The following is a 144,179-nucleotide window of genomic DNA, read 5'->3' as shown; positions in this document are numbered from 1 at the left end:
AATAGATTTGTTTAAACATTGTTCATTATTGACACAATCCCTTTATATCATATATTAAAATTGGTATACATATTTTAGCATCTTGCCTGTCCTTAGAAGCTAACTTCATTAGTTCACTACAAAAAAAAAAAAAAAAAAAAAAAAAGTCTAACCTCCCCAACTCAATTTTCTAGTGACTTGTCACATCTAAATTTTTCAATTGGCCCAAGTGAAGTTCTGTAAATTATAAAATTAAATTGACAGATTTTCACTTGGACCAATTGAAAAATTTAGATGTGACCAGTCACTAGAAAATTGAGTTGGGGAGGTTAGAAATTTTTTACAGTGTATGAACTAATGTAAAACTGTAAATAGTAACAATTTAACCCTCTGGGGTCGGCAAACACGCCGGCGCGTTTTGCTGGATTTTCTTCACATAGTATCACAATAAACTTAAATTACTCCGTCATTTATGGTCATACAGAAAAAAGAAATATGAAAAAAGAATCTGTGATATTTCTACTTTTGTATGTGTCCACTTACAATCAAATCAAAACATTGTGCTTTTGTAAAATAAAGAAAATAAACAGGGTGTGATTTCTGCCTCTCCGTTGCGGTGAACTTTTTTTTCTTGAACACGTCTATAAACTGAAACAAAACTCAGCGAATACTTGTCACACATTTATGAACCATATACCTTTATAAACATTTAAGTGTGTACTTTTAAATGATCGGATTCAAACTGAAAACAAATATTCTCTGTTTAAGTAATTTGTATAAAACCAGCAAGATGTCCAGTATCTCAAACGCTTGCTCATTATTTTTAATTTGACCACTCCCACGCGCGCAAAAGAGATTCACATGCAAATCTTCACATGGAACGCGAATGCGCTCGTTACCTCAAAAACAAAGCATGAAAAAACTTCACTAGTCTCTGCTTTTCGTCGAGTTTGGAAGACGCACCTGAGCTTACATTGGATTTACCTCAGAAGAAGAAGAACGCGATTTGAAGACAAGAAAGATGTAAGGTAAGAAATTCTTAATTATTAGTTAGTAATTGTTGCATAAACTTCACATTGCAGTTGAACTGTTGCTAGATATATGGTGAATATTATAATATTTAGACCCATGTTTACTGTTACTGTGTTTGTGGATATCTGCTCGAACGTAGATATGTATAATATGGTAACCATAATGTTTCATATTTTGGAGCATGCTGTGCGTTTGAATGTATCATATTTTGGAGCGCGATCGCGTTTGAAAAGCAAAACGCACCAAACATTAGGCTTTATGTTTTTACTATTATCTCATTTCATATCATCATAACGAATGGAAACATTTGAAGTAACATATGATAATCAATATATTTTTCTCTAGCGTAGGTGTTACTGAAATCTTTTGGAAGATTTATAGGCTGCTATAGGTTATTGTTATTATTATTTTATGCAGCACTGCGTATAGCCTATGCCAGTGGTTCCCAAACCTGTCCTGCCGGCACCCCAACACTGCACATTTTCTTTGTCTCCCTAATCAAACACACCTGATCTATGTGATAATGAGCTGATGAGTTGAATCAGGTGTGTTTGATTAGGGAGACAAAGAAAACGTGCAGTGTTGGGGTGCCGGCAGGACAGGTTTGGGAATCACTGGCCTATGCCTACAAGGCACAACAAACCTGGTGTTCATTATATTATATATTGTTGGAAACATTTGTGTGTGTGTGTGTGTATTCTGTGAATTTTAAAAAGCAATTTTAACCAGAAAAATCTCAAATTTATTCCCAAAATCGTGCAGGCCTATAGTTTCTCTTGATATCAGTATGTTCACTCTTTTTTTTTTTTTTTTCAGGGACCAGATGCCACTGAGTCCTGCTGACTTCAACATTCACATGAGTCTCTGTATATGAACATGGTAAAGTGAAAATCAAACACCTTGGAAATGAAAGGTATGTACAATGTTTTTAGGAATGGCACAAAGGTCTCTGTCTTTGGATCATTGTTTTTAATAATGTGTTTTTTTGTCATTTGTTGTGTATCTTTGGATTATGTTGTGTTGTAAATAAATCCAAACAATCAAAAAGCCATTATTTTTTAAATCTCCTCATTCTTTGTGCAAGGTTGCTCAGAATGACAGGGCCTGATAGCTCCTAATAGGGCCATTAGGGAGGGTCTTTGTCTTTCTCAGGTGTGAAAGCCATACATATTAATGATGTGATCACGCCTCCTGGCATAAAGCTTTCTTACACAAAACATGTCTTACAATTTTTAAATCAATATATTGTCTTATCTGAATGAGCAGTCAGGATGATTTTCACATAGTTTTGGAGCAAATATTCTAAGCTACGTGATACAATTTTCAAAAGTCTTGTGAAGAAATAATCAGTATGGGTTTCATGGCCTTATTTCAGTGACAATTTTTTTTTTTTTTTTTTACAAACCACGCATAAATGTCATTATCTCAAAACTACAAACTTTTACATACATGCTGCTGACATATTATTGTAGCAGAGTTTGTGCTGAATACAGTGTAATCAGACTTTAGCCATGAAAATGTCACAAGTAAAAGAAATAAGCACAAATGTCAGAGCATGTCAGAACACCTCCAGGGCCAGAAAACCCCTCAGACCCCAGAGGGTTAATCTAGTTTATTGGGTGAAATATGAGTATTTCCCCAACAAATGAAACTAAGCACTTTTCAACAAACTCAATGTAATATATCTAAATAAATATGTGTATATATACACACTTATATATGTGTATATATACATATACTTTTTATATATATATACTTTTGTTACCTTTATGAAAAATATAAAGGATGCTGAGCGTGCTGATCTGGTGACTCTGTTACAATATCATGTATCAGCTCCTCATTCTGTGCTTCTGTTTAGGCTTAAAATACCTTCTAATATAATTTCTGTACAGGTCAAAGCACGATTAAATTCATTTATTTGTAACATGCTAAATTAGCATTAAATTCACAAAAATCGTGTTAAAACAATTTTCTCTCAGAAATGAGTAAGTTTCACAAAATATTCCAAATAAAAGGCAAGAAATACATTTAAGAAAATATAAACATTTTAATGTTAAAGCAGACCAAAACAAACACATGCAGAATTTGTAAACATTTGCTGCACATTATGGGAAACATGTAGCCCAATATTTATGATTCTGTTGTTCTATCTCAGATGCTCATCAGATGTCCTTAAGTGCTCAAATAGTTGGAACGAGGTTTGATTAAACAGACATAGGATCCTGATCCTTGTATTAATTGTTTAAACAGACAGATGGATTATTGTCCTAACTTTCATTTCGGAGCTGTCGCTCTCACCTCATGCTCAAGGTGTTTCATGCATACTGAAGCATCTGAGAACACTGTTTATTATCAGCTTCTCTCTCTGGAAATACCCGTATTCTTTCCACACACGGAAAGGAATAGTGCACCAAAACATTAATTGTCATTTGCTGTCATGTTGTTCCAAACCCATATCTTAGCTCAACAAATCAGGATCCTAAAGGGCCACACTCTTATTTTTTTGAGTAATTATTGGTAAAACTTTACTTGAAGGTATTCATATTGTACGTTGTAATGCTTTATATTTTTCATAAAGGTAACAAAAGTTAAGTGCATTATAATATTTGCAGATTCCTTGCTACATCTGAAATTGGTTGTTTGATGTGCTTTAAAGCACAAAACATCTTGGGTTACGGCTGTAACCCTTGTTTCCTGAAAAAGGGAATGAGAACTGCGTCGAATGACACTTTGGATTAGTGTAGCGCCTCAGGGGAAGGCGTGGCGAAGGGACGTAGTTCTTGTTCCCTTTCTCAGGGAACAAGGGTTACAGTCGTAATCCGAGACGTTCCCTTTCGAAGGAACTCGAACTGTGTCAAATGACACTTTGGGGCAACGATTACCCTCTATGCCACAACAAGCCCTGCCTGTCCCTGTGTGAAGCTGAGCACAGGCACACTTAGGACGAGAGTGCAAGGGTGCCAGGTGTAGATGGAATGTCCAGGCTATAAAATCTAATGAAAGTGTGAGGGGTGGCCCATCCTGCTGCATCGCAGACTTCCTGGATCGGGGACCCTGAAAGGAGGGCTCTAGAGGACACCATGCCTCTGGTCGAATGAGCCCTCACGGCCAAAGGTGAAGGCAAACTGCACACCTAATAAGCCATCGAGATAGCCTGAACAATCCAGTTGCTAATGGTCTGCTTGGATGCGGGAAGTCCCTTCTTGGGTGACCCGAAACAGACTAGCAACTGGTCTGACTTCCACCCGAGGACCTCTGAATGTATAATTTGAGAGCTCTGACAAGGCAGAGCAGATGAAGTCTCTCCTCATCCGCCGTCACGTGAGGTGGAGGATGAAAAGCCTGCAGAACCGTAGACCGTGCCACATTCGACACCTTAGGCAAATGCCCGGCCTGGGATGTAGAATGGCTTTAATGTCGCCTGGAGCAAACTCCAGGCAGCCATATGATATAGAGAGCACCTGAAGATAAAAAAGCCACCTTTAGGGAAAGGTTCTTGGCCTCAGCTGACTCCAGAGGTTCGAAGGGGGCTTCAACCAACCCTTCGAGAACCACCACCAGGTCCCAAGTGGGAACCCTGGTTTGGGCCACAGGTCTCATCCTCCAAGCCCCATGGAGGAAACGTACGACCAACTGCTGTCTCCCCAGAGGCCCATCACCCAGAGGAGCGTAGAAAGCCGAAATGACAGCCATGTACACCTTGAGTGTGGACGGGGTAAGACCAGCCGAGAAGCGATCTTGGAGGAACTCCAGCATTGAAGCCACTGGACAGTTAACTGGGTCCACCCCACGCTCTCTACACCATACGGTGAAAACATTAAATTTTAGGCCGTACAATTTCCTTGTGGAGGGAGCTCTAGAGCTGAGTATGGTCTCCACTACTCCTGCTGACAGGCCAGTCTCTCGGTACTGTGCCCCCTCAGAGGCCAGACCCACAGTTTCCATAGTTCCGGCCGAGTATGAAATATTGAGCCCTCTGCGTGTGTCAGCAGGTCCCTCCTGATGGGAATCTCCCATGGATGAGACATCGTCTGTCGAGCCGGCTTTCCGGCCAGAAGGCAAAATCAGGGCATCAAGGAGGAAAGCCCTGTCTTTCTTCTTGATGCCTGACAGATTTAACCATACATTTCTCTGCAAGACCACCATCGCCGCCATAGAACGGCCGATAGCACGGGCCTTTTCTTTGGTGACTCGGAGAAGTCTACAGCCTTCCTCAACTCCGCGATATCCTCCGGAGTTGGACCCTCACTCTCATCAATATCCTTAAGAAGGTCGGCCTAGTATGCTTGCAGTACTGCCGTAGTGTGCAGACTAGGGGTGGAACGGTACACAGAAGTCACGGTTTGGTTCGTACCTCGGTTCAAACATCACGGTTCGGTACGAGTTCGGTACGAGTTCAGTACAATGGAGGAAAAAGCAAAACAAAAATGCATTTTTTTGTATTATTGTGCATGTCTCAGGCTGTACCACCAAAGGAAAATAAATGTCTTAAGCCTTGTATTTTTTAAATAGGTTTTATTAATAAAGTAAAGGCATAGAACCAGTTTATTTGTAGTGCATTGACAATTGTTTTATATAATTAGTTTATTCATTAAATTAATAAAAAGACCTTGAGATATGTTTGGTAATTGTACCTGAATGAATTTAAAATTAATTTGCTACATTTCAGATCAATATATTTGTTTTCCTTAATTTTAATTAACACTAACTTTATTCTCATCTTAATTATAAATCATTTATTTCTGTATAAAATAATACTACCATTAAAAACACATTTTCTTTCAATGTAGAATGAGTAACTTAAAAATAAACAGATTTGTGCTCTATTTGAGGACAAGAAATGAAAACCAATGAAATATGATGAATGTCTAAAAGATGGCACCAACAGACTGTTTTTAAATGGGGTTGGATAAATATTTTTTGCTTTTTAACAGTGTGGTGTGTGTGTGTGAGAGAGAGAGATTTTGGTTGGGTGACAGTTGTAGGTTACAGTTTGACAAGAGTTTACAGTTTGACAAAAGCACAATGTTGTTTTATATTGCGAGTGTACACAATTATAAGTAAACACTTTGCAGTTTGAATGACGTCCTGTATGAACAAAATGACGGAGTATGTTTTTATGTTTCCACTGTTCGATCGCGCCCGTGCCTCTCCCTCTCACACACACACACACACACGTTCGATCGTGCCCGCGCCTCTCCCTCTTTCTCTCTCTCTCTCTCTCTCTCACACACACACACACACACACACACACACACACACACACACACACACACACATAACATAATCCAGCACTGCAATCTTGACATCGCAGTCTGTTCATTATAGCCACAGAGCTTCAGAGCTAAGGCGGGGCTACAGCTTAGGCGTCCCTAAAGAACCCGCGTATCTAACAGTAGTTCCGCACTACATTAATTAATTTGCACGCGAGTTTTATTTATTTTTATACCGTGTATTCTCTGTGTAAATTCATGCACCGTATCGTTTCGGTTCAATACGAATACATGTACCGTTCCACCCCTAGTGCAGACTAGCGTCAGCCCGACCCGCAGCCATATATAAGCCCTGCCCACTAAAGAAGATGTGTCCCTGCAGGGTTTAGTGGGCAGCACCGGGGTTTTCACGGATGATGCAGATTCAGGGGAAAAATAGGTGGCAAGCGTCTGTTCTACCCGAGGCATCATCCCATAACCGTTCTCTCGTGCCCTCAAAATATTACTATAATGTAACACAGGGGGGTTGGACACGCAAGAAGAGTGTGGTCTGTTCCACGATTTACACAACTCGTTGTGTAAATCGGGAAAGATCGACAAACCCTGGTGGTGAGGTTGCTCTCTGTGCTGCAGGAAGCGCTCGTCCAACTTGCTCTTAGTGAGCGCTTCCTGCCTCTCATGTGGCCAACTGATGTTTAGACGGGCCACTGCACGAGAAACAACCTCTACCAGCTCCTCATATGTGGGGACATGGGGTGGCGAGTCATCCCCAAAATTCCCGCCTTCGATGCTGAGCACGTCTACTTCCTCGGAAGCAGACAGCTCGAGCATCGGATTCTCCACTCGTGCAGAAGAAGCCGCAGAGCGGGCTTCTGCGCGAGGAGGGAGAACGTCGGAACTGGCAGCGGAATCCCGAGAACGTGCCTCAGCAGTCTCGAGATCCTCTCTCAGATCCATTTTCGAGCCCCATGAAGAGTATTTTCCCGCACCACGGGGCTCCCGAGCCTGGCCATCCTGATTAAAAATAGCCAGGCGGGAGCTCCCAAACAATGCACATTTGGTCCCCACCCGTGATATAACGAGGTCAGGGATGCACACACCTCCTGTAGCTAGCACTCAGCATAGCTTTATATATATATTGCTGGTGTGAAGACAGACAACACCAAATAAGACATACACCACAGAGAGTGCTTAATGAAGAACAGAAAGCTAACTCTATTGTGCGCCGGCATCCTTTTGTAGCTTCCGCTTGTGCCGTCACACTTTACGTCATGACGCAACACCAGTCAAGATTGGCTTACTTTCATTCATGCTTCAGAGGTGCTACGCTGAGGGGCGTTCCCCAAACTGTCATTCGACGCAGTTCGATTTCCCTCGAAAGGGAACTGTCTAAATGTGTAACTGTTAGGATATATACACTGAACAAGGTGGTAAGTAAATCCAAACAAACTTTATTAAAACACACAGCAGATGCAGAGATGGAAAGGTGAGTAGAAATTAAATATTGGTGATAGTGGAATATGATGCAGATATTAACCCTCTGGGGTCTGAGGTGTTTTCTGGGCCCTGGATGTGTTCTGACATGCTCTGACATTTGTGCTTATGTCTGTTACTTGTGACATTTTTATGGCTAAAGTCTGATTACACTGTATTTAGCACAAACTCTGCTACAATTATATGTCAGCAGCATGTATGTAAAGTTTGTAGTTTTGAGATAATGACGTTTATGCATGGTTTGTGAAAAAAAAAAAAAAAAAAAAAAGATTGTCACTGAAATAAGGTCATGAAACCCATACTGATTATTTCTTCACAAAACTTTTGAAAATTGTATCATGTAGCCAAGAATATTTGCTCCAAAACTATGTGAAAATCATCCTGACAACTCAATCAGATAAAACAATATATTGATTTTAAATTTGTAAGACATGTTTTGTGTAAGCAAAGCTTTATGCGAGTAGGCGTGAACACATCATGAATATTGATGGCTTTCACACCTGAGAAAGACAAAGACCCTCCCCTAATGGCCCTATCATGTGCTGTCATGCCCTATCATTATGAGGAACCTTGCACAAAGAATGATTTTTGATTGTTTGGATTCATTTACAACACAACAACATCCAAAGATACACAACAAATGACAAAAAAGCACATTATTTAACACACTGAACTAAAGACAGAGACTTAATAAGTCACACACCTTTGTGCCATCCCTGAAACATAGTACATACCTGTCATTCCAAGGTGGTCATTTGAAGGTGTGGAATAACAAATTTAAGAATCTATTTCAAATATGCTTCCGTACATAACATCATGGTAAAGAATATTGTATTTAGCTTTTAAGGTTAAGATGATGATATCACACGAATGATTCTGCTCAGCAAAGTTTCAATTCCTGTTTTCTCTTTATTGTCTTTAATGGCTCTTGGAGCCAGAGCCACAGCCCCAGACGTGGAATGGTTGGACTGATTGGATTAGCATATATGCGTTTGAATAGTTATGCTGATTGGATTGAGACTGGTAACACACTGGAGTCTAGGGCGGGTTCCTTAACCTGTATACTTCATTTACATGCTTTGTTCAACCTCAATGTAAATCCCTCCCCCTAAATGTATATAAAATTGCAAGGCAACTTTCTTTAGATTAGACTGTTGGAAGAACTGCAGCAACGCAAAGCGAAATTCTCAATAAAGAATAACTTCTGTTTGAACGCGATTCCAACGTCTCCTGGTCTTCGATTCTGAGTTTCCAACAGTTTTGGTGCCCTGTGACCCAGATAGAGTTCCAGCTTCCTCACCTGAATACAGATTGAAAACTTCAAGCTCAAACAAAGATCTGCTTTCCAGACTGCATCTTTTGGAATCCAGATCGAAACTTCCAGCTAAACAAAGATTGCCAGACTGAATCTTTCCAGCTTCCTCACCTGAATCCAGATTGAAAACTTCAAGCTCAAACAAAGATCTGCTTTCCAGACTGCATCTTTTGGAATCCAGAGCGAAACTTCCAGCTGAACAAAGATTTCCAGACTGAATCTTCTGAATCCAGATTGAAACTTAAAGCTCAACAAAGATCTGACTATGTTCCAGACGGAATCTTTCTGTACAAACAAGGGTTGGTGAGTGCTACTCTATTCAAAAGAACCTTTAAAGACCAGTAAAAAATTTGATATCCTCTGCGCAGTCAGAGAAGAGTTAACAGACAGCTGCAGGGTTCTGTTAACTAAGTTATCCTCTAAAGTTTTCTTTTAGAAATTAAATTTATCCTCTGTTTTCAGGCAGGGAAGATTAGCATAAAGTGCTAGTAATTTGTGTTATCCTTTGCTCTGGCAAGGAAGGTTAACAATAGTTGACATGTGTTAACAAGTGTACCCTCTGTTGATCAGATGAGTTTTTAGTGTTTGTTTGTGTGGTAACAAAGAAACTCACAAAATGGTTAAAAGGAATGCTAGGCTGATTCCAACAACTGAGAAAGGTGGACTGGCTACACCTTTATGGACAGACAGTGAATTCAAGTCTTTGTTAGGAGAGCACATGGACTCCATAGTGACTGAGTCAGTCAGATTGGATTTGACAAAGAAATTTGGTGTTCACCCAGAAAAAGTATGGTCTATTGAAGAATGCAAGAAGGTGTTAGGTGCATGTATCAGGAAGAACAATGTGAAAGGCATTATCTGCTGCCACAGAAAATTTGGTTTAGCACTAGCTACACAACAGCGTAACTCAGAGCTAGAGAAACAGAACAAAGAGCTGCGTGCTAAAGTATCCTCTTTGACTAAGAAATTAAACCGCAACAAAGTTGCAGAAAAAAACTGATGTGGAAGAAGTTAGTCAGCCAGATAACACTTATCCTGACTTACAAGCTTTCTTTGAAACAGATGTAGCAATCCAATCACTAACTGATGAGCCTGTAGATTCAGTAAAGGTCTGTGGCGCTAGGAGAAGATCTCAGGGAATTGAGGGAACTGAAAGTGTTCCTCCCAACTCTTCTGTTGTCCAAATACAAACTGTTGCCAAAATGCTAGGACCTAAAGATATAGAGAGACTATCCCAGAGTTTACCCTCAGCACGCACAAATTTTTCTGAATTTAGAAGAGCATTGATCAGCAAAATGCGTCTCTATGACATGTCGTTGGCAGAAGTCACACAGCTGATGTCACAAATTCTAACTGAATCTGAATTCAACAGTTTTGAGTCTGCTGTTACTTCTGAACTACAATATGCCTGTAAAGGCGATTTGAGAGAAGGTGTTTTGAAAGTGTTAAAGAACATTGTTGGACCAAAAGTGGACTGGTCAAAGATCACTAGTTGTGTACAGTAGAAGGGTGAAACTGTGTGTGAGTACACTGAAAGATTTAGTCAGTCTGCAGCAGCATACAGTGGGATTGCTGACACTTCAGAGAAGGTGTTAGATGATAGTGGTCCCTTAGTTCACAAATGGTTTGATGGTTTTTTGTCAGAACATAGAAATGCATTGCCTTTCTTAGACTTAACCCTTTAGGCGCCAGAGGTTTTTTCCTAAAACGTTTGATTTTGACATCTTAATTTCAAAAGGCTATATCTTAAAAGTAATAAAAGATAGAGACTTTCTGTAAATTAGAGAATTATTAAGGATGACCCAAAGTTTATGTAGGGATTAAATTTTCCCTTCTAATTTGCATATTATGACGTCATACGGTGGCGGCCATCTTGGATTATAGAATTTTCATGAAAAGTCACGTTTAACCCTCAGAGGTCGGAGATCACGCCGGCGTGATCTGCTCGCTTTTTTCCTTATGAGTTGAATTGAGACCCCAAATACTCTTTTGACTTTGATTTTATAAAACAAGTTTCATACATCAATCGATTCTGTTAAATGTGTATTATTTTTGTGTATACTCACAATAAAAACAAAATGTTGTGCTTTTTGCCAAATAAAGAAAAATAATCACGAAGCGAGTTCTGCCTTCTCTCTGTCCGTGTAGTCCATTCTGAAACGCGTCCGAAAATGAATCATAACTCAGCGAATACTTCTCACACAGGCACGTGAGATATGTCTTTATGAAGCTTGAAATCTCCTCTTTTAAATGAAGTAATTTATATAAAAAACAAATGTTTTTAACTCATGTAATCCCTTTGAAAGCAAGGAGAGGTACCGTTTTTCCTTCTCCCTTCATTATCTCTAAATGAGCTGCAGCCGCCCCGCCCCCGGCGCGATTCACATGTAAATAGTTTACCTGATCTAGTATGCATCGCATACGCCCCCCGATCAATGCCATAAAAACACAGTTTGTTCATCAGACTTCAGACTGATAGTTCATCGCGTTTTGAGTATGACACGCTTCTCCGGTAATAAAGACTCCCTTCAGATGATTCTGGACAGCGAGGAAGAATGCACCTTTTCCTCAGAGGACGAACGGCAGCATTTTGAAGAGCGAATTCCGCCGAGAACACAATTTCAGAGTAAGTTTTACTTAAAAGTCTTTTGTCTTTTATTTTTCGTGTTCGCATTTATGAGGAAAAAACAATATTACGTGACAGTTCTCCATTATGGACGCGAGCGCTCTAAAAAAAGCACTAAAAGACTTTCAAACTTTCACAGAGACCTCAAAACAGAAAGTACAATTCCTTTCTTTAAAACGAATTTCGTTTTGTATCAATTGTATCTTAATTTTAATAATTTTTTCATTAACAAATTTCCTGGATTTAAAGTAAATATAGGCTAGCAATCACAACATAAGGTGCTTGAACTGGAGATCATCATGAACCAGACCGTAGCCTATACTCGCCTCACATGTCTAAAAAATGTGAAATATATTTACAGAAAGCTGGTTCTAAACAAACCATCCAAAACACTAGCCTACTGCGAAGATCGCGAGTCAATAGCCTATCGTCAACTTCATCTTTGCCAGAAGTTAAATTTAAATCGCGTGTGTGAATGAATGATGATGTTTTAGCAAACTGAATTGCTACTGAGATGAGTAAAAATCGACTGAAATATGAATACATAGATAAAATGTAGGCCTATAATCTTTTTTTTTTTACAAAGAAAGAGTACACTTGAAATATTGTTGAAATTGTAATTATTGTTGTAATTGTAACCTTTTTAATAAAATAGCAAAACATATTTACAAGATAGATGTAAGCAAAATCTTAAATGGTCAATATAAGTCTTCTAAATATATCTGTTGTTCTTGTATTGTGGCTCAGTCAGTTTCACACCTGAGTGAATGGCTCATCATTATGCAAAGTGGGTGGGACACTGTAATCTAAGGTGTAAACTACTCCCCCTCGCATATTGGCTTTCCAAGCAAAACCTGTTTTACATCAATTTAAATCAATGTATGGTTTTATGTGAACGATAAAGCAAGACTATTTTCACATAATTTTGAAGAAAAAACACTAGGCGAGGACATCCATTTGTCAAAAGTCTTATTGACACATATTTACTATGTGTTTTGTGGCCTTATTTCAGAATTTTTATTTTTTATTTTTTTCAATAACCACGCATAAACATTATTCTCTCAAAAATGAAAACATGTACATACACATGGCTCACATATTATGGTAGCCCTGTTTGTGCTTTATAGAGTGAATTTACACCTTTGCCATTAATATGTTTATAAGCAACTGAAAAAAGCACAAATGTCAGGGCATGTCAGAACATCTCAAGGGCCCCAAAAACAGCCCAGACCCCAGAGGGTTAAATGATAAAATGCAGCACTTCTTTCCCCAAAAAATGTTCCTCACCCTCTGTATGCTATATTGCACAATACTGAATGCTCAGGTAAATAGTAAATAGAAAACAAACTGTGTAAATCATTACTAATAATTGGTAGAAACAAACCGAATGCATGTAACGGCTGGCCTTTTGCTGTAGAGATTTTCCATTTACTACATACAGTAGGCACTCTGATTCCATGTATGGGGCACATATATATTATTCATATGACACAAAAACACAAGTAGACAAGACCTGTTTAGTTCAAAAGCTCACTCGCCACGGCAAGGCACAGATCATGAGTGAGATGACGAGACAAGACGAGAGACAGACGAGACAAGACAAGAGACAATGTTAGTATTTTTTTTTCTTTTTGTGGTTTTTATGTTTTTTTGGTTTTTTTTTTTAAGCTGACAAAGACGCACACATCACAAGGACATGAACACAAAAAAAGAACACATATTGTACACTACTAAATGGTCAGGGAAATAGATAGTAAATCAACAGTGTAAAAAAAAAAAAAAAAAAAAAAAATTATGTAGCAGGCCTTTTGCTGTATCCTGTAGATAATGACTCCCTATCCATCCAGGTGACATTTCTTGTAGTGTTTCATGGTGTGGTACCTCTCATTGCAAGGCACAACACAAAGACCCACCCCACACTGCCTGCACATGTATTTTGTTTGACGGCGGCCTTTAGGGCGGGTCCGATCAGAACAAACTACACAATCTGGGTAACCATCAGCCTGGCAGATAAAGTGGCGCTCAGTGAGTCTCTGTGGCAAGTCTCCCAGTGAGGACGACTTTCGGCCTTTGTTGCTCTCTTTCTTGGAGAAGCCTTCCAGTAAAGCAGTGATGACATCCTGCACGAAGACTTTCAGGGGCTTGTGAGGAGCAGCAGTGCAGCGGCAGTAAATGATGTGGGCATTCACCATGCTTACACTGAGAATGGCGTTGAAAATTCTGTTGTACCATTTCCTTGACCTATGGGGAAAGAGGTAGGTCTTCATTCTCTGGTCTGCTGTGTCGACACCCCCCATGAATGAATTGTAGTCATCAACACAAACAGGCCTATTTATCTCCCTATAGCCTCTATCAGTGTGGTTGGTCCTGATGCGCTTTCTGACACATGTGTTGGAATGCAGTGTAGAGAGCATTGTGAGGCGCTTTGTATCATGCCATGCACAAGCTAGCATTTTCCCCTTCCTCATGAAGACTGGGTCATCTCCCTTTCTCAACGGTAACTGTTCACGGGTGAGGCCCTTTGGCATCCCCTTCCTCTTACTGCTGACAGTCCCACACAAACCCGAATCATTGCTTGCCAGCTCATCAGCTATGGCTGGCGAGGTGTAATAGCTGTCCATGTACACCTCATGCCCTTTCCCTGTGTACGGGGCCATCAGCTCACGGACAATAGGGTGTGTAGCACCGAAATCACCTGCATCAGGCCTACTTTGTCCAGTGTACATGGACCACTGTAGCACATAGCCTGACTTGGCTTCACTCAGAACAAATACTTTGTAGCCATATTTGTCTGGTTTGTTTGGGTTGTACATTTTTAGGGTTGATTTCCCTTTGAATGCAATGGTCATTTCATCCAATGACAGCTGCTTAGATGGACCATACACTGCTGAAAACCGGGGGATGACCAAATTGATGATTGGGCGGATTTTGAATAGCCTGTCATACCCTGGCTGACCCCTGTCAACACACTCCTCATTATTGGTGAAGTGAAGGAAAGACAAAATCATCTCAAATCTATTCCTGCACATCACCTTGCCAAATCCAGGTGTTGCTGTTGGCCAATATTCGGCCCAATAATCCTCTAACTCTGACTTCTCTACCAGACCCATACTCAAATGCAGAGAAAAGAAGGCTTTCATTTCACTGAGAGTTACGTCAGACCATTGATGAAATCTGGACTGTGGCTGGAGTTGATGGGAGGCTAAAAATTGATGGGCGTAGCGATTTGTCTCATTTACAAGTAAATTCCAGAAATCATCAGAGAGAAAGAGTGATAGAAAATCTAGGGGCGAATTGGCATTGGAGAGTTCTATTTCCCCCAGATATCCAATGGGCTGATCAAAGGGAGTGATCCAACTTTGGTACTCATCCTCATTGGCAAAGTACTCAAAGCCGGCATTCCCATCAGCTTGCGACAGACTATGCATAATAGCCCCTCTGCCCCGTGTCACACCGCCTCTGCTCCTGTTACGAGCAGCGCGTTCGCGGCCAGATCTGCCTCGCGCGCGCGCCGAGTGTACACAGCTCGGACTACTGTCATTGTCATTTTGACTCCCCACCCTGCCTCCACGTTGCCCCCTAACTGTCCTACGAATACTTTGACCACGTCTAACATAACCAGTGGGATTAGACAAAGTCTGCACCACAATACTGTCGCCGCGATTGCGGAGAGGCACGCGGTCAGCGCGGTAAAAATCTCCCGCCTCGTTCCCCACAATACTAACACGCCTGCTAGCTTCGCGATGAACACTCCGACCCCGGGAAACATTGTTCTCACCACTGACATTGGGCAAAGGATTATCTATATTGGGCAAATGATTCACCGTTTGTGCTTGGTGTACGGCACTTTCACTTTCAGAATCACCGTCATCTTCTGAAGGCAGATATTCCCCTTCAGAATCAGGGTCCGCGAATAGAAGACCCAAAACTTCATTTCGGGTAAGCTTTGATGCCATTAGATAATAATAATAATTATAATATAAATAATAATAATAATAATAATAATAATAATCTAGTACAAATACTCGCTGACGTTGACAATATTGCTCTGATAAAATGGCTCACTCGAACACACTCGCACATGACGTTTTTTTGAGTCGGGGATGAAGTATGACATGTCTGCCAACTAGTGGAGGGGAGGTCGAACGAAATTTGACACCCTATTTGACAAAATCGGCCGTTTTATTCAGTGCCGCATCTTGTCGAGTAAACTCGACTGTGGCGCCTAGAGGGTTAACATGGACCAATAGAACCCTGCAAAACAACTTGGACAGTTTAGCTACTTGGGAAAGAGACTCTGATGTCAAGGCAAGAGTAAAAATTGCAGCAGCATCCTTTAAGGTCAACACAGAGAATCAACAGAAACGCAAATGTCCTAAGAGAGAGTGCATCTGTAATTACTGTGGTAAGCATGGACATTGGAGAATAGAGTGTAGGAAAAACAAAAATAACTTTAGAGAAGTTAACAATGTTACTCGGCTTCTACTCAGTCTGCTTGCTACTCTGAAGCAGCCCCTCCCCTTGTCATTAAACTCGTGGGGCAACTTGATAAGGTGTTAACCATTTAGGCTGTGAGTGCTTAATTTCCCCAGAAACAAAAACAGAGATGAAAGACTTGTTTTTGTTTGATAGAACAAAAGGAAAGTGACTGTCTCAGCCTTCCTTTGGGAAACCCTGGTTAAGTAGACTCACAGCCTTAAATGTTATACTACAGTACAGGCCATTCATCAGTAATGGTGTTAGGTCAGACTGTAAATGTAAAATGTTTATATATGTAAAATAATACTATTTTTGTCAAAAATAAAGTAATAAACTAAGATGTTAGATGTTCCAATGTTGGCTATATTCAAACTAATGAATACATATGATAAAATGTAGGCCTATAATCATTTTCTTTACAAAGAAAGAGTAAAGAGTTTACACTTGAAATATTGTTGAAATTGTAATTATTGTTGTAATTGTAACCTTTTTAATAAAATAGCAAAACATATTTACAAGATAGATGTAAGCAAAATCTTAAATGGTCAATATAAGTCTTCTTCTAAATATATCTTTTGTCCTTGCATTCATTCTTGTGGGGCTCAGTCAGTGTCACACCTGAATGAATGGCTCATTATGCAGAGTCATTATGCATACTGGGTGGGACATTGTATTATCAGGTGTAAACCACTCCTCGTTCACGCCCCCCCTCGCATATTGGCTTTCCAAGCAAAACCTGTCTTATAAAACAGTACATTGATTTAAATTGTGTGTGAACGATTAGGCAGGATGATTTTCACATCACTTTGCCATTAACATGTTTATAAATAACTGAAAAAAGCACAAATGTCAGAGCATGTCAGAACACCTCCAGGGCCCAGAAAACCCCTCAGACCCCAGAGGGTTAATAGCTCTTGGAGCCAGAGCCACAGCCCCAGACGTGGAATGGTTGGGCTGATTGGATTAGCATATATGCGTTTGAATAGTTATGCTGATTGGATTGAGACTGGTAACACGCTGGAGTCTAGGGCGGGTTCCTTAACCTGTATACGTCATTTACATGCTTTGTTCAACCTCAATGTGAACCCCTCCCCCTAAATGTATATAAAATTGCAAGGCAACTTTCTTTAGATTAGATTGTTGGAAGAACTGCAGCACCGCAAAGCGAAGTTCTCAATAAAGAATAACTTATGTTTGAACGCGATCCCAACGTCTCCTGGTCTTCGATTCTGAGTTTCCAGCAAAGGTCACAATCAAGGTTTGATTTTTCACTTTACCATATTCATGCACTCATGTGAATGATGAAGTCAGCAGGACTCATCAGTGGGGCATCTGGTCCCTGTAAAACAAACAAAAAAAAAAAAAAAAAAAAAAAAAAAAAAACGCTGTGAACATACTGATATCAAGAGAAACTATAGGGCTGCACGATTTTGGTAATACATTTTAGATTTTTCTGGTTAAAATTGCTTTTTAAAAATTACAAAATACACACACTCACACACACACATATATACATATATACAGTAGTATATATATATATATATATATATATATATATATATATATATATATATATATATATATATATATATATATATACTCACCTAAAGGATTATTAGGAACACCTGTTCAATTTCTCAATAATGCAATTATCTAATCAACCAATCACATGGCAGTTGCTTCAATGCATTTAGGGGTGTGGTCCTGGTCAAGACAATCTCCTGAACTGCAAACTGAATGTCAGAATGGGAAAGAAAGGTGATTTAAGCAAGTGTGGCATAGTTGTTGGTGCCAGACGGGCCAGTTGATGGATGCTGGCGTATGACATAGGACGTAGCTTAGGAAGCGTCGTACGTCCTACGTCATACGCCAGCATCCATCTCCGTGAACGCACGTCGACCGCTACCGGAAGCCAGTTATTTTCATTTATAAAGTTTTAAATATGTATATTTTTTACGACAAAACCGCACGGATTACCCTCAGAAGGCCTTCGTTTATCCCCCTGGAGCCGGATGGATTACTTTTGTGAAGGATGTATGCACATTTTGGGACTTGAACGAGGTGGACCCCATTGCTTCACATTATAACCACTGAAAAATCTAAGACATTTTCTAAAATAACTGAAAATGTGTTCGTCTGAAAAAAGATTGACATACAGTATACATCTCGAACGGCTTGAGGGTGAGTAAATCATGGGTTAAATGTAATTTTTGGCCGAACTATCCCTTTAAGGCAGTTCTGAAGGCGAAAGGGGGTCAAACACAGTATTAGTATGGTGTTCCTAATAATCCTTTGGGTGAGTGTATATACAGTATATATATATATATATATATATATATATATATATATATATATATATATATATATATATATATATATATATATATATATATAATTAACACCAGGTTTGTTGTGCCTTGTAGGCATATACGTGCAGTGCTGCATAAAATAATAATAACAATAACCTATAGCAGACGGCCTATCAATCGTTAAAAGGGAACACTTCAGTAACACTACACTAGAGAAAAATATATTGATTATCATATGTTAGTTCAAATGTTTACAATCGTTATGACGTTATGAAATGAGATTGGAATAAAAACACAAAGCCTAATGTTTGATGCATTTTGCACGACTGACTGCAGAGTGCAGAGAACATTTACTGAAGCGATCAAGCCGCTCCAAACTATGAAACATTATTGTTACCATATTATACATATCTACGTTTGAGCAGATATCCACAAACACTGTATTTAACAGTAAATCCGGGTCTAAACATTATACTATTCACCATATTAGAGTAAGCACTCACTCTAGCCTACTTTTATATCGTGCTGTGTTTTATCATCGAACATAAAAACATCCTTGTGTCGTACATGAATATAAATTTCACAATGAAAGGTAGCCTGCCTGTCTATAGTTCATATTTCAACATGTTTCTGTCGATTTCATACATTTTAGTCTAGCAACATTTCAACTGCAATGTGAAGTTTATACAACAAAAACACTAACTAATATAATTCAGAATCCATTTCTTACCTTAAATCTTTCTTGTCTTCAAATCGCGTTCTTCTTCCAATGTATGCTCACAGCGTGTCTTCCAAACTCGACTAAAAGCAGAGGACAGATGAAGTTTGGTGTTTTGTTTTTGAGGTAATGAGCGCGTTCCATGTGGACGATTTGCATGTCAATCTCTTTTTTTATTTCAAAAAAGCGTTTGAGAAACTGGACATCTTGTTGGTTTTATACAGATTATTTAAACAGTGAATTTTTGTTTTCATTTTGAATCTGATCATTTAAAACTACACACCTTAATGTTTATAAAGATATATGGCTCATAAATGTGTGACAAGTATTCGCTGAGTTTTGTTTCAGTTTATAGACGTGCTCAAGAAAAAAAAGTTCACCCAGACGGAGAGGCAGAAAGCATACCCTGTTTATTTTCTTTATTTTACAAAAGCACAATGTTTTGTTTTGATTGTAAGTGGACACATAAAAAAGTAGACATCTCACAGATTCTTTTTTCATATTTCTTTTTTCTGTATGACCATAAATGACGGAGTAATTTAAGTTTATTGTGCTACTATGTGAAGAAAATCCAGCAAACCGCGCCGGGAATCTTTTCTTACAGATGAGTATGGACCAGGATGCAGAGCTGGCTGACGGAGCACACACACCTCATTTGAATGATTTTGGAGCGGAGCACAGGTAAGTATCACTTGGAAGCACACTCTAGGAAACACACAAGGAATAACTTGGAAACACGATTGAGAGAAATTACAAGAACCGGTGTTCGAGTGGGGATTGCTTATGGGTCTATGTCCTAGTTCAAGCCTAGACAAAGACTGAACTGAGGTGCTTTTATGTGTTGGCTGATGAGGTGAGTAGATAGAGGGGCTGTTTACACGATACCGTTTTCAACTAAAAATGAAACTTTTTATGCATTTTGGTCGTTCATTGACATGACAACAGCATTTTGGATGGCTGAAAACGCAAACTTTTGAAAACGGTCTCAGTGTAAACAACAAAAACACTAATCTCTGAAGACGATGACGTCATGCACATGCGTATTATGAGTTCAGTCTATAGTGTATATATCTGCTGGCAGCAGAATACAGTGTTTTAAGTCGTTTTCGCAGATCCTTGTGAATGGGATCGTTTTGACAATGGTGTCGTCTGTATGAGGAAAACTCAAAGGAAAAACGTCTCAGTATTAAGAACATCGTTGTCATGTAAACGTACCCTGAATGGTCGTGGTGAGAGAGCCTGGTGAGCCCATGAAAGCAACAATGAATAGATAAGTATTATAATTTGTGCTGATCAACGATTAATTGTGATTAATCACATCCAAAATAAAAGTTTGTGTTTACATAATATGTGTGTGTACTGTGTATAATTATTTTGTATATATAAATACACACATATGCATATTTAAGAAATATTTGAATGTATATGTCATGATTCTGCCTTCATGTCCTAGATCTTTCTTGTTTTGAGGCAGGATCATGACAGACCCATGTTTTGTGTACAAGCACATGGCCATTTGTTTGGGCCATGTGCTTGTGTTGTCTCGTCACATAACCCCGCCCCCTTGTTACCCTTGTTTAGTCATTATTAATCATCTGTTTCACCTGTTGTCATCTTTAGTTTCTCCCTATTTAATCCCCTTGTGTTTGCTGTCCTGTGCCGGTTCATTGCCAATCTTTATGTCGATTCCTTTGTGAGTAACCTGTTGAGAAGTCTTGTGAAGTATTTGATCCTGTCTTAGCTGTTAGTTTATTGTTCTGTTTTCTGTCAGTCTTAGTCTAGTCTAGTTAGTCATTCCTGTCTTGTTTTGCCCCCTCGTGGGTTTTGTTTTCCCTGTTTTGTCTTAATAAATCTGTGTGTATTGCATACCGTCTGCGATTGGGTTCATCTCTCTGCAATCCCATAACAGAATGAACCGGCCATCTTCGAACCCAGCAGACAGAAGGTCCTCGCCCGTCGAGTCTCAGTCGGACCTTCTTAAGGAGTGGTGGCACAGGACCATCGCCGACTCGAAGAGGGGCAAACTCCCGATCCCCTCCCAGGGAGAGCTTTCGATAAGGGAGTATGCCCGGGTCGCGAATGAGAAGCGGCTCTTCCTCCCTGATATCCTTCTCAACCGCTACTTCATAGCGGGTCTCAACGCTCCTCCTCCTCTGGCTGAACGGGAGAGGTTGATAGATCGCCCGTTTTCTGACATGGTGGACGGCCTGTCACGAAGGGACTTGCGGGGCTCTGTCTTCTCTCCATCCGTCTCGCTGCCTGTGATCCCGGAGGGTCGTGTCCTGGCTGTTGTTGCCCAGGGTGTTCAGGCTGGTACTGTTTCGTCTCCCGAGGTTTTACCCACACCTGCTGATCTCCGTGGCAAACGAGGGAGGCGAACTTCATGGGATTCTCCTTCGGAGTCATCTTCTACAGAGTCAGCGTTGCCCGAGAACGCCCTCCCAACTCCAGTTACGATCCCTGCTGAACATCTCCAACTGGTCGCTAGTCCGGCTACGGATTCCGCTTCGCGACCAAGGAGAAAGAAGAGGAGAAAGGGAGCCTCTCGCTCTTCATCTCAGGCTGTCCCGAGCGCTGTTCCAGAGCCCGCTCCTGCAAGCGCCGTTCCAGAGCCCGCTCCTGCAAGCGCCGTTCCAGAGCCCGCTCCTGCAAGCGCCGTTCCAGAGCCCGCTCCTGCAAGCGCCGTTCCAGAGCCCGCTCCTGCAAGCGCCGTTCCAGAGCCCGCTCCTGCAAGCGCTGTTCCAGAGTCTGCAGTCATGAGGGCTGCAGAGCGAGCAGCGGCCGATTCAGCTGCTAAGGCTGTTTTGCGGTCGGTTTCGGCGAGCCACGAGATGCCGATTGTCATCGCTGCAAGAGCCTTGTCCGAGTATCTGTCCAGTCTAGCCAAGATTCTGGAGATGCCTGTCCCAGCTGATGTGTCCAGTCCTGTCCCAGCTATTGTGTCCAGCCCTGTCCCAGCTGATGTGTCCAGCCCTGTCCCAGCTGATGTGTCCAGCCCTGTCCCAGCTGATGTGTCCAGCCTTGTCCCAGCTGATGTGTCCAGCCCTGTCCCAGCTGATGTGTCCAGCCCTGTCCCAGCAGATGTGTCCAGTCCTGTCCCAGCTGACAGGAGGATGTCTGTGTTCAGCCCTGTCCCTAATTTTGTGTCCAGCCCTGTCCCAGCATCACAGTCTACATCTTTCTCCACTCCCTTACCACCTGCCTCACCCATTGTCTTCGCTCCGCTGCCGGCTGTAGCTGTTCCCTCTGTCACCACTTCACCCCGGACTGTTTCCCCCAAGACTGTCCCTCGTGTGTCCCCATCCATGTCTGCCCGGACCCCTCGCCGTCAGCCCTCGTCCTGTCCACCCAAGACCCCTAGTCCACCCATCCACCCTGGACTGCCCCCTAAGGACTTTGTGTTTCCCCCCAGTCCTCCCATCCACCCTGGACATTCCCCTATGAACTCTGTGTTGTCTCCGCCTCCTCTTCCTTGTTTTTTATTTTTATTATGTCACCCCAATCCTGTCATTGTGTATTCATGTCTGCCTTTATTAGTTTTGGTCATGTATTGTTGGTTTGTGTCTATGTCTAAGTCGGTCTTGTCCCGTGTTTCATGTTCCCTCTAGGGAGCGTCTGGAAGCCGCTCCTTGGGGGGAGGGTTCTGTCATGATTCTGCCTTCATGTCCTAGATCTTTCTTGTTTTGAGGCAGGATCATGACAGACCCATGTTTTGTGTACAAGCACATGGCCATTTGTTTGGGCCATGTGCTTGTGTTGTCTCGTCACATAACCCCGCCCCCTTGTTACCCTTGTTTAGTCATTATTAATCATCTGTTTCACCTGTTGTCATCTTTAGTTTCTCCCTATTTAATCCCCTTGTGTTTGCTGTCCTGTGCCGGTTCATTGCCAATCTTTATGTCGATTCCTTTGTGAGTAACCTGTTGAGAAGTCTTGTGAAGTATTTGATCCTGTCTTAGCTGTTAGTTTATTGTTCTGTTTTCTGTCAGTCTTAGTCTAGTCTAGTTAGTCATTCCTGTCTTGTTTTGCCCCCTCGTGGGTTTTGTTTTCCCTGTTTTGTCTTAATAAATCTGTGTGTATTGCATACCGTCTGCGATTGGGTTCATCTCTCTGCAATCCCATGACAGAATGAACCGGCCAAAGAAGAACCCTTCTGTCATGGGATTGCAGAGAGATGAACCCAATCGCAGACGGTATGCAATACACACAGATTTATTAAGACAGAACAGGGAAAACAAAACCCACGAGGGGGCAAAACAAGACAGGAATGACTAACTAGACTAGACTAAGACTGACAGAAAACAGAACAATAAACTAACAGCTAAGACAGGATCAAATACTTCACAAGACTTCTCAACAGGTTACTCACAAAGGAATCGACATAAAGATTGGCAATGAACCGGCACAGGACAGCAAACACAAGGGGATTAAATAGGGAGAAACTAAAGATGACAACAGGTGATACAGATGATTAATAATGACTAAACAAGGGTAACAAGGGGGCGGGGTTATGTGACGAGACAACACAAGCACATGGCCCAAACAAATGGCCATGTGCTTGTACACAAAACATGGGTCTGTCATGATCCTGCCTCAAAACAAGAAAGATCTAGGACATGAAGGCAGAATCATGACAGTATATACTGTATATATATTTATACATCATTTATATTATATATAAATATATATAAATAACACTTTTTTCTTAAATATATACATGCATGTGAGTGTATTTATATATACAAAATAGTTATACACAGTACACAAACATTTATTATGTAAACACAAACTTTTATTCTGGATGTGATTAATCGCAATTAATCCCATCACTAATTATAATGTATAATAACGGTTACAATTATTCATGAAACCATACAATGCATTATAAGAAGCATTATAAGAAGTTATTATATAGTTGTTATTATATGCATTCTATAAAGGCTTTAAGTAAAGTGTTACCTTATTATTTTATATTTCAACCCAAATTTGAGAGAACTGGAACATTTTGTAAAATGCAATAAAATCAAGAATCTGTGATTTGCTAATTCTCTTAAACCTTTATTGAACTATAAAGAAAAGATTTGCAATGTTTGACCATCTTGCATTTGTGTCACATCATCTTTCCTGTTAATTACACTTTTTTAATCATTTGGGAATTGAGGATACTTTCATGATTGGCCTACATTATCAATAAGAGACAGATCTGGACTGCTGGCAGGCCGGTCGAGAACATAGGACATGAAGGAGTAGCATTTAGTAGCATTTGCAGAATGAGGCCTGGCAATATATTGCTTCCTTGGAAAGATGTCATCTTGATGGCAGTAAATGTTTCTGTACAATCCCAATATACATCTCCACGTACCTTCTCACATATGCAAGTCACCCATGCCATTTGCACTGATGCACCCTTTATAACAGTGGTTCCCATCCACATTCCTGTTCACATTCAAGTTGCATTTCTTGATGCAGTGTTAAGTGACAATGAATTTACAAAGTACTCCCGAGCCCATATGGCTATATTTAACACAGTAGCATGATGGTTTTTCATGCAATGCCATCTGAGGTCTTGAAGGTCATACACATTCAACAGAGGTTTCCTGCCTTGCCTGACACGGACTGAGATTTCTCTGGATTCCTTTAATTCTTTACAATATAATGTATGGTAGATGGAGAAAGACCTACATTGTTTGCAATCTTGCATTGAGAAATGTGATTTTTGAATTGTTTGACAATTCTCTCATGGAATTTGGCACAAAGCAGTGAGCCATGACCTGTCTTTGACTGCAAAAATGGAGCCTTTGGTAGATGAGCCTTTTATACCCAATCACGATACTCCCACCTATTACAATTTCACCTACTTATTCTGGACCATTTCTAAATAGCTGCACATGGATATTCTTTAGCCTTTTCACTTTTACTTTTCCTCTGTTCCAACTTTTTTGGAGTGTGTTGCAGCAATCAAAATCACAATTTGTTTATATTTTCAAAATTAATTTGGCCAGTGAAAACATTGGAATTTGTACTGGATTTTTTCTTTGTTCTTTTGTCCATTAAATAAAGAATAAAGAGAATTAATAAATCACAATGTGCTTTGGAACAACATGAGAGTGAGTGACATGATTTTCATTTATGGGTGAACTATTCCTATAACAAATTACTTACTTGATTGTGGGATCATAATCAAAGATAAACAAGTAATAATTCACCTGAATAAGATTGAATTCATCTTAGATATTACACAGTATTGAGGTTAATCACATATGTATGGATACAAAGTGAATCATAATTTGATATCTTAGGGCATTTTTACATGGGTTTAATCCTGTGAGAGATGAAATGAGATGGTCGACTCATTCAGGCAAATGATGAAAGCCTAACGTGGCCTGGTTTCGTATCTGGAGAGAGCAGTCATAAATTTCACATGCAAGAAAAGTGTTATAAACAACTAATTTCCACTGCCAAACACATGCACACAAACACATAATTAGATTGGTGACTCGCTTCTGCTGCCATGCGGAGCAAATAACACATTGATTTGACTTTGGATCGGCCCTCATGCCGAAGGTGTGTTGTAGTCTGTGTGTGTTTAATGAATTCTTGATGATGGTGTTGAGTCTCTGAAGCCAACAGTGTCATTCTGGTTTACTCCATCTCCTCCCTGCAGAGTGATTCTCCTGCTATGTCTCACCTGTCTCTCGGTCTCCGTCAGTAATCTTCCCCCTAATTTCTGTTCTTGTAGGGCAAAACCCATTTCCAGTGTTGATGCTAAAATAGTCTGTTCTCTTACGAGAGTCCTCTCGTACTGCGTTTTGTAAAAACGCTACGGGAAAAGTCTCTTTTCACGAAATACTGAAGCAAAAAATTATCCTTAAAGGTACCGTATGTAGGATTGTGGACAAAACTGGTACTGCAATCACTTTAAAAATACTGTAGAGCCGTGTATCCCCTCCCCCTCCCCCCTGACTCGAGGTTGCCAGATAAGCTGCAGGATGAAACGTAGGCTGCTTCAATGAGCTTCCAATGGCAAGTGATGACGAGACGTACACAGTAAGTTTTTTTTTTCTGTCAATTGTGTTTATGCTTTATGAGAGATATTTTGATGAGTAATTACTTATTTTAAAAAATTACTAATTGTTGAGGTGCTGGGGTCATAATAGCTGAAGAGATAAGCGTTTTTGATTTGATATTTAATTTGATTTGATTTCTTTATTTTGAACATATAAATACAATTACAATTCAAAAAAAATCTGAGAAAAAAAAAAGGATAATAGTAAAAGAAAACAAAAAAACATATAGACTTAAACAACAAAATAATACTTCCTTAATTTTCAATACGAAAAAAAAAACCTTGATTTACAAGTGCTAAAGTTTTTGTCATATTATAGGCTAAAAACAGAATAAACATTTGCCACAGAAATTATAACACGGGACAAATTCAATATCACCAATGGCTATCACAGGGTTGTTTTCAGTCCCATCAGAAAATATTGTTAGAGTAACTAAATTACATTAGCAATGGTCATACAGGTCAACTTGCAGCATGTGTAACTTAGTCCACGATATACATGAAGAACGAATGACGAATATTTTTTTCTGAGGTAAAGTTAGGCTTGTCTCAATTACGTTTCAAATTGCCATAATGGTCGTGCTAATGTTTTCATCAGCGTCTCAGCATAATGACAGAGAAACGGGCTCCTATAATGCATTGCAAATGCATACGTCCATGTGAGCTAACGCTACGTTGCTTGAACACGCATAACTTTGTTCGACTGTCATGAATATATGAAATGTCCATTGACATCCAGTACAAGTTAGCCAAGCATAGATGAATCTTACCTGTCTAGGAGAAAATTAGCAACGTTGGCGTCTGTGTTCAAATTCTTCTCCGTTTTCAGCCGTCTCCATCTTTCAAAAGCATCTCCTATACAAATTCTGGTTTTATTTCGGACTTTGTCACAACGAATTTCTGAATTATAACGAGGTCTTTTTGATTTAGTAACGTTAGACATTTTTATCCGACTAGAGTTAGGGTAGGTTAGGTTAGAGCAAAGCTGGCAACCCGGATCCCGAAACACTACTGGCTTCGTGATTGGTCGATAGGTGGAGGGAGGCGCTCAGGCCAAAACACAAAATGACAACATCAACATCAGTTGAGGGCTGCAAGTCCACTTTTTAAATGACAATATCCTAGCCATACTACTGTTGTCAGTGATATAAGTATTTGAAATGAACATGATTTCTTAATGTCTAGTGACACATCAGGGCAATTTTATGATTAATTGAAATAGATTTCTTACATACAGCTCCTTTAATTTTCATATATGTAAAGCGCGTTGCAGCAGTACACAGCTATGGCGAGACGGCTTGCTCGCTCATTGGCTGCTCTGCGGCAACTGCATAAGCCTATCGAGCGAGGCCTGAAGTGACGTCAGGCCAATGAGGGCGCTTCGCGCCCTCCTAGCCATTTCCCGCCGAGACGGGCGAGGCTAACCTCTATAAAAGGAGCTCGAAAAGGCTGATTCACTTGATTTTAATCTCTTCAGCGAAGCGCACGCATCACTGGATAACGGGAGCAAGCATCGTCCGAAGCAAGCACTTCAGCGGGACCAGCCCGGTTTTGTGTGTGTGTGTGTGTGTGATCCCTGTAACACTCACCCCCTAAAAGAGCTGCGTCTTTTTAAAGATGCCATCCTGCGGCTCGTGCCGAGCCCCACTCACCGAGGGAGACCGTCATGTCATCTGTGTCTCCTGTTTGGGTGAGGACCATGCAGCGCTCGCGCTCGCTGACGGCGACTGCCCTCACTGCGAGCTTTTGCCGATGGTGACTCTGAGGACTCGCCTGGCATCCTTCTCGAAGCCTGCATTCACCGCCGCATGGCCGCGCCGTAAAAAGCGCCGCTTGCAGCGGGTCCCGGAACCCGCTCCAGCCCGACCAAGCTCGCCAGTTCGCCCGCCAGCTTCGCCGGCTTCTCCCGAATCACTTCCTGATGCTCAGCGCCCGCAGTCTGCCGCGGCTTCATCAGAGGAAGTTGTTTCAGAGGTCGCGTCGGGGGATCTCGCGCCTCCTGCCCGCAAGCCCACGACGAGAGCCAACATCGAGACGGAGCTCATGCGAGTACTCGCGCTGGCCGCGGCGAGCCTCGGCCTCGAGTGGTCTGCACCGGATGGTATCTTCCTCCCTGGTGAGCGCACTTCTCCGGAATCAAAGCCCGCTCCTTTTCTTCCTGAGTTACATGAAGAAGTTGCGAAGGCCTGGAACGCTCCCTACTCTGCGCGAACGCGCTCATCTGTGTCGCCTGCATTTTCCTCGCTGGATAATGCCAAAGACCGAGGCTACCTCTCTCTTCCGCCAGTGGAACAGGCGATAGCGACCCACCTTTGCCCGCCCTCTGCTGGACGGCGGACTAAACCGGTGTTGCCTTCAAGAGCCTGCCGCATGACGTCGACGCTGCTCGCGCGAATTTTCTCCGCCGCTGGGCAGGCCGCGTCAGCGCTACACACCATGGCTAAGCTGCAGATTTTCCAGGGTGATCTCCTCCGTAAGTTGGATGAGATGGGACCTGACGCTATCTGCATCGCGGATTTGAGGAGTGCTTCTGACCTCACGCTCCGAGCCACCAAGGCTGCCGCACAAGCCATGGGACGGTGTATGGCTTCCGCCACTGTCGCTGAGAGGCACTTATGGCTGACGCTCACGGAGATGGCCGATTCCGAGCGCACCGCGTTTCTCGATGCCCCGCTGTCCTCCGCTGGCCTTTTTGGTTCTTCTCTCTCCGAGTTCGTGGAGAGATTTACCGAAGCCCAGAAAGCGTCCCAAGCCTTCAAGCACTTCCTACCGAAGCGCTCCGGTTCTGCAGCGGGTCGTGATAAACGGACCCCGCGGAGCTCTCAGCCTCAGCCCCTGCCTTCGGCCGCCTCTTCACAGCAGCCACAACAGCGCAGCTCGAGGCTCCGCTCTCGATCTACCGCCCGGCGCCCCACGAGGATTGTGGTGAAACCGGAAGCCCCGAAGAAGTCCTAGCACGCCTAGGAAAGCGCAGGTGTGTGAGTCCCGTTGCGGCCGGCCTCTCACCCAAGCGCCCCGCTGTTTCAGTCCCAAGATTTGCGGCTGTTACAGCGTTTTCTGCAGAGCGCAAGCCCGCACAGTTGCCCGCTTGCCTGCACACAAAAGCCGTTCTCACGGCTACCCAGATATATCCAGAGAAGAGTGTATTTTCTGGTGTCCCGGCCACGGCCGATGGTGCTATAAATGTAGTGTCGATGCCCACTCCTCAGTGCCCATCCCTACACACAAGCACAGCCCTACACTAAGGGCTCGCGCACATAAAATCGACTCAGGTCGATTGCGCTTCCAACATAGTGAAAGTGCCCACTTCCCAGTGCCCACGAACACTATGTCTAACAGATCACAGGCTCTCTGTAAAAACGAGACCTGTGAGCGCGCGCTCTGCTCAGGCAGGCAGCGCGCCCAAAGCAGTAAATGTGCCCGCTCCCAGCCCACATCTACTCGCACACATGAGTCCCACAAGACTCTCTCAGTCCTCCCTCACTCAGCTAAGCACTGTAGTAAGGTCGAGGACGAGCGTTCCGCCCGCTGTATTAAGCGCGCTCCCCGCCTCAAATGCCACAGGCATAACGCCTATGTTTCTGAACCCCGAAGCGCCTCTGTCGCACGGCGAACAGAGCGCGCTCCGTATCCGGCCCTTAGCCAACCATGCAGAAGCATGGGCAGTGCTTCCAGGGGTTTCGGACTGGGTGCTAGGCATTATAAAAAGAGGCTTCTCGCTACAGTTTTGTCGACGCCCTCCCCGCTTCACAGCGCGCGTCGAAACTACGGTGTCGTTGGAAGTAGCACACCAACTTTGACCTACCTACGCCGAAATATCAAAACTGATAAGCAAAGGGGCGATAGAGCGTGTTCCCCGAGCTCAAAGCGACGGGGGGCTATACAGCAGATACTTTCTAGTCCCCAAAAAGGACGGTGGTATCAGACCCATACTGGATCTAATACGGCTGAACAGAGTATTAGTGAAACGCAGTTTCAAAATGCTCACGACCAGGAAATTCCTCACGCATGTTCGCCGAGAAGACTGGTTCATGTCGATAGATCTGAAGGACGCGTATTTTCAAATACAGATAGCGTCACATCACAGGCGATACTTGAGATTCGCCTTCGAGGGTCAGACATACCAGTATACAGTCCTGCCCTTCGGCTTGTCCCTGGCACCTCGTACATTTACGAAATGCATGGACGCAGCGCTCGCTCCTCTCAGACTCAGAGGCATGTGAGTGCTGAACTATTTGGACGACTGGCTGATCCTAGCTCAATCACGATCACAGCTCGTGGAGCACAGAACCATTTTACTCGATCACCTCGAGAATCTTGGTATCACGGTCAATTGGACAAAGAGTTCACTGAACCCCAGTCAAACGATTTCGTTTCTGGGTACCGTTCTGGACTCACAGTCTATGACAGCGCGGCTGTCACCACAGCACATTCAGCGCGCGGCGAGATCTTTCCGCTGTGGCGCGTCCACCCCGCTCAGGAAGTTTCAAAGGATGCTAGGTCTCATGGCCTCAGCATCACCAGTTCTCCAGCTGGGCTTGCTCCGCATGCGCCCGCTGCAGTTCTGGTTGAAAGCGCGAGTACCGCGCGGAGCGTGGGTGTCCGGTCGGTTACGCCTCAAGGTCAATCAGAACTGTGTGACAGCCCTGATACCTTGGCTGGCGGACGACTGGTACCGATCAGGTGTAAGCCTGGGGACTTCCTCGGGAGTGAGGATGGTGTCGACAGACGCATCCACCTCGGGATGGGGAGCGCTGCTCGAGGGCAGACCGTTCTTCGGCCTGTGGTCGGAACGGGAAAAGCTCCAACACATCAACTGCCTAGAAATGCTGGCAGTGCACAACGCGCTGACGCGTTTTTGTCCCCATATCAAGGACCAACACGTCGTAGTCCGTTCGGACAACATGGCCGTGGTGTCCTACATAAATCGCCAGGGCGGTCTGAAATCCACATCCCTGTACAGGTTGGCGAAACGCCTCCTAATATGGGCTCAGCACAACTTACGCTCGCTGAGAGCAGTGCACGTACCTGGGCTTCAGAATGTGGGCCCAGACAGACTGTCCAGGAACAACATTCCCCCGGGCGAATGGTCTCTACACCCACAAACAGTCCGGCTGTTGTGGGAGAGTTTCGGCAGAGCGGAGGTGGACCTATTCGCGTCCCACGAAAACGCTCATTGCCCCGTGTTCTTTTCCAAGAGCAACAGCGCGCTGTCTCAGAGGTGGCCGCGCTGCCCGCTATACGCTTTTCCCCCGTCTTCCTCCTGCCACAGGTGTTAGAGCGGGTCAGGGAAACAAAATGCCCAGTGCTGCTTGTAGCACCGTTCTGGAAGAACCAAGCATGGTTCCCAGTCCTGATGCAGTTAGCAGACATCGCTCCAAGGCCAGTGCCGTTGAGGAGAGATCTCCTCTCGCAGGCCGGGGGCTCGATTTGGCACCCACACCCGGAGCTGTGGTCCCTTCATGTGTGGGCGCTCAACGGATATCCGTTGGTCTCGCAGAGGGAGTAATGAATACCATCACTCAGGCTAGAGCTCCGTCGACACGGCGGCTTTATGCTTCAAAGTGGTCGGTTTTCTCCGGCTGGTGTGCAGCTCGGAGCCTATCACCCCTCAATTGTGAGGTAACGGAGGTTCTCTCCTTCCTACAGGAGCTGTTGGATAAGGGCAGATCCCCTTCCACGCTCAAAGTGTATGTGGCGGCTATTTCAGCGTTCTCTGGATCAACGCTGGGTCAGTCACTAGGAAGGAACGATTTAGTCATCCGCTTCCTCAGGGGAGCTAGGAGGCTGAATCCACCCAGACCTCCTTCAGTCCCTATGTGGGACCTTTCTACGGTCTTGGCGGCCATGAAAGGTGCTCCTTTCGAGCCTATCCAGTCTATTAGCCTCAAACATTTGTCTTTCAAAACAGTGTTTTTGATGGCTCTCGCTTCAGTGAAGCGCATAGGCGATCTGCACGCGCTCTCCGTGAGCCCAGCATGCTTAGAGTTTGGCCCTAATGACTCTAAAGTCATACTCAAACCTAAGCATGGCTATGTGCCAAAATCCCTCAACACGCCGTTTCGGGCTCAGGTTATTTCCCTGTCTGCCCTACCGGGATCAAGTGAGGAAGGGGACTCGAGTTTTCTTTGCCCTGTTAGGGCTTTAAGAGCTTATATGTCCCGCTCTGCTGTCTTCAGACAGACAGAGCAGCTCTTTGTCTCGTTCAGTGGACGTTCCAAGGGAATGGCTGTTTCGAAACAGAGTCTATCCAGATGGATAGTTGACACCATAGTGCTGGCTTATACTGTCAAGGGCATCCAGTGCCTGTTGGGAGTTAGAGCGCACTCCACGAGAGGCGTTGCCTCCTCGTGGGCTTGGTCTAGCGGGATTTCCCTACAGGATATATGTACGGCGGCAGGCTGGGCCTCATCGTCTACATTTATCAGGTTTTATAACCTAGAGGTTCCCGCCTTACAGGCTAAGCTTTTATCGGTGTAGTCGATTCAGCTGTCTAACTAGATCTCTGAAATCGCAGGCGCAACGCGCTACCGACTGTCTTGGGCAGAACTGTGTAAGACCCACATTTCCCACATTAGTTCAGGCTCCCTACCCTGTCTATGTGATGTCATATTCACGTCTGCGGACATGGCTATATAAGGGCGGAGGGAATCCCCTCTCGTCTCTAGACTCTCTCTGTGAGGTCATATTAAGCCTGCGGACGCTACTGTATAGGGAATTAAGGTTTCCCCTCCCTTATTCCCTGACTCTGTGTGAGTCTATCTGGTGATTATGCACTGTACGCCTGGATTAGCTTCCGGTGATCGGTGTTTTTATCCCAGCACGCACGGCGTTTTACATGGGGTTCCCGTAGCGTTTTTACAAAACGCAGTACGAGAGGACTCTCGTAAGAGAACGTACTCGGTTACTAACGTAACCTCGGTTCTCTCTAGAAGAGGGAACGAGTACTGCGTTCTCTGCCGTGCGTACGGTTCACTCTGGTTCACTTCGGCGATTAAAATCAAGTGAATCAGCATTTTCGAGCTCCTTTTATAGAGGTTAGCCACGCCCGTCTCGGCGGGAAATGGCTCATTGGCCTGACGTCACTTCAGGCCTCGCTCGATAGGCTTATGCAGTTGCCGCAGAGCAGCCAATGAGCGAGCAAGCCGTCTCGCCATAGCTGTGTACTGCTGCAACGCGCTTTACATATATGAAAATTAAGGATAATTTTTTGCTTCAGTATTTTGTGAAAAGAGACTTTTCCCTTAGCGTTTTTACAAAACGCAGTACTCGTTCCCTCTTCTAGAGAGAACCGAGGTTACGTTAGTAACCGAGTACGTTATTTCATCTAACAGATATTTGTTAAAGTATAAGAAACATTTTATTGATTTGCTCTATATGTTAAAATAAACCATGTTAATACTTTTGAATGTACTGACAAGCATTTGTTAAGCTAAAATATAATTTTATGCTATTTCTTTTGAAAATAATATCTATACACACACAAAATTTTTATGATGGGGTATTGGGGGATTTTACTGTATCATCTCCTTCGCATAGAGTTGATCAGGTTGTTGATTGTGGCCTGTGGAATGTTGGTCCACTCCTCTTCAATGGCTGTGCAATGTTGCTGGATATTGGCAGGACCTGGAACACGCTGTTGTATACACCAATCCAGAGCATCCCAAATATGCTCAGCGGGTGACATGTCCAGTGAGTATGCTGGCCATGCAAGAACTGGGATGTTTTCAGCTTCTAGGAATTGTGTACAGATCCTTGCAACATGGGGCCGTGCATTATCATGCTGCAACATGAGGTGATGGTCGTGGATGAATGGCACAACAATGGGTCTCAGGATCTCGTCACGGTATCTCTGTGCATTCAAAATGCCATTAATAAACTGCACCTGTGTTCGTTGTCCATAACATACGCCTGCCCATATCATAACCCCACCACCACCATGGGAAACTCGATCCACAACATTGACATCAGCAAACCGTTCACCCACATGACGCCATACACGCTGTCTGCCATCTGACCTGTACAGTGAAAACCGGGATTCATCCGTGAAGAGAACACCTCTCCAAAGTGCCAGACGCCATCGAATGTGAGCATTTGCCCACTCAAGTCGCTTATGACAACGAACTGCAGTCAGGTTGAGACCCCGATGAGGACGACGAGCATGCAGATGAGCTTCCCTGAGATGGTTTCTGACAGTTTGTGCAGAAATTCTTTGGTTATGCAAACCAATTGTTGCAGCAGCTGTCCGGGTGGCTGGTCTCAGACGATCTTGGAGGTGAATATGCTGGATGAGGAGGTCCTGGGCTGGTGTGGTTACATGTGAGGTCGGTTGGATGTACTGGCAAATTCTCTGAAACACCTTTTGGAGACGGCTTATGGTAGAGAAATGAACATTCATTTCACGGGCAACAGCTCTAGTGGACATTCCTGCAGTCAGCATGCCAATTGCACGCTCCCTCAAAACTTGCGACATCTGTGGCATTGTGCTGTGTGATAAAACTGCACATTTTAGAGTGGCCTTTTATTGTGGCCATATAACAATTATCTTCTGAATACCCCTGATTGGCTGAATCTAGTTTTAGTTGATGGAGTTCTCCATGTGTTTAGTGAACAAACCTGAAAACCTAATTCTTTGACGAAACCTCACTGTTTTCTATGAGAGGCCGTACAAGCCAAAATCCATTCTTCTACTCTCACACACATACATTCTCCTTTCACATACATACATTTCTACTCTCTCACACACATACATTCTCCTTTCACATACATACATTTCTACTCACACACACATACATTCTCCTTTCACATACATACATTTTACTCTTATGCAAATGTATTCAAAGGGTGCATTTATTATAATACATAAATAAATAATAAATGTATGTAAGAAGAAAATGTATGTATGTCTGAAAAAAAAATGTGTGTATGTAAGAGAATAATGTATGTATGTGTGAGAGAAAGTATAGTGGAAACGGAAGGCGTATAGTGGAAACGGAAGGCAGGTCTGGCGAGCCACGGTTTGAAAATACAAGGTCAAGCCAGCCGCCAAAAAATGGACGTGCGCCTATTAAGCCGCCTTTCCACAGCACACGACAAACGATAGGACCGGAAGTCATTCGTTTCCAATGGAGAGTCGTACGGGAGCTGCGTGGAGTTCCGATCATTATGCGAAAGTCTTGTGCAGTGGAAAGGCGGCTTTACTATGATTACGGTAAATTCAGGAACTGCAGCAAGATAACTTTTTTTTCATCCGACTACGTTAGCTACTCAGGCAGATGTCCGCGGCCGCGCTGTCAGATGTCGTGCGGGAGATCGCGACTTGACAATGTTTAAAAGAGATGCATTTTCAGTGCACTCAATGTTTTTGTAAAGAGAGTTTACAGTTATAAAGTTAAATAGCTACGTTAAGTGCTTGTATAGAGTTGGTGTATGTTAATTGGGCCTCCCTGAAATGTTAATGTCAGTATTGTTTTATTTGGTGGAATACATGTTTCATTTTCTGTGACCATACAGTTCAGATAAATGTGTAATGTGAGTTTACTGAAAGAGCGTTTCACTTTTTGACAAGAAGTCACACTACCAGCTTTTTCAATGCTGTGAAACAAAACGAATTTATTGTTGTCTTTGTTGAATTTGCAGATTGTACAGTGTGTGACAGAAATAAAAAGTATATGTGCCACCAGAAAAACAGCCTCTTCTGTGTGTGCAACAGGACATAACTGTTCTTAGACCTGATTCTTTGTCTGGATTCATAAGCAGTCCGCACTACATTTAAACATCCATATAATTACTCCAATGTATACTGCTGCTCTATTTCTTGAATCCTCAACAAATCTTGAGTCTGACAGAAATCCACATAGGGTTTGAATGTGAGCACAGATATCTCAATGCAGCCTATCATGCACAAAATAATCTGTTTCTCTTTGCATTTGGTCTATACATTGGTCAGCACATTATTAAAAAAATGTCTGATTTCATGTTCATTGCTACTTACTCCAAAAAGTAAAAACTGTAACTGAAAAGAAAACAGGATTACTTTGAATAGCATTAGCATCATTGTAAAGTTGTGATGAAGAGCTGAGCAAGTCTTGCAAATGTATTTCTGGGTATGAGAGTGTATATGTATATATGAAAGGAAAATGTATGTGTGTGTGAGCAGAAATGTATGTGTGTGTGAGAGAGTAGAAATGTATGTATGTGAAAGGAGAATGTATGTGTGTGTGTGTGTGCGTATAGAAATGTATGTATGTGAAAGGAGAATGTATGTGTGTGAGAGTAGAAATGTTTGTATGTGAAAGGAGAATGTATGTGTGTGTGTGCGTATAGAAATGTATGTATGTGAAAGGAGAATGTATGTGTGTGCGTATAGAAATTTATGTATGTGAAAGGAGAATGTATGTGTGTGAGAGTAGAAATGTATGTATGTGAAAGGAGAATGTATGTGTGAGAGAGTAGAAATGCATGTATGTGAAAGGAGAATGTTTGTGCGTGTGTGCGTATAGAAATGTATGTATGTGAAAGGAGAATGTATGTGTGTGACAGTAGAAATGTATGTATGTGAAAGGAGAATGTATGTGTGTGAGAGTAGCAATGTATGTATGTGAAAGGAGAATGTATGTGTGTGTGTGTGTGCGTATAGAAATGTATGTATGTGAAAGGAGAATGTATGTGTGTGAGAGTAGAAATGTATGTATTTGAAAGGAGAATGTATGTGCGTGTGTGCGTATAGAAATGTATGTATGTGAAAGGAGAATGTATGTGTGTGACAGTAGAAATGTATGTATGTGAAAGGAGAATGTATGTGTGTGAGAGTAGAAATGTATGTATGTGAAAGAAGAATGTATGTGTGAGAGAGTAGAAATGCATGTATGTGAAAGGAGAATGTATGTGTGTGACAGTAGAAATGTATGTATGTTAAAGGAGAATGTCTGTGTGTGACAGTAGAAATGTATGTATGTGAAAGGAGAATGTATGTGTGTGAGAGTAGAAGAATGGATTTTGGCTTGTACGGCCCCTCATAGTTTTCCCTTAACTCGCATTGACGACTGCGTCAATCATGTGGGCTCTGCCCAACATGTTAGTAAATTTGATCTTCTGAAGGGGTATTGGCAGTTGCCTTTAACTATTCGGGCAAAAGAGTTATCTGCATTTGTTACCCCGATGCCTTCTTACAATATACAGTTATGCCTTTTGGGTTCCCTTAACTCGCATTGACTGCGTCAATCATGTGGGCTCTGCCCAATATGTTAGTAAATTTGATCTTCTGAAGGGGTATTGGCAGGTGCCTTTAACTATTCGGGCGAAAGAGTTATCTGCATTTGTTACCCCTCATGCCTTCTTACAATATACAGTTATGCCTTTTGGGGTTCGTAATGCCCCCGCTACTTTCCAACGTTTGGTAAACCGTAGATTGCATGGAATGTCTGGATGTGAAGCATATCTTGATGACGTCGTCCTCTATAGCTCCTCCTGGTCTAAACATCTTAACCAGATAAAATACTTATTTTCACGCTTAGCTGAGGCTAATTTAACCATCAACCTCGCTAAGTCTGAATTTGAAAAAGCGACTGTCACATACTTAGGGGTAAATTAGTTGGAAATGGCTGTGTAAATCCCATTGTTGCTAAAGTCAAAGCCATATGTAGTTTTCCCACTTCTCTGAATCGACGTGAATTACGTAGATTTATCTGAATGATACACTGTTAGACTTTTCTGTAATTTCTACAGTTATTTACTTTAAATCACCCAGGATTATACTGCTATTTCTCTTTATAGTAAATAACTATAATTCCCATTGCATCATGGGAATTTTCTGTGACGTCAAACACCATATACAGAGACTTACTGTATTTTTTAAATTTGCTGTATACTACTGTATTTGACGTAACGGCCTCTCTGGCACCATTCCACTGTGCTTTGTATTTCCTATTTTTTGCCTTACTACACTGCGCGTCTATAACGCTATAACAGCCAGAGGCTGTCTATATTGGACACATTGAAAATGCAACCTGTTTGTCCCTTGTCAGAAATAGCGCGAGCGCTTGGACTCGGAATACCGTACGTCAGAAATATAACGGGGCATCACTATACACTCTGTGTCTGGGATTTGTCGTGTCGCGCCGGAGCATCCAGTGCAATATGTCTTTTGTTGGATTCTGGGTTCTGACTGTCTTTTGTTGGATCGCGCTGTTCGTGTCTGGCCTGGGGTATAGATGGAATTCACTTCACAGAGAGAGAGAGAGACCAGCCAGCAAGGTGTGTGTTGACAGGTTTGTGCATCCCGGTTTAACCTAGCCAATATGGCGGTAACGAACTTTACCACGGTAAATTGCACTAACGTTTCATTTTACAGACTTTGTTAGATTATTGAATTGTCAAGTTAAAATACGCCAACGAGCAATGCTTAATTTACATTAACATTAAATTAACTAATTGCAGCTAATGTTGGCCTACTGATGAGAAAATAACATTGTATGTTAGCTAATGAGTTTTATGGCTAGCGGCCATAGTTTTATGTTTTTAGTTTTAGCATTAGTTTGCAAACTATAACATATTACAGTTTGTTTAAATGGACTTTAATATTTATTGCAATTTTTGTATGTGTTTAAAGGCAACTGCAACAAAGTGCCAATTCGCGCCAGTGACTTCTAGCAAGATTCCTGAGGTAGGTCTAAGCTGTACTTGAAATCATATTTTTGATATATTTTGACATAAGTCTGCTGAAATGATTAGCATTATGTGATAAGTGCTTTGGAGCCACTGGTGCAGACTAGGTAGCATACAAATCTTGCTATTGATGCTTTTGCTTGCGGTGCAGGCGCTGTTCTCTTGCAGGAAGTGAGTTGAACATCCTGTTAGTTATTTTTCCAAGTTCAATTGTCATCAGCAGGTTTACTCAACCATTGAGAAGGAAGTCCTCGCCCTTGTGTTGTCAGTACAACATTTTTAAGTATATTTAGGATCAATAGCTGCTCCAATCGTGGTTTATCGGATGAGAAATTGAAACCAACGACTTATGCGGTGGAGTCTCATTTTGCAGCCTTTCCATTTGGAAATTAAGCATTTGCGAGGGAAGGATAATAGCTGACGCTCTTTCTAGAATGTAACATCATGATGTATCTGCGTGTTTTTCTCTTCTTCTTTTTGCATTTCTAGGGCCCAGAGGTGCTGAAAAATGAAGTGGAGTATGAGATGTTACATGGATCGACAGACTACTTAATGATTGTTTTGTTCTTTTGGGTTGTTTCTTTTTTTTTTTTTCTTTCTTTGATTCTTAGCAGAATCTTTTCGAGGAGGGAGGTTTTACGACCCTGTCTATACATTCTCTACCTGATGATGCCAGTATAACATCAGATTGTGACGTCACTGTTAATTGGAAAATTTATGGGTGGAGGGTATACATGTTTGGACCGATTTATTCAATGTTACTTCCTCTGGTGGAACATAGTTCTCCATAGAAGTCGTTTGCTCCAATTTGTTTTATTTTAGTTTGTCTATTATTTACCAACATTCATTAACCCATTGAACTTATTTTCTCTTGTTTATTTAAATCCATAGAAACTGTTATATTTCTGTAATAGATCATTTTTGTTCTAAATAAATAAGCAATGCAACCCGTTTGTAAGTGTAATCCTCTTTGCTACGGTCGTGAACAAGCTTATATATATGAAGAGTTCAGATGCAAAAGCCTCTAAGTGCCATCTGAAATTCTTATAGAATGATAATTTTTATCAAGCTTGTATATTTAAGTTTAGTAATTTCACTTAAATGGCAATGACAATTACCTATTAATTGCCATTTATGTCATGACAAATCACTGGAAGCAATAGCAGGTGAACATGTGTTTATTAGGACTCAACACTCAAACATGAATATCACTCAAAGTCAATGAGGAAGTTCCTTCTCTGGCTGCGCTCGCGAAATCGCTTCTCTTTCCACTGTCTCGACGGGTACTCTCAGGGGAAGACGCTCAGGCTCAGTCACACAGGGACTTCGATGGTCTGGTGCTCGGTGCTCGGTGATCGGTGCTCGGGTGCGGTGAAACAACAGGAACATCCACAGAAGACGACGACAACCCGGAAGACGACACGAACACACATGAGGGACTGCAAACAACGGATGGACACTGGAATGGAGAGATGAGTGAGTATATGTAGAGAATGGTAATGGGCAACAGCTGAGGTGGGGAATGAGATGATTGCAGACAGCTGGAGCACTGAACAAACACGTGAGCGGGACAACGCCCACTCACGCAAACTCACAGACATGTAAACAAACAGTGTCACGAGACACAGAGGAAACGATGAATTATCAACCGTGACAGTACCCCCTCTCCTAGGAATGCCTCACGGCATTCCCAGACCTCCTTACCTGTCGATTGAAATCATCGATAAGGGAGTGATCCAGGATGTCACGAGCAGGAACCCAACTCCTCTCCTCCGGACCGTAACCTTCCCAATCCACCAAGTACTGAAATCCGCGTCCCCTCCGCCTAGAATCCAGGATGCGACGGACCGAATAGGATGGTTCCCCGTCTACGAGTCGCGGCGGTGGGGGAACCGGGACTGGCGGATTAATACGTGAAAAAAACACAGGCTTGACTTTAGAAACGTGGAAGACGGGGTGAATTCTCCTGTACGCCGGAGGAAGATTGAGGCGGACTGCCACCGGACTAACAATCTTGGTGACAGAAAACGGGCCAATGAATTTAGGAGCTAGTTTATTCGACACGGAACGGAGAGGAATGTTCTTGGTAGAAAGCCACACTTTGGAACCGACGACGTATACGGGAGGCCTTGACCGGTGGCGATCGGCCTTGGCCTTGGTGCGCTCCCGCACTTGGAGGAGTGTCTCTCGGGCCCTCGTCCAAGTACGGTGACACCTCTGGATGAAGGCGTGGGCGGAGGAGACCGCGACTTCGGATTCAGCACTAGGAAAAACAGGTGGTTGGTACCCTACACTACACTCAAACGGAGATAGGCCCGTGGATGACACTGGCAACGTATTGTGGGCGTACTCCACTGTAGAAAGTTGTTAACTCCAGGAGGAAGGATTCCTGGAGACCAAACATCGTAACGTTCTTTCCAAATCTTGGTTGGCTCTCTCAGTTTGACCATTGCTCTGGGGATGGAACCCAGAGGACAGACTGACCGTCGCCCCCAGCAATCTACAAAACTCTCGCCAAAATCTGGACACAAACTGGGGTCCCCTGTCAGAAACCACGTCTGTCGGGAGGCCATGTAACCGAAAGACGTCGTCAACGACTGCCACCGCTGTCTCCTTGGCTGAAGGTAATTTGGGCAAGGGAATAAAGTGGGCTGCCTTCGAGAATCGGTCCACCACGGTCAAAACTACCGTGTTACCCTGGGAGGGTGGGAGGGCGGTGATAAAATCTAGAGCGATGTGGGACCAAGGTCTCGAAGGCACCGACAGCGGTTGAAGTAACCCATCTGGGGGTCGATTGGACGACTTACCAGTGGCACAACTAGAGCAAGCCAAAACAAAATTGTGAACGTCACGAGCCATAAGAGGCCACCAGAATCGCTGCTTAACTAGAATGGTACGACTCACCCCTGGATGGCAAGCTAGACTGGAACAATGACCCCACTGGATAACGTCTGATCGTAATCCCTCCGGCACAAATAAGCGGTTCGGTGGACACCGGATCGGAGGCGTTACCCCTTCTAAGGCCTTCTTGACCTTCGATTCGACCTCCCAAGTGAGCGAAGAGATAATTAGGGTCTCAGGAAAAATGCGCTCGGGAGTAGATTCGTGTTCGGGACGATCAAAAATACGCGACAAAGAATCGGGTTTGATGTTTTTGGAACCCGGACGATAGGAAAGAGTAAAATCGAAACGGACGAAAAAAAGTGCCCACCGAGCCTGCCTGGAGTTCAATCTTTTGGCGGTTCTAATGTACTCCAAATTCTTGTGGTCAGTCCAGACTATAAAGGGTACCCCTGAACCCTCCAACCAGTGACGCCATTCCTCCAATGCTAGCTTGACTGCCAACAACTCACGGTTACCAATGTCATAATTTGGGACAACGCCCACTCACGCAAACTCACAGACATGTAAACAAACAGTGACACGAGACACAGAGGAAACGATGAATTATCAACCGTGACAATTTAAGTGAAATTACTGGACTTAAATATACGAGCTTGATAAAAATGATCATTCTACAAGAATTTCAGATGGCACTTAGAGGCTTTTGCATCTGAACTCTTCATATATATATATATATAATATGTAGAAACAACATAACATCAGTAGCCTATTTGTTTAATGACATCTTTTTTTTTGAAAGAAGGTCAGTATCACCGATATACTGCTACTGATGGAAACATTTATTAGGCTTTAAAAATATATAACAACTTTTAATTTAAGAGAACTTAAAACAATCTTCACATAAACAGTCAGACCAGTTCAGATTTTTACTTGCCCTGTCAAAATGCACAAAAAGTTATTGATTTCATTGATTTTGACCACTTCTTTATAGCATGACAAATTATTATTAAAAAAATGATTTAAAATTGTCTTAATAGTAACATTTTATTTGATATTTTACAAAGTGCACTTTTAAAAAACTGTTAAGAAACAGTCATGCAAGTGTACTCTCTTCAAAGGTGACCTATTATGCCCATTTTCACATGATGTAATATAAATCTCTGGTGTCCTCAGAATGTGTCATTGAAGTTTCAGCTCAAAATACCTGTCATATTTTTTTTTATTATAGCTTGTCACATTTGCCCCTATTTAAATGAGCTGCTTTTCCCCACCCCCTCTTTCAGAAGAAAGCGGATCCATTACATATGCTTCGGATACTACGTGAACAATATAACAGCCGAATTTCTCTCAGGCAAAATGTCAAAAAGAGCCAGAAAATATATGCTGCATGGAGATATAGCAGGTATCGTTTTGTTTAAATACGGTTATAATATAACGTTGTTGTGCCTATAATAATGCCTATATTTTATTCTACTCTTTATTGTAATAAATAACAATGTTTAAAAATGAGAAACAGTCAGAGACGATGGCAGCTTTAGTCACATTAGCAGTACATCATTCTAGAAATCACTCCGCCCAAGTAGCAGTGCTTCGACTTCTGAGAATATAGTTCCTGGTATGTATACGGTTAGAAGATGGCTGTGTCTCATGTGACCTTGTTATTTGTACATGCTGTGACTATACAAATCACAACATGTAAATAGGAAAATGTTGGCGTTATTTTGTCACTTATTGGGAGCAGTATGCTAGCTGGAGCCCTTTACCTTCAGCTAAGCTAGGCTAGCGGTGGGTAGCAGACATAGTTACGGCACGCACGGAGATGAAAAGGGTATGTATGTAGGTATGTATGGACTAGGGTATGTATGGACTTATCTAACTCTTGGGGATATAAGCTAAAATCCCAAGAAGTCGTTGTGTTCCTTTAATAGATACTAATACTATTTATATAATCAGTATGCAAATGTTGAATATTAATGAGCTAACAACATATCAAAGAGAGATGACACAGGAAATGAACTGAATTGAACAAGGTTGTTTTTATAATAATAGCCTACTTTTTTTAATGGTATTAGAGTAAAAAATATATAATGAATAAGCATTATGTAATATAGTGCATATATACTCTTATTTTGACATGACTCGCATTCTCAGTTTGATTAATAACATATTAGATTATTTTTTTAATTTAATATTTGTATTATTTAATATTAAAGATTCATATTCAGAATTTTTGATTAAGGAATTATGAATGCTCTCCAAAAGTTCCAATCTCTGGGTATTGTGGTTGTTTGGCTGGTGGGTATGAATCCGAACTGTAGTTTGGATTTTATTATTGACAGTTAAGTCTTTATTATAGCCTACTGTACATTCAAAACAATAAATGTCATATTAAACATATCTTTCCTTGCGTTCATGCTAACCAATTAAATAGATAAACCAACAAACTTACGAAAATTCAATCTTCTATAGCCTTAGTTTATGTAATGATCTGTTTGAAAGAAGATATCTCTTAATATTTTCTTAGTTCCTTATATTATGAGGTTGAAGATATCTGCAAATTAATAGATACTAGTAGCTATTCTGTTTTGATATCATCTATTAATTTATGACTAGTAATTGTTCCAATTTTGACTAGTATCTTTTTAAATATTACTTGTAAGTATTCATTAGATACTAGTACTTATTTAATAGATACTAGTAGTTATTCGTTAGGTACTAGTACTTATTTATTAGACACTAGTATCCTTTGTAATTGTTACTAGTAACTATTCTTATTTTACTAGTCACAACTGCTTTTTAACTCGTTTTATGTAGGGTTCAATTAAAATTCTTACTAGTAAAATAAAAAATCTTACTACATTTGGAATAAATACTAGTGTAGCGTTTACGACTCTGGGTAAATTTGAATTAGCTCAAGAACCTAGGGAATTTTGGAAATATTAATAACTATGACTCATGGTCATAATTCATAAGTCGCATGTACATTTATTTTATCAATTATCGAGATTATCTTGTTCTGTGACTGGTCTGACCGACATTTAATTCGTCCAGCGAAATAAATGTAAAATCATTACAGTCAAGAAGAGATATTCACAAACTTCAAGAGTTTCATGTCCTGGCCACGGACATCAACTTCCTGAGTTTATTAATTAAAACTACTCAAGTAGTCTATATTTCGAGCTTGTAGCTTAAGATCTTTTGTTTCATTGACTTTAGAATGGTGGATTTTCAAACACAGAGGCAGTGAAAAGTATCTATGAATTTTAATAAATGCAAAACTATGATTATATGAGCTACAAATAGAAACGTACGTAAACATGCAAACAATGAACAAACAACATATAACCAAACAATAACATAAGTGATCAGAATGAACTGAAAGAAAGAAAAAAGGGGGAAAAGAGAAGAGGAAGAAGGGTAACTTAATTCGCAGACCTAAGAGAGAGAGAGACCAGGAAATCAACTTTTAGGTTGATAGATAGTACTTGCGAGCTGTTGTACTCTTTCAGTGCGATGCTGGAAAAGGGGACGCGCGCGTGCGCGTGTCCGGCTGGTTTGCGTCTGGCTTCGTCTTCTGGGTCGTTTCGCAAGACGATGTAAAGGCTTACTTGAATTTAAGTTACCGAGAAAATTAGATCATTTCCCTTTTTGAGGGGAAAGGCACGGATGAGCTTAGTTGCAAAGGCAAGGCAGCTACTCGAACATGTGTTGGTCCGAGGAGAAGACTAAGGCCTTCTTCAGATGATCCTTGGAGAAGCGCTGCCGGGGAGGAGAGGAGGAGGTCAGCGGGATCGAAGAGAGAAGAGAGAAGAGAGAAGAGTGGGGGTCTCTTCCTTTTAACAGACAATCTGTTTACGCCTTGTTTTGTGACAGAGCGAATCAAACTTCTAATCTGTAGCGGGAAGACGTCTTCTTTGTGTGAAGAAAAACACGCCCCCTCTTACCATATGTCTTATGAGGGAAAGGTTTCATACTTCCTCTTAAGATTGTACATACAGAATAATACGTTTTACTGTAATCTAATACATATATATATTTCCGTGAGATCACTACGATTAGAATGATACCAGACATGGTGTACGGACATGGGAATACAGATATGCATTTCTAATGTAGGATTCTGAGCATTTTAAGAGTCAATGGATTTCTATGATAGAACATAGAAAATCTCAATCTGCCATGGAAATTATACACACATAAAAATACATATGAAAAACATGGTTCTTGGATCGCCTGTGTGAAAGTGTATGGAATGTGGGCTTGCAGGAAAAGGATGAGCTGCAGCTTTGGAACCATAAAGGTTTATGACCAGGTTGAGGTCGTATTACAAGACACTATTGAGTGATTTTCTTTCAATGAACCTTCAGAAGTAAAGATTTTACTCTAGCAAGTCGCACCTCTATTATAAATTTGTAATGAATGGTAAAATGACATTTTACTATGTGGAAGTCCATATATGGAAATGTGCTTCAGTTGCATCTCGTGGTGGGTTTCTGGTTGAAAGTCCACGAGTGTGTGTGTGTGTGTGTGTCTTCTGGAATGTCCTGAGGCTGTAAAATCACAGGAAGTCAATACTGAACTAGGGGGGTTTTACAAAGGGGGTCTTAAAAACAGGGTCCTCTTTATGGCTCAAATGTCCCTCTGGGGAAATTATTAACCAGACGATGTGTTTTGACGTCACATGATTCCTTAATTTGAAAAGCAGATGCCATTGTTGCTACATAATCCCCCCTGTTGTTAGACGAAATCCGGGATGGACTTCGTCGAACAACAAGTAGGCACAATGGATGGCAGGTGGCTCATGACGATCAAATAGCAGGTGGTTGCTAGGCTGATGATTCAGCTCAAGTGAGGTTGAGGTGGTCGATGTCGTGGGACCCCCCCCCTTTCAGGGTTCGTAGGAAACCGCCAGACACGGCTTTGTGAGCTGGGCTGTGGATGCTCACGTCTCGTTGAGTCTGGTGCAGAATGAAAGCCAAGACGAGTGTCGGGGCGTGGTCGGTGACCGTGGAGATGCCCATCACAGTGTTAGACTTCCTGAGTGTGAGTCTTGCCTTGGTGATCAGGAGTCGGGGGTGTTCTCTCTTAATGCGATGCCGGATGCCGGACCTGGTGATGTCCGATTGTGGCTGCTTTCTCGCGGACCACCACAGCATCCTGTTGGAGGAAAAAGAGAGAGAGAGAGAGAGAAAGGGAGGAAAAATTTCAGCGATGGATGTTCTTGGTTGACTAGGGCATCTTGTTGCTTCGCTGAGGTTGGTATGCCACGTGCTTCGATGTGCCATGAGTGGCGTTGGAGCATCATTGTTGGCATAGGAAAGGTCTGTTCATCAGAGGCCCGCATGACCTTCTTTGTACACAGCGGAGGTAGTGTAAGCGGCTCTGAGGCGTGCAGTGTAGTTGGTAAAGTTTGTTTGTGCTGTGTAGTCACTGCAATCGTGATGGTGGTAGGTATGTGGCGCAGACATTGGTCTGGTTGCACAGCTGCAGGTCAGAGATGACCTTGAAGCAGCAGGTGTCAGTGTTCGTTTTCTGTGTCGGTGTCAGACGTGGCTGCACTGTCTTCATCTGTTGTGTAAGAAGACTCGGGCTCATCAGGGTTCTGGAGAGAGTGGCTATAGGTTTGACGGTCAGGGCTTGGAGTTCTGGACGGCGGGTGATGCTGGTTCCAGAATCTTTCTGAGCGCTCGGTCCGACGCTTTGGATGAGCACCGTCACAGTCGTGCTGCCACCTGCTGTCTGGCTCTGAGCAGTGCTCAGAGACGGAGTAAATTGTGTGTGTTTCGACAGTCTTTTCATCCATAGCCCTTTGCTTGGTGTAAGCCTTGTGGGCTAAGTCTCTGAGTTTTCGAGTAGACATGGTTCGTGGGCAGACGAGCACACCGAGATGTTTACTCACGCTGCTATGTAGATTTCGCAGGAATAACGTTCTAAAGTTCACATCTTCTTCCATACCTGGGGTGTCGGTTGCTCCGAAAAACGTTTGTCGGAGTCGGCCATAATAGGAGTTTGGGTGTTCAAGTCGGGCCTGTTTCACGTCGAGGGCCGTGATAAACCCTTGGTCAGATTCTGGGTCAGATAATTCATGGATCAAAGCTTGTCGCAGTTGCTTGTAATCTGCTTTGACAGGGTTTGGTTGGCGATCCAGGAACTTACGCACATCTCTATTTGCAGTTATTCGTAGCAGATACAGTGCGTCCCAAGCGGTCACGTTGGCGACAGTTTGCAAGTGAAAATCAATGTCTTGTAAGTAAGCAAAAGTGTCATGGTTTCCTTCAGGAGCTGGGTTGAACGTAGGAATGTTGCGGGCTAGCTTGTCAAGGTTTTTGGGAGGAGAGCTGTTGCTGGGGGCCCAATCCGTCTGGAGAGGATTCTGACCCTTTACAGCTCCGCCCCCTTCAGCTTTTGGTGTTTGGCTGACCGGGAGAAACTCTGTGATGTGTGTTTCTCCGTTCCAGACCCTCTGCAATCTGTAAGCATGTTTTAGTTCTGCATGAACAGTGTCAAGTTCATCTTGGAGCTCGTGTCTCTGCTGAGTGAGCTGATGGATTTTAGTCTCTGCTCTCTCAAGGAGAGCTTCAGCCCGTTGGAGCCTTTCGTTGAGTTCCTTCCGGGTGAGTTCCTCCGACTGTTCTCTTTGGTCTGTGTGCCGATGAAGATCGTCTAGGGCATGTTGAAGTCTTTCAACTTCCTGTTGTAGCGTTGTGTCCGTCTCGTCCTCTTCCTCGGTCAGGGAGAGGAGCTGGTCTGGACGGCTCTGTGTGTGTGCTCGGTCCTCCAGGGCCTCTGTGGCCTGGAGCTGTAGTGCGGCTGTCTTTTGTTGCAGGTCGGCGTTGCTCCTTTCGCTGTCCCGGGCTCTGGCGACGAGTTTGAGTGCGAGGTTTCCGAAGATTTTGGACTGCTGCTCGTGGCTGTATGTCTGGGCTGGATCATGGGACTCGAACTGGCTCAGGTCTGTGTCCCGTTGCTCTTGGCTCGAGCGATGTGGGTCCTGGGGCAGCACGGTCTTTGTTATGTCCCTCAGCCATGCCTCAAGGTCGTCCCAGCGGACTGCAGGACAGGGTGAGCTCGACATCTCGGCTTACTGTTGGCGAGAGAAGCACAGCACACACAAAAAGAGACAAAATGCAAGTTTGTTTTAGGGTCAAATGAGCTATACTCATACGGCCTAGGCCGTTTATGAGAATTTCGGGCTAACTGATGCCGACAGTTAGCGGAGCCAATTTCGTGGGTATGGCTAAACCCACAATAGAGATTTTGACAGGCGGTAGCCTGGGAGTCGTCTAAAGACGCCCGCTTGGATTGTTTACTCTATTATTCAGCTTTCCTGGGGTCTCTCTTAGGTTCTGTATGTAATGAAATGAGAGAAACAAATCACAACAGAATAGAGAAAGACAAAGTTAGAGGTAGGGAAGAAAAGGGGAAACACAACACAAGGAAGTGAATTGATCTGCAATGAAACGTCACACACACTAACACAGGGAGTGTTATAAAATAAAAATAAAAACAAAATAAAAAGAGGCCTAAGCCTATAAACACTGACTGAGTTCTGCCAATAGATACACAATAAGGGATTAAGATGTTAGACTTAATGTAAATTAAGGCTTTCTGGTGTCATCAAATTGAGTAAATATGTATGCAGGAGTCCGAGGCAAAGGCTTTACTAAAATAGTGATACAACAAAAGGGAAATTATGATAACTGATGGTGATTTATCAGAATAACCTACCCCACCCCCCTTTTGGAGAAAAGAGGGAAGAGAGAAAAAAAAAAAAATTATTAATGAAATAAAATGTGAATAACAACACAGGCTTGAGACGCAGGCAGAGGGATAGGCCCCGGCAGTGGGTTTGTGCCACTAGGGTGAGGGCCGTATGTCTTCTCAGTGGTCTTCCCTGGCTGATTAGACAATTTTGAATTAAAATTCAAACTAGTTTGAATTGAAATTCAACTAAGCATGCAAAGGGAGGTTCAAAATAATAAAAATAAGGAAGGAAAGAAAATTAGAATGATGACAGTGATGTATCAATACTAAAATTAATTAAACTGAAATTCAGGATGACTTCCCATAATCCTTACAATAACACTGAAGTTATTAGTATTGAAAAAAAAAAAAAAATCAAACGAAAAGGGTAGCAATGAGACACTTCAATTGCACACTGGGGGTTAACCAGATATTGATAAGTCGACCCAAGATGGCCACACGGTGGCGTGCTACTTCCTAGGTGGATCTATCAATGAACTGAGTGAATCAAATCTAAGTTTTTAATTTGAAAAGTTTTCTTTTTTTTTTTCTCGAACTTAACTTAAAGTGTGATAGTCAAAAACAGAAAAAGGAATTGTCTAACTCCAAATACTATCAGCATAAGCTAAGCTTTGAATGCAGTTAAGTATTTGAGAGAGAAAATGAATGCAGAGAGGAAAAGAACTTGAAAGCAGGTGTTATCTTAGAACGCCACCAGGGGGCGTAATTGCGCTCGCGCAGGCTGACGTCAGTGGGAGGCGACGCTCACGTAGGATGACGTCGGTGGGGCGCGCGTGATTTGAGCACTGCCGCACCTCTAGAGGCTGCCCTCTAGTGTCGGTGACGTGATTCAGCAATTTAGACAGCAGATTTGTCTGTGGAAGTCACGATTATTTCGCGCTCTGTTGCATGCGGAAAATGCGAGTTTCATCACATGTGACTAATAGGAATTACACATTTATATTACACATTTACATTACACATTGAGACGGTTTTAGCATAAGAACAGGGACTATCATATTTTCTTAATTCATAAAACTGGTCTTCAATTACACATTATCTCTGAAACGGTCTACAATAAAACAGGTATTAAAACTTCTTGTTTTAATCACTAGAAACTTAAGCTGTGAGCACAACAGGCATCAAAACAGCTGTGAGCACATCTGCTCATTTCCCATAAGCATTAAATCAAAATAGCACTTTTATGATTTTTGCGTAGGTTTACGAAATTGGATCGCGAGGCCAATTTCTGACCAGGAGTTTACCGTTAACGTATTATCATAAGGCCTATTACGACTGAAACTGAGGCATTGCCCAGGTCAGATTTACGCCTTCGTCCTAAAGAGATCCTTCGTCTTCATTTAGTCGGTTTAAATCATATTACATGTACTAACTGTAAAGAGTTTTGCTTCGTCTTTACAGAGACACAATGTAATGTCATGAACTGCAGTTTTAGCTCTTAACAGTGATTAAAAATGCTTAGACATTTTTGAAACTGTTAATTTGAAGAGCTGAGCTGGCTTTGTGCCTAACGTCAGCTGAGTGAGTTCGCCTTAGCGACTTACCTCACAATTCAAAACGCGCGTGTAACGTTACAATTATTAATATCAATAATACACATTCACTGAAACTGAATTTGTTCCCACCAAATAAAGTTTGAAACTGCCCGCATTCTCCACCAAAAATGTAGCGTTTACGACTCTGGGTAAATTTGAATTAGCTCAAGAACCTAGGGAATTTTGGAAATATTAATAACTATGACTCATGGTCATAATTCATAAGTCGCATGTACATTTATTTTATCAATTATCGAGATTATCTTGTTCTGTGACTGGTCTGACCGACATTTAATTCGTCCAGCGAAATAAATGTAAAATCATTACAGTCAAGAAGAGATATTCACAAACTTCAAGAGTTTCATGTCCTGGCCACGGACATCAACTTCCTGAGTTTATTAATTAAAACTACTCAAGTAGTCTATATTTCGAGCTTGTAGCTTAAGATCTTTTGTTTCATTGACTTTAGAATGGTGGATTTTCAAACACAGAGGCAGTGAAAAGTATCTATGAATTTTAATAAATGCAAAACTATGATTATATGAGCTACAAATAGAAACGTACGTAAACATGCAAACAATGAACAAACAACATATAACCAAACAATAACATAAGTGATCAGAATGAACTGAAAGAAAGAAAAAAGGGGGAAAAGAGAAGAGGAAGAAGGGTAACTTAATTCGCAGACCTAAGAGAGAGAGAGACCAGGAAATCAACTTTTAGGTTGATAGATAGTACTTGCGAGCTGTTGTACTCTTTCAGTGCGATGCTGGAAAAGGGGACGCGCGCGTGCGCGTGTCCGGCTGGTTTGCGTCTGGCTTCGTCTTCTGGGTCGTTTCGCAAGACGATGTAAAGGCTTACTTGAATTTAAGTTACCGAGAAAATTAGATCATTTCCCTTTTTGAGGGGAAAGGCACGGATGAGCTTAGTTGCAAAGGCAAGGCAGCTACTCGAACATGTGTTGGTCCGAGGAGAAGACTAAGGCCTTCTTCAGATGATCCTTGGAGAAGCGCTGCCGGGGAGGAGAGGAGGAGGTCAGCGGGATCGAAGAGAGAAGAGAGAAGAGAGAAGAGTGGGGGTCTCTTCCTTTTAACAGACAATCTGTTTACGCCTTGTTTTGTGACAGAGCGAATCAAACTTCTAATCTGTAGCGGGAAGACGTCTTCTTTGTGTGAAGAAAAACACGCCCCCTCTTACCATATGTCTTATGAGGGAAAGGTTTCATACTTCCTCTTAAGATTGTACATACAGAATAATACGTTTTACTGTAATCTAATACATATATATATTTCCGTGAGATCACTACGATTAGAATGATACCAGACATGGTGTACGGACATGGGAATACAGATATGCATTTCTAATGTAGGATTCTGAGCATTTTAAGAGTCAATGGATTTCTATGATAGAACATAGAAAATCTCAATCTGCCATGGAAATTATACACACATAAAAATACATATGAAAAACATGGTTCTTGGATCGCCTGTGTGGAAGTGTATGGAATGTGGGCTTGCAGGAAAAGGATGAGCTGCAGCTTTGGAACCATAAAGGTTTATGACCAGGTTGAGGTCGTATTACAAGACACTATTGAGTGATTTTCTTTCAATGAACCTTCAGAAGTAAAGATTTTACTCTAGCAAGTCGCACCTCTATTATAAATTTGTAATGAATGGTAAAATGACATTTTACTATGTGGAAGTCCATATATGGAAATGTGCTTCAGTTGCATCTCGTGGTGGGTTTCTGGTTGAAAGTCCACGAGTGTGTGTGTGTGTGTGTGTGTGTGTGTGTGTCTTCTGGAATGTCCTGAGGCTGTAAAATCACAGGAAGTCAATACTGAACTAGGGGGGTTTTACAAAGGGGGTCTTAAAAACAGGGTCCTCTTTATGGCTCAAATGTCCCTCTGGGGAAATTATTAACCAGACGATGTGTTTTGACGTCACATGATTCCTTAATTTGAAAAGCAGATGCCATTGTTGCTACACTAGTATCTAATAAATAGGTACTAGAAACTATTGAATAAGTACTAGTAGCTAATTAATAAGTAGTGGTATCTAAATAATAGGTACTAGTATCTAATCAATAATAGTATCTATTGAATAAGTACTAGTAACTATTTAATAGGTACTGGTATCTAATGACTTAGTAGTAGTATTTATTGAATAAGTACTAGTATCTAGTAATAGGTACTAGTATCTAAAAAATAAGTACTAGTACCTAATGAATAACTACTAACTAGTATCTAATATATACGTACTAATCAAAATTGGAATACATACTAGTCATAACTGAATAGTTGATATTTGAATGACAGATCCCCATAGAAGTCAATGGCAAAAATGTAAAATGTGTTACTAGAAACAAAAGAATAGTTACTAGTCACTATTGAAATAAGTACTAGTATCTAATGAATAAGTAGTATATTTTTAATAGGTACTAGTATCTGATGAATAAGTACTGGTGTCTATTAAATAGGTACTAGTATCTAATGAATGAGTACCAGTATCTAAAAAAAATTAGAACTAGTATCTAATGAATAACGACTGGTGTCTATTAAAAAGGTACTAGTACCTAAAGAATAGGCTCTAGTATCTAAAAAATAAGTTCTAGTAGCATGAAAATAGATACTAGTTGTAAGTATTAAATGTTAAAACAGCTTGCCATAATGAAGTGCCTTACTTGTTCTCAATATGAAGTTAAAGCACGAAGCTTTTGTATTGACCCATCCTTCAGAAATAACTTTTGCACAAATCCCTCTTTGGTGTTTTGCGTAAAATGATTTGCGCAAATATATAACATTTTACTGACGTTCTTCGGCACATTTCTGTCAACCACAGTGTCCTCAGTGGCTCGGATGTTCATTGGTACATCCAGCAACAGAACATTTATAATGTTTTTAGGTGCAGACATTGTAATCCTATGTGTTCTGAAAGATTGATAATGATATGGGGATTATATAAAAAAAAGTATTGGGTGGATTTTTACCATTATAGGCTGGCTGTTTACACACTGTGGACACATATCTGTGATCAAACATTATAAAAGTGAATTTTGCATAAAAGGTCCCCTTTTGGAATTTTGATGAATTAATTTTATATTATCTGCATGTACATTTAAAAAATATATATTAATATTTGAAGTACACTACAAGTGTCATGGTCATGTTAAGTTTCATTGTCTTGTTTAGTTTGTAGTCATTAGTTAAATTGTCATTGTCTCTGTTTGCCTGTGCTCTAGTTCTTCATAAGTTGTCATGGTTTGACAACACCTGTTCCTTGTCTCATTATTCGTCTAGCCCTGTGTATTTTAGCCTTCCGTTCCTTCTGTTTAGTTCCCTTTCGAAAGGGAACTCTACACTACGTCAGAATGACGCTATGGGGAACGCCACAGGCGTGACAGGTGTCTGAAATCAAATATCATCTCACAGCAATCATGCTGACCGGCGACAGCCCGTGAATCATTAGCGTGAATGATTAACGTGCAACCTGCAAGTATAAAAGGGGCGCTTTGCAAACATGACAACATCTTTTTCGTCTTCAGGGACTGTTTTTGTCTGTAATTAAAAAACGTCTACTCCAGCAAGGAAATGAAACGCACGTCCAAGGCAAGTCCTAAGAAATTTGTCAAATGTGTTGACCCGTGCCCAAGATATTTGTCGCCGGGTGACACTCACGAGATGTGCGTGTACTGTCTGGGTGAAGAGCACGCACGGGATGCTCTCGAGGGAGCATCCTGTGCAAACTGTGAGTGTTTTCCTATGAGAACGCTCCGCTCTCGTCTGGCTCTCTTCTCGAGGGGAGAGAGTTCAGCATCTGGTCCTCGCGGATCGGGTCCCGCTCGTGCCGAGGCAGAGCGGCGACGCGCTTCATGGGGCTCCCAGATGGAGCTCGCTGACAGTCTCGAGAGGGTTGTTCACCTCTCCGACGAGTCATCGGCTGACGAGAGTGAGCTGCAGGTGGATGACGGAGAAGATTCTCCTACTGATACTGCAGCGAGTGCTCCTCAGGCTGGGCAAGAGATGGCTGAGGAGGATGAATCACATCCTCAACCTCGTCAGCCATCCTGCCCCATGTACGCTGAGTTGGTGGAAGTTATGGAGCGCGCCACTGACAAGCTTCAGTTGCCATGGCGGCGCGCTCAGGGAGAGATCGCTCGCGGCCGGTTAGACGATCGATTTCTCCCTGAACATAGACCACCAGCTCAACGGAGCCTCCCATTCCTTCCGGATCTTCATTCTGAGATCGAGAGGGCATGGGAGAAACCATACTCGGCTCGTATTCATCGACATCAGCGGGGTAATTTCGCTGATGTTGAGGGGATCGGGGAGTATGGTTATGTGTCGATGCCGCCCATTGACGAGACGTTTGCGAACTATCTCGTATCTGGGCGGGCGTCGACACTAAAAGCTCCGACTCTGCCATCCAAGCCTCTTAGAGTCACGGCTCGCTTGAATGGTAGAGCGTACATGGCAGCAGGTCAGGCTGGTGCTGCCCTTCACACCATGGCAGTGCTCCAAGCCTACCAAGCTGATCTGCTGCGGGATCTCGACCAGGGGACGGGGCTGTCCCCTGAGGCGGTCGCTGAGTTGCGCCGGACCACAGATTTGTCTCTCCGGGCCACTAAACAGACTGCTGCCGCGATCGGCCGGTCGATGGCGGCGATGGTGGCCACGGAGAGGCATCTGTGGCTCAACTTGGCTGATATCGGGGAGAGGGAAAAGGCCCTTCTCCTTGATTCACCAGTTTCGCCCACTAAACTTTTCGGCACCTCCGTTGAGGCGGTGGTTGGAAAGTTTAGGGAGGCGAAGGCGCGCTCAGCCGCATTTAAAACTTGTATACCGCTGAGATCCGGGCCCCGGCCCAGGCAGGCGGGAGGACCTGGTCCGTCTTGGTCCGAGGACCATAGACAGGGCCAGAGGTCTAGTGTTGCCTCTCGTGCGCCCCCTCCAGGGAGGAGTAGGACGCAGAGAAGGCGAGCCTCCCGCAAGAAGAGGGACTTAAGGGAGGTCATTCAGCGCAAGCGGAGCAGCGCTCAGCGAAAGTAAGGGTATGACCTCCCTGGAGGGCTTTTTCTACCGGCCCTCTCCCTCTTCTTTACTCCCCAGGCGTTTGCGTTACACCAGTCCTGGGGTTGGGCCTATGATGAGAACTATGTTCTGATGGCCCGCCGTAGCAACTGGTTGATGTGAGTGCCTCTTTTAGGCATGTAAATGTGGTGGACCCCAGGTTCGTTGAGACCTTTCTGGTGAAGTCTTCACTCCGCACGCCGCAGGTGAACTTTTTTGGTTTTTGGAGAATTTGTGTGTATAACTAACACTTATTTGTATCTCTCTACAGAAGCCTTGTTCCCTGTATAGACCTAGGGGTCATTCTTAGGAAAAAGGTAAAGTATCGAGACTTCAGGGCCCTGAAGCCTCCCCAGTTGGTGGCTGGAACGATCTAACGAGAAGCTCAAGGAAAATTGGCTTCCGTTTTGAGTATGTGATGGCCTTCCTGTCATAACATTTTTTATGCGTGGTGGGCCACCGCTCATTTCTTTTTAGCTGCAGGGCTGTTAGCCACCCTGGGGTAGAGTAGTTGGTCTTCCTAAAAAAAAAAAAAAAAGAACTTTTTTGCTTTAGGTTTAGACTGACGCTGGCGCTTCAGATAGATCTTATGTCTTACCTATTGGTTTGTGACATTGGTATCCTGAGTACTTCGCTCCCCTGAGCTCTGTAAGGTGTCAGTAGGTGAGTGTTTTACAGCCTCTCAATCAAGTAGGCTGTGGCTCCTCCGAGCTCTCAGGTAGATCTATGCTTGTAGGTCGGCCCTAACCCGGGCCGCCTCTGTAGCTGGCCTAGGCTAGGTTTGGATGTTGGAGGCGTTCTGCTAAGTATAGCTGCCACATTCATTATGTGTAGGCTTCCTCCCCTAGATTTCAGCCTCCTCCCTTAAATGGGAGTTGTTGGCCAAGGCCCGCCCCTTTCACTGCATTCAGGGGTGGTAGAGTAATGCAGGGTGGTAGTTGAGGTATGTTCCTTCAGGCAGGGTTAGGCTGTCTTTCGCTCTGCGATGTGATAGTTTGCCAGACCCTGCCGAACAGAGCTACTTGGATTAGGCCTCTAGAGCTGGCTCCACTCAGCCCGTTGAGCTGAACCACTCGAACGAGGGGTGAAGGTTGGTTGGCTTGCATGCAAGCCCCGCTTCCCCAGGCTGGGCACAGGACAAATCCCTGTTACCCTTTGGAGCCACTTGCAGGCCCGCTCCCTGTCTAACATTTCAGGGGCATATGGTGTTACTCCCCCACTAAACGCGGGGTAGTTTTGAGTAATCCATTCTCAGCTCTGTATTATCTACCTCACACCACGATGGCTCCGGTTGAGCAGGGAGTTCTAACTACATTTCATTCCGGTATTTGAACTCCGCTCCCTTGAAGCCAGGGCATTGCCATGAGCTGACGCCCATGCATTTAGTAGGTAGGCCCTTGAAATGGGGCCTCCACTAGGCAGAGTGGCGTATGTTGTACTCCCTTGCTATGAGGGTTTTGCTTTGTGCTGAGTACACTGCCTTTGGCGATGTAGTTAGGTACCAGGATGCTGTAGTAACAGTTTTTCTGCCTTGAAGGCTGCACAGTTAGGTAGTAGGCCCCAGCAGGCCTCCTTGACCGGGTAGCCCCTAAGATAGGGCTCCTAGGCCAGCTCACCTTCGTTGGTTGGCCCTGGTAGTTCGGGCAGAAGACTCACTACCGAGTAGTAGGTCTTAACAGGCCTCCTCGGAGGTGGGTCACAACATTGTGGAGCATACACTAGGTCAAAACTTTAGGAAAGTTTTTTATTAGTATGGTTCCAGCAGTGTTCATTAAAGTAGCAGAAAGACTCGACCGGGCCTCCCTGTTAGGCGAGTCCCCAGCAGCAGTACACATCCAGCTGATTAGACTGTTTCAGGAAGTAGGCCTCTTCAGGCCTCCCTGAAGATGGGCTCCCACATTTTTTTGTGGGGATCAGGTAGTAGGCTTCACTAGGCCTCCCTGAGGGCTGAATCCCTCATACTGTGGTACTAAGAATGGCCCTGAGGTTGAACTATCAGGTAGTAGGCCTCATAAGGCCTCCCTGAAGGCAAAGCCCCATAGACAGTCAATTGGACTGCCAGTCTGGCCCACTGTCAGCTGTGGTTTTCAGGTAGTAGGCCTCTCCAGGCCTCCCTGAAAGTAAGCTCCTTCATGTCATGGTTCTCTGGTAGTAGGCCTCACCAGGCTTCCCTGGAGTTGAGTTCCATCATACTTTGAGTTTCCACTTAATGTGGTTGTTCTTGAGCTCCCACGTTCTGTGGTTATCAGATAGTAGGCTTCACCAGGCCTCTCTGAAGGAGAGCTCCCACATACTGTGGTTTTCAGGTAGTAGGCCTCTCCAGGCCTCTCTGAAAGTGAGCTTCCACGTTCTGTGGTTATCAGATAGTAGGCTTCATCAGGCCTCTCTGAAGGTGAGCTCCCACATACTGTGGTTGTCAGGTAGTAGGCCTCTCCAGGCCTCTCTGAAAGTGAGCTTCCACGTTCTGTGGTTATCAGATAGTAGGCTTCACCAAGCCTCTCTGAAGGTGAGCTCCCACATACTGTGGTTGTCAGGTAGTAGGCCTCTCCAGGCCTCTCTGTAAGTGAACTCCCATGCACTGTGGTTATCAGGTAGTAGGCCTCACTAGGCCTCCCTTAAGTTGAGCTCCCACGTTTTGTGGTTGTCATGTAGCAGGCCTCTCTAGGCCTCTTTGTAAGTGAACTCCCATGCACTGTGGTTATCAGGTAGTAGGCCTCACTAGGCCTCCCTGAAGTCGAGCTCCCACATACTGTGGTTGTCAGGTAGTAGGCCTTACCAGGCCTCCCTGGAGGGTTAGCTCCCACTTACTGTGCGTTTCCACTTAGCATGGTCTTTAAGGTAGTAGGCCTCTTCAGGCCTCCCTGAAAGTGAGCTCTCACGTTTTGTGGTTATCAGATAGTAGGCTTCACCAGGCCTCTCTGAAGGTGAGCTCCCACATACTGTGGTTGTCAGGTAGTAGGCCTCCCCAGGCCTCTCTGAAAGTGAGCTCCCACGTTCTGTGGCTATCAGATAGTAGGCTTCACCAGGCCTCTCTGAAAGTGAGCTCCCACATACTGTGGTTGTCAGGTAGTAAGGCCTCTCCAGGTCTCCCTGAGAGTAGTTTCACAGTGGTGCTGGGTTTTTGTAAGCTAGTGGCCGCTTACTTTCAGTTTAGCAGACCTTATCAGGCAGCTAGCGGAGGTGAGCTTGCGCCCTGGCTCGACTCAAGTTTTTATTCTCTGCTACGGGTTCCCTCCTGGAACCTCTTTTTCCTGCTACAGCCTGGTTGCTTACCAGGTAGATCTAATGCTCCTCCCCTCACTGAGGGTCAGTATGAGTATGTGGTCTCCTGAGTCTGGTCAGTCGGTCGTAGGCCTCTCTTGAGGCCTCCCAGTTAGATCAGCCCTTAGGCCCTCACAGGCCTCCTCAGTGTTTTGAAACACAAACACTGAGTTGATCCGTGGATTGAGTAGAGAAACTCCCCTCGCTGGCAAGGGTTGTAAAGCACTATGCTGAGTCATACTCTCCAGGATATCCCGTCTCTGAGATCCGGTCCGAGTGGTTCACTGCCTGCTTCACAGTCCCTCGGGTTGGATGCCTTCCTAAAGGCAAGTGTCCAGAGGCTCTGTCTTCGGACAGACAGGAAGTGGCCAGACTGTAGTGTCTTATATAGTGACACCAGGTCAGGCCTGCCTGGTGGCGTTTCAGGTGGCACGTTCCCCTGAATAGTGACTGGCTGGGGTTCCTCAGGTTCCCTAGCCACATTCCCTAGAAGGGACCCCTTCTAAGAAGTTGAAGTTGTGGTCCTTGGCCCTTGAGCAGGCCCAGGTAGACCTTTCACTAAACTATGTTTATGGAGGTTTTCTGTGGTGTCATTTAGCTTGGGCTATGACCGTAGGGAGTGCTGTCACTGACAGCTCAGTGTGACCTGGGGGTGAGTGTTACTAGCGTTCATTTGAATTGCCGGTTCTGACAGTTGTCACTGCTTTTTGGCATGCACTCCCCTTAGCATGGTGGCGTTGGTATATCGTTCCCCATAGCGTCATTCTGACGTAGTGTAGAGTTCCCTTTCGAAAGGGAACGTCTCAGGTTACGACTGTAACCTATGTTTCCTGAGAACAGGGAACGAGACACTACGTCTTCCTGCCATGCCTCGGGGCCTGCCTGCAACAGTCCCTTCAGACGATAGGATGTTGTCATGTTTGCAAAGCGCCCCTTTTATACTTGCAGGTTGCACGTTAATCATTCACGCTAATGATTCACGGGCTGTCGCCGGTCAGCATGATTGCTGTGAGATGATATTTGATTTCAGACACCTGTCACGCCTGAGGCGTTCCCCATAGCGTCATTCTGACGTAGTGTCTCGTTCCCTGTTCTCAGGGAACATAGGTTACAGTCGTAACCTGAGACGTTTTCTGTGTAAACATCAATGTCAAGGAGTTTAGTTTATTTTCTTGAAGTTCTATTAAAAGTGTTGTTCATTCTGCGCCACGCATCACTCTCTTGGATTCATACATCTCCTGAACACAAGTGCACATTCAACACAATTAAGTGCACTTTTTCACTAGGGTATGTCAACTGCTGATGAAAAGGTTAATAAAAGGTTTATAGACTATGCTGGAGACACATTATTATTATTACATTTAACCACATTGAGAAATAAAGGGAAGCTCAGCACAAAAATGAAAAATGTGTGTGCAAAACTGTCTCTGTAATGAATAGTTCTGTTCTTTGCTTTTAATCGGCTTTGTTCTTGCTTGTATAGTTCATAATACACCATTAGGAATAATTACATATTATCACATAACATATGAGTTTAATTTTATGGGTGAAAGGTAATAAATTCCAAATCTAATTATTCAGATTGAAAATTTGTGTATTTGACACACAAGGATGAGACTGTGTATAATTTGTTTTATATGATAAAATATGTCCTCATAAATGAAAAAAATGCCCCTGAAAATCAAGTCCAGGGGGCAACTTGGATGTAACCCTCCAAGAAAGGCAGCTCATAAAGACGAATTTCAAAAATACCATTCAAAATGGTTTACAAAATTCACCCTCGACCTGCAGCCTCTACATTCAAAACATTAAGACATGAATCACTGCACAAATATTTTGCATGTGTGGCTGACTAATAATTTAAATAAAACAAGAGGAAAAAGATTCTGTCATGGCCCTTAATAAGGGCTTGGATCTGGACTGTCAGTAAAAGGACAATTTGCTAAAAAAAAAAAAAAAAAAAAAAAAAAAAAGAAAGAAAAAAAAACCTCTTGTAATATGAGAGTCTTTCTATTTTGTCTTTATTTCTTGCAAAATGCCCATTGTGTTTTTCTTGAGCATGAAGGCATTTGTATTCAGGTGCCACTTCCCCCTTTCCGAATATATTGTGTTATTAAACTTTCATGTAATACTTGAATATAATTGATATCAGTGAGTCAAACACAGAATAACTTTAAAAGGATGAAAACTAATAAAAGCCTGCAGCAGAGACCATTGATTCATGAATATGAGTGAAAATATATGGAAAAGAATTACAAAAATTATCTGTTTAACGTGCAGTGTCAGTCTTTTTAGTTCCTACATTCCATTTAAATTTTAATACACATTGTATGGATACATGAAGTATTACAAAGCAGATGTAAGGCATTATACACTGATGAGCCAAAACATTATGACCACCTGCCTAAACTGCTTTTGATCTTCCACATGCTGACCGCCGAGGCATGGACTCATGAAGGTGTCCTGTGGTTTCTGGCATCAGGACATTAACAGCAGGTCCTTTAAGTAGGTCCTAGTGAACTCTTCATCATGTTCCTCAGCCCATTCCTGAATAATGTGTGCACTGGTGGCCAGTTCCACCAGGGAACACCCTGAAGGAGTGTATCCCCTGTCTGCAACAATGTTTAGGTAGGTTGCACGCGTCAAGAAAGACCCAGGGTTTCCCAGCAAAACATTGCCCAGATCATCACACTCCCTCCACTAGCTTGTCATTGTCTAACATTAGAGTCCCAAAGTGCATCCTGGTACCATCACTTCCCCAGGTAAATTGTGCACACATATACAGCTGTCCACGTGATGTAAAAGAAAATGGGACTCATCGGACCAGGCGACCTTCTTCCACTGCTCCAGGGTCCATTTCTGATACTCACCTGTCTATAGGGGCTTTCAACAATGGATGGAGTCATCATAGGCACTCTGATGCAGCAGAGTGTGATGCATTGTGTTGTGACACATTCCTCCCATAACCTTCATTAAAATGTCTTGTGCCACAGTAGACCTTCTGTTGGCTCAGACCAGATGGGACAGCCTTCGATGAGCCTTGGGCGCCCAACACCCTGACGCCGGTTTGTTTGTCCTTCCTCGGACCACTGTTGGTAAATTCTCACCACTGCTGACCCATCGCCTTGCCATAACAATTTGGCCCTTGTCAGAGTCGCTCAGATATTTATTCTTGCTCATTTCTACAGCATCCAACATGTTAATTACGAGAACTTGTTTTTCTCGTAACCATCTAATCTGCCCAGACCTTTATATGTGGCCTTGTTAGGAGATAATCAATGATATTCGCTTCACCTGTGACTGGTCATAATGTTTTAGGGGCTGTTTACACAACACCTTTTTCAACTAAAAACGTAAATCTTTTTATGCGTTTTGGCCATTCATTTACACGACAACCGTGATTTGGGGGCCTGAAAACGAGACTTTTGAAAACGGGTTTCAAAGTGCACGTTTTTGAAAACGCAAATCTCTGAAGACAATGACGTCATGCAAATGCGTATTACTTGTTCAGTCTATAGTGTTTCATTGCCATCTAATGGCCTGGCAGCAAAATACAGCGTTTTCAGTCATTTTCGAGGATCCGTGTGAATGGGGATCGTTTTGGCAATGACGCCGTCTGTACGCAGAAAACTCAAAGGAAAAACTTCTCAGTTTTAAGCATGTCGTTGTCGTGTAAACGTACCCTTAGCTAATCAGTGTAGCCTATTTATTTAACCATTATATGATTTCATTGACTACTGGTTAATAAGTGCATAAAACATCCATGTTTCTATTTGCACAAAGACACATGTTATAAGGTTTACTCTCCTTGAAGAACGAATATTTAGCTGTGTTATTTTTAATGTGGGTTCTATAATGTGACATTGTCAACATACCTTTGCAGTTGCGTGATGCGGTCGTTTTGACTCTTCCTGCACCCATAATAATGACATGATTCTGTAGACATAGTTTGCATATCTTATGTTAAATTGCAGCAAGTGCAAACAAGGTTTGTAGAGGCCACACTGTGCACATTCAATCCACACATGCACAGCTCAACAGGAAGATTATCCAAAAGACTCCCTGCATCCAGACCAGGCAGAATCGCTGTCAAACGCTGCGTACAAGAACCATCTGCACCATCTCTCTATCGCTCTCTTTTTTTCTCTTAAGCCCAGTGGACTTCATTCACAGCTCGTCCTTTGAGAGTCAAATCAGATAATAGGATCTTTGTATGAGGGTCTGGGGTTAGATAGAGGGGTGCCCTGGACAGTTTACTCTTTAAATGCGAGTTCTCTCTCTCTCTCATATATGTGTGTGTGTGTGTGTGTGTGTGTGTGTGTGTGTGTGTGTGTGTGCGCGTCTTATGGGTCAATATCTAATTAGGGCTTAAGTGCTGAGAGTAATAGATCAGAAACAAACTAATCATAGCTGGGCATCTCTGCATGCCACTAGGTCACAAGGGCGAACACAAATTCATGAATGCCAGTGGCCAATATTATATTCTCAATTAAAGTATAATGCATATAATAATTTGTATAACTCAGTCGAAAACCACAAGTAACAACAATTAGTGAGTTTGTACAACCCATGAAAAGTGTTTGTGTGTTGAATGAATTTAGCTAATTTCAGTTAAAAACCAGTAATATATTGAAATATTATTTCAATTTAAAATAACTGTTTTCTATGTGAATATCATGTTCTCTATCATTACTCTAGTCATCAGTGTCACATGATCTTTCAGAAATCACATGCGGATTTGCTGCTCAAGAAACATTTATTATTATTATCAATGTAAAAAAAATAAAAATTATCTAAAACCTGTACATTTTTGGTGAGCAATAATATACTTTTTAAGATGTGTTAAGATCAAAACTTAACACTTTACAATATGTTTCAATTTCAATGTATTTCAATGCATTAACTATCATAAATAACTTTTTTCGTGATTTATTCATCTAGATAAATGTTCCTTTATATGTATAGGCTATTTTTTCACTGTTAGACTACGTACTTCATGTTAATTTATGGTACCAAGTGCATTAACTAAATGTTAAAGAATTTAACTTTCCTGCAAAGTGCTACTGGAAATGTAAAGTTTGGTCTATTAAAGTGTAAAAAAAAAAAAAAAATGTGTGCACATTATCTTTGCATACATTATATTTTCCTCTACACACATTAAAAATAAAGGTTTCAAAAGATTTTTTTTTTTTTTTTTTTTTTTTTACATTTTAGAAACATTTTAGAACATTTTAATAACCTGAATAACCCTTTTTTTTTCACTGTAAAGAACATTTTGTGTAATGGAAAGTTTCCATGGATGATGAAGGTTCTTTGTGGAACCATCAATGCCAATAAAGAGCCTTTATTTTTAGGAGTATATCAAAACTGCACTCTTACTAGAAAAGGTTCTATATAGCATCATGTATAGAACCTTTTAGGGGCTCCCATCATGAGATCATTTTATGGATTTAGTTTTAATTAATTCATTTTATTTGAATTCATTTTTTAATTAAACAGCTCACATTTTATATCTAGAAAAAAAAAAAAAAAAAGAAGCAACCTGTTAAATTTTAAAGTATTATGCAATCATTTAAGACATTTCTCCTCGTATAGGCTACAGACTTTTTGGCATAAAAGGGTTCTTTCAAATTGAGCCAAGAAACATAGGGTTCTACAGTGTATTGAACCCCATTGAAACTTTTTTTCTAAAAGTGTGATCTTTCTGGATTTGTATCATAGCTCATACATATAGATTATATGTTTCTTCAAGCATCTTAGAGTGAATACAGTAAATGCTGCTCCACACGAACTCAGTCACTGCATGTGCTGTTTGTTTGTGTTTCCAATAACATGCATTTTAACAGTGGTGTTCAATAAAACCAAATGATTACTTGATTTGGATATTTATTTGAACCAATTATTATTGCCTCATTATTATTACATACGCATTTTAAGTCATTTTAAAGGCTAATTGGTCACTTGGTATATATATATATAATCATCAAAATAATCAACTGATTGAAATATCGCCTCGTTCTCATGAGCAAAGTGTATCGTCACACCCCCATTAAACATAATTTCCCAACAACAAAATTGTGGCCAGTGAAAATACTGAGTGGCTAACTAACAAAAAAAAAAAGTTAGTCAAGCTCTGTTTACATCAAAACACAAAAATGAAAATGCTACACCACAAACATAAACTCTTTGAGAAATAAAGGACCAAAACATTTCTGCTGTGCTGTCTGCTTTTAGTATTTTATATTTCACTTGTGTAAAGTGAGTATAGACTCTGTCACACAGCACAACAGCTGTTTCATATTCTAATAAAGCTTTCAACATGAGTTAGTGCTCTAATTTGGTAAGTACACACTCGTAACGCATTTAAAGGCCGTTGCGGCAAGCGTGTGTTAAGTGTGAGATTGTTAACTCCTCTGCTGTTTTTTACTCTCACTTCAGCAAACACACACACACGCACATATTAAAGTCAATTACAATAATTGCTTAATCAATTGTTCAAGGCGGCATGCATGTGTGATGGAAAGGTGAAGGAGAGAGGCAGACGATTGACCCCAGAGCTTATTTGCGGGGATGGAGTTGAAATAATTTGCAACGGTCTCTCCACACTAAGAAAGGAAGAAAAAAAGATGCATGTATTACCAAAATCTGTCAGGCAGGTACACGGCACTGATATCAGCGCCCAGACACCCGCGGGCGGACGTGAGACACAGAGAAAGTGAAGAGAAAATGATGATAAAATGAGAGCGAAATCACAAACTGATTATTCCCGTTAAAGTCACATGAGATGTGATTGGGCCTCAGTTGGCCGCAGGAAACTGCAGACATCCTGCCGCTTTGTCAACTAGTCTGTGATGTAAAGCAGAGAAACAAGAGGAGCGACTGAGACATCAGACAGTTTGTACTTATTAGTTTGACAGTTTAATGACATTAATAAGGCTTCATTTACACCCTCAGTGTTTGGGATTGACACCCATACACTAACAGATGTGACTGTCCAATTGTCCTGTTCGTTTAACAGCTTATAGGAACATGCTGAACATAGTCTGTAAGAATTTTGTATTGTTGCGATAGCCATGAAAATCACGCAACACTACATTTGGATAGGGTAAAAAAAAAAAAAAAAAAAAAAAATTCCAACTGTTTACACACAAAATCTTTTCATGTCACACGATTTTTGAAACCTCTCAGTCAAAGTGCAAAACTACACACCAAATCTCCAAACCCATAAGCTATTTCTCAGCCTTTGATTCAGTTTTCAATTGCAAGAAACACTTTTTTCAAAACACTACACACAATTATCTACCCTAAAACACAAACATCTAACAGGAAGTGACTTGCTTTCCTTTTCCAAACACAACCAATCAAAATGCTACACTTATTCACCAGGTCACGCACACACTCCTCACTTGTGCAAACACTAAGGCTACATTCACACTGCAGGCTGAAACGACCCAATTCCGATTTTTTTTGCCCCTATGCGACCTGTATCTGAGCTTTTCATGACAGTCTGAAAGACACAGATCCGATCTTTTCAAATGCGACCCAGGCCACTTGGGTATGTGGTCCCAAATCCGATACGTATCCAATCTTTTGAAATGCGACTTCAGTCTGAACAGCCAGGTCGCATGTATCCGACCCACACGTCATTGATACGCGACAAACGTCATAATTCTGCTTTGAAGTAGTCGTCGGTTTGAAAACGGACTGCATATTCGTCGAACTGAGGTAAATCTGCCGAACGGGTCGACCTTGACGAGCCCGTTAATAAAAAATTTTTTAAAAAAAGCCCACGGCCACCATCATTATATATCCAATGACTAACGTTATGTTAACTTGTTTGTGCTGATATTAGATAGGTCAGCGGCTGCTGTCTGGCTCTTGTGTAACGGTCGCTGCGCGCGCTCATGTGTTTTGTGTGTGTGTGTGTGTGTGAGTGAGTGAATCACAGCTAGTTCCGCAAACAACAAGTGACTTCGTTGACCGTTGAGTACTCTTCTGCGCATGCGGGTCACTTCTGGGTCATTTCACGTTCACACAGGAGATCACAAAAGGTCGCATTTACAGTTTTTCTCAATTGTTTACACACAAATACTGGTACTTGAGACACAATGACCACAACATGTAACTCATTCACCAACCGCCTGAACCAATTCTGCTAAACTACAAGCACAATTCCTGCTTTACACTCAAATTGCATATCTAAAACACACTTTTTTCAAAACACTACACACAATTCTCTGCTTTTGGCACAATTTTCATGCAAAAAATGTCTTGTTTTCACAAGGAACACACTGCCATTCAAATATGCACACTGACTCATCACATGGGCAAACACCCGTCACACAGTTTTACAATTAGCAATCAGAGCTTTAGCATAAAAGGGCAACAGGTGAGCTCTTCAATGGAGCAATGGAGGCCAACATTGGATTTTTTTTTTTTTTTTACTGTATACAGTCAATTCTTCTGTTGTTTTGTATGTAGACCACTGTATGTGCAGTTTGTGTTGGTTGAGGATGTACACTGTGTACATTGTTTTTGTGGAAAAAATAAAATATATTCGTTACCGTGTATTTGTGTGTTCTGAGTATAAAAACCATATTCTCAAATATTTTACAACACACTTATGTATGTACTGTCTGTAGTAAGTGTAACACTGAACCAAAAAAAGGCCTAAGTCATTATGATGAATGGAAAAGAAGTGTTTTGCATTCATCATAGTGTTTTACATTGAGCACATCAGTGTTCAACTGGTTCTTATAAATGTCTATTCATATGATGGTTTGTGTGTGTCATTTGATAACAAAATACCATTTTGAGAAGAAATAACATTGTTTTGAATGTAAAGTTTCATTTTGCAGGAGAATTGAGGGGTTTTGCCCATTGTGTGTGTGTTTTTGGATTTGTGTGTAGAGTTCTGAGAATATGAGGCATGCTTTCAGAAAATGTGTGTAAACAATTGAGAAAAAACTGTAATTGGAAATGTGAACGGCCTTGCAAAAAAATCTAATTTTTTCAAAAAATCGGATTTGAGCATTAAGCCCTGCAGTGTGAACGCAGCCTAATTGCTTAACTAATCCAATCACTAACCAATCACTGCTTTACTGCAGTATAGGCGGATCTTTTGTGACGTCATTGTTTATGTTTGCCGCGTTGCATCACGGGAATCGTGTGGCAGGAAACACCGCTAGATACCTGTAATTTGACTGTTTTGCACGTTTGGAGGAGGATTTAGAGAAGAGGATGGTTCACTCTTGCTGTGTGGTCGATTGTACGGCTCGTTGGGGGCCTGATAAAAAGTTTTTTCGAATTTCCTCCGAAAAGGATTGCGAAAAACGAAAGAAATGGTTGCGTGCAATTAGGCGATTGAACCTGGACGCTCCGAAGCCTGGATTCCTAACGTTACTGATCGAGTTTGTGAGGCTCATTTTGTTCATGGTAGGCCTACGTCTTAGTGATGTATTTATAGAAGATTGAATAAAATAAAAAATAATAAATAAAACTGAGTCAAATCAACCGAGTCATATGTTTTCGCGTTCTGATTCAGGTGTCCCAAACCGCGATCCACAGCACCCAGACTACCGTATTTTCCGCACTATAAGCAGAGGCGCACCTTCAATGAATGGCCTATTTTATAACTGTTTTCATATATAGGGCGCACCGGATTATAAAGCGCATAGAATAGAAGATACTGCAGTCAAATGTTTGACTGGGTTTGCGTTATGCAATGGTCACCAACCTTTTCAAGCTTATAAGATCACATCCAAGTCCAAATGTAAACCAAGATCTTCCACTTGCAAAAAAATATGAAAAAAAACAAGTGGCTGAGCTGTAAAACCTTGTTTATACTCGACGCGTCCGCATGAGCGCGAAGGTAATAAAAAAAACTAATATCCGTCTGCTCGGGCAGATTCGGCTTAACAGCGCGCGCGCCCCCGCAGATGCACGACTTTGAGCCGAATCTGCCCGAGCAGACGGATATTAGTACATCTCATCATCACCCAGTTTGCGCGTCTAAATCAGTTGTATGGTCTGGTGTTCAGTTTAAAACAAAACAGTTGCGTCAAGTATAAATGCCTCGACTGTTTGGGGAGTTGCACGCACAGTCAGCGGAGATCTCATATGGGCTTTGAATAACTTCGATTTTGTCACCAATACAAATTTTGAGCTTCTCTCCAAACCTCCTCCGGTCTTCAGATGTTAAAGTGCTTATATATTGTGGATTTTGCCCGCTAACTCTCTTGAAAGTGCTCGTCGCGTCTTTACAGCCCGCAATACTGTTTGATTTGTTGCCACACAACCACTCGCGCATGCGTACAAAGATGTCAACAAAGATCCTCCTATAGGCCTATAAATAGGTCAAAGGTCAGATTACCTGTTTTGAACAATGGATGCCAACAATGGACAGAGAGCAAGAGGAGTAGGAGGGAGAGTCAGGGGACAACAACAAGGACAAATTCAAAGATGAAGAGTTGGAGGAGGAAGAGGAAGAGGAAGAAGAGGACGAGGGCAAAGAAGAGAAGGAAGGAGTGCCATCTCTTATGAGATTAGGGCAACACTTGTTGATCATGTGATCAACCACGGTTTGACCATGAGAGAGGCTGGACTGAGAGTCCATCCCAACTTGAGTCGATTTACAGTGGCGTCCACAATTCAAACCTTCAGAAATGAGAACAGGTATCCAACTATCTAATGACTATTTTACAGTTTTTCTCGATTGTTTACACACATTTTCTGAAAGCATGCCTCATATTCTCAGAACTCTACACACAAATCAAAAAACACACACACAATGGGCAAAACCCCTCAATTCTCCTGCAAAATGAAACTTTACATTCAAAACAATGTTATTTCTTCTCAAAATGGTATTTTGTTTTCAAATGACACACACAAACCATCATATGAATAGACATTTATAAGAACCAGTGTAAAACACTATGATGAATGGAAAACACTTCTCCATTCATCATAATGACTTAGGCCTTTTTTTTGTTCAGTGTTACACTTACTGCAGACAGTGCATACATAAGTGTGTTGTAAAATATTTGAGAATATTGTTTTTATACTCAGAACACACAAAAACACAGTAACAGATATATTTTATTTTCCCCACAAAAACAAAGTACACAGTGTACATCCCAACCAACACAAAGTTGTACATACAGTGGTCTACATACAAAAGAAGAATTGATTGTATACAGTTACAGAAAAAAAAAAATCCAATGTTGGCATCCATTGCTCCATTGAAGAGCTCACCTGTTGCCCTTTTATGCTAAAGCTCTGATTGCTCATTGTAAAACTGTGTGACGGGTGTTTGCCCATGTGATGAGTCAGTGTGCATATTTAAATGGCAGTGTGTTCCTTGTGAAAACAAGAGATTTTCTGCATGAAAGTTGTGCCATAAGCAGAGAATTGTGTGTAGTGTTTTGAAAAAGGTGTGTTTTAGAACTGCAATTGGAGTGTAAAGCAGAGATTGTGCTTGTAGTTTAGCAGAATTGGTTTAGGGGGTTGGTGAATGAGTTACATGTTGTGGTCATTGTGTCTCAAGTACCAGTATTTGTGTGTAAACAATTGAGAAAAACTGTAACATTACAGTAATGTACTGTAAAATTCGTATGACTGCATAGTATTGCATAAACATTTGTAACTCTAAGCCATCCATTTACTGCACTGCGTTGAATAAGGTTGGTTATCATGGTGTACTACCTTTTTTTGTAAATTGTTTACAGTTCCTATGCTTAACACATACTGTGTTTGAATTGGTGTTTGGTGTTTTAAGCCCCCAACGGCGCCTTCCAGGCAGCAAGGGGATGGGTAGGTTTAAGGTTGAGGGAAGGGTTAGCTGCCTCTAAGGAGCCATTGGGGGCTTAAAACACCATTGAGCGTTTGAATTCTGTTCAGAGTGGAAAGGAAAAGACATCATGGAGGACGAGGACACTTGTTTACAGATCTACAAGAGACTGCAATTATAAATATGGTTTGGCCAACAATGCAATTAGGATAATGACACCATATTTAACCAGTGTTGTATAAAGTACTAGAAAGCAATATTTGAGTAAAAGTACAAGTATTGTACTAGAAAAAGACTTTGGTAGAAGTGAAAGTTACCTTTTAGAATATTACTTAAGTAAAAGTCTTAAAGTATCTGATATATACTGTACTTAAGTATCACAAGTAATTTTCTGATATTTAATGTACTTAAGTAATTGAAGTAAAAGTAAAAGTTTTTTTATTTATTTTTTGTTGTTGAATTCAGCGATCACGGAATCACGAAAAACTGGAGGGACTGTGTAGCCTGTACTGTAGGCTACTTATGTTATCGTTTATCTCCCACTGCATGTACCTTTAGCTGTAAAAAAAAAAAATTGCATCACAATATGTGTATTGTGATTGTCACTAACATTTTTGTAATTAAACTGAATTTTATTAGGTTTAGTGACATGTTAACGCAGATCTTGAGTAGCCTACCTAAATAAAAATGAGTCAATATTAAATCAAATCACAATTGAATTGAATTGAAATAATAAAAAAGCGTAGCTTACCAGAAATTATAAACATATGTTTATAATTTCTGGTAAGCTACGCTTTTTTATTATTTCTTACAATTGAATTGAATTGAAATAATAAAAAAGCGTAGCTTACCAGAAATTATAAACATATGTTTATAATTTCTGGTAAGCTACGCTTTTTTATTATTTCAATTCAATTCAATTGTGATTTGATTTAATATTGACTCATTTGTATAAATATTAGGTAGGCTACTCAAGATCTGCGTTAATTTTTCAAAAAAAAAACAAAAAAAAACAACTCCCCTAATGCTGTAAACATACAGAGAGCCCTAGCTTGTAGTAGGCTATTATTTAAGGTTAAAAATAATTAAATAGAATGCGTTTTTTTTATTATAATAAAAACTTTAATGATATAAGTAAAAATATAATAAATATGTAATATAGAACACATATTTAGCAAAATACTCTCTATAGCTATTTTTTGTCTTGCCAACTGTGCCTATAGCCTATTATTAAATGGCTTTCCTGAGGTAAATGTGACATAATTGTCCTCCAGCTACGTTATTGACCTCTTCACGCTGATGAAAAACACTTATTGATCGATATTATGTATGAGGAACATTTCGGTAAGTTATAGGCCTACTGTATCTTTCAACAGTATTCATGTTTTTTTTACTATTAGCTAGTACAGATGATCGGTTCACTTGAGCTAGGGATCTGTCATCTGTCACGTAACATTTACAAGCGCCAAAACAGTATTTATTTTTTGAATTTCGTAATAAAATTGACATAATCTGAGTTTAAAAAAAAAAAATGTTTTATATCATAATGTAACCTGCTCTGTCTAGTCTGTCGGTCGTCCTCTTTGCTTCGCGATTTTTCTGTGCGTGAGAAAATTGATGTGAGGCGTGAGAGTGTGTGGAAAAAGTCAATTGCGTGTGTCTCACGGTGAATGCGTGAGAGTTGGCAGCTCTGTAAGTTAAACGTGCTCCAGGTCCTCCGGCAGGTTCTCGTGCTTCCATGGCGGTTTCAGTTGTGCTTCCTCCTCCTTTGGCATGGCAACAAACAAGCATTACGCTGAAATAGAGCGCGCGCCGTGCGTACTGCAATCTAGGAGCAGTGATTCGCCAAACCTCCCTTATTGTAGTCGCACACATTTCTTCTGATTTTATTTTGTAGTAACGAGTAACGAAGATGCTTAGTGGAAATATAGCGGAGTAAAAGTATACATTTTATCTAGGAAATGTAGTGGAGTAAAAGTGAAAGTTGGCATAAATTTAAATAACGAAGTAAAGTACAGATACGTGAAATTTCTACTTAAGTACAGTAACGAAGTATTTGTACTCCGTTACATTACAACACTGTATTTAACAACATCAATGCTGTAAGCCTGTTGACCAATGCATCCTCCAACGGCACCAAGTGATGATGAAAAAACTTTACAAGGTGCCATTTGAGAGAAACTCTGACAGAGTCAAGAATCTGCGACATGACTTTGTAGAGGTGTGTATGCAACACTACTTCCAGTACTTACATACCGTATTTACTCATCTGTATATCCTTTTGTCTGTTACAGAGAGTATTGGAGATGGATGCCCATGTAATTCGCCATGAATTTATTTATGTGGATGAGGTTGGCTTCAACCTCACCAAAACCAGGCGCCGTGGAAGAAATGTAATAGGACAGAGGGCAATTACCAATGTCCCTGGACAGCGTGGGGGTAATATAACTTTGTGTGCTGCCATCACTCAAAACGGGGTCCTCCATCACAATGCCACACTGGGTCCGTACAACACCGGCAATATGCTCACTTTTCTGGATGCAATTTACACAATGCTTGCACCTGATCAAGATCAGGAGCCTGCTAGATTTGTGCTTATATGGGACAATGTTAGTTTTCACCAGACTGTTCTGGTCCAAAACTGGTTTTCCACACATCCACAATTTGTAGTTTTGTACCTACCCCCATATTCACCTTTTCTTAATCCCAAAGAAGAATTCTTCTTAGCCTGGCGCTGGAAAGTGTATGATCGCCAACCCTATGCCTGCATGCCGCTTCTCCAGGCAATGGAGGACGCATGTGGGGACATAGTGGTTGCCTCTGTCCAAGGTTGGATACGCCATGTTAGGAGATACTTCCCTTGATGTTTGGCAAGAGAAAACGTATCTTGTGATGTGGACGAAGTATTGTGGCCAGCCCCAGCCCGGAGAAGATATGAAGCATAGCTTAGCACTGGTGATTACGTGCACAAACACAGCCACAGACAATGAATTGTTCGGTTAGCGAAGAAGACCGAATGTATGATGCATATGGCTAATAATCTTTAGATCCCCCCCATGTGACCCATGTAAGCGGTGGAATTCCCTCCCAGTTTAAAAAATGAAATTCAGGCCCTGCATTTATTAAGACAAACCTAGTAAAAACTAATGCAGTCTATTCACTGACTTGGCAGCTCTGTGAAATGTAATACAACAGTGCCACCTACTGTCTAAATGCATTAACATTAAATCTAACTCTTGCATAGACATAGGTAAATGGGTTTGTCTATTAGCCTGAAATAAAAAAAAAATAAAAATAAAAAAAAATCAGATCTTGTGCTTCCTCACATTGGAGTCTCGAGTTAATGTACAAAGTTTGGTTTCGATACGTGACAGCGTTCCTGAAATATGAACTTCCTGTTTTGGCGACTACGCCGCTGATTTCGTCGGGATGTGGGCTATTGTCAGTCAGACCGCCCGCTCCGTCCAAAGTACACCAGAGTTCTGACCGCTACCGTCTTTTGACGCGCGAATGGACACAAAGTGGTCAAGCGTATAACTAGACGCGGCAGGCGCGAATTTGACGCGCTATTCGCGTCCGGTGTGAACGCACAGTTATACTTTAAAATGTAGTCCCGCGCCACACGATTCCCTATGGGCGTTTCACACAGTATGCACGGGGAAATCTCCGCGCAACTATGGCTTTTCTCAAGTAGGAAGAGTTTTGTGCAGCATTTAGGACTTCCAAAATAATCCAGCGGGCCAGAAAATATTGTTGGCGGGCCACTTCTGGCCCGCGGGCCGCCAGTTGTCGTTCTCTGCTCTAAACAATATAATGACATGAAAAAATATTAAACTCAAAAAACTTTTTCTTGGGTCTCTGGATGAGATACAGTAGGGCCCGGAGACGTTACGTCGTGACGACGAATGGGGTTTCACTTAGAAAGCCTCTCACCTAAGAGAATACAAAACGAGCCAATGGCAAGTAAATGCCATGGGTCTGCGGAATTTGCATAGCGTAACTCCGTGCCCACCTCGTGGGTATATAAGGAAGTAGTTAAGTTATGTTTTCTCGCTGAGGAGCCGAGACTGAACTCGGAGGCAGGGAGACGTAACAGAATACCAAAGTACACTGGGTAGCATATCTCAGTGGAAATATGCAACACAATGCCTGCCGGAAAGGAGGACTTACAGAATACACATATGACCTGCGAACGGGCTGCATATGGAAGAACACTGGGGTATCCAGCCCACAGGGTGGAATCTTTCAACCCCAAAAATGCGTTTAGCCATGAGCATCTTGAACAGAAGCCTGTGAAGGGATCGGTTCAAGACGCGCAGGTCCAGGATTGGCCGTAACCCACCAGTTTTCTTGGGTACAATGAAGTAGGAGCTGTAGAAGCCGGACTTCATTTCGGAATGACCGGCCTGGACGTGGGAGGCGTAGCATCCCGGTGTGGGGGCACGGTCATTTGCCGCGTCCTGACAGAGGAGGCCAAGGAAGGACCAGCGTTCCACAGGGGCCTGCTCTGCCAGGGGTCTGGCGACAGAGGGGGACGAAAGTGGCAAGGCTCATGAGCCGGAGGGCAAGCAGCGGGGGGTGGAGAACAAAAGACTCTCCCCCGGCCCTCCACCGGAGGAAGGAGTGGCTCTGCTACCATCTCCTGTGAAGAACTGATCACCATCTTTGAGCAGCCCGTCTCAGGGGCGCCGCATGGCCTGATGTTTAGAGCTGCTGCAGGGGCCGGACAGGAGCCGATGGAGGGTGCCCTCGACGGCGAGCAGGCTGAGGATTCTGGGTGGAGGCAGCAGCAGGCCGTCGGGGCAGAATGTGTTTAATAGCCTCAGTCTGCTTCTGGGCGGTCGAGAACTGTTGGGCGAAGTCCTCGACCGCGCCACCGAAGAGGCCAGCCTGGGATTTACATTTACATTTACATTTATTCATTTAGCAGACGCTTTTATCCAAAGCGACTTACAAATGAGAACAATAGAAGCAGTTAAACTAACAGTAGGACAACAATATGCAAGTGCTATGACCCTTCTCAGTTTAACCCTCTGGGGTCTGGGCTGTTTTTGGGGCCCTTGAGATGTTCTGACATGCCCTGACATTTGTGCTTTTTTCAGTGTCTTATAAACATATTAATGGCAAAGGTGTAAATTCACTCTATAAAGCACAAACAGGGCTACCATAATATGTGAGCCACGTGTATGTACATGTTTTAATTTTTTAGAGAATAATGTTTATGCATGGTTATTGAAAAAAATAAAAAATAAAATTTCTGAAATAAGGCCACAAAACACATAGTAAATATGTGTCAATAAGACTTTTGAATAATGGATGTCCTCGCCTAGTGTTTTTTCTTCAAAATTATGTGAAAATAGTCTTGCTTTATCGTTCACATAAAACAATACATTGATTTAAATTGATGTAAAACAGGTTTTGCTTGGAAAGCCAATATGCGAGGGGGCGTGAACGAGGAGTGGTTTACAACTTAGAACACCCACTCTGCATAATGACTCTGCATAATTAGCCATTCATTCAGGTGTGAAACTGACTGAGCCACAATGCAAGGACAAAGGATATTTAGAAGAAGACTTATATTGACCATTTAAGATTTTGCTTACATCTATCTTGTAAATATGTTTTGCCATTTTATTAAAAAGGTTACAATTACAACAATATTACAATTTCAACAATATTTCAAGTGTACTCTTTCTTTGTAAAAAAAAAAAAGATTATAGGCCTACATTTTATCTATGTATTCATTACTTTCATATTTCGCCTGACTGTAACGTTGTTTTCATGAAATATTAGGGCATATTGTTAATTTGCAGTTTAATACGTTGCTTATACAAATAGCCTACATTTTATTTCAGCATATTTCAGTCGATTTTTACTCATCTCAGTAGCCTATAGCAATACAGTTTGCTGAAACATCATCATTCATTCACACACGCGATTTAAATTTAAACTGTCTTTGCGAGCTGTGGTAAACAGCGCGCATCTCTGCCGTTCATTCATTCATAAACAGAAACCCACGTGAAGAAATTCACGTGAGAAGGAAAAAACTTACTAGTATTCCTCAGCTCGCTCCTCGATATACCCGCACTTCTGGGGGACATTTTCCATTATTATTCCTCACAGCGCTGACGGTGTAAACAAGTAATGATCTGAATAAACTTGTGTTTTTTCTCGAGCTGATATGGGGGCGTTCACAGGATTGCGTGGATTGCCTCAGTCATTTGCGTTTGAATAGCGCACGCTCTCCGTGGGCGGAGTCACATTACATCTGAATCAGATGTAATTAGCTCGACTGGAATCGCTCTCTTTTAATACAGATTTCACAAGATGAGAATATTTGTTTTTTATATAAATTACTTCATTAAAAAGAAGAGAATTCAAGCTTCATGCCTGTGTGACTGTATGCCTGTTTGACTGAGTATTCGCTGAGTTATTGTTCATTTTCGGACGCGTTTCAGAATGGACTACACTGACAGAGAGAAGGCAGAAATCGCCTCGTGTTTATTTCTTTATTTGGCAAAAAGCACAACACTTTGTTTTTATTGTGAGTATACACAAAAATAATACACATTTAACAGAATCGATTGATGTATGAAACTTGTTTTGTAAAATCAAAGTCAAAAGAGTATTTCGGGTCTCAATTCAACTCATAAGGAAAAAAGCGAGCAGATCACGCCGGCGTGATCTCCGACCTCTGAGGGTTAATCTAACGCAGATTTTTTTTTTTTTATAGAACAGAATAGAATAGAGTAGTAGAGAAAGTGTTAGTACTACTGGATCAAGTGCTGTCGAAAAAAGAAGTGTCTTCAGTCGTTTCTTGAAAGTGGCTATGGACTCAGCAGCTCTGGCTGAGTTAGGCAGATCATTCCACCAGCAGGGAACAGTCATGGTAAAGGTCTGAGAAAGAGATTTTGAGCCTCTTTGAGATGGCACCACAAGACGTCGTTCACTTGCAGAGCGCAAGTTCCTGGATGGCACGTAAGTCTGAAGTAAAGAGTTAAAGTAAAAGGGAGCAGAACCAGTGGTTGTTCTGTAGGCAAACGTCAGTGACTTGAATTTGATGCGAGTGGCAACTGGCAACCAGTGCAATTTTGTGAGGAGAGGATTGACGTGTGCCCTTTTCGGCTCGTTAAAGACCACTCTAGCTGCGGCGTTCTGGATCAGTTGCAGAGGTTTGACTGTGCAAGCTGGAAGACCAGCCAGGAGAGCGTTACAATAGTCAAGTCTGGATAAAACAAGTGCTTGGACAAGGAGTTGAGTAGCATGTTCTGATAGGAAGGGCCTGATCCTCCTAATGTTGTACAAGGCAAATCTACATGACCGGGCAGTTATAGCAATGTGGTCTGTGAAGTGCAATTGATCATCAATTTCCACACCAAGGTTTCTGGCTGACCTAGATGGAGTTATGGATGACGAGCCTAGCTGAATGGTGAAGTGGGATATGGGAGTGTTGAGGAAATGAGTTTGCTCGGCATCTTACATATCGGCCAGGTTGAAACAAAGGTGTCTCTCCTGGACCACATTCGTGGACATCACCTGGCTCAGGGAGCGTGCGGTCACCTTCATTGCCCGGAGAGCGAGGTCGGTGGCGGCACGCAGCTTATCAAAGAGCCCTGGGTCAGTCCTGCCCTCTTGCATGTCCCTGAGCATCCGTACCTGATAAACCTGCAGGATGGCCATGGCATGCAAAGAGGTGGCGGCCTGCCCCATAGCTCTATAGGACTTTGCGACGAGAGTCGTCAGAAACTTACAGGCTTTGGAGGGGGCTTTGGGTCACCACGGGAGGAAGCTGACTCATTTAACCCCCTGGGGTCGACAATCGCGCCGGCGCTTTTTTTCTTATCAGTGCAAAAGAGACTCAAAATACTCTGTTGACTTTGATCTTGCATACAAGTTTCATACATCAATCGATCCTGTTAAGTGTGTATTTTTTTGTGTATACTCACAATACAAACAAAGTGATGTGCTTTTTGCCAAATAAAGAAAAATAAACATGATGCGAGTTATGCTTTCTCTCTGTCAGTGAATTCCATTCTGAAATGCGTCCGAAAATGAACTGTAACACAGCGAAAACTCAGTCAATCAGGCATTCAGACACACAGGCATGAAGCTTGAATTCTCTATAAAAACAAATATTCACAGTTTATGTAATCTGTATGAAAAGAGAGAGATGTCAGTCGTTCTCATCTCATCTCATTATGTTTTAATGCATGCGCTATTCAAACGCAAATGATCTGAGGCAATCCATGCAAACCTGTGAAACGCCCACATCAGCTGGATAACACACACCGCAAGTTCACTAATTCAGAGTCAGACTCATGTACTTTACGACGCTGTGAGGAATAATACTATCTTAATAATAATCCTGGAAAATTTCCTCAGAAGTGCTGGAAGTTTCATTTCGAGGAGCAACGGATCCGGCTGAGGAATTGGTCAGTTATATATTTGCTTTGTTCTAATCGCAATAGTGTCTGTACACGCAAAAAGACTGTTTAAATATGAATTGCGTTTCTGTGTGTGAATGAATGAACGCACAGATGCACACAGATGCGCGCTGTTGTGTAGCTACTACAGCTGGCACAAATACTGTTTCAAAATGAATCGCGTTTTTGTGAATGAATGAACAGCTTTTACCAAACTCTATTGCTATACTGAGATGAGTAAAAATCGACTACAAAAATCGGATAGATTATAAAGTTTTTACTGTAAAATACTGCCACATCAAATAAGCTTAAAATGTTGCCAATTTCTGCTCATATGTTAAATATATATATACTATGTTTTGTCAAAAATAAAGTCATCAACGAAGATGTTATTATAGTGTTTGTTCCAATGTAGGCTATATTCAAACTAGTGAATCCTTAACTTTGAAATACGTATGGTAAAATGTATACTTTAGTTTTTACAATGAAAGATTACACTGGAAATATTGTTACAATTTTAATTGTTGTTGTAATTGTATAACCTTTTTAATAAAATAGCACAAAAAAAAAAAAAATATATATATATACAAGGATAGATGTAAACAAAATCTTAAAAGGTCAATATAAGCCTTCTCTTTAAATTATTTTTATTGTGTTTTATTAGTTACACATTTGGGTAGAGAATATATTCCAAATCTGAAAATACAGTATGAGAACAATTAACTGCACAATTACTAGAAATGTTTTTCTTGGATATTATACAATTTGCAAGCACAATTTGTGAAAAAAAAAACAACAACAAAAAAAACAACAACAACAACTGTGTTTTCACCTGTGAACCAATTATATTGTCCTTGCATTCTTTCTTGTGGCTCAGTCACACACCTGAATGAAAGGCTCATTATGTATGCAGCCTCATTATGCGGGTCGTTGTCTTCTCAGGTGTGAATCACGCCCACTCGCATATTGCCTTTCCAAACAAAAAGTATCTTACAAAATTTAAATCAATGTATTGTTTTATGTGAATGATTAGGCAGGGTGATTTTCACTTCATTATGAAGAAAAAACTCTAGGCGACAAAATGCATTATTCAGAAGTCTTGTGGAGATATATTTAGTATGTGTTTTGTGGCCTTATTTCAGAAACTTTCATTTTTATTTTTTTCAATAAACATTATTTTCTCAAAAATACAAACATGTACATACATGTTGCTCACCTATTATGGTAGCCATGTTTGTGCTAAATAGAGTGTAATTATACCTTTGCCATTAATATGTTTATAAGCAACTGAAAAAAGCACAAATGTCAGGGCATGTCAGAACATCTCAAGGACCCCAAAAACACCTTAGACCCCAGAGGGTTAACTTACAATGGAGAAAACAGGAATTGCAACTTTGCTGAGCAGAATCATTCGTGTGATATCATCATCTTAACCTTAAAAGCTAAATACAATATTCTTTACCGTGATGTTATGTACCGAAGCATATTTGAAATAGATTCTTAAATTTGTTATTCCACACTGACTCCAAACTTTTGAACGGTAGTGTACATTTGGATGTTTTCTTTCAATAGTTGAAAGAAGACATGTTATGGAAGCATAATAGCCCAAAATCTCAAAATAAGTGGATGATAAAATAACGGTTTTGCCTATATAGTGTCTTGCCTTAAAAGTTCATCTTTTATTTAGATGGTATAATAACAATGTTCAACAGTGTTCGTACATGCATTACAGGATAATTATTTCATTTTTGTCATTTTTTCATACTTTTGAACATCACTATGCTATTTCCATCTCTCATTATGTCATGTTAAATAGCATTCTGTGGTGCAAATAAAGCAGGAATGTGCAGATTGATCAGCATTTTCAATACTTCTTGTATCAAAAAGATTCACATAAATATTTTTATAATCTATTCTCATAAAGACGAACAATCCACTCATTCTCCCTTCCACTCAGCATCAAAATGCTGAAAAGCACAAGCAGGTACAGAGCATCAGCCGAAGGTATTTCATTTAAAATATCTGCAAAGTTAAATGGAAAGTTCTTCTAATATGTGGCACTGTTATTATACTGTAAATTTAAAGTTCCCTTTCGAAGCAGAACTTCAGCGGCCGACTGATATTTACGCTAAGGAGAACGACATCAGTGTGACGTGTCTGAAGCACGTGTGACAAACACACCAATTTAAGTAAGTAATGAGTAATATTAATTAACTACTGTACATGTATGTACTATAGAGTTATGGTTAGGGTTTGGTTTAGGGTTAGTTATGATTATGCATATTATGCATAATTTAGTGATTACTAGCAGTACATGTAGTTACGTGTGAGTACGTCACCTTAAAATAAAGTGTTACTAGACAATTACTTTGTATATTATTTTTAATATAAGTTTTAATATAGTTAATATAAGTATTTATGTATCATTTCTATTTTTATAATAATAATAATAATAATAATAATATATTAGTTTATTAGGGTGAGTAAATGTAAGTAATGACAGAATCATTATTTTGGGGTAAACTATGACCCTTGACCTGACTTCTTGGGCTGTTTTGAAATTACCGTTGGAAGTCAGAGACACATTTACACAAATGTGCACAAAGAATAATGTGACCTAATCAAATGCAATATTTCTCTCTTTTCCGTGATGTCATGATGAATTTTAGAAAGCCAAGCGTGACTGTAAAGCAGGACCATCAAGCATCGCTGATGTCTCCCAGTGCGCTGATTAAATATTAATGGTGGCACACTCCAAGGAGAATCATTCGCCCATAATTTTTTACTCTAGATTGCATCTTAGCAGGGACACGGTGCTGCCGGAATGCTTATTGTTTCAGCATTGGTAATTTCTAGACTGCTCTCAAAGAAAGGACTGTTAGTCTCTAAATCAGATCAGGAGACACTCGAATTTACCCTTGCATGATATGTTGTTGTTTTTTTCAGTGTGAAAAACTGGCAATTGTTGGTGTGATATCTTTTTTCATTTTATGAAATGTATTGATTTATTGGGCTCATATGCTTGGTTCAGCTGATTTGAAATAGCAGGGGTCACATTTCAGAAGAAACAAGAATTGTACTATGACACACAGCAGAAACTGGAGGGAAATAATGCTGCATATACTGTAAGAAGACCACTATGTATGATAATTCAGTTTACCCCACTGGGAATGACATGCAGAAATGTTGAAAGTATTTTCATTCATTTAATTATTTCATTGGTATGAGAGGATACAAAATAAACAAACACCATCTGTTTTTTTTTGTTGTTTTTTTGTTTTTTGTGTGTGTGTGTGTGTGTGTGTGTGTGTGTGTGTGTGTGTGTGTGTGTGTGTGTGTGTGTGTGTGTGTGTGGAGTTTATAGTCATGGACCGTTTTAAATTTACATTACTGTAGCTGTTGAAAATAATGCAAGCACTAATTGTTGCAGGTCATGAAATGCAGGTCTTTGATTGGTTATTGATGGATTGTGGCAATGATTGTGTTTGGCCAATGGCCAACTGACTGACAGAATGTCTGGCAACTTTCCTTTCTGCTTGACTGACACTATTCTGTAACTTTCCACTTGACAGGTTGCATGTACCAGGATCACATTTGTAATCTTTACAGCAATCTGGCCTTTAGCAGTCCACAACTGAAAGCACACGGTAACAAGTCAATACTGCAGTGCAACAGGAACAGAGTGCAGGCACTGCAGACCTTAGGATTAAATGATACATATAAAGCAGGTCTACTGAATGCTGGAAAAGAGCAATTTTCCCATTCATCTTCTCCATAGGCCAAGAACTGAACCAACCAACTCTAAGATGAATCATTACATTTGAGTTACAAAGCATTTGAGTTGAACCAAACAAAAGGTTATGAATAAGGATATAAATAAGACTATATACTTTCATTAATCTATAAAGGAATGAACTACACATCCCAGGAGTCATAAATCATAAATTATGGTACAGTATTTTTATAAGTATTAAAGTATTTTAACAACATATTAAGAGTATAGTGAGCCTGTTATATTTCGCAAAGCTTTATGGCTTCAGGATTGTGGGTAGTGTAGTTATTCCAGAGGAATTTGGGTTTATTTTCATTACCTAAAACCATACAGAACAACTTTCTTTACTTGAAACAAAATAAATATTAACTGAAATGAAATAATTTAATAAATCAATGAGATGAAAATAACACCGCCGAGAATTCAGCCATTAAAAATTATCTTAAAAAAAAAAAAATACTGAAATCACATTGCCTTCAAAAAAAGAAAAGATATTATATATATATAAGCCAACTTTGTTTTATAACACTTTTACACTGGCTGGGAGAAAATTAAATGAATGAAAAGTAAATAAAGTTAAAGTTCATTGGTGATTTTAAACTACTCAATTTACACTATCATCCCTCAACAATTAGAATATGGCTATTTTTTACAGCAGGGGTGCCCAATCCTGCCGATCGACTGTCCTGCACAGCTCATCTCCAACCCTAATCAAACACACCTGCCTTTAATTTTCAAGTGATCCTGAAGAAGCTAATTGGTTGCTTCAGGTGTGTTTGATTAGGGTTGGAGATGAACTAGTCTGTGCAGGACAGCCGATCGGCACCAGGATTGGGCACCCCTGTTTTACAGTAATGCGTTCTGAGAAAGATACATAGTCTACATGGATGCTTGTACTCACATTGATCATACTAATGTACCATGTTTTGGCCTCAAAGTTATGATGTGAAATGAGATCTGTGAGGGCAGAAAAGTGGGAGGAAATCAAACTCAACTCGAGCAAAAGTACCAAGTGTGAAAGCAGCCTTAATCTTGCAGAGGTGAATGACCCAATCAGATTCTGCAAAACGTCCCTCAAAGACACATTTCTTGATTTAACTGTGCCATGAAAAACTCTTCAGCCAAGGTCACCTCAATCAACATCCTCTTCTAAAGCATTTCTAGCCTGATTTCAGTGCCACACAAGAGAGAAACAAATCAGCTTTAAAACATTTTGAGGTGAGTGACAATCTACAATTACACTGAATGGCTGAGAACAGTTTAATTCTGGTGATCAACACCCACAGAGAGACACTGTCAAATTAATGTGATATTAAAGTCTTGGGGCCCTATCTTGCACCCAGCGCAATTGACTTTGTACACCGACGCATGTATCATTCCTATTTTGCACCCGCGCAAAGCGGACTTTTCCCTCCACAGACACACGTCGGTAAGTTAGGAAATACACTTGCGCTCCCCAGGGCGGTTCAGCGCAAAGAGGAGGCGTGTTCCAGCACAAACGTTCCTTCATGCTATTTTGCATGTTTAGAAAACAATTGCGCCACTAACCAGGAAAAAATAGTTTAAAGTCAGTGGCGCGTTGCGCATGTTATTCATATGCTATTTTAAGGGCGCATGCTTGGCCATAATCAATGTAGCGTGTGCACAACGTGCACTTTGATTTTCTCATCTACACAGAAGCAGCAGTTTTAATTTTTGCAAATCATACATTATTACAATAGATAGATAGATAGATAGATAGATAGATAGATAGATAGATAGATAGACAATTTATTATAAAAGCATACATCTAGCTTACACATTTACCCAAATTATCATACGCCTGTTTAACCGAAGTTAATTTGGGTGGGTTTCTCCATTTAACTTCTCTCTCTTTTACAGCCGTGACGAGAGCATTGCTCTCCTCGGCTGTGAACCGCTCCTGGCGCGCCTGGCAAATCCGCCGTTACAATAGCAATCCGCTATGGAAAAAGCACGTCTGCTCTTAAAGGGAATTTGAGATGACTCTCTGATTGGTTTATTTCACGTTACGCCCAAACCACACCTATGAATAATGAAGCTACTTCAGACCAACCCCTTTTAGATTTGCGCCGGGCGCAAGAGTCATTTATCCCGCCGGGAAAATAGCAACAGCGCCCAAGACCCGCCCACAAAGTTACTTACAAAGTTACTACTTATTCAGATCGTTAAAATAGGGCCCTTGGTGTCACTGCTACAACATCTAAAGCCTGGTTTAGATTATTTGGGTGTCTGAGACACATTTTGTGAATCTTAAAGATTCCTCTGATACTAGGCAAAAATCTGAAGTCTTTGATCGCTAGTTTGACATGTTCGCCGACAGTGGATTAATAACCATTATGATCAAATCTTACCTCAGACGAAATTCTGGCAGTTGAGGTGCAGTCCTGCAGTGTGGCTTCTCTTATGACAACCGTCAAAATAAAAATGGTAAAAATACAATATTTCAGTGAATCAGTCCAAGACACAATCCACTGATTCGAGTAATTTGATGCACTAATAATATAATGCAACAATTTGACAAAAATAATATAATATTCAGTTGCACTATATAGCCACACAATAGCTTAGTTATGTGCTTTTTGGCAGTAGCTTGTATTTTAGCGAACTACTTTTTCAACAGCTTTGCTCTATTTGAACTGCTTACAACTAAAACAAAGCTAACAACGTTCTGTTGCCAAGCTCTCAAAGTTATGAACAAACATTCTTCCAGTAAGGTTAACCGAACTTAAAATCTAGTCTGGTTACTGCTTGTTTCAGAACATTTAGAAAAAAAACACTTAAAAGTGATGTTCCCATAATGTTTGAAAAATTTTAATAAAAAAAATTCAATATTCCCTTAACATCGGCATAATAAGAAAATATTTAAAAAATATATATATATTTAAACATTCAATAGTGTGAACATTTTGAACATTCAGAGAACATTCAGAAATAATGTTCTTATACCTTAATAGGAACATCCTTAAAACATATTTTTGTTAATTTGATATTAACTTGAAAAATGCAACACTGCTTGACATGCAACAGTTTCAAATAGCTTCTCAACATTGCAAGTGTAATATTTACCATGCTAGAAACATTTCTCAATCACTAAAAATCCAATGTTTACCAAAGCATCTATATCTCATACCATGTGCTCCTTGGGGGAGGAAAGGGAAGGGTGATATGACAGTTGTGATGGGATGTTCGCTACTCCTAAATGGACCGCTCATACTGACTACAGAGCGATAGGCCTGACAAAACATTTAGTCCTGCCACTTTACCAAACACAAACACACACACACTCGCTAGTATTGGATCTGTCACCCTCCATTGCTTGGGCGCTGGGCCAATGTCAAACTCATTTTAGCCTCGCTGTTGTTCTTCTGCGGTGTCCTCTTGCACTCAGAGCACATCCCCCCCCCCCACACACACACGACTCAGCTTACAGACGGATTCACATATTTGTGTAACCTCTTTAGAATGAGCATCTATACTCATGCATAAACATGAATAGGATCTCTGTAGCGAAATGAGGTAGCCGCGGTCACAGATAAGAGCGGGATTTTAAGTCTAGGATGTGGACTACACACATGAGATGTTTACATCTCTGAATGCACTTACAAACTATAAATATATGACAAATACATGATAATGCTGTGGTATCTCTACTGGAGCTTATGCCACAATACAAACCGTATTAATGTACCTAAAAATGCTTCTTTATGGAATCTTTTGTATTTCGTATTTTTTGTAACTTATTGAAAAACAAACATAACTATACATACAATTCACTGTAGCTTCCAGCTGAAATGAACACCAGTGACAGTATAACCCCAAAAACAATTATGATTACAGAAGCTGATTATCGATTAACCTCTACTGCACGCATTATTATGCAATCATGGAAAAAAAATGTTACAGTGTTTTTTTATATATAAAATAGACTCAAATTAACATATATATATATATATATATATATATTTTTTCGGGGGGTACTTTTGGGTGCGTTGCCATATGGCAACATTGTGCGACAATGGAACAGCCTGATGTGTTTTCTCCCAAAATGACATGAAATTCATAGATGATTACAGACCTGTCTTTTAGAAATGAAATTGTTTTTATTATTTAAAATGTTTTCAAGAGCTTTGTGTACAAAATATGAAACTAATTTTCAGAGTATTATTTCAACAACATTTACAAAACATCTGACGCAAACTCATAAAAACTGTTCAACAATGTGAAACGATTATTTCAACAACATTTACAAAACATCTGACGCAAACTCATAAGAGCTGTTCAAGTGAAACTACTCAATGTGAAACGCCTTAAAGCAGTTGTTCTCTCCGTTAAGGCAGAGGTGCACCTTGCAATTAGAGCAAACCACTCTGACGATGCCCTTGCAGCCAGGACTCTTGCACCTTCCTTTTGAGTCTACTAGGCCTAATTCTGCCCGCCTCTCATACTCCTCGTCACTGATCCCTAGCTCATCCTCACTTTCATGAGATGGTATTACCACTTGTACCCTGTACATTTCAGCCCTCCTCTCAGCCTTGCCATAGAACACTGACGGCTTCATTTTCTAAACAAAATAAGCGTATATTTTACTTTTATACTTTACTTTTACTTTACTTTATAAATTTATACAAATATATATAAATATATGAGTAGAATACAACCATCCAACTATATCAGTGCATCCATACATTGTCATTCATACAAAGCTACTCTGCATTAGCATGGGCAAAATATTGTTCCATTACCGCACAATGTTGCCATATGGCAACATACCTATTTTATTGAATAAAAAGGTAATAGTAGTATCAAAACAATGTGACAATGATTGAAAAAAGATTAAAACTTATCCCAGATGCATGATGTAATTTTAAATTCTGAAGAAATATGAAAAATTGAGGAAAATCTTCACATATTCACGAGCACTTCTTCAGTAACTGGAGTCATCAAAAGTGTGTGAAAAGAATGACAGTGCAAGGGTGTGTAGTGTCATGTGATGTCATCAAAGCATATCCTTGGTTACCACCAGGTTCTACCATGAATTTAAGACCGATCAGAGCTCATGTTTATTTTCAAATTTCAAGAAATGTCCAAAGAAAGGGTATGTTGCCATATGGCAACACTATGCAGTAGAGGGTTAATAAAGAGCTTATGACCTCAAACACTTTTATCAAAGAACAGGATTTGTAAACTAATTGATTTTGACTTTTTGAGAATATAATCCAAGGCACTTCTTCCAGTCCAAAAAAAGTTTAAAAGCCTGTATTTACACCATGGCTTAAGGCCCGTTCACACCAAGGACGATAACTATAAAGATAACGATAAAGATAACTATATATGCGTCCACACCAGCGACCGATAACGGTCTTTTTATTCTAAGCACGCGCGCACCCGGATGATCCAGATCCATTTTAAATGCGCGAGACCTTTAAATTAGAATGGATTCTGATTGGCTGTCAGTGTTTTATCGTTCGACAGCTGGAAAAAAAATCGTTCTGAAAGTGATCCCAACGATATCGTTCCTCATATCTTTATCGTTATAGTTGTGGTGTGAACTCTGTTATTCTTTAATATGGAGAACGATTTTTAGAATTATATCTTTATCGTTATCTTTATAGTTATCGTCCTTGGTGTGAACGGGCCTTTACTCTAGATACATTAAAAATAACTAAAGCACTGCACACTCCAAACGCTCCAAGATCTTTTCCTTGATCTAATTTATTTTGATGTTTGCATCACATAATCAGCTCCATATGTTTGTTTTTTCTGATGTATTAAATTGCTCGCTAGATCACTTGGTAGAGCACTGCGGTTGTGATGCTGAGCGTTTTGTAATGTAGTGAAAAGGACATTGCAGGCCAGAGTTTTATGGCAGGGCCCCTCTCTGACTGCAACAGTGGAGAAAGGTTTGCTACATTTCTATTGGATCTTGGTGGACTAGAACACCATCGGAAAAAGATGCTCAGACAACTGACAGACACCTCAAGCATGGGAAAGACAGGGCTTCTCATTGGTCAACAGATCGTTTCTGCCCTGAACCCATCTTGAGACTGATCCCTAAGGTTTAAGCCAATTGCCATACAAATTATTTAGGTCTTTTTGGATGCAAGAGCAGTGGCTGAAACAAATGTAGACCATAATGATCACTCCTAATCCATTCATAACTATGTTTAGAAACCTTAAATCTGATGTAAACTATACACGCATCCATTTCATACTTATTCAGATAAATAAGTGTTCTCAGTGACAGCTATTTGCAGTGCAACATCTCACACAAATTCAACTGTGAACGTACAAATGAATGCATGCATGACAGTTCAATCTTTTTCCATCTTGTTTGGACTCTATTTGTTTAGAATATTGCCAAAGCTATTCTGCTGTTGGTTTGGAAAGTGAGAAATGCATTAGTAAATCTTGAAGACACTTTAAAGACAATTCAGATGAGTGCTTCATGCAAATGAGTTCCACAGGGGAAAGAAGGGTGGGCCACACAATGTGTGTCTCCTCTGATGACAGCAAGCAATGTGTGTCCCCTCTGATGACAGCAGCAAATCACAGCACTGCAATGGAGAAGCACCAAATTGCAATCTCCTCCTCATTGGAAAAGGATCAATGTAACCTTACAACACACACCCCTTGTTCTGAGTCTCCTGTTCGTCCAGTGAGACATTAACAAACACGCCGTTCTGAGTCTCCTGTCTGGTGAGACAGTAACCGATAAAAGTTCTAAGTCTCTGGCCTGTAATGGTAAGACATTAACAGATACACAGCACCATACCGAGTCTCCCGTCTAGAGAGACTGTAACATATACACCATACACTCTCTTGCCTGCAAAGGTGAGATAATAGCAGATAGAACGTTTTGAGTATCTGGCCTGTAAAGGAAGAGACAGCAACAGATTCCATGCTCTGAGTCTAACAAACACTACGCTCAGAGTCTTTGTCCAGTGAGACAGTAACAACTATAGCATGTCCTGAGTCTCCATGCCAGAGAGACACAAGTGTATTTACCATGTTCTTAGTGTCTGGCCCAGAGAGGCAGAGCCATACAGACACATTTGCAAAAAGGTTAAACTCAGGAGAGCAAACCTTCACTTCAAGGTACCTCTGTCTGTGTGTTACAGATTATAAATTACCTTCTGCACCTACTTCAGGCACCCATCTGTGTGTTCCAGATTTGAGGACCCCTTTTGGTCCTCCAGGAGTCCAGCATCCCACAAAGCTTTGTGTTCAAGGCTGTTGAAACAGATTATGGCTTTTTTTCCCCACTGCATTGTCACCCAGCACAACCAGTGGAAGATGTCACTGCCATTTACTCTCTTTGATCTTTTTATTGATAAAATTTGTCTTATTATACTTGTGTCTTCCTTGTGTTGATAATACAGGAGATGCTCTACAAGTTAGCGATATCTCACAAATTCTTCAGATTGGTCAGATGACAAACTCCCTCCAACTTACATACTTTTATTTATTTAACAATCATATTTGATGGTTAAGTCAAGTCAAGTCAAGCCTAGTCACCTTCATTTATATAGCGCTTTTAACAATATGGATTGTTTCAAAGCAGCTTTACAGAGATAATAGGAAATTACGATAACAGATTGTTTAGGCTTTACAATAGCTCTAAGATAAAGTTATTGTCCAGCTAAAGTTAGTTTTGATTGATTGATTCATTTCCGTTGCGAAGACCATTAGTTATTAACTTAGGGGCAGCTACCACAACACCGTTCTAGCAGCAAAATCCTTAACGCGCTCCAGCTGCCCATCCGCACAAAACAGTGCCTGGTGTCTCGAGAACGCACTTGCTGAAATAGGTTCGAAGGTGCAAACGATTATCCGTTATCTCTGCGCAAACCTCAAAAAAACGCAAACCCGCGAAAACGCAGACGTTGCGCACATGCGCATTACGTGTTCAGTCCAAAGGTAAGCGCGTTTGAATATATATGTGCGCAGGCGTGTAGTCCTTCTTTACAAATCAACCCTCAATAAACTACTTGTCTGGCCTTAAATGTATATTACAGCATTGTTCTGTCACGTCTGCGTAGCCACACGAACCGGAATTTATCCCGACAACATTTTATCTGTAAAGGGAAGGGAAGGAGGGCTTCACAGGGGAGGGACTGTTAAATTACTGTTAAAGCAAATTCCTTAATTAGTGCCCTAAGATAAGAGTAGTAAGAGGTCATCTGACATTCTCACACTCATCTTAAGTGACATGACCAAAATTCTCAATTTTTTGGTGCCACCTGTGAAACTTCTACATAACAGTTGCCTCGTGTGAAAGTAAAACTCATTACAGGCACGAGTCCAGTGAAACAAGAGTCATGATACAAGAGCTCAAAGACTTGTAGAATCAAGCTAAATTATGTTTGCTTTTGTTAACACTCAGTAAAGGCGAGCATACACTGTCCGATGTCTGTGCGATTTCAGCAAGGAACCTACTCACACTGAACGAGTAGATCGCATGCGATGTAAAGCCAAAGCTCAGGATTTATGTGCTCACACTGTACGGTCCGAACGTCGAGCTGCGACTTGACTGCTCACACTATACGTGTGAAATATGCGCGAATCAGCGCAATAAATCCTCGTGCCGGGTTGCGCCTATGGACGATATCATGTAGCCTATCCAGAGATATTGTCAAAACAAGCATCAGCTATCAATATCAAGAAGATTTAGCATTTCCAATTTATATATTAAATTATAAGTAGGCTAGTATTATTGTATTATTATTATTATTATTATTAGGGAAGGCTACTTTTATTATTAAACTAGCCACGTAACAATTTCATAGCGCATCACCGAATAACCAACGCGCTGTGAGGATAATAAAATATTAGCCTACATAGAAGCTTTACTTCTCCTCATTAAAAATTGTCTAAAACATTTAGGTCGATTACAATGAATTATATACATATAATTAATTATTAACAGTCTATAATATGTCCGAACACTGCAATAATTCATCAATGAAAAAAAAATTAATAATAAAAGAGGCAAAGTGTACATCGCAGGTGGCTTGGAAGAAGTGGGTAATGGTTAATCCATTTTGCAACACGAACTGGAGGTAAGCAACAGTAAAAGCTTTGAACTACAGAACTTAAAGATCTCCCTTTTTTCGTTTTTTTTTTTTTTTTTTTTTTTTTGCTGCAGATGAAACTGTTTTCGCGCAGGCGCAGTGAGGGAAAAAACACTGAGTTTAGGGCAATCGGTTCGTAGCTCTGCTTCAACTGTGCGATATAGTCACGTGGAGCGACCAAAATTTCTAACATGCTGAAGGTCCTGGTCTGATGGGGGCAGCATGACAACATCATCCGCAAGAAGCAGAGACGAAATCGTGTGGTCCCCAAACCTGACACCCTCAGGCCCCTGGCTGCGCCTAGAAATTCTGTCCATAAAAGTTATGAACAGAACCGGCGACAAAGGGCAGCCCTGCCGGAGTCCAACATGCACTGGGAACAAGTCTGACTTACTGTTGGCAATGCAAACCAAGCTCCTGCTCCGGTCGTAGCAGAGGCATGTCAGCCAAGAAAGCCCCACAACATCCAGAGACTTGCCACCGAGGAACTTCTTGACTACCTCGGTGCCTTCAGCTTGGGTGATGGACGAGTCCACCTCCGAGCCCTCAGCCTCTGTTTCCTCAATGGAAGACGTGTCGGTGGGATTGAGGAGATCCTCGAAGTATTCCTTTCACCGTCCAACGACATCCCCAGTTGAGGTCAACAGCTGCCCACCTCCACTGTAAACAGTGTTGTAGGGCACTGCTTCCCTCTGCTGAGGCGCCGGACGGTTTGCCAGAATCTCTTCGAGGCCAACCGGTAGTCCTTCTCTATGGCCTCACCGAACTTGCCTCCACAACCACCCAGGCTGCAGTCCGCTTGGCCTGCCGGTACCCGTCAGCTGCCTCAGGAGTCCCACAAGCCAGCCAGGCCTGATAGGACTCCTTCTTCAGCTTGACGACATCTCTTACTTCTGGTGTCCACCACCGGGTTCGGGGATTGCCACCTCAACAGGCACCGGAGACCTTATGGCCACAGCTCCGAGTGGCCACGTCGACAATGGAGGTGGAGAACATGGTCCACTCAGACTCAATATCTCCAGACTTCCTTGGGATCCGGTCGAAGCTCCGCCGGAGGTGGAAGTTGAAGATCTCTCTGACAGGGGACTCTGCCAAACGTTCCCAACAGACCTTCACAGTACATTTGGGTCTGCCGAGTCTGTCCAGCTTCCTCCCCCGCCATCGGATCCAACTCACCACCAGGTGGTGATCAGTTGACAGGTCCACCCCTCTCTTCACCCGAGTGTCCAAGACATACGGTCGGAGGTCGGATGAAATGACCACAAAGTCGATCATCGACCTCCGGCCTAGGGTGCCCTGGTGCCACGTGCACTGATGGACACCCTTATGCTTAAACATGGTGTTCATTATGGACAAGCTGTAACTAGCACAGAAGTCCAATAACCGAACACCATTCGGGTTCAGATCAGGGGGGCCGTTCCTCCCAATCACGCCCCTCCAGGTGTCACTGTCGCTGCAAACGTGGGCGTTGAAGTCCCCCAGTAGAACAACGGAGTCCTCAGTCGGAGCGCTTTACAGCACCCCTCCCAGAGACCCCAAGAGGGCCTGGTACTCTGCACTGCCATTCAGCCCATAGGCGCACACGACAGTGAGAGACCTATCCCCGACCCGAAGGCGCAGGGAAGCGACCCTCTCGTTCACCAGGGTGAACTCCAACACATAGCGGCTGAGCTGGGCCCGCCGCCTCTCACCATGGGCAACTCCAGAGTGGTAAAGAATCCATCCTCTCTCAAGGAGTGTGGTTCCAGAGCCCAAGCCGTGCGTGGAGGTGATTCCGACTATCTCTATTCGGTACCTCTCAACCTCACGCACAATCTCAGGCTCCTTCCCCGCTATCGAGGTGACGTTCCACATCCCTAGAGCTAGTTTCCATGTCCAGGGATCGGGTTGTCAAGGCCCCCGCCTTCCGCCCGATACACTCAACACTGGCCCCTTTCGGTCCCTCCTGCGGGTGGTGAGCCCACGGGAGGGCGGAGACAAAACTGCAGCAGTCTTAATTTTAATTAAACAAGACAAGAAGATAAACCAAGGAAAAATACAAATTTGACAGCTTTGTGTAACTAAGCAAAGACAAAAACTGACAGCGAGAACAGATGTACGCCAGGTGTCTCCAACCCAGCTCCTGGAGAGCTCCAACCCTAATCAAACACACATGAAACAGCTAATCAAGGTGTTCAGGGTTACTTGAAAATTACAGGCAGGTTTGGAAATGAAGTCTGCCAGAAGATAGCCCTCCAGCAAGGTTGGAGACACTTGGGCCCGTATGTATAAAATTTCTCAGAAATACAAAGTTCTGTCATGAAACTCTAGATGGTGCAGGCTAATAGGTCCTAACTCAACCTGCTCGTAATCACATCATTATCTATAGGGCACAGCTGATTGGTTCCTGCTATATCAGTAGCCAATGAGCTTTCGTGCTTAACCTTCAAATACTTGGGTAGCATTTGCCTTAGTGGTGCAGCGCACATTCAGAAATCCTCCACCTTCCCCAGCTCCACCTGTATAAATCTGCTACGGGTAATTCATGTACGCTATAAACAGCATGTCTTACTTGCTCTCAGCAGCGTGTCCTGTATGTATTGGCAGTAGCAAGTCCCGTACTTGTTCTGCCGCAGCAGCAGCAATAACCTACAGTAGATCTATTCAGCCAAGACTAAACATATCAACATTGCCATACCCATTACCATGGCTAACACTCCGAGAGTTGTAATGACAGAAATGCTCCTAAGAATAGTTCTCTTACGAGAGGTCTCTCGTACTGCATAATATCTTACGCTAGGGGAAAACCTCTTTTCCACGAGATATTGAAGCCAAAAAATTATCCTTATAATTTTGTATTATTGCAAAACGCGTTGCAGCAGCATGCGGCCATGGGCGAGACAGCTCGCGCGCCCATTGGCTGCTCTGCGGCAACTGCATCAGCCTACCGAGCGAGGCTTGAGGTGACGTCAGGCCAATGAGGGCGCTTCGCGAAACGGGTGTGGCTTAGCCCTATAAAGGAAGGCTCGGGACAGCTGATCCCTGATTGTTCATCACTTCAGCGAAGCTCACGCATCGTTGGATCCCGAGAGAAGCCGCGCCGTCTGAAGAAGCCTTTCAGCGGGACGAGCCATCATCTGAAGCTGCTGGCCACGCCGTCTTCTACTGCCGCTCCCGCTGCGCTATCCGGTGCCTATATCCTTTCTCTGGATCACGCAGCTCTCGCGCTCGCTGACGGCGACTGCCCTCACTGCGAGCCAATTGCCTATGGTGACTCTGAGGACTCACCTGGCATCCTTCTCCGAGGCTGCTCCTCCTGGAAGCGGACGGTCGGGGTTAGTTTTTCTTTACGTTACAAGAAAGCTACCCTGCCCCTGCGCGCGTCACTCACCGGCGAAAGGAGAAAAGAGTGTTTTTTAGTCCCGCCTCGGCCGGACTGGCCCCTTTTCTCTCACATTTCTCAGTTCCCTGATCGGCGACTGGAAATATCAATATTGCAGCAAGCGAGTCTGTTATAAACACGCACCGCCTGCCAGCAAACGCCGAAGAATAATAATACTCGCGCTAACTGAGTGCCACTGTATCTTCCCCTGTGGCCCAGTGGCAGATTCTCAGGCTTTTGCGCGAGAGACCCGCGTTCAAATCCCGGGTCTACCGGCAGAAAAAAATTATGCCGTCAAATGCTCGCTCTGTCAGTTCCCTGAAAGGCGATTGCAGATGTGTATTTTGCAGCCGACGAGCACGTGGTACAACTCGCGCCTGCACCCAAACGCAGCTTCAAGGGCAACTTCTCGCTCCGCTTCCACCGAAGCCCGTCGCTCGTTCAGTTCCAAGAAATTTGACTGTTCCAGTGTATTCTGCAGTGTACAAGCCGGAACAGCTGCCCGCTTGCCTGCACACAAAAAAAAAAAACGTTTTTACGGCTACCCAGATAAATTCCATAGGAATGTATTTTCTGGTGTCCTGGCCACGGCCGATGGTGCTATAAGTGTAGAGAAGATGCCCACTGCCTAGTGCCCATCCCTACACACAAGCACAGCCCTTCACACAGGGCCCGCGCTCATAAAATCGACTCAGGTCGATCGCGCATACAACATAGTTAACGTTCCCACTGCCCAGTGCCCACAAACACTATGTTCTGCATGTCTCACGGTTTCTGTAAAAACGAAACCTGTGCGCATTTGCTCTGCTCAGGCAGACAGTGCGCTCAAAGCAGTAAATGTGCCCGCTCCCCCGCGCCCACACTTACTCACAGACATTATATGTCCTACGGGACTCGCCCAGCCCTCCCTCGCTCGGTTAAACACCGCAGCGGGGTCGAGCGCGGGCATTCTGAAAATTCTAACGGCCACGGCCGATGGTGCTATAAGTGTAGAGCAGATGCCCACTGCCAGTGCCCATCCCTATGCACAAGCACAGCCCTTCACACAGGGCCCGCGCTCACAAAATTGACTCAGGTCGATCGCGCACCCAACATAGTAAACGTGCCCACTGCCCAGTGCCCACAAACACTATGTTCTGCACATCTCACGGTTTCTGTAAAAACGAAACCTGCACGCGCTCGCTCTGCCCAGGCAGACAGCGCGTCCAAAGCAGTAAATGTGCCCGCTCCTCCGCGCCCACACTTACTCACAGACATTATGAGTCCTACAGGACTCGCTCAGCCCTCCCCCACTCGGTTAAGCACCGCAGCGGGGTCGAGAGCGAGCATTCTGCCCGCTGCGATCAGCGCGCTCCCCGCCTCAAATGTCACAGGCATAACGCCTTTATCTCAGCACACCGAAGCGCTTCTGTCGCCCAGCGAGCAGAGCGCGCTTCGCATCCAACCCCTAGCCAACCATGCAGATGCGTGGGCAGCGCTTCCAGGGGTTTCGGAGTGGGCATTATAAAAGGAGGCTATTCGCTACAGTTTTTTCAACGCCCTCGCCGCTTCACAGCGCGCATTGAAACCACGGTGAATTCAGAAGTAGCACACCTACTTCGAGCCGAAATATCAAAACTGTTGAGCAAAGGGGCTATAGAGCCTTTATCTCAAGCTCAAAAGCGGAGGGGGGCTGTACAGCAGATACTTCCTGGTACCGAAATAAGACGGGGGTCTCAGACCCATACTAGATCTAAGACAGCTGAACAAAGCATTGGCGAAACGCAGTTTCAAAATGCTCACGACCAGAAAAATCCTCGTGCAGATTCGCCGAGGAGACTGATTTATGTCAATAGATCTAAAGGACGCGTATTTTCAAATACAGATAGCGTCACGTCACAGGCGATACTTGAGATTCGCCTTCGAGGGCCTGAACCCCAGTCAAACGATATTGTTTCTGGGCACAGTTCTGGACTCTCAGTCTATGATAGCACGGCTGTCATCACAGCGCGTGCTAGACATTCAGCGCGCAGTGAGCTCTTTCCACTGCGGCGCGACCGTCCCACTCAGGCAGTTTCAAGGATGCTCGGTCTCATGGCCTCAGCATCATCAGTTCTTCAGCTGGGCTTGCTCCGCATGTGCCCTCTGCAGTTCTGGTTGAAAGCGCGGGTACCGCGCAGAGCGTGGGCATCCGGTCAGCTTCTTCTCAAGGTCGATCAGATTTGCTTTTCAGCTGAGACCTTCGAAAAAAAACGACTGGTACCACTCAGGTGTAAGCCTGGGGACTTCCTCGAGGGTGAAAGTGGTGTCGACGGACGCCTCCACCTCGGGATGGGGAGCGCTGCTTGAGGGCAGACCGTTCTTCGGCCAGTGGTCAGAATGGGAAGAGCTCCAACATATCAACTGCCTGGAAATGTTGGCAGTGGACAACGCGCTGTCCACTGCGTTTTTGTCCTCAGATAAAGGGCCACCACGTCTTAGTCCGCTCGGACAACATGTCAGTGGTGTCCTACATAAATCGCCAAGGCGGTCTCAGATCCCGAAACTTATACAGGCTGGCGAAACGCCTCCTGGAATGGGCTCAGCACAACCTGCGCTTGTTGAGAGCAGTGCACGTGCCTGGGCTACAGAATTTGGGGCCAGATAGACTGTCCAGGAACAACATTCCGGTGAGCGAATGGTCTCTACACCCGCAAACAGTCCAACTGTTGTGGGAGAGATTCGGCAAGGCGGAAGTGGACCTGTTCGCGTCTCACGAAAACGCTCACTGCCCTGTGTTCTTTTCCAAGAGCAAGAGTGCGCTGGCCCAAGCGTGGCCGCGCTGCCCGCTCTATGCTTTTCCCCCCGTCTCTCTCCTGCCTCAGGTGATAGAACGGATCAGGGAAGTAAAATGCTCAGTGCTGCTCGTAGCGCCGCTCTGGAAGAACCAACCGTGGTTCCCAGTTCTAATGCAGTTAGCAGACACTGCCCCATGGCCAGCGCCATTGAGGAGGGACCTCCTCTCCCAGGCCAAGGGCTCGATTTGGCACCCTTACCCGGAGCTGTGGTCCCTTCATGTATGGGCGCTCAACGGGTACCCACTGACCTCTCAGAGGGAGTGCTAAATACTATCACTCAGGCTAGAGCTCCGTCTACCAGACGGCTCTATTCCTCGAAGTGGTCGGTATTCTCCGGCTTTTCACCCTTCAACTGTGGGGTGACGGAGGTTCTCTCCTTCCTACAAGAGCTGCTGGATAAGGGCAGAGCCCCCTCCACGCTCAAAGTCTATGTGGCGGCCAGAGCAGCGTTTTCTAAATCAACGCTCGGTCAGTCAATAGGAAGGAACGATTTAGTCATCCGCTTCCTCAGGGGAGCTAGGAGGCTGAATCCTCCCAGACCTCCCTCAGTCCCTATGTGGGACCTTTCTACGGTGCTGGAAGCCATGAAAGGTGACCCATTCGAGCCTATACAAACGATTAGCCTCAAACACTCTTTCAAAACAGTGTTTTTGCTGGTTCTCGCTTCAGTGAAGCGCGTAGGTGACCTACACGCGCTCTCGGTGAGCGCGGCTTGCTTAGAGTTTGGGCCAAGTGACTCGAGTCATACTCAAACCTAGGCATGGTTACGTTCCAAAATCCCTCAACACGCCGTTTCGTGCTCAGGTCATTTCCCTGTCCGCCCTACCGATGTCAGGCGAGGAAGGGGACGCAAGCTTTCTTGTCCAGTTAGGGTGCTAAGAGCTTATGTGTCTCCCTCGTCTGTTTTCAGACAGACAGAGCAGCTGTTTGTTTCATTCAGCGGACGTTCCAAGGGACTGGCTGTTTCGAAACAGAGCCTATCCAGATGGATAGTTGACGCCATAGCGCTGGCATACACAACCAAGGGCTTACAGTGCCCTTTGGGTGTCAGAGCGCACTCCACGAGAGGCGTTGCCTCTTCGTGGGCTTGGTCTAGCGGGATTTCCTTGCAAGACATATGTATGGCGGCAGGCTGGGCCTCGCCGTCTACATTTATAAGGTTCTATAACCTAGAGGTTCCCGCCTTACAGGCTAAGCTGCTGTCGGTATAGACGAATCAGGGCTGTCTAACCAGGACACTGAGGTTGTGAGCGCTGCGCGCCGCCGACTGTTTATGCTATGGGCAGTATTGCGTAAGACCCGCATTTCCTACATCAGTTCAGGTCAGTTCCGCCCTGTCTGTGTGATGTCATGTTGACTTTTGCGTCTATGACGCTGCTGTATATGGATAGAGGGATTCCCCTCCTTTTCCAGGACTCTCTGTGAGTCCCTCTGGTGATTGTGCACTGTAATTCCTGGGCTTCGCCCTCAGGTTTATTGGTGTTTGATCCCAGCACGCACGGCGCTTTGCATTGGGTCCCCTAGCGTAAGATATTACGCAGTACGAGAGACCTCTCGTAAGAGAACGTACTCGGTTACTAACATAACCTCGGTTCTCTCTAGAAGAGGGAACGAGTACTGCGTATCTTGCCATGCATGCAACACACTCTGGTTCGCTTCGGCGATGAAAAACCAGGGATCAGCTGTCCCGAGCCTTCCTTTATAGGGCTAAGCCTCGCCCGTTTCGGTGGGACGTGACGCAGAGGGCGCGAAGCATTGGCCTGACGTCACCTCAGGCCTCGCTCGGTAGGCTGATGCAGTTGCCGCAGAGCAGCCAATGGGCGCGCGAGCTGTCTCGCCCATGGCCGCATGCTGCTGCAACGCATTTTGCAATAATACAATATTCAATATCTTCAATATCTTGTGGAAAAGAGGCTTTCCCCTAGCGTAAGATATTACGCAGTACTCGTTCCCTCTTCTAGAGAGAACTGAGGTTACGTTAGTAACCGAGTACGTTTTAAGCTTTGACTTAACTGTAAAAAAAAATCTTAGTGAAAAATAGCATTTTTTTTTTTTTTTTTTTATGGTTTTAGTTAGCTATAACTACACTGGATTGAACCAGCTTTTGTGTCAAGAGTCCTCACACTGTGATTTAACCTCAGTGTCATGAACCTGGAGCATCATCCAGCAGATACATGAAAAAATTAAAAAAATAATAATTGAACAAAAGACAACTATTAAATAGAAAAATTCTTGAATGAATAATAATAAAAAAAAACACTGAGGAAGAAAGACTGAGGGGAAAATGAAAGATATAAAGAATGAAGAAAAGAGTGGCAGCTAATTTTGTCAGACCATAGATGTTTAAGCAGTCTATTTGAAGCTTTTTGAGATGTCAGTATGAACACGAGCACAGACAGAACATTCACCATGGCAATCCATTACCAAACGAGATAATACAGTCTTGTTACGGACAGGCCCGCTGTGTCTCAAGGGAACATGCCAGACAGAAAATTTGATTAATAGAATCTTAAATACTAGTACAACACCCTACACATTCAGCGGACATGCACATATACAATTGTGTTTCATTTCATGCATGTTAACTGAATAAAACCTTTTGTTTATAGTATCAAAGAGCCCTTGGTTTAATTGAAGGAAGTGATATTGTATCTTCAGTTGTGCATCGCTCAAGCAATGGCATCTAAAGCTGGATTCCTCTGCCTGTTTTAGTCTGCAGATCTTCATTATTTGCTTGTGAGAAATAAATGTACTGGTCATTATTATTACAAAATACACTCTGACATGTGATCAGGGCTGATTTTGTTCCTTCTCACATACTAAAATAATTTGAACTCAATTCAATATTTCAAACAATACTAATATTAGGGCTCAATCTTGAGCAGAATGAATGTGTGTAAAATGTTTGGGGTCAAACTGAACTCAAGCAGAATAAATGTGCTAATGAATGTAGCATTCAAATTTATGCAACATTATACATAATACTGGATTTAAAGGGTTAGTTCACCCAAAAATAAAAATTCTGTCAGTAATTACTCACCCTCATGTTGTTCCAACCGCGTAAGGCCTTCGTTCATCTTCGGAACATAAATTAAGATATTTTTGATTAAATCTGAGAGTTGTCTCACTCCTCCATAGGCTTTCAGAGGGACCGAAACTTGCTGGCCCAGAAAAGTTATTAAAGAGATCGTTAATATAGTCCAAGTGACTCCAGTGGCTCAATCTTAAGTTTATCAAGCGACGAGAATACTTTTTGTGCGCAAAAACAAACAAAAATAACGACTTTATTCCACTATTCATTTCCTTCTCTCTGGGCCTCTAGTTGGTTCACGTAGTGTTTTTGCGTAGCGCGTCTGTGTTACACGTCACCACGTAGGCTCACAATTGGCTGAAGCGGGTCATGTGTGTGATGCGTGATGACGTGCAACACAGACGCGCAGCGCAAAAACACTACGAGGCCCAGAGAGAAGGAAATGAATAGTGGAATAAAGTCGTTATTTTTGTTTGTTTTTGCGCACAAAAAGTATTCTCGTCGCTTGATATACTTAGGATTAAGCCACTGTAGTCACTTGGACTATATTAACGATCTCTTTAATAACTTTTCTGGGCCAGCAAGTTTTGGATCCATCTGAAAGCCTATGGAGGAGTGAGACAACTCTCAGATTTAATCAAAAATATCTTCATTTGTGTTCCGAAGATGAACGAAGGTCTTACGCGGTTGGAACAACATGAGGGTGAGTAATTACTGACAGAATTTTCATTTTTGGGTGAATTAAACCTTTAATAAATGAATTGAATCTACTGATGTTATGCAACTGCTCAGAGATAAGACGTTGAGATTCAAAAGCAGCTTTATAGGGTTAATCCAGACACGTAATCCAAGAAACAGGCAATGGTCGAAACACAGGTAAGCAGTCCAAACGAACAAATAAACAAACAAACCAGGAAACACAGGCAGGGGTCAGAGGCAGGAGAATAATCCGAGGAACAGGCAGGGGATCCGGGAAACGGGAAACGGGAAACGGGAAACCATGAAGAAACACTCCTGAGTGTTTGTGTAACAACATACAAAACTTTGCGGAGAGTGAATGAGTGAACAGGGTACAAATAGGCTAGGGAGACTAACAGGGTGATGAGACACAGGTGAATGCAATCAGTGAAGATGAGTCCAGGCAGTGAATTATGGGAAATGTAGTGCGTGGCTGATCGTGACAACTGATTTATTGAACAAGGCTCTATTTTAGTAATGTTACAACTAAGTATATAATTTCAAACAAAAGGCGACTTTCTATAAAAAAATAAAAAATAATAATATTAATAATAAAATAATAGTACACTATAAAAAGTTTTAACATTTAAAATCAATGAACAATGAAAACAAATAAAACCTGTTAATTTATATGTAAAATATTAGTCTGAAAAATGGTAACACAAATGATGTTTCAACTAAATTTATTTTATTCAAATCAAAAAAGTTATTTAACATTACAGAATCAACCTAAAAATATTAGGTTATAGCAACAAAATAAATGGGTTCATTCAGGTAGAAATAATACAGTGTACAGAGAGCAGACACATCATTATCTGTCTGTCATGTAGTGGTCAGAACTTACAATTCTAAAACTTACAAAGCAAATACAATTCTTATGGTGTGTTACCCAACACTATGCAGACAGCTTTGTTTATTACATTTGGAACAATGTATTTTGTCATGTTACAAAGTGCCACTCACATCTATAGAGATCAAATTTAAGAGTTTCTTTAACCTGTTTACCAAACTTAAATCACACCAAATTTAATTCCAGTCCCAGGAACATTTACCTTATACTACCTTACAACAATGATTATTCTGTCATGACAAATCTCAGAGAGATCAGCATGGTAATATGGCAATGTTAATGTATTTGGTCTTTGCGGAATAGATCTGCTATGCTGCTGCTGCTTATTAATATTGCTGCTGCTGCAGAGCAAGTACAGAGACTTGCTGCTGCACATAGATCATACATGAAATAACCCCCTGTAGCAGATCTATACAGGTGGAGCTGAGGAAAGTGGAGAGTTTCTGAAAGTGTGCTGCAGACTGCTACCAGCAAACAATGGCAAGTATTTGAATGTTGAGCAGCAAGCTCACTGGCTTTTGATGCCACAGCAACCAATCAGCTGCTCTATGTAGATAATGATGTGATCGCTAACAAATTGAGTTAAGGACCTATTAGTCTGCGTCATCTAGAATTTCAGGACAGAACTTTGTATTTGAGTGATACTAAAATAAATCAACAAAATAATGAATTCAAACAATCAGATTCAACACTGTTACAATAATTCTTATGCAGGAACAAACTTTAGTTCTTAAACACAAGCAATATAATTCAACAAATTCAAAGAACAGAATTTAACTTGCTTGCAGTGTCACTCGTTGAATTAATGGGCACAGAAAAATAATTAAAAACATCACACAATATTGTGCATGGAGCAGTGAAAACACAATATTTACAATATAATAAAATAAAATAAATAAATAAATAAAACCTATACATATAATGCACTTAAAACAACTTATTGTAAAAATATCTTAAATATTGGCAGTACAATCAAAGTATATATAAATAAAATTACATGATAATAACTGTGGATATTTATTTTGATTCATCACTCTGGAAATGGAAGGTTAATCAAGCACATTACATTGATACACTATTTTGTATACTGCAGATTTAGGCAAATGTATTAGTATATCATACTAATCATATGATACACTACAGGAATAGCAACATGATAGCATGAAGCCTAAACTACATAGCCTAAACTAAATTCAGAATTAAATTATAAATGGCAGCTCTTTATTGAAAATCCAATTTCGTATCAGAGAGTTTAATCTTTGTCCATGGATCATGTTTGTTCTCATATAAGAGATATGAGAGAGTGATATCTGAGTATTTAATTAAAATTACTTGAGTAATTAATTAAAATTATTTGAGTAAGTCACATCTAATTATAACTGATGACCAACCTATCTTCATTAAGATCGAGAAGATAATCCATAATTATACATGTATGTTATTCAGTACATTACAATCCTTTACATGTTATCATATTATAATTTATGACAGCGGTAATGATGTGTGTGAGTGTGGGTGTTTAATGCTGTTGTGATTGAAAAGTACACCAACGACAAGGACATGGAGCAACCGGACAAACCTTGCTGAAAGATATAGAGGAAAATAAAGCAGATTTGGAATTTTTTGGGATTGAACTAGCCATTGTAGTGGTAGACAAGATATTTGAAGACCACATGAAATCAAGACTTCTGTGGCTTTTTTTAAATTATACTTTTAGTAGAGTTCACCTCAAGACCTAGACAGACAAAATAGTCATCAAGGATAAGGATATTTTGGTTGAGCTAAATTGAATATGAATATTAAAAGGTAAGATTGGCTGTTTAATCTATTAGCATATTGTTTTTACTGTCAGAAAAATTGTTTTATATAATTTTCTTAAAAAGTTACTAGGGTAACTAGTAATTTCAAAGTGTCTTTTCTTGCTCATCCATGCCAGAAATGATGACATCAATAAATAGTTTTCTCAATTAGAATATAGTTTATTATGAAAGGCTCTTAAGATAATAATATTAAATGTATATGTAAGGCGCCACGTCATTTATTTGTCACACATTTGGATTAGTCATATATTTAACAGATAAAAACAATTTTACCTTGCTGCATTCTCATTTTCTACAGTATTTAAAGGTGCAGTATGTGATTTAAAAATAAAAAAATAAACAAACAAACTGTAGACTCAAAAAAGATACAAAAATCTATAATTACTTATGATTCACTAGTGTCTGTCTGTGTTGGTGTTTGTGTCTACAGAGACACTGTCCTGTGCCTCTGTAGACATTTTCCTATTTTTGTCTTGTTTTGCTGTGCTCAGGATGTTTTTAGACTGCAATCACTGGCCAGTGTTGGGATTTTATTGTCTTTGGCTGATGGTCAACTAATTGGTGAATTAGTAAATTATGCCAATTTTTTTTCTTTTCTTTTTTTTAATTAATCATAAGATAGAAAATAGAAAATATGACACATCAGATTTTAAAGCAGACTGATTTGTGACTGGAGGAGAGTGTTTGGACAGAGAATACATCATTTATTCAATGGCGCCACCAGGGGGTGGCCAGGGGTGGCCGTGGCCACCCTTGGCCGACTCCTGGCCACCCCACTGGCCACCCCGCTGGCCAGAATAAATTTTAGTAGCATCAGTTATGCATTTCATCCCTAATGCACAGCCAGGCAGGCAGGCCGCTCTAGACCTTCGATCGCACACAGTAGCCAGTACTCCCCCGCCCATAGACTGTAAAAAAAATAGCCCCCGCCCCTCCGTCAATACCGCTGTTGCGCGCTCAGACAACAATTTCAAAAGAAGTTAAGAAAGAAGACGAAGAAGACTACCGCGTCAGTTTTGGTGACAAAGTCATCTGAAGTCATGATTACATAGCTTAATGTGAGGGACAGAAGTCTATTTACATCATTAAAGTTTATGGAAACTCGTTTTCCCTCCTCTGTGGCGGTCAAACATTCTCCATTCAGTATTCAAACAGCGCGCGCGCCTCTTCCGGCTGGATGCACGGTAAAACTCTCTCCAATATGATATATTCACATTATAATGCATCTGTAGATAAAAGGTTGTGGATTTGCATAAAATGACTTTATTTTGTTGGAGTTTGTTGCTGTTTTTAAACGACTCACTTCCGTGTGCTTGTTAGATCACACACATCACAAGGACTATGAATCGGCATCAAACGCACAATAACTGGAATTTAAAACTGTGAAACAAATGATCAATAAACTGTTGGACAGACAGACACTAGGATTTGTGCGCTCGACATTTCTTTGCTTTGTGCCGTGAACTTTTAAATGCTCACTTGTTCAGCGCAGCGCTGCACACTGTGACTCCATGTTGCTTTGAGCACATCATTCTGCACCCGCGATGCGCATACGCGCTTTGTGCGCTCTGTTTTGAAGCATTTCATATTATCATGGTTTTGCGCACTGAAAGATTATTAAAAGCCTATATTTTTTATACCTAGCCTGCTCAATACATTTAAAATAAGCATAATTTAATTGTATATTATTTCTTTGTAGTGTAGGCTATATAAATATATACACTTCTGAATTATTGACATTAATATATAAATATAATATGTGGGCCAGTGACAAATAAGGTTTTCAACTGATAAAAAATTCAAATAGGTTAAAACTGCACATCAAAGTAGTTATTATCTTTATGGGGATGTTTTTTACTTATTACTAAAATCTCAATTTTAAACAATGTATTTTAAGCAGTTTAACTGAGAATCATGTGACGACACCAGTCAAAATGTCATACGGGATAACGTTAATGCATTTTCTAAATATTATGATATTAAAACTTTTCAAATCAATAATACTTAATGAATATATAAAGTGATGCAGTAAACAATATTTAGAGCTCAGAAAAAAAAAATTTGCACAACTTTTTATTCTCATTATATTGTGATTTCTTTAAATGTGACCCTACTTGTTCAAGTTTTTAACCCACATTTTAACACTGCAATGTGATTTAAAATGCAAAATGTCTGAAAATGTTTTACAGGACTTGGTAACATGTTATTATTGTTTCCTCAACTCCATGGAGTGAAATTATGCATTTCAATGGAAAAAAACAGCGTTATCCCGCCTGACTTAAATTGTTACTCGGTATGACACCATATGAGTTAACACATGAATTGTCATTTTTACAACACTTACACATAATAATGTTCATAAATAATTAATGTTTATGTTATGCAATGTTTTTCTAAGGAAATTAATTAGGCTGTAAAGAAATACAGATGTGGTTTTCAGTATGTAAACTGTTACACACAAACTCAGTGTGGTTTCTTCCAAGATTTGGCAAGTATACAAATACATTTAAACAATTTTTGTCATGTTTATGAATATCAAAACAGCACACCTTTTCAACATTAGGTTTAATTTAGTACTGAAATGTACCTTGAACCATTTTATTGATGATCATAGTCACTCTACATCAATATTCATAAATAATGTAAAGGTTAGAGTATAGGCGATCTTCACTCATTTCACTGAACATCATTTATTTGAACAACAAATTTACAAAAGCATGTTATTGAACAACATATTTATAAAGAAAAATCTTATTAATGGTTTGAAATACCTTGAATCACTAAATTTCATTAAATGAACACTACATTTTTTATAGACATTGTCTAAAATAACAGAATTTAGAATTAAAGCTGCAAGCAGCATTTATTGGGGTTCAAGCATTTAAGGCCTTTAAGCACATAAGCATTTAAGACATTAAGTTTTATTTAGCAAGCTTTTAACCACTGAAAAAATAGATGGAAAAGTCCATTTACAGCCAATACAGGCAATTTACTAGGAAATATGTGGTTTTCAAAGCTTTTTGACAGTTATAGCGCCACCTATGGTCCGATCTCCATAAAATTTTGCTTGCTTTTTTTAAAATGTCACATAGGCGTATTTTGCCAAGCCCCTTTTCTAAATTACCCTGTTACAGCCACCCAAATGCAAAAGTTAAACTTTTTTTCAATAATTATTGATCTAGAGTGTCCAGAGAATTGTCCTAGACTGGTCTGGTTCCGATCGGGCAAAAAACCTAGGACTAGTTCGCAAAAGTAGTTTTTTTAAACATATTCACGAATATTTAATGAACGGTTTGATTGACAGCAGTGGTTCTTGAGGCAAAGTTGTTCAGCATGAGGAGATCTATCAAATGATATGCATATTGTGTGGGTGTGTGCAACACCACGTGATTACAGAGCCGTAAAACTCGTTAGCGCCAACTAGTGGCCGATTTCTTTCAAAATTCTTACATACCTCTTGGGCCATGAGTCGAACATGCCCATCAAGCAAAAATGCATGTTGATGTCACTAGAGTGGATGGCCTGTTCTTAAAGGGGCGGATTCCCCAATATTACAGGTTGGACAATAATTAAATGCAATTGTAATTAAATATTATTATGAATTATATAATTTGCTAATAGGCCTATTCAACTAAACAATGTTAATGATATGTTAATATCACAATTTGAATGGAAATGATACAAATTAAAGCTGAAAACTGTATAAGAATATATTGTCAAACACATGCCATCCAAGATAACGGATGACATTATGGGCTAACAGAAAATAACTGTTATCCTATATGACAAAATTGTTATCCGGTATGACAAAACTCAGTTTAAATCTTAATCAGGCAGTATTTTTGGCTACCTATAGAAATCTGCAACCTTTACCCTCAACTTCCAAATATGTAAATTCATGCTAAATAAACATATTTACATAAAATCCACATTATATATGTTATTTTAGCGTTATCCCATATGACACAGGATTTTACTACATAGTGTGCTAGTGAGGAAAAAGGGTTAGTTAAACACATTTTATGAAAGACATACTTACCTTTCACCATTGTTTGGGGGCCCTTTAGGGTCTTCCTGATTGTTTAACATGCTGTCTCACATCGTGTCAAAATAAAATTCACAATAAAATTGCTCCAGTTTGCTTGTTATCCCGTATGACATTGGCTAACAGCCAGTTTTGGGACAGAATGCTCCAAAGCATAACAATTAACTGGATGTCATATTCTTTGTAATATTTAAATATATTGTTGTCAAGACTCATACAGTAATGCCTGTGGCAGAGATGTTAGGGTTTATTAGATTTTTTACAGTTTGTTTGGCTTTTTTGTATGTCACTCTAAGGTCCGGACAGTTATCCGGTATGACATTATGTGACTATAATGTCTAATAATTCTTACACTTTGTAATACCCTCAATATATGTTCATATCATTTGATAAACAGAGATCAATAGATTCAATAAATGTGCTTTTTATTAAATATTTCCTTATTTTGACTTCATAAAGGGGTTTGGACATCAAAATTGCACGTCATGTCATTGGGCCATATTTGTATCTGCCAGCTTTTCCCCAGTAACTGTTTTGTTTGCAATAAATGTACACCTTATGCCAAGTATAATTGCAAAATAAAACAGAATTGTTGTGCAACTCAAAATGTTAACTGTACTGTTATTAGTCTATGCATATTATATCATTAGTAACATTAAATATAACACAATAAACCATCATATAGTATATCAGTAGGAGTTTCCTTAAGTCTTTCTGATAGTTTTCTACAGGCCGGTTTACTACAACAGTAGAAAAAAATTCTGAAATTATGGTTTATAGTTTTGGTGTGCCACCCCAAGATTTTAAGTGGCCCCATCTGGCCACCCCCATGAAAAATTTCTGGAGGCGCCACTGCATTTATGAAGCTCTTATGTCATTTTTTGTTGTAGGTTCAGCCCTTTTCACTCCCACTGCTGTCCATCAAAATGTTTTTTTCTGATCTTCCAGTGACAGACTGGTTTGCTTACATCAGTATGACACCATCAGACTATTGGCCAGACACACACACACACACACACACACACACACACACACACACACACACACACACACACACACACACACACACATCTGACTGCATTGCTATTCTGGGGGACTACATGCAGCTTCTTCATCTCCATCTTGCAGTCAATGAAATCATATCTTTGTTGCAGTCACTGAAAACGTCCCGATCACTATTGTAACCCCTGTTCCCTGATGGAGGGAATGAGATGTGGTGTCAATGACTGACACTAGGGGTCATACTTGGGAGCCCCAATCACCTCTGAAACTTTGAGAATATGCCATTGGCGAGTGGTATTGGCATGAGCACTCCCCTGGAAATACGGGTCTAAAAGGAGCCGGCACCCATCCACTCATTTAAGTTTGTGCTGAGGAACAGAGAGGCCATTTCAGCTGGCAGTTTAGCATTGTGGCAGGAGGGATACCATGTCTTATTCCTTCCATCATGGAATGGAGGTTACAATAATAACCGAGACACAATAACCTATCTGTCAGTCTCTTCAATGTGGTGTTGATGACTGACAGTAGGGTTCCCCAGGGAAAACGGCACAGCATCTGAACCATGTTATAAAGTTTTGGCGGCGCAGACGTTGGCAAATGCCCCACATGCCAGGTAACAAGTGCACTCGCAACATCGTATCCAGCGCCCCATATGCTGTGAATTCCTTTGCACTACATTTAGCATGGGAATAGGTCTTCAGCCGGTCTTTTGACTTTTTTTCTCTTCTTTTTTGTTTTTAAATTAACTAATGTGCGGAGCTGAGAAAGCACTGGGGTAAAGTTCCTTATTCCATGTAGAAAAGGAACGCTACGGAGACTACATCCTGCCCAAATGGAGTTTAACATTTGGAGAACACATCACATGGTCTTACCTACCGAGAAGTACCACACATGGAAAGAAATCTCTGCAGTAGGACCTACCTGAATAGGGAGGAACTTCTACAAGCACAGCGAATGGTGGCAAAGCCAAGGGGAAGACTCAGGTTTACTGCCAGGGAAAACGTATTGTGGAGAATACCTCATATGGAACTAACATCAGGGAATAACTACATATGGAGCACTTAGCTCCAGTATGCTGGCTGACCATCACAATTACTGGGCTTGGGGTCTTTTTTTTTTTTTCAGACGAATTGACTGCCGCAGGGTGCGGAAAAGTAAGATACATCCAGGGTTCGCTGGTCCGGGGAACTCACATGGACAAAAAAGTGTACACCCCAGGGAAGGGAAAGGTGCTTTATGTAAGCTGGCCTGTAACTTAACTGTTCCTACCCAATAGAACTTGGAGATTGTAAAATAAGTTGTTGGGTGTAGCCCAGCCTGCTGCTCTAAATATGTCCACTTCTCATGGAGAATGTACGTACTCCTAAAGGGCATGGCATGCTTTGGGCCTGGTATGCCAAGGAGATGGCATCCACAATCCAGAGGGCCATCCTCTGTTTGGAGACAGCCTTTCCATTCAAAACAGACAAAGAGCTGCCCAGAGCTTCAGAAGCAAACATGCAGTGCGCGAACTGGTCACAGCAATAACCAGGCTTGGTTTGCCTCATCCCCAGGCAGTGCTTGCAAGTTCACCACTTTGTCCCTAAAAGGGGTATTGGGAACTTTGGATAAGTAGTCCGGCCAGGATGTCAGGATCATGTGAGAGTATGGCGGACCAAACTCAAGGCAGGTTTTGCTGATCAAAAGGATCACTCTGTAGGCCCAGTAAGACCACAGAGACATCCCATGAGAGAATAAGGCACAGCCTAGGAGGATTTAAACACCTGGCACCTCTGGGGAATCTGATGATCAGGTAATGCTTCCTTTAAGACTTACTATCCACTGCAATAGCGGCCACATACAATTTCAAGGTGGAAGGGGACAGCTGACCCTCCAACATCTCCTGCAGGAAGGAAAGCACCTACCTGACTGTGCATTTCTGTGAGTCTTCCCCTCAGGAATAACACCAGTTAGCAAACAGACTACACTTCAAAGCATACAGCCACCCAGTAGCCACTGCTGGTGATAAGCCACTAAGTTCCTACCACATTCCATCCAGGGGCCAGACGTGGAGGTTCCAAAGGTCTGGGCGGGGCTGCCCCATCTCTGAGAAAGTAGGTCTCTGGGATTTGCCAGAGAAGGGCTGTCACAAGGAGCATAAGTTCCAAGAACCAAGTTCGGGTGGGCCAGTATGGCGAAACCAACAAGACCCTGTTCAGTCCTCCCTAACTTTGCACAACGTCTGTGCAATCAGGCTCACTGGGAGAAATGCATATTTGCGTAGTCCCCAGTGCCACCTGTGTGCCAGTGCGTCCGTGGCGAGAAGGGCCTCAGTCAAGGAATACTACATTTGGCAATGGGATCATTCCTGGAAGTCTCCACTACCCCTGTATCACTCCTCGCGAGAGTGCATCCGCTGCATGATTAAGTTCACCTGGGATCTGAGTGGCCCGCAGTGACTTAAGTCGTGACTGACTCCAGGGGGAGGAGATGGCGGTCAAGTTGGGACATGCATCGTGAGCGTAAACCACCGAGGCAGTTTATATATGCTACTGCTGCCGTGTTATCCGTCCAGGCCAACACATGCTTTTTCCCTGGGTCAATGCATGCTTGCCCTGGTCGAGACCTCTCAGAAACAGCAAAATTGCCAGCAACTTGAGGCAGTTGATGTGCCACTGCATTCAAGGTCCTGTCCAGGAGCCCAACGCTGCATGCACATTGCACACTGCTCACCAGAAAGTCTTGGATGCATGAGTTTTGACAACAACACACCTGAACACTTGTTGTAATGGAACCCATGCCCGTAGAAATGCATGGTCTGTCCAGCAGAGGTGTAAAGTCCAGGTACAGAAAGTAAAAGTCCTCCTCAGTATTTTGTTCCAATCACCTGGATTTGCTGATTAGCAAAGTTTTTCAGCCAGGAGATATAACTAATTAGTTAAATCAGCTGGCTGAGTTCATGGGTGGAATAAACATATGGCAGGACTTTTACTTTCTGACCCCTGGACTTTACACCTCTGCTGTCCAGTGGCTGAATAAGTGCCAAATGGCTTTGTTGTCTGAGAACCATGTCCCTATGTGCGCACAACAAATCTCAAGAGTGAGCTAGGATCAGCCAGTCATCGAGACATTTTAGAATGCGTATGTCCACTTCCCTTTACGGACAAGGGCAGCCTCTGCAACTTTCGTGAAGACGCGAGATGACAGGGACAGCCCAAAAGGGAGGACCTTGTACTGATATGCCTGATCCTCAAGAGCAAACAGAAGAAACGGTCTGTGTCAAGGCAAAATTGAGACATGGAAGTGCACATCTCTCAGGTCTATTATCGCAAACCAATCCTGTTGGTGGACGCATGTCATAATGCATTTCTGCATTTGGTTGCAACCCACAGCCTTTCTTTGGCACAATGATTAATCTCAGCTGGAGGAAAAGGCTCTATTGCTTCCTTCGCCAATAGGACTGCAATTTCCGCATGCCGGGCAAAGGTAAGGTAAAGAGAATCTCACTGAATAAGCCAGTGCGAAGGGTTGGGAAGTGCTAACCAGGCCTCCAAACTCATCCGAGTGGCACTAGAGGAACTATCATTTTTGACGTACATGCGACGGGGCAGCAAAGCAGAGTTAAACCTGGCACAACATGCAAGAAGAGGACTGGGAGGTCTGTGCATCCCAAAAATGTGAAAAAGATCATGGCCATCCGAAGTCGGGAGATATCGACCACACCCAGAAACACACAAGCGGAAAGGCATCTTTAAAAATATGCTCTCCATCTGTGTTTGCTCTTTTGGAGCAAGCTTGCTCTTTCAGATCGCTGAAAGGCCTATGGGGAAGTTATCTCTGCATATATCCATACAAGGCGTGGAGAGAGTAATGCACCCTTTACAACAGCAATCCTTCCCAAATGAAGCAAATGGAATGAGCTTGTGTATAGATGACACTTCGCTTGGTCCTGAAGAACAAATCTGAATGAGTGGATGCACACCGGCTTCTTTCATACCTGTATGTTTGGGGGAGTGGTGCATGTAAATTCCAATTTTTCTTTGGCCTTTTCTCAAACTATGAGAGGTGATTAGGGCTCCCAAGTATGACCCCTACTGTCAGTCATTGACATGCAGTCGAAGTGACTGACAGATAGGAAACTCTATGTTTGTGTCTTTCCTTGGGGATAAGTATCCAAAATGTGGTGTAAAAATAACATGAGATGAGGGAAGGAGAGAGAAAACATAAGAAATCCTGATATTTTTTTCTCTCAGAGCCCAGATCATTAACCTCCATTATTGCAGTAATATCACTGCTCTACACAGGCCCACATACACCATTCATTTATACTATAAAAATCCCTCAGTGCCTTGGAGAGATTGGACCAACCTAGGCCGAATCTCCAGACGCACAGCGCTGCACTGAGATTAATCATATGAGACAAATATAACAACAGTGTGTGTACATATGCACACAAACATCCAACACAAACATGTCCCTGTATTATAATATCGACTGTGAGGTTCTGATCAATGTGAGCGTTTTAGATGAGATCTGGCCATATACATTCCCTTACGAAAAAGAAGTTTATTTCAAGTAAGCTATTACTATACTTATTTTAAAAATAAGAAAGTATGCTTTCAGTCTACTCTTTATGTACTTCTCAGAAATATACTTAAAATTGCACTTAAGTATACTTGACTTATACTGACAGAAAAGTCAAAATATATTTGTCCTGTACTTGTACTCAATCTTTTAATTGAGATATACTTAAAAGTAGAATTACACAGACCTCCCAATTTCTTGTAATTGTGTGTACACTTTTGATTGAGCAGCCTATTATATACCTTTTTCACATAGTTTTACATACTGTCTTATAAACATACATTGTTTAAAAATATTGATTCATATAGAAAACAAATATGTTCCTAATTCTGAGTATCTGAATTTTTGTGTAGTCCACTGGTTGTGTACATAGGAATTTACTTTGTATCTATTTTACTCTTTCCCCGCCATTGACAGAATTTTCCGGTGATCCATGTTTTCACTAATATATGGTAGGGGGCGCTATTATGCATCTTCTGAAAGAGTACAGAATCTCCAGATCAAAAACACAGGTGAAGAAGCAGAAACAAATGGTAGAAGATTGCTTATGCACGTGTAAAATAACATGATCATTATACAGCATAAAAGTTCAAAACTGCCTAATGTTACTGAATGAAATGTTGAACCCATGAAGAGGAAACGACTGTGAAACTTTGGGGGTGTTAATGGACTCAATCGACTCCCTCTGAGTTTTGATCTTCATTCTAAATCCAGTCTGGATGTAGACTTTGATAAAAATGTGATTCCCTTTCAAGTAAACTTGCGTTGCATTGATTGACGCTAAGGAAACGTTTCGCATGATGATGTCTTGAAGCACATGTAAAATCAGTCCAATGGTGTGGCGGAACGTCAGAGGCAGGTGACGTCACGAACCAGGAAACTATAAAGCCTGCCCAAAACAGAGCAGCGCTGGCTTCTGTAGCTGTGTCCCAATGTGAAGGCTGCATCCTCCGAAGGCCGTATTTGAAGGCCGCTTGGCCGTATTTGAAGGCCGATTGCGTCACAGCGGCGCGACGAAGGACGTCCCAATTCAAAGGCTGCATCCTTGGAAGTTCGCATTTGAAGGCCGATTGCGTCACCGCGGCTCGATGAAGGCTGTCCCAATTCAATTTTGCATCCTCCGAAGTCCGTATTCGAAGGACGGTTGCGTCATCGCGCCGCGACGAAGGCTACCCTGATTCAAAAGCGACGCCAAATGCGCGCACTTCGTTTCCCCGTGAAAAGAAGGATACATAAATGGACACTTAGCGGCCGAGACTAGAGATCGGTGGTGGACAGCAAATTCACATTTAAATGTAAGTATTATGTTTTCATTTACTCAAATAGCTTGAGAAACCAGAGTTAAAGTTTATTATAAACTTCATCTTAACTCCTTCGTCACCATTGCGTGGCTTCATTTGTCAGGTAGTTTTAGGCAAAACTTGTGGTAATAACGTTATTAGTTTAACGACCTATTTGTAATATTTGCACTAGTCTATCTCACTTGTGTATTATAAGAAATTTCACTCACCCTATAAAGCCCACAACAATAAGAAAAGCAGTAGATAAGGCAATGGGGTTTCACTTTTATGTGTTTTTGTAGTGCTGTCATGCAAGCTATGTGGTTTTAACCAAATTTGAGTATACAGAAATATTAAGTATATTTTGCATGTCTTGACGTGTCATATTTTGCTGTGTTAACAATGCACTTAAGATTGCACCCCTGTGTTAAGTACCCCCTTTCTGCCTTTTTAGAGCAAGGAAAAAATGGGTCTGGGGTACGTAACTCCCATACAGGCACAAAATTATATATATATATAGAAAATTAATACACACATCTTTGCTGAAACATATTGTGCTGTTGTTAACAAGCCATGGTTAATTTGCTCTGCCTTAGGATTGCAAGTGTCCTGGGACAGGTGAGGGTGTGAGTGGGAAACCCACTGCTGAAACTTGGCCCTGGTTTGTCCTCATGGATGAGGTGTTGGGACAGAGGCATTGCACCACCACCCTGTCCTCATCGCCTCAATCCCTGAGGACACACCAGGGCCGAGTTCAGCAGTGTGTGACAAGAAGAGGAGGAGCCAGGGGCAGCAGCAGCAGCAGCACCAGCACCAGCATCAGCTCCACGAAGAAGGCGAGACAGAGAGGATGAGTTTTTGGACTTGATTAGAGAAGACATGGGACTGCAGGGGCGAGGAGAACACAGGAGAGGATGGACAGGCTGTTTTCTCTTCTTGAAAGAATGATTTAGAAAAATAAATAAAAAATAATATATCTCTTCTTTAACTTTTTTTTCTCTTATATTTTTTTAAAGGAAAAAAAAATATGTACATTTATATATTTTTATGCAACTTTAAATGTGTAAATAAAAGAGAATTCATTGCTCTGGACATTGTTTATTTCTGTAATGACAGTCATAATTTCTACATGAAACAAATTCTTCTAAACCTTTTTTTCCCCCAAACTATTTACACGTTAAACATATCAAAATCAACATAAACATTTAAATTTACAGTAAATAAAAAAGAAAAAATGATGTAGACTTTTATTCAGCTGAGTGGGAGACCCTGGTGTGCTGCTGGACCGGGATGGGCTCCACAATAGAGACCCTGGTAAGGCCTTTCTGCTGGTGGGACATCATCTAGGATGCTCTCCAGAGTGTTTGACTGCATATTTTCACTATCCACTAAGTTGTCTACCAACAGGTTTGCAGGGCTGACTTTTGGAATAAATATTGAGATACTTTATTACACTAAAGTACTTTTAATAACCACTAATACCGCATTGGGGAAAAACTACTAGTCATATATTTCAAACCTCAGTTAAGCAAAATTATCTTGCATACTCTAATGTACTTGAGGCTTCAAGAGTAAAAGTAAAGGAATTCTGCAGGGAAAAAAACCTTGTCAGGGTTTTTATGATGTTTTGCAATTATATTACTGCATATGTTGCATTTTACTTATGAATATTTTCAAGGTTGATACATTTAAACTATATACTTTTGTGTAGTTTAAAGTAAAACAATACATCATATTGTAAAATAAGATAATTTTGTAGTGTTGCTGTCCTGTGTGGGAAAATTACTTTGAGTATTAACGAAGTATGTAGTTCCTTACATACCACCACTGGTTATTTTGAAAATTAAAGTAACAAAATGTAGGCCTATTGTCACAATATTAACAAATTGTTGCTAACTACAGCTCCGTCATATTTCAAAGGGCGCATCTGAAGCGCTCGGACCGGTCTAGCCTACGGAGGATTGTTCTTGTCGCCTAGCAACAGTGACGGACAGCTGCCGATGACGAACGGGAGTAACATTCGCTCTGGACTTTTTATATTCAACTGGGTTTTATATTCAAATAGGGTTGAAAACCTGTGTAAATATATTTACCATGGTCCATTTATGTGCATAATAAAAAGAATACACTAGCCTACAAAATCGCATCAGGGTAAGATATAAATTAACATTTGAATCTTCGGCTAAGCCGAAAGTACATGACCTGAAACATCCTTAGGCTACATATAAAACATAAAAATGACAATAGCCAATTCTGGCTCCATAGCTGTTTACTCAATTATCACTGATTCTTGGGAATTTGGATAAAACAGGTTTTAATTTTGAAAATAAAAAGTTAGTAAAATTACAAAATCTGAAGATATATTATTTTTGACCAAGGTCTTGGCTGTTCAGCAATATATCGGTGCAACCTCCTCATTTTGTATTTTTTTCATAAAATAGGCATTTTTCCAGTTATTACTTTGTTTTTGTCAACACCGTCAGACACAATAAAAAGCAAATCATTTTTTATTTATTTGGTCTAATATGTATTTAGAGTTTTTAAATCATTATCTGGCATTCTTAGTACACATATTTGCTGTTCAGTGTTAAATATTCACTTTTTTTCATGTTTTATACTGTTTCACGTGTACCCCTTTAAAAGATCTAACATCATACAACGTTTATTTTAAGCCTAAATAGAAAAAGTTATGTTTTTTTATTTAACAAACATATTTTTTTGTATTAAAAGATAACATTACTTTAATAACTCAACAGCACTGAAGAAACATATTGTAAGCATATTCATTTAAAACAAATAAAACTCCCTCTGACGGTGGTGACTTTAGAACTGACGGTGGTGACACTAATCTGACGGTGGTGACAGTGGCCTCATTACAACATACAATTCCAAAATTTATACAACTCAAGTCAATGGCTTCTTGCTTAACAACTTTATTTAACTATTTGGTCCAAAAAATAACAATCCTGAGCACTGTGATAAACATTTAGCCTGCCTACTCCGAGTTGGATCGAGTATGGCCTGATCCACCGGGCTGTTTGGGGGAGTTTCTAGGTGATCTGAGCCCTTTCTCTTACGTTCTCTTGATACTTTTTGTCTATGTTTCCAAGCCTTTCTCTGACTTCTCTTTTCCCTTTCATTCAAGTCATTGCTATTTTTTTAGCTTCCCTTCCTCCACCCTCTTCTTCCATCTTTGCCTTTCCGTTCTGAGGTATTCCTCCTTTAAAGGAGAACTTGGCAACTTTTTTAACTTAATAAAACTGTCTAGAAATAATTTGGATGGTTAAAAAACCTGTTCTGGTGATATTGGTGACTTTCCCCGCTCCCCCAAGCGTTCCCATGCGGAAAACCAACCTTGCAACTTGGGGACTACCGTCCCGGCAAGATAGAAATTGGAAGTCTCGTGAGAAGCGAGAACGAGAAGTGAGAAACACGAACTGCTTTACGGCAATTCGACATAAACACATGCCATATGATACTGTGTATGATGTATTACCCACCTCGGTAGACATAGCTCCACACGACAAAGTTGGCCGGCTACGATAATAACATATGCACGTGAGCAGTGGTAGAAAGGGGGAGGAGGGTGCGAGTATGGGGGAGTGAGTTTTTTTTACGACTGTGTTGTGAAATATACGGCCCACAGCTGTAGGGGGAGCTCTTTGAGAAAACACACTACAACAAAAGTGAAGATCAGCGAAGAAATTACTAGAGTTGCCGAGTTCTGCTTTAACTCTGCCTCACTGTGTATTATCTCTCTCCGCTTCTTTTGATATTCCCTGTTTCTTCTCCTCCACAGATCGCTGCTACCTAGCCATAACTTCCTAAAATACACAAAGTCAAAGTTGACCTAGAGTAATGACTATGAAATTGGGGGGGAATTACAGTGAATGTTAGATTTGGTTAAATGTTGTCATGCCATTTTCATTTGGCTTTAGTCATGGGAGATGCATAGCCTACAAGGGATATTGTATGTGCTATATAGGTAGTTAGTAGGTGCACTATGTGCATCCCAAATGACGTAAGCCAAATGAACATGGCATAATAGTGAATTGAGAGAGAGGGAAGGTTACCAATGGTTATACCGCAGTTAGGTCCGGTCTAATTACACTGAACAAAATTATAAACGCAACACTTTTGTTTTTGCCCCCATTTTTCATGAGCTGAACTCAAAGATCTCAGACTTTTTCTATGTACACAAAAAGCCTATTTCTCTCAAATACTGTTCACAAATCTGTCTAAATCTGTGTTAGTGAGCACTTCTCCTTTGCCGAGATAATCCATCCACCTCACAGGTGTGGCATATCAAGATGCTGATTAGACAGCATGATTATTGCACAGGTGTGCCTTAGGCTGGCCACAATAAAAGGCCACTCTAAAATGTGCAGTTTCATCACACAGCACAATGCAACAGATGTTGCAAGTTTTGAGGGAGCCTGCAATTGGCATGCTGACTGCAGGAATGTCCAGCAGAGCTGTTTCCCGTGAATTTAATGTTCATTTCTCTACCATAAGCAATCTCCCAAGGCGTTTTAGAGAAACTTGTGTTCGTGAGGATGTTCATGGATATCCACGAACATCCTCACTCTCACTCGTGCAATATTGCTTAATAGTAGCATGCGGTGTAGGCCTGTATGTAAGAAATATAGGGAGAATTACATAAATACAAATATAAAACAGGTTAATGAAACATTACAGGCCATATTGGTATTTATTGTGATCAACAATTATATTCTAGCCTTCGTTGAGGACCATTTGGAGGTTTTTGTCACCACCGTCAGACTGTACGTCACCACCGTCAGACAGAAAACCTGACGGTGGTGACGTATGACGGTGGTGACAAAATCTACTCTTTCACATGATATGCATGAGTTGTTCACATTAGCCATCTTTTTTCCCTCTGTTGCTATCTACTTCAGACCTCTTCTTAAAAAGTATACATTTATGTCATAATCTAATCTAATATTTTTTTATACAAAAGAGACGGTGTTGACATGTTATGGTTGTGACAGTAGCAGTGTCCAAAAATATGAACAAGTCTAAGAGAAATTAGCAAACTTACAGGAGCTTGAGTGATCTTGAAGCATGCAGAAGAGTTGAAGGTTTGAAAATGGGGTCCCCAGGAATTAAGTTGACCTTGTAGTTGCCTGATTTTATTGCTTTTTATAAATATCTGACGGTGGTGACGAATATGTGGGACACATTTTGAGCAACCACAAAATAATTGTAATATGTATTAAAAACTACAAACAGTGAGGTTTGAACAATATTTACTATGTACTCTTTCATGTGGTAAAGATATTTTTCAATTTAATTATTACGTTTTGTTTTTTTAATCAAGTTGAAATGATTATCTCCTATCCGAGGACAACTGATTTTGTAGGCAACGTGCCAGCATATAATCATTAAATTAATACAAATTAAAAATAAACCTATAAAATAACCTTACATATGTGCAAAGGACCCCCTGATTATAACCTTGATTCTTTTTATTCATGAAAATGTTATTAATTTCCAACAGAATTAGCACTTTTCTTCGTGGGACATGTTTTATCCAAATTCCCAAGAATCAGTGTTATATCAAATTAATTATCAGGATGGCAGCATACACTCGCACCGTTGCTTGGCACCTGGAGCGGTAATTAGGAACACCTGGCTAAGCAATTAGGAAATCCCACGAAGGCTGCATGGAGCGTCCTTAGGAGGACGCATAGGCTGCATCATTTGAAGTCCGCGGCCTTCGAAGGATGCAGTCTTCACATTGGGACACAGCTACTGTCTTCAATAGCGCTCATTGTGAAACTGTCCCTGTCTTATTTGGTGTTGTTTTGTCTATATCATAAACGTATATATATATATATATATATATATATATATATATATATATATATATATATATATATATATATATATATATATATATGTAACGGGTATATTATTTTGAAAGGATATTATATATTTTTTTAGGGGACTTTTATTTTGGCGAGCGGTCTACTTTTTGCGCGTGCTGTGAATGCAGCGGAGAGAGACGAAGAAGAGCGCGTGTTATGAGGGTGTGACGGACACAGAAGAGAGTGCAGTGTCGCGATTGTGAAGCTTGTTCGATAAAGTTGTTTCAATTAAAGATTATCGAGGCTTAAGTAGAGTAAAGAACGACAGCACCAAGTAAAAGTGTGAACAGTGACCCACGTTTGATTCTGCAGAAGACAGTTTTGTTCCAGTGGTATGTGTTGGCTGTGAGAATGACGCAGTGACATATTGTGAAGACCACGGAAGCTGTGAGTACGTTTAAAGTGCAAACCCCGTTTGATTTTTGCCATCCAGAGACTTGTTACATGTCTTTTTGCAGTTTTTTTGCACTTCTCGTGTTTTGATCGAAAAGTGTCGTCGAGTTAATAGCTCAGTGGGACTGTTCACGTGTAATTGAGTTTCCCGCACGAGTCAGAGCACGTGAGATTGAGAGCGCTGTAGTAGCTAGTACGCAGTAGGCACTTAAAGGGTTAGTTCACCCAAAAATGAAAATTCTGTCAGTAATTACTCACCCTCATGTTGTTCCAACCGCGTAAGACCTTCGTTCATCTTCGGAACACAAATTAAGATATTTTTGATGAAATCTGAGCCATGTTTCACTCCTCCATAGGCTTCTATGTGACCGAAACTTGCTGGCCCAGAAAAGTTATTAAAGAGATCGTTAATATAGTCCAAGTGACTCCAGTGGCTCAATCTTAAGTATATCAAGCGACGAGAATACTTTCTGTGCGCAAAAACAAATAAAAATAACGACTTTATTCCACTTTTCATTTCCTTCTCTCTGGGCCTCTAGTTGGTTCGCGTAGTCTTTTTGCGCACAATGCGTAGCGCGTCTGTGTTACACGTCACCACGTAGGCTCACTATTGGCCGACGCCGGTCATGTGTGTGTTGCGTGATGACGTGCAACACAGACGCGCAGCGCAAAAACACTACGAGGCCCAGAGAGAAGGAAATGAAAAGTGGAATAAAGTCGTTATTTTTGTTTGTTTTTGCGCACAAAAAGTATTCTCGTCGCATGATAAACTTAATGTAGTGCCACTGTAGTTACTTGGACTATTTTAACGATGTTTTAATAACTATTCTGGGCCGGTGAGTTTCGGTCACACTGGAAGCCTATGGAGGAGTCAAAATTCTGTCAGATTTCATCAAAAATATCTTAATTTGTGTTCCGAAGATGAACGAAAGACTTACATGGTTGGAACAACATGAGGGTGAGTAATTACTGACAGAATTTTCATTTTTGGGTGAACTAACCCTTTAATGAAGAGACATAACTTTTCCGCTGATTCAAGAGTGAAGATTACCCTGCCATTCAAGTGACATCTCAGTTTGAGTCATCTGCAAGTTAATTTTCTTTTTGAGACAGTTTATCTGTGAAACGGTTGAGACAAAGTTGAGTGTATTTTTGAACTTGCACACTTCAATACGGGATCTTCAGTTTATTGCAACGCACCCCACGTCCAGATAACGCACTCTAATTCATCGTTCTACGAACTGGTATTTTTCTTTATTTTTCAGTGACTGAACTGATAAACGGTGAACTGTGAGTACACATTTAAAAGTGCTTATTCAGAGGTGAGATTTGATGGTATGTTTGTTTGTTGTTTTCAAATGTGATTGTTTGAAGGTGATCTTTTGAAAAAGGTGGTAATTTGCGGGTGTACAAATTGACACATTGAAAATTATCTAATTTTGAAGTTAAATAAGGGATTTGTTATACCTTGTCTTGTGAAGACAAGAAGCTCCCAACATGGGACCCTGGGACAGGAACCAATGTTTCTTCCACATAACCAGGGAACGTAAGCATCGCGTGTAACGCTGATCATGTGAAAGGGGTTGCCCCTCAGGGAAAACCCTTTGGTCCTGAGCCACCACTGCAGGGGTCTCATGTACAACAGGCATTTGTTTATTAGATCTGGGGAGGGAGGAGCATAACACACTGTGATCTAACATATGCAATTTCTCTTCAGGAAGCCACCGTGTGACATTATCGTACCTGAAGCCTACCCTTGTCAATCTTTAGGTTTCTCACACAATAAAGTAAGAAACCACATACACACATTAGCGTGTAACGAGGCTAAAACGTTTGGGGAGCGAGGACCAAGATCCTTTCGTTGTCCAAACTTCCAGAGCAGGAATAATCCATTTCCCCACACGACAGGCAAAATACCCCGTTACATATATATACAGGGCTCTACACTTACTTTTTGAACAAGGAGCACTGGTGCGCCTAAATAAAAAAATTTAGGAGCACAGACAAATATTTGGGGGCACAGTCATTTTTGTTGTATAAGTTTATCATTATAGTTTTATTATTAGAATTATTCAACAATTAAATTTACAATGCTCATTGTAAGGTTAAGAACATCAGACCAAAACTTTCAAACAAAAGATTTTCATTTAATTCTATTTTATCGTCATGTAGATTTCATTTATCATTGTATGTAGGCCCTATGTATGTTTCACATTTTATCTGAAATGAAGATCATGTCTGAGTCACTTGGCCAAGCTTTGTAGCCTGGTCGCCTTGACCTCTTTCCAGCAGACAGCCAATTTTCAGCACATTTTGTAGGATCAAACAGTTCCAGGGAGGGCCCCTCTGTGCTGATCCGAATTAGTAGGGCCCTATAAAATCCGTTTTATTTTTTCCCAAATTCCGTTTTATTTTTTCCCAAATTCTGTTTTTTCCGTTTTAATTTTTGGGAATTCAGTTTTTTTTTTTACCTTTACTGTAATTTTAGTCATAAAAAGAGTGTTTTTAATGTTAATGATTAAAATGTACACTAATAAAATAGGAATGACCCTAAATTTATTGAGGTAACAAACAAAATTCTCATTTTAAGAGATGTTAAATGTGGTTTGGTTTGTTTACATTAGTGAATGTATTAGGCTATAACTAACATGAACCACGAGCAATACATTTGTTACTGTATTTATTAATCTTTGTTAATCTTAGTTAACCCTAACCCTGTATTTTTAATGTTACTTCACACAGTGCATTAAGCTAACTAATGTTAACAAATACAACTTTTCATTTAAATAATGTAGGCTACTAAATGGTGAAATTAACATTAATAAAGATTAATAAATGCTGTAGAAGTGCAGTTTATTAATAGTTAATGTTAACTGATCTAGTTCACTAGAGTTTAATAAATGGAACCTTATTGTAAAGTGTTACCGATTTTGTTATACACCGAACCGATTCAGTGCTGGACAGATCAGTTGTTTTAACCATTCATTAAAGTGAATCGGTTCAAATGAGTCATTAGTTCGCGAATCGGACGTATCATTAGCAGACTTGTACGCGTTGTGTGATTATCCCGGCAGTTAGGACATCGCACAAGATTTGTCAACACAGAACACATTTCATCATTGGATAGGTTTAGTTTATTGAAAGTGTTTTTTTATGTCAGCTGAATGGGCGGAATGCTTTACAGAGAAGAAGGAAAGGTAAAAAAGTTTTTTTTTTTTGCACAATTCACACACAGCGGTAGCCTAATTCAGGGAAAAAAATGCTCCACGTGAAACCTCGTTCTTCCGATCTTTCACCATTGTGTCAATCCTCAATTGATTTAGAATAATAAGCGCGAGGGAGTGAGAGAGAGCAAGACAGTTTGAAGACGTGCGCGCGACCGGGCCTCTCTCTCTGCTCGTTCTCTCAGTAATATGCGATTTTCCTCAGACATACGTTTTTCTCCCACACAAAAACAGAATTTTATTCCAAATATGTAAAATTCCGCGTTGACACTAGATTCCGCGTTAATTTGCCAATTCCGCGATTCCGTCCGTGATCGCGGAAATTATAGGGCCCTAAAATAGTTTGTGTGTGAGCACTGTAGTTTTTTTTAATGAGGCTACAGACTAGCTACTGAAGATTTAGGCGTAAATAACTGATCTCCCGGTAATATAGTGTCCTACTCTGCCCCTCCTCATGATGATGTATTTGCAGCTGTTTCTATAGAAAAATGCTGTGTCACTCGCACGAGTGCGCCCAAATATTTTTTCACGTTCGCACGCCGAAATATTTACTCGCATGTGCGAGTGAAATGGGCGCACTGTAGAGCCCTGAGATATATATATATATATATATATATATATATATGTATGTATATCATGGTGAGCAAGCAGCAGTATAAGATGTGTGTGCACCCCTGCCTGCATTATTTAACGGGTGGGGACACACATTCTTTGTTGTAGCTTGTTTGGGTGAGGAGCACGCACAGTCAGCCCTTGAGGGTGTTGGCTGTGAGCACTGTCATGTGCTTCCAATGCGGACACTCCAATCTCGTCTTGCGCTCTTTCGCGAGGACGCTCAAACTCAAGGCACAGTGGCGATCGCAGTCATGGGGTTGGCAAATGGATCTATCAGCGGGGTTAGAGACGGGCCCAGCCTTATCTCTGCCTTCAGGTGATAGGTCCAGTACCTTCTCTCAGGGTTTGTAAGCACGCGCTGCGGTTCCTTCCGCCCCGATTGAGGCACCAACTCTGCAACTATCTACTTCTAAGGAACTAGATTTTATCAGTGTCGACACAAGAGATACTGAGTATTCGCCTGATACTGAGTATTCAGTCTCATGCGTTTGAGGAGCTGGTTGAGGTTGTGACAAGAGCAGTTGAAAGACTGAGTATTGACTTGCCAGCAGATAAGCAGTACGTTCGTTTCAAAAGCAAGCTGGACAAACACTTCCTGCCATCACAAATACAACCTCAACACCAAGGTGTTGAGATCGTGGGAGAAACCAGTTTCGTACAGAATATATAGGCTAGTTCACAAACAACCATTCCTCTATATCGAATTACAAAGAGCACGGTTATGGAGAGATGCCAAAAGTGGAAGAGATGCTAGCGAGCTATCTCCCCCCCAAAGCGGCATCTTCCCTAAAGACATTACCCACTAAGCCAGCAGAGCATAGCCTCCCATCACTGCATGAAAAGTGGGATTTTCGACAGTTACCGGCGCTGTAGATTGTCGTGAAAGTTCAGGTTTACGACTGCAAACGGCAATTTACAGGCAACACTGCAAACGGTCGGAAATTGTCGGAAATTGACGTGGGACTTGCTTGCCCCATGACCCCCCTCCCTCTAATGCTTTAACATGTAAATGAGACTGCTGTGAGCTTTACAAATGCAAATGAGGGTAGCAGGGGGAGTTTTATCCCAGGTGACTAAAAGGTATTAACTTAATAAAAAAAAAAATACAATACAATACAATATTTATTTATAACGCACAATTAAAAACAGCCAAGGCTGACCAAAGTGCTGTACAGGGCAATAGATAAAATACAGGGCAGAAACAGGACAATTAAAAAAAAAAAAAGAACAAAAAAAAAGGCAATAGTTGTATCATAGTCAAGGGATATTAAAAGCAAGAGAAAATAAATAAGTTTTCAAGGATGTTTTGAAGATGGAAATTGAGGGAGCTAATCTGATATAGAGGGGTAGACTGTTCCAAAGTTTTGGGCCTGCAGTCGCAAAAGTGCAGTCGCCTCGTTTTTTAAGTCTGGATCTGGGCACGATGAGAACACAGTGATCACTGGATCTCAAAGTACGAGATGGAGTGTACGGGCAGAGGAGATTGGTCAGATATTGGGGGCCGGTTTGTTAAGAGCTTTATACACAAATAGTAAATTTTTAAAATCAATCCTGAATGTGACAGGTAGCCAGTGGAGTTTGAATAAAATAGGGGTGATCGACTCATATTTGCGTGTCCCGGTGAGACCCCAGGTAACATTTTTCTAAAAAGGTATTTACTTAATTCTAAGAAAATCTCTGGTATTAATAGATCAGGCTCAGTAAAGCCTAATTATAGACTTTAGCTTAAATTGATATATTTAATGAAAGTAGCTAGATTAGTTACTATGTGTCATTAGCAATAGCCAATGTTATGTAAAAAAGACACAAAACCATTTATTTCAACAAGTAATTTCAATCAGGCTTTGCCACAAAGGTAAAATGTGCATTCCATGCAAACAGCATCACAATCTCTTAGAGCCCAACCACTGTGCATAATACAACACGAACAGAAGATTGTATTTGACTCATGCTGCATACACACGCAATGACAAGAATTATGCCTACTGTACATATAGAGTTACAACTACGATTAGAGTTGTTTGCATAAAATGTACCGTGAACATTCACATGTTTGCCCTGTGATCGGCCACAATTTATCTCTATAGGCTAAATACTATTTTCTCAATTCTGTGCATATATTTTTACTTAGATCAATTGACATGATGCTGATAATGACAATATTGTGTGTAAGTAACTTTTTTGTTACTTTTCTGGCCTAGTAGTAGTGTAAATATACCTCGTTTCTAGTTTGCATTAAAAATGTGTGTGGCCCCTTTAAGAAATCCTTCTCCTCTCGCGATACTATTCACTTGTGCTGGACGCGTGCGCGCGACCAGAGACGCCATTTTACACTGTTCAGGAGAGCTCCATGACGGTGCGTGCATCGAGCGGATTCTGTGTTATACGTTCATCTTTCTTGGTAAATATTACTCCAATATCTTTAATATGCACAAATAAGTTGTGAAGCGAAGTTAAAAGAACATTTGATGTGTACATTTTTGTTTATAGATTTATTTGGAGCGCATGTGTGACGAGTGAACCTCGTGGTGATCGGACGGTAAAGGATTGGGTATGTACGTTTCATGGTTTATGGGGGAAATTACTGATGGCATGTTTATTTGATAAATCTGTTAATTAGTTGAATCTATATTCTGTGATTATACAGTATAACTTAATGGTTAAATGCATATTTCTGGTTCCGCATGGCATGATTAAACGTGGGTTGTGGCTTTGTTTAAGTGCTTTTATTTCTCTTGTAACTTAGGCCTAACGTTACCTCAGCCACTTCCGTATTCCAGTTTGTGTTATCGTATTTAATTGTAACGTATTTTGGTTTGGAGAAATCAATTTAAATCTGACCAGTTGCAATGTATTACACTGCATTTCAGTTTGAATTGAGTTAAGTATTCTGTGGATTTGGGCATTGATCCACTGGTTAAGCTTTTTGTGACATTTGATTGTCATCTTCAAATTTACTGTAAACTGTTTCTACAATTTTTTTTTTTGTTGTTGTTTTGTTTAACTAGTGAAATCTATTTTTTTTTCTTGTGAAATCTCTTCGAACAAGGCAAACTTTTTTCTTAATCAGACTTTTATGTGTTTAATTGTGCTTCCATTGACCGCTGTCACTTATTTTAAACAGCAGTCAGAATAAAACCCCAATTTCAAAAAGCATAGTTTGCTTCCGGTGTGTATTTCTTGAATTTCACCCGGTTGCATTTTTTCTCCTTTGTTTAATATTACTGTGACTTATGTTGTTCTTATTAATTTTACTGTGACTTATGTTGTTCTTATTAAGATCACTCTCAATTAATTGTTTTCCAGCTGCCTTTAAGACATATTACACGACAGTGCGCAGGAGCTTCAGGTACAAACAACCAGATCTTGCATTGCAGGCGGAAGCTGTGGTGAATTCAGCTCGGAGTCGAGCGATAAGAAAGACGGTAAGATTTAGTAGATAAGTTTTCGGTCAATGTGATTTTTCAGGTGCATTAATAGATGTGTGTTGTCCATACGCAGTGTATTGCGCAGTATTGATTATCTTTATTGGTTTTTACAGCTGCTAGAAGCGAGACAGAGTGTGCTAGCTGAGGATGAAGTGGGCCTTCGGAAGTGTGCTACCATGACCTGATGTCTGATGAGGAAGACGGCATCGTCGGCGGGGTGTCTGGATGGATTGTGCGACCTCCGTCCTTTCGCAGCCAGGAGCTCACCGAGCTCTGTACCACGCTGCAGTTGAGATTAGAGTCGACTTGTAAATAATCCTTTAATTTACAGGTAGCAGTATGCCATCTTCTCAACTGAGACAAATTGTGGGCGCTACGAACTGGAGCAAGGTAAAAAAAAAAAAAAAAAGAACTTTCATAAAAGCTTACAAACATTTTAAAGGTAAGATTCAAAGAATATGCTTTCATTCTCTTGTATAAGAAAATAGATCCGTTATAGATACTGATCTTAATCATACATTTTGTTTCCACAGAGTAACCTCGCCTCATAACGATGGCTGATGGCTATTATTTGTTTAATGTAAATAATCCTGTAATTTGCAGGAAGCAGTATGCCATCTTCACAACTCTGAGACAAATTGTGGGCGCTACGAACTGGATCAAGGTAAAAAAAAAAAAAGTATCTTACATTCTTTTATTTTTTTACTTTCATATAAACTTACAAACATTTTAAAGGTAAGATTCAAAGAATATGCTTTCATTCTCTTGAAAATAGATCTGTTATAGTTTACGATCTTAATCATACATTTTGTTTCCACAGAGTAACCTCGCCTCCTAACGAGGGCGTAACCTCACATTTACTCAGAGCCATGTCTGCAAGTCCAGATTTTCATGACGCTGATCATGACGACATTGTAAGTAACTTTTACTATTTTCTCCTTGTTTCATTTTACTGTGACTTGCGTTGTTTTTATTCATATCACTCTCATTTAATTGTTTTCCAGCTGCCTGTAAGACATACTACGAGACAGCACGCAGGAGCTTCAGGTACAAACAACCAGATCTGGCATTGCAGGCCGAAGCTGTGAAGAGTTCAGGTCAGAGTCGAGCGAGAAGAAAGAGGGTAAGATTTTGAGTCAATGTGACTATTTTTCATGTGCATTAATAGATGTTTTGTGTCCATACACAGTGCATCACAGTACTGATTGTCTGTATTGTTTTTACAGCTGCTAGAAGCGAGACGGTGTGCTAGGTGAGGATGACGTGGGCATTTGGAAGTGCGCCACCATAGATCTGATGTCCGATGAAGTTCAACCACCAGCCAGGAGCTCACAGAGCTCTGTCCTACGCTGCAGTCGAGCTTAGAGGCGACTCCTAAATACAGGGCAACACACCACAGACGTTTTCAAAGTGGATCGAATTCAGAGAGAGCGCCGCTAGTCACCTACAGCTCCGAAGATGAAAACAGACACTGAGCTTCCAATATGTTGTGTGTGCAGATGATCTATGCTTTGTACATAGGTGTATATTGTTTTGTGTTTGTGCTAATAAAGCTTTCTTTGAATAAACAGCATGTCCCTGGCAAATTTTCCTTTCCTTTATAAATTCATGTCCTTGATGGTAATAGTGTAGTCGATAGGTTAACAATGACATGAATATACCACAGAATAGCATATTATAAACATAAAAAAAATAATTTATATATCATAATTTATATGAATATTATAATTTTTTGAATTTATAATAAGTGAGGGTGACCAATAGTAACAGATCTGCCAACCAATCACGAGTGATTTTTCTTGTTTAAACCACGTGGGTTCAACCAATAGTGAGGAAGGAAATTCAAGCCTTTCTCTGGCGGGAGCTGCTATTCATATGGTAATTAGAGCCATTCACACCTCCGGCGCGAGCGCTCTGCATACGTCATGGTTCGTTTCCGACAATATTCGGCACAGACGAACGCGACGTTCACAGGCTGTAAATTGTCGTTAACTGCCGAAAATTAGGGACATTTACGGCCGTTTACGGGGTCGGAAATCCCAATTTTCATGCAGTGCATGCTCCCCCACAGAAAGGCTGAGGACAGGCAGGGTCCTCTCAGTCGCAGTCTTCAAGGGGTAAGACAGATCTGAGGACCCAGTCTCCCCCGAAGTGAAGCGGTCAACACCTAATATTATACGGTGCCCGTCTCTCTTCTGTGCCCTCAGGGGACCTTTCTGCCAACACTTCCACCTCATGTGCTTCAGGGCGCAGCGGTCTCCGGCGAGCATACAGTTCAGGTCAAAAGTTTGGAAACATTACTATTTTTAATGTTTTTGAAAGAAGTTTCTTCTGCTCATCAAGCCTGCATTTATTTGATCAAAAATACAGAAAAAAAATGTAATATCGTGATATATTATTACAATTTAAAATAATTGGTTTTCAATTTATTATACTTTAAATTATCATTTATTTTATTTATTTATTTAATATGGACATAGCAATAACATTGGACGAACCAGGTGCATTGTTTAAAGTGTTATAGCACATGTGCTAATTTTCAACACCTGTCCATAGGGGGCTTTTACAACAGATAAAAACACATTGTTGAACAAGACAAGGCACATTTTACACATGGGAACAACTTTGGCCCGATTTAAGCCTCTGTTTGAGCTCTCTGGTAAAGATGTTAATATTGTTCTGCAGTTTGAATCCAGTGGGGAGAGAGTTCCATAGTGTAGCCCCTCTGAAGGAGAAGCTAGACTGTCCAAAAGATTTTCTAAACTTTGGGAGCACACAATCCCCACTAACTGAGGCTCTGGTGGAAGGTCTAAGAGAGCCCTGACACCTCTCCATGAGGCCAGAGAACAGTGGTGACACACAGTTGTTCAAACATTTAAAAGTCAATTTCAAAATACTAAAATATACAAAATTTTCAAAAGTAAATAAACTTGTGCTTTGTATGATATCACAATGATACCATCTCATAGGTTTCTTGTCAAATATCTTAATTGCCTGTTTATATAGAGAAGTGACTGGTTTCAGAGTGGACGCTGATGTTTGAGACCATGCTGTAATACAGTATGACAAATGTGGAAAAACCATTGCATGCATAAACAATAAAGCCACGTGATGTGACAACTCTCCTCTAATAAAACAAAAACAGTTCAGATTTGATTTGACTTTCAAACACGGTTTACTTGACTTTAACCTCCTGAATGAGTTCATGGTCTAAATGAACCTCAAATTCATGCCCGTCTTTATAAAATAAAATGTATTTATTTATAATCTATTATACAAATTTATTTCTGTGATGCAAAGCTGAATTTTCAGGATCAGTACTCCAGTCTATCACATGATCCTTTAGAAATCATTCTAATATGATGATTCATTATCAAAGTTGGAAACAGTTCTGCTGCTTAATATTTTTTCATAACCTGTGATACTTTTTTTAGGCTACTTTGATGAATAAAAAGTAAAAAAAAAAAAAAAAAAATATATATATAATATATAAAAATATATAAAAAATATAAAATATATAAAATAATATTACTGTTTTTTCTGTATTTTTGATCAAATAAATGCAGCCTTGATAAGCATTAGAGACTTCTTTCAAAAATATAAAAAAAACGTAATGTTTCCAAACTTTTGACCTGTACTATCTCAAGGTTCACTTGGAAACGTAGTGGCCCCGGGATACCCTCCTCCTCCAAGGAGGATTCTAGAGCAGTCAGTTCGGTCGTTCCCTGCTGGTTTGCCGTTACAGGGCGTCGGGCTGATTGCACAACAAAAAACAGAAGCCAGTCTTGAGTGGCTGGTACCACTAGTATGATTTTTGGCAGCGTGGAAGCTACTGTTAAATGTTTCTCGTTGGGTCCTGTAAAAGATAGAAAAGGGTTATCAAATACAGTGTGGGTCTTGCCCACCCAGGTTTATGGGGGTCCTATCCACCGTGGTGGGCCCCAAGCAGGTTCTGGTAATGGAACAGGAAGTGAAGACCCTGTTAGAGAAAGGGGCCATAGAATATGTACCTCCCTCTAACAGGGAAACCGGGTTCTACTGTCGGTATTTCATAGTTCCAAAGAAGGATGGGGGTTGCGTCCCATTTTGGATCTTCAAGTTCTGAACAAGTCAGTCATGCAACTAAAGTTCAAAATGTTATCACTGAGACAAATCGTGCCATAGATCAGATCTGAGGACTGGATTGTCATGATAGACCTCAAGGACGCATATTTCCATATATCCATCCTTCCATATCACAGGAAGTTCCTGAGGTTTGCTTTCGGGGGCAAAGCTTACCAATATTGAGTTCGTCCATTCGGCCTAACACTATCACCCCACACTTTCACGAAATGTGCAGATGTAACTCTGGCGCCTCTGCGCCTGCAGGGTATTCGCATCATGAACACTACATCGGCGATTGGTTGATTCTAGCTCAGTCGGCGGTTCGGCATCGAGATGTCGTTCTCGCCCACATGAAAAAGTTGGGGTTACGGCTAAAGGCCAAAAAGAGTGTGCTTTCTCCACTACAGAGGACCACTTTTCTATGTGTGGTTTGGGACTCAATGTCGATGCAGGTATGCCTTTCACCGGCATGCATAGAGTCCATCCTTTCAGCTGTGAAAAGAATAAAGCTAGGCCAGTCACTCACTGTCAAACAGTTTCAGAGACTGTTGGGTCTGATGGCAGCAGTGTCCAACGTGATACCTGTTGTACATGAGACCCCTGCAGTAGTGGCTCAGGACCAAAGGGTTTTCCCTGAGGGGCAACCCCTTTCACATGATCAGCGTTACACGGCGATGCTTACGTTCCCTGGTTATGTGGAAGAAACATTGGTTCCTGTCCCAGGGTCCCATGTTGGGAGCTTTCTTGTCTTCACAAGACACTAATGACAGATACATCTCTCACGGGCTGGGGAGCGATCCTATAAGGACACTCAACTCAGGGTCTGTGGAGGGACCACCATCTCTCATGGCAGGTCAACCGCCTGGAGATGTTGGCTGTATTTCTTGCCCTAAAGAACTTCCTCACAGACCTCAGGGGCCATCATGTGCTCGTCCACACAGACAACACATCGGTGGTTGACTATATAAATCACCAGGGGGGTTTGCGCTCGCATCCTATCTGCAAACTGGCACAGCAAATCCTCCTGTTGTCGAGACACTGAGGCCCGGAGAATGGAAGCTGGAATCCCGAGGTGATGGAGCAAATATGGAAGGTGTTCGGCCAGGCACAAGTGGATCTGTTTGCGTCTCGAGAGACGTCTCACTGTACACTTTGGTTCTCCTCTGGGACTGGATGCTATGGTACAAATGTGGCTGAGGCTATTTTTGTATGCTTTTCGCCCCGATCGCTCGGCTCCCGGGAGTTCTGGAGAGAGTTTGCAGGGACCATGTTCGCCTACTTCTTATAGCCCCGCGGTGGGCGGGCTAGATTCCCCAATCTAGTGTCTCTCCTCGACGGGCCTCCGCTGGAGTTACCCATCAGAAGGGACCTTCTGTCCCAAGCAGGGGGCTCGATTGTTCACCCCTGCCCAGAACTGTGGAACCTGTGGGCTTGGCCTCTGAGGGGGCACAGATCATAGGGACAGGACTCTCAACAGAGGTTGTGGAGACCATTCTACACTGCACAGCTCCCTTCACGAGGAAACATTATGCCTTGAAATGGAGAGTCTTCACTTCATGGTGTAGTGACCGTCAGTTGGACCCAGTTAACTGCCCGGTTGGTACAGTGCTGGAGTTCCTGCAGGATCGGTTCACTGCAGGTCAATCTCTGTCCACTTGAAAGGTTTATGTGGTGGCCATAGGTGCTTACCACATTCTTTTGGGTGGAATGTCTTTGGGTAAAAACCCCTTGGTATCTCGTTTTCCTCTGTGGTATTCTGAGGCTGAGGCCTGCAGCTCATACCAAGGTGCCAACATGGGATCTGGCCATTGTCCTTCAAGGCCATAGGAGGAGGTTCCGGCCAAGTTTCTCACCCTGAAAGCTTTGTTCCTCCTCGCTATCACTTCTCTTAAAAGGATGGGAGATTTGCAAGCATTGTCGATTGCACCCTCATGCTTGGAATTTGCACCTGGCATGGTTAAAGCGTCCCTTCATTCTAGATCAGTCTATGTTCCAAAGGTTGACTTGACTTGACTTGACTTGATATAAACATAGAACTCACCAACAGAGGTTACAGGTAACCTATACCAGGCTATGTTCCAAAGGTAACCACTAATGTGGCTAGATCTATTGTGCTGCAGGCCTTCTGTCCTCCTCCTTTCCAAAACTTGGACTAGGAAAAGAATAATATGCTATTCCCAGTCAGGGCGCTAGATACCTATGTCTACAGAGCTGCCCTGTGGTGTAAACCTGAACAGCTGTTTGTATGTTTTGGGCCCCCTAAAAAGGATCCCCTGCATCTAAAGCAGAGAATGAGCAAGTGAGTGGTCGAGGCTATCTCACTTGCTTATGAGTCGGTCAGACAGCCTTCACCTGTGGTCCTCACCGCACACATTCATAAGATTCTACTCTTTGAACTCTTCAACGCGACCTCTTCTGATGCATAAAGGGAAATGATTATAGAGGAGGCATTATTTAAATGATTTAACATAATTTATATTTTTTTTAAAACAGAACACATAAAATATTTTTTTTTCAATTACAATTACTATAACTATGATCACATACTTGTATATTTTATATTATTGATCAATATGTGAATCTGTTGACCAGGCTACATGACACGAGTTGTGGTCTCATTGGCACAAATTAATTTCGATGAAATCAGATAGAACTGTATTGATCCCACTCTTGTATGACACGGACTTCCGAAGCTTAGTTTGGTCACGGGCTTCTTCTGCACTGCAGTTATTTTTTAGATATGGTGGAGAAAACAAGTCTGACCACTAGATGTCACTAATGCGCATTGTGTTAAAAGCTTCAAATAATGAACCTTTTTTCAGCACAATTTGATGAAAGCCTCAAATGCTTCAGAAAGCCTCGGTTTCCCATCACTAAGTTGTAGTGAATCCAAATGCAGTTTTATTGAACAAACTAAATACTGAACACATGGAGCATGAATACAAAGACATGAACACAAACAAAACCCAAAACCATGACAACTAGTAGTTTACTGAGAGTGCACTTAAAAGTGATAACAAAAATAAATGTGCTACAAGTATTTGACTAGTAAACTATCAGTATACATATTATGTTCACTTGTAGTTTAGTTGCAGTACAAACGAAAAATGTAGTTGTAAACTAGTTGTGTACTCAAAGTTACACTGTTTAGAGTGTTTACAGACTAGGGCTGCACGATTAACCTTTATCGCATCGATATTGAGGTTTTAACTCCCGCAATAACCTAACCTCAGGAGTCTGAGGTTTTTTCCCCCACCTCTGACATTTGAGTGACAAACCTATTAGCCAATCAAAATGGTCGAATCTCGCGTTCCTGGCTTGCTGGCCAATTAGAAATGGCAATGGAAAGTTACAAGGTTGTATGCAGTGCACCGTATTTCTGTCAGCAGCAAAGCAGCTAACACACAACGTGTAGGCTACCTCGAATTGTGCCAATAGAAAAAGCTTGTAACTGCGCAGAAATGGCCGAAATATGTGACCATTTTTTGAGAATGTGCGAGTTAAAATTTTATGTGGTCGCATTTGTGCGAGTGCATGGTCATGTAGCCTACTAAGTTAAATTCACGCATGAATTTTCTGCATTGAACTTGTTTTAGCGCCCGCCAAAGTGAATTTTTGTCCCGCCAAAGTATTATTTGATCGGTGAGTAATGTAGATGAACTGCTGCGCTTGTGAGTGACAGGGCGCATGTTTAACAGAACGAGCAGAGAGAGAGCCGGTCGCGCGCGCGCGCATTCTCTCTCTCTCTCTCTCTCTCTCTTCGGAGCCTGGCGAAAGTAAACAAGACTTCACAGTCTCCAAACTAAGCGCTGTCTTGCTCTCTCTCCCTCGCACAAAATAAATCGACACGGTGGTAAAAGGTCGGAAGACCAAAGTTTCATGTGGATCATTCGGAGATTTTTTTTCCCCCTGAATTACCGCTGGGTGTGAATTGTGCTAAATAAATTGAACTCAAAAGCGTTCCGGACATTTAACTGACAAAAAAAAAAACTCTTTAATTAAACGAAAAAAAATATCCAGTGATGAAATGTTTTCTGTGTTGACAGAAATCTTGGATGTCCATGTCCTAACTGCTGGGATAATCACACAACGCGCATGACACGTCCAATTCGCGAACTAATGACTCCTTTGAACCGATTCATTTTAATGAATGGTTAAAACAACTGATCTTTCCAACAGTGAACTCAGGAGACGTCTGAATCGGTGTATAACTAATCAGTAACACTTTACAATAAGGTTATATATACATAAATTACATAAAAAGTACAGTTTTAAGCTTTAAAATAAATAAAACCAAAAAAATCGAAAATCGCACCGCAATCGCAATATTTGTCAGAAAAAACGCAATTAGGTTTTTTCTCAAAATCGTGCAGCCCTATTACAGACTTAATAAATGATGCACAATTCAACCCAAATTCTGAGGTGAAATTCTCAGAAGGTGAAAACTCTCATGGTAATGGTATTTTTGTGAAGCAAGGTACTTTCACACCCCGATGGCATGAACTGTATAAAATTAAAGCTGTATGCAACAGCTGTGTGGCCACAACCATAAAAGGGAAACTGCGATGGCACCACATGTCACAGTGCAAATCATTTAAAGGTTCACAGAATAAATAAATAACTGTCACTGTCTTCTCTTCTTGCCTTCCAGATCGACTGCAGCGATCCCATGGAGGCCGGGTGAAAGAAAAGTGTCTAGGCCCACGTGCATCAGACTGGGCCAAAGAATTTCGCTCACACACAACCTGAAATGTGGGAGGTGGGTGTGGAAATACTCGGAGGGGCCATCCATGGTAAAAATCACAATCACAACCAAAGAGACAGCTACATGGCCTCCTGGTTTAGTACCAGATCCAAATTGCACTCCATAAATTGGCTGTAGTTTAGGTAGCACCCACCCACCCACCCACTGAAAACATTTCAGGATTCATTTGAGCACCAAAATTCAAGCACAACATCACTGCCTGGTATCAGCTTAAAATAGATCCAGGTGACAATGTTTACACGAAAACAACAACAATGGCATAGACCCAAAATTGTGCTATTATGTTAAAAATTTGGAACCTGCAACATATAGGTGCACACACACAGAAACATACAATGACACACATATAAGGTTCACAGTGTCGACATACAATCTCACATCGTGCATACCTAACGAGCAAAAAACAAAAACTTTTGTGTGGACCAACCGAAAGGAAGGAACATATTGTGTAGGACAGGGGTGCCCAATCCTGCTCCTCCCGATCGACTGTCATCTCCAGCCCTAATCAAACACACCTGAAGCAACCAATTAAGGTTTGATTAGGGTTGGAGATGAACTGTGCAGGGGTGCGTTTCCCAAAAGCATGGTTAGCCAATTATGTTCGCAAGTTCCGTCGTTATCAGCATAGTTCAACGAGTCAGTGTTTCCCGAAACCATCGTTCTAACGAACATTCGCAAACAGTATCACAAAGTTGTGTAGTTGGAACGACAGCTCTCGACGTGTGGTTAGAAGCATAGTTTCTAGTTTGCATGACATGTGGACTTAATAAATCCTCATCTTGAGCAAAATAAGCAAGCTGATATTCAGTACAACCTGTGTCTTTTATTTAGAATACATATAAATGTAATTATGTCTTTTAGTTTGTCAAGAGATTTAAAGCACCGTTTTTGAAGAATGTGCATGTGCGAACGTGCTCTACTATGTAAGAACGAGCCTATGATTGAATCTGGAAATAAAGCAAAATAACTGAGAAAAATGAGAAATAGTCCTCAGATGTCATGTCTGTAATTTATAGCAAAACATCTAGCGTTAATTCGATCTCAAACAGATTCATTAAAAGAAGTTATTACTCCACCACGTGCATGACGTCATAAACCAAAGTGGTTGAACGACCACTTTGCGACAGTATGGTTTCGGGAAACAGTCGTGACTAGCTAGCTGATTTCTTCAACGATGCATCGTACTATGGTAGTTAAGCAGCAAGTTATGTTGTTGTTCGGGAAACGCACCCCAGGACAGTCGTTTGGCAGGAGCAGGATTGGGCACCCCTGGTGTAGGAGAATGTTCACATAGCATAGATAACTTCATCTATCCAAACAATTGTTCTTGGACTGTTAAGCATTGTTTTAATTTGACCACCTGTGGATACGCTAAACCCAAAAAGTGTCCAGAATTGCACTTAATTCCTCCTGGTGGACTGATTAGAGGAAACATTAACAATAATCTACTACATGATGTAAATTTGGGAATGACACATTACAAAAAATAACTGCAGTACATTGAAGTACAACTGCAGTAAAACTGCAGTTCAAAGCAGTATAACTGCAGTGCATTGAAGTGCAACTGTAGATTTGCAGTATAGCGAAGTATAATACAATATAAGTGCAGTACATTGAAGTTCAAAAGTAGTAAAACCACAGTACAAAAAGTACAACTTCAGAATAATGAAGTATAACTGCAGTACAACTGTAGATTTGGAGTATAATATAGTATAAATACAATAACTAAAGTTCATTGATACACTGAAAGGCATGTGAAGACTTTAAATGCAAAAACCTTAAAGTCCATCTAACTTTTTTTTTTTATATAAGCTTCTTTTTTTTTTTTAAATCAGGCTCCTATGTTTAGTTAAGTAATTATACTTTAATGGCAATGAGGTAATTTTAGTTGCCATTAAAGTGAAATCACTGAATCTAAATAAAGCCTTGCAGAAAAAAAAAGAAAAAAAAGCTAATTTAAAAAAGAAAAAAATCAGATGGCCTTTTTGGTTTTTGCAACTGAAGTCTTCATATGCCTACCTCTTCCACGCTCTCTTCTGTTGACGGCGCTGAGGCAAAGGGATACGTGAAGCTCCCACCACTGGAGAAAGCGGTCGCCGCCCACTTGTGTCTTCCCACTGCAGGCAGTTGGAGAGCAAAAGCAGCGCACCCATCCAAGCCGTGCAGAACTTCTTCTACAATCGCAGACCGTGCTTGCGCCGCCGCTGGACAGGCCACTTCTGCACTGCACACCATGGCGATCCTTCGGGTGTTCCAAGGTAAGCTCCTCCGTGCTATGGATGAGTCGAGACCTGATCCAGTCGCCTTCAGAGACCTCCGCAGCGCCACGGACCTGGCCCTGTGGGCTACTATGACCACCGCTCAGGCTATTGGCCGCAACATGGCCAACTTGGTGGTATTGGAGTGCCACTTGTGGCTTAACCTGACAGAGATCAGGGATGCAGACAGGACCGCCTTCCTCGACTCGCCAGTCTCCACTACAGGTCTCTTCGGCCCTTCCGTTAAGGGATTCACGGGACGTTTCACTGAAGCCCAGAAGGCATCCAGTGCTATAAAGCACTTCCTTCCTAAGTGCTCCAGTTCTGCTTCACGGCGCCCCAAGAGCACGCCGCAGCCAGAGAAACCAGCGCCTCAGGTCTACCAGCCCTGCCCAGCAGCTGAGACCGGCCAACGCTTCAAGCCAGTGAAACGTTACCCACTCCCCAAGCACCAGGGCCCTCGGCCAAAGCTCACACTGGATCACGAGCCTAAGAAGCCGTCCTAGCAAGCAGAAAGAGGGGGTAATGTCCCGCTGCGGCCGGACCACCCCTGAAGATCGCTCGAGTGCCTCTCACAGCCCCCTCTTCAGTTCAGGCGGCTGGAGTTGTGTTAACTGCAGAACATGGGCCCATCATGTGTCACGCAAATTTCTTCACATAAACCTCTGTCAGGGTCGGGCCCCCGAATCTGGGCGCTCCACCTTCCGATGTGATCAAGCCACTGGCTTATCGGGCTCTGGCTAGGCAAGCCATTCCCGAAGTGTCAGATTGGGTGACGAATATCATAAAGCAGGGTTACTTGCCTCAGACACCTGAACAGGGCCCTCATGGTACGGCCATTCAGGATGCTCACGACCAGACATGTCTTCTCACCAGACTGGTTCTTCTCACTTGATCTAAAAGATGCTTACTTTCACTTCCAAGTGAACCCCCTTCACTGGCCATTCTTGAGATTCGCCTTCGAGGGGCAAACATATCAATACACAGTCCTACCATTCGGACTGTCTCTAGTGCCTCGTACACTACAAAGTGCATGGGTGCGTCTCTCTCCCCCCTGAGACATCGCGGAATGCGTATCCTGAACTACCTCGACGACTGGCTCATACTGACTCAGTCGGAGGCGGAGTCCCATACTCACAAAGCCTGGCTCCTCGGCCATCTAGACCGCCTTGGGCTCAGGGTAAACTTTTCCCAGAGTATGCTGTCCCCCAGCCAACGAATCACGTTCCTGGGAACAGTTCTCGACTCTGTTCATATGAGAGCATGGCCCACGCCGGACCGAGCTCTCTCAATCCAGCGGCTCGCCGCGTCGTTCAAAGTGGGCTCCCTCATGCCCCTCAGAGCGTTTCAAAGGGTTCTGGTCCTTATGGCCTCTGCATCGTCAGTACTCCGACTAGGCCTACTGCGCATGCGCCCCCTTCAGCTGTGGCTAAAGCCTCAAGTTCCAGCCCATGCGTGGCGCTCGGGCCTCTTACGCATCACCGTAAACCAGCACTGTACAAAAGCCCTGGCCACCTGGAAAGACACCAGCTGGTACCAGCAGGGTGTGAGCATGGGTCTGGTTTCAGAGAGGAGGGTTATCTCAACAGACGTTTCCAACCTCGATTGGGGAGCCCTGTACGAGGGCAGGCCTGCCTCCGGCCTCTGGTCGAGCTCGGAGAAATGCCTAAACATAAACTGCCTCGAACTGAGAGCAGTTTTTCTAGCCCTAAAAACCTTCCTCCCACATCTGGCGGGACTACACGTCTTGGTCCGAACGGACAATATGGCGGTGGTGTCCTACATAAATCGCCAGGGCGGTCTCAGGTCTCGCAACCTGTTAACCATGACCAAACAGCTCCTGTTATGGGCTCACGCCAACATGCACTCACTCAGGGCAGCTCTCGTGCCGGTGCACAATGAACCTAGGGGCAAACATGCTATCTCAGGGCAACGTTCCTCCAGACAAATGGTCTCTCGACCACCAGACAGCTCTCTTGTTGTGGGAAGTGTTTGGCGAGGCAGAAGTCGACCTCTTCGCCTCAAAAGACAACTCTCACTGCCCAATCTTCTTTTCGAAGAGCAGGGATGCGCTGGCCCACTATTGGCCCAGCCTCCCCCTTTATGCGTTCCCCCCGGTCTCGATGCTCCCTCAGATCATCGAACGGATCAGGAACACCAAGTGTGCAGTCCTCCTCGTAGCCCCCCTCTGGCGAACCCACATTTGGTTCCCAGAGCTGATGCAGCTGTCTACGACAGCTCCGTGGCCGATCCCGCTGAGGAGCGATCTCCTCACGCAGGCGAACAGGACAATCTGGGACCCCCATCCCGACTTGTGTGCCCTCCATGCATGGCACCTCAACGGGTACCCCAGGACCTCCCAGAGTCAAGTCATCCTCATTTATATAGTGCTTTTAACAATGTAGATTGTTTCAAAGCAGCTTTACAGAGACAAACGTATAATTTAGGGTAACAGAGATTGTTTTGGCTTCATAGCGGTTCTTTAAGAAAGTTATTTTCCAGCTAAAGTTAGCTTTGATTGATTCGCTTCCGTCACAACGATCATTTGTTATTAAATTAGGGGCCGCTAAGACGACACCATTCTCTCTACACAGACTTTAAACGCGAACCTGTGATAAACGCTGATGGCGTTCACATGTGCATTAAGAATTGGTTCTATAGTTATGTGCGTTTGAATATATGTGCGCAGGTTTGGAATTCCGTACAGGCCAAGCCTAAACAAAGTACTGGTCTTTCCTTATAAATTTGGTACAGACTTTTATTTTATTTTGTCACTTCGGGGTAGGTACGCAAAACTAATTTTCCGGCAACGCTTTATCTGTAGAGTGGTAAAGGGATCCTCCATAGGGAGAGACTAGTTGGCACTTCAGCACTGCGTTGACATCGGGTCCAGGCGAAGGTCCTTCGTCAGATCTGGATACGGCCTGGATCCGGCAGGCTGCGGGAAAACCTCAGGATAAATAAAGACACTAAAATAAGCGTAGATGCCATTCTTCTTATGATGTAACGAGTACATCAGGATTTCTGGGAAGTGTTCCCGGTTCCAGCTGACCTAATCTATGCAGCCTAACATTGAATTATAGAAGTCTATAATGTATTATGTGAATGCTAGGTCAAAGAGATGTGTCTTTAGTCTAGCTTTGAACTGACAGAGTGTGTCTGCTTCCTGGACAATGGTAGGAAGACTGTTCCAAAGTTTTGGTGCTAAATAGAAAAACGATCTACCGCCAGCAGTCAATTTTGATATTCTATTATTAACTGGCCGGAATTTTGAGATCGCAATAGACGTGAAGGAATATAATGCGTTAAGAGCTCGCTCAAGTACTGCGGAGCTAAACCATTTAGTGCTTTGTAAGTAATCAGCAATATTTTTTAATTTATGCGATGTTTAATAGGGAGCCAATGCAGTGTTGACAGAACCAGGCTAATATGGTCATATTTCCTGGTTCTGGTAAGAACTCGAGCTGCTGTGTTTTGGACAAGCTGTAGTTTGTTTATTAAGCGTGCAGGGCAACCACCCAGTAGAGCATTACAATAATCTAGCCTTGAGG

General features: G+C 41.7%; 1 long non-coding RNA gene across 1 annotated transcript; it reads left to right on the top strand.

Moving 5' to 3' along the window:
- The first annotated feature begins 128,389 nt into the window (after nt 1–128,389).
- On the top strand, nt 128,390–131,063 carry LOC308681269. Its single transcript, XR_014029012.1, has 7 exons — nt 128,390–128,474; nt 128,564–128,624; nt 129,380–129,498; nt 129,615–130,165; nt 130,322–130,415; nt 130,506–130,624; nt 130,728–131,063. It is a non-coding gene; the product is annotated as an uncharacterized lncRNA (long non-coding RNA).
- Nucleotides 131,064–144,179: the final 13,116 nt, after the last annotated feature.

Source organism: Scardinius erythrophthalmus, assembly GCF_964197995.2.
Source record: "Scardinius erythrophthalmus genome assembly, chromosome: 2".
NCBI lineage: Eukaryota > Metazoa > Chordata > Actinopteri > Cypriniformes > Leuciscidae > Scardinius > Scardinius erythrophthalmus.
The sequence above is the reverse complement of the archived record's forward strand: the minus strand, read 5'-3'. Positions and strand labels throughout refer to the sequence as shown.